Source organism: Rattus norvegicus, chromosome 14 (assembly GCF_021556685.1).
Source record: "Rattus norvegicus strain SHRSP/BbbUtx chromosome 14, alternate assembly SHRSP_T2T, whole genome shotgun sequence".
Classification (NCBI taxonomy): Eukaryota; Metazoa; Chordata; class Mammalia; order Rodentia; family Muridae; genus Rattus; species Rattus norvegicus.
Window position 1 is genome coordinate 99,074,310 of NC_141547.1, and position 144,179 is coordinate 99,218,488.

At 46.6% G+C, this 144,179-nt stretch overlaps 1 protein-coding gene and 1 long non-coding RNA gene across 9 annotated transcripts; one reads left to right on the top strand and one right to left on the bottom strand.

Moving 5' to 3' along the window:
• Positions 1–12,147: 12,147 nt before the first annotated feature.
• On the top strand, positions 12,148–116,731 carry Sertad2 (SERTA domain containing 2). 6 transcript variants are annotated; one of them, XM_087584137.1, is made up of 3 exons: positions 12,148–12,653; positions 27,063–27,209; positions 111,557–116,731. In XM_087584137.1, exon 3 carries the CDS (start codon positions 111,561–111,563, stop codon positions 112,506–112,508), a length of 948 nt encoding a protein of 315 aa, XP_087440263.1. In that variant the 5' UTR covers positions 12,148–12,653; positions 27,063–27,209; positions 111,557–111,560; the 3' UTR covers positions 112,509–116,731.
• Positions 116,732–130,594: 13,863 nt separating this feature from the next.
• Positions 130,595–141,230, bottom strand: LOC148001471 (uncharacterized). Of its 3 annotated transcripts, XR_015637593.1 has the most exons (4): positions 140,795–141,230; positions 137,323–137,448; positions 135,562–135,689; positions 130,595–132,085 (listed from the first exon to the last, which is right to left on the bottom strand). It is a non-coding gene; the product is annotated as an uncharacterized LOC148001471 (long non-coding RNA). The 3 variants fall into 3 exon arrangements; XR_015637592.1 differs by lacking the exon at positions 137,323–137,448 and having other exon boundaries at positions 140,795–141,213; XR_015637591.1 differs by lacking the exons at positions 137,323–137,448; positions 140,795–141,230 and having other exon boundaries at positions 135,562–135,901.
• Positions 141,231–144,179: the final 2,949 nt, after the last annotated feature.

Genomic DNA, 144,179 nt, shown 5'->3' on the forward strand with positions numbered 1-144,179 from the left:
CCATGGATAGCTTCAGCTTCAGGGGATCCAATGACCTCTTCTAGCATCTGAGGGTACCGAGCACAAACTGGCACACAGACATACATGCAGGCAAAACATTCACACATAAAATAAAACGAACGAATCTAATTTAAAATAATATTCTAGGTCTCACAGGTATTCAGACCTGAGCTTAAATCCCCAGAAACTATATAAACCCAGGCAAGCTATCAGAGGTCTTTCCTCACAGTGCTCCTACAAAAAGCCCCCCCAGAAACTTGGCTGACGAAGGGATAACCTGGGGTATACAGACGTGAACACCAAAGAGACCCCATTCAAACAACGAAGGTGGAGGATGACACCAGAGGTTGTTCTCTGGCACGCGTGTGTCCACACTCAGTTGAATCCGCGTACACACACGTTTGTACACGTGTACGCACACAAATAAACGGGTTAGGAATCTAGCTTAGTGCTAACGCGCTTGCCTGGCAAAACAGAAGGGCCTGGCTTCCGTTCTCAATTCCAGGGGGAGCATGAGAAAAAAAAATACATTAAAATGTAAAGAAAATATTAAAAACCAATAAAACTTTTTTGTTTTGTTTTAAAACAAATGGGAGGCATTAAAATCTTAACATGAAAATATGCCTCCCCCCACCCCCACCTCCTGCCACCCGCCACCCACGAGCCGGGTGGTGCAACACTCAGAAGGCAGAGGCAGGCAGATCTCTGAGTTCGTTAGTCTTGAAAATCCAAACCAAACTCAGCAGACCAAGAATGCCCCCACCCTTTGATTTTCTTGCACACCCACTTTTTATTATAAGCAAATACACCAGACAGTTTAGCTGGCTGTGACTTCCCTGTCGGCGAGGGCAGGACCTGGGTATAACCCTTGCAAATGGAATTCAGCATCCTTTGCAGGGGCAAAATGCTATAAAATCTTTGGTTGTTTCCAAGAGTCCTTGAGTTCTTCAGGATTTAGGACAGAGGAAAGAAAAGGCAATGCCGATGTGGCTAGCTGTAACAGAAAAAATGTAAGGAATTGGGTAAGTGAAGAGATAAAAATAAAAAAAGGGCAAGGGGGACGCTAAAGGCATCACTGAGAGTGGAGAAAGATCCTCAGGGTGGAGGGAGGGAAAAATGGTGTAACACGGTGCAAAGCCACAGACCCAGACCGTGTGTGTGTGTGTGTGTGTGTGTGTGTGTGTGTGTGTGTGTGTGTGTGTGTGTGAGAGAGAGAGAGAGAGAGAGACAGACAGACAGACAGACAGACAGACAGACAGACAGAGACAGAGAGAGACAGACAGACAGGCTGGCAGAATGGGGTCAGGAAGAGAGACTAAGTTGCAGAAATAGGCAGGCAGAGTGTAGAGAGGCGCCTGGGTGGGGGAATCCCAGAACAGGCCATTTTCAAAAATTCCAGTGGAAATTCCAACAACGACTCCACAAACACACACAAGACTGTGTAACGCACTGTGGAGGACAGAGGGAATTCTTTCGCACAGAGCTGAGAGACTGTACGTTTCACAGGTCCCAACTGTTCCGTAGAGACTTGGGCGAGCCAGGGACCCAGACGTTCGCGTCCTTTGCGGCTCCAGATCTTTTGGGTTATTGTTCTTCCTTCTCTGCCTCGCTGAGTGGGATCGGGTGGGGCTGCCTGTGCTTCGCTTGTGACTCTGATGAGGCTCTGTCTGCGGGGTCCGAGCCCCTTTTGCCCTTTCAGACTCTGGCTCTGAAGCCCGCGCCCCTCCTGCCCACGCCCCCTGCAGCTCACGCCCAGCCAGCCCACGCCCCTTGCAGTCCGCCGGCCTCCTGCCCACGCCCCCTGCAGTTGGCACCCCTTCTAGCGACAACCATTGCAGCCCGCGTCACTCCTGCCCCGGTCCTCTGCAGCCAGCGCCCCCTGAAGCTCTCATCTCTCCCTCCCGCCCATGCCCCACGCAGCCCACACTCCTCCTGCTCGCTCCCCCTTCAGCTGGAGCCCCTTGCCGACTTGAGAGGAGCAGAGCTTGCTACTCCGTGGCTTCCCTAGGATCATGAGCTGCAGGAGGGACCCTGTGACGCATCCTCCTGGCATTAGAACACATCACCTTCTATTTATAGCCACCCCTCCAACTGCAAACCTAGCCTGCCCTGGCTTCCTCGTCGTACATGAAAATTCTCATCAAGGACCAAAGATTCCAACCTTCCGCAGTAGGAATTCTGTGCTACCCGTTCTTCTAGTTCCAAATAGTAACTCTGCGGGTCTAATGGTTTCTCTGACGCAGGGAATCCCTAATCTTCTAAAGCTTTAAACCTACACGATTTTATTTTTACATGTGTTCAAAACATTTCTAGTGAAGTCGATCCGTCTCTCGCAAGTTCATGAAATATTCTCTAAGAATTTAATCGGGTCAAGCAAGCCCTAAACTGGCTGAATTTTGGGGGAAAGATGGTTCTAGCTGGTTTTCCGAATCTGCTAAAATCTAAGGATTCTAAACGTAACATACATTTGGGAGAAGGGACACTGTTACATATTTCAAACGAAGGGAATTTTTTTTTTAATTGTGGCTTTTAGATACTGATTTTATACTTTTGCATGTTCACTATTCCTGTAATTATAAGTGGTTATAAATAATTCCTACCTAGTCACATTGAAGTTTGCAGTAACTAAAACTGAATTTTTAAGGTTGTAATTCACTTCTCATAATTCTGCCGTTTTCCCCATCAATCTAAAGAGGAAGCCTGACCAAGACTTGGCTTCTCAGTTTCCAGCACCCCACATGGCAGCCCACAACCATTTTTTTTTTCTTCCGGAGCTGGGGACCGAACCCAGGGCGCTCTACCGCTGAGCTAAATCCCCAACAGCCCACAACCATTTACAACTCCAATTCAATCTGACACCCTCTCTGGTTTCCTTAGACGCTGGCCATGCACATACATACATGAACACCAAACACTCATACACGACAAAAAAAAAATTTAGCTTTTAAAAAAGTACGTATGCATGGAGTAGCAATCCCACTACAGATTTCCTCAGCCGAGCGCATGTGAACTCATGTCAGTTGCAGTGTTTTTATCCTAGGAGCCAACTAGAAGCAATGCAAATGTTCTGTATCACGGTGCATCCCATTATGGTTTCTTTCGTAGGCCTGAAGAGTAAGGCCACTCCTTCAGTACTAATGTGGAAGTGACTCGGAAATGCAGCTTTAAGAAAAGTACAGAAACTGCTTGCTGCACACACGTCTGTGGTTTCAGGTAGTCAAGAGGCGGAGGCAAGTACACGAGAGCCCCGGTGGTTTGGTTTTTTTCAAGACGGGGTTTCTCTGTGTAACCCTGGCTGTCCTGTAACTTACTCTGTAGACCAGGCTAGCCTCGGATCTCACGAATACTGGGACTAAAGGCATCCACCACCACTTCCCAGCATTGTTTACTGTTTTGTTTTTTCTTTTTCATTTTCTTTTTTTTTTTTTTTTTTTGGTTCTTTTTTTCGGAGCTGGGGACCGAACCCAGGGCCTTGCGCTTCCTAGGTAAGCGCTCTACCACTGAGCTAAATCCCCAGCCCCTTTTTTTTCTTTCTTTAATGAAGAGTTTAAGGCTACCTTGGAGTGCATGGAGAAAGCCCATCTTACATACTCACAAAGAACAGAAACCATAGACAGTGCTGTCATTTACATTGGGAAGATAAACACTCATGTATATGTTAACTTCAATATACCTCATGTACGTGAAGCTAGACAAAAGGTTTGCCTCCTGGTAGGAACCTGAGAGGGAGAGAATAGGGTGGAAGAGAAACTTATTTTCTATTATCCGTCCTTTTCTATTTCTGAAATGTGTTTCATAAGGCTCTGTTGAAATTTCTGCTAAAAGTGCTTTTTACTTCCTCTCCAAATCTACCTTAGTATGCTAGGTCCTCTCTTTAATTTACAGGCGTGTTCATCTCTGGAGGCAAATCTTTGGGTCGCTCTTTCTCTAGACTGTGAAGCCCTCAGACCACGCCGTGGATAGCCAGTGTGTGGATTCTGGGCTGTTATTTTGGACAAGTTTATTGTGAAGCCACAAAGAGCTCCATTCTCGTTCTCGGTGTTCCTTACCTAGCTGGACCCGCCCTGAATCATCATAGAGGCGATTTGCAGAGGGGCTGCTAGAATCATTACGAGCCACTTTGAAAGACGGAGCTGCTGTGCTCCTTCTCTATTCCCCGGCATGTCGTGGATTGGAATAACGGCAGACTGACGTCCATTATAGAATAATTATTTGAGACTCACAACTCATCCATTTTACATTGCTGCACACTTACAAGAATGGAAGGGTAATCAAAACTCGTATTTCCCACAAGGGCTTCCTATGCCATGGATCAGGTAGTGGGATTCCAGAATGCTCCAGTGAGGTCATGTGCACAGAGTGCTCCTATTTTTGTTATAAAAATAAAAACGCACACACACACACTGAGATGGCTTGGAAGCAGTGCTGGCCGGGGCGTCCCACTGCAGATGTTCATTAACTTAAGCTGGTGTTAGCTTCTTACAGCAGTGGGTGAGGACTGACGTCATTTCCGTGAAGGTTTTCAGGAGGATCACCACTATACTAAAGATTAAAGAGGTTGAGGTGTATCTATGAGCAAACAAAGGTTTGGTTCCACCTATATATGAGTAATTTGCATATAGCATTTCCCCAGAGACTGGCAGAAACGAACAGACAAACAAACAAAAACTAGTTCAATATTATTATTGGAATTATTATTGGAACCTGGAGAGATTGAAAACAGTCTCATTGGCCTTAAGTTCCTTGAGTCATTGGTTAAAGCTATCTCCTGTTCTACCCATTTTTCCCAAAGACCATTGCACACGGCCCTTGTGGTTTGGGGAAAGCAGAAATGGCAGTAGGTAGCCTCACCTCATAACTTGAACAACTTGAGCCAAGAGATACTTGGCCCTGCTTTCCTCCAGCATCCTGGTCTGGAGGAAATGGTCCCTAGAAAAGCAGGCTAGGCTCCCTTGGCTATTACTCGTGCCAGATGCTTTCCCTAGCTCTACGGTGCATGACCAGCCCTGCTACATTGTTTCCTGTGTCTGTATATGTGCATTCAGTGCCTCCTGCATTGCTGCCTGTTACAATGAGAGACCATGTTACAGGTAGATGTACTCTCGCCAGTTGCTTAAGAGCAACGAGATTAAGTTTTGTGAATGGTGAATTTGAGTGTTTTCTGAAGAAGAAGAACCACTTTTATAGCCTGTTTACAAAACCTCAGGATACAGGGGTTGAGGAAGCCTTACTTTGAAACTACCCTAAGGTATATAAGCCTATGTCTCACTGTGCACATAACAAGGTATATATAAAAGCAAGGTGTGCATTTTAGCACTGTAATGTGATACTCATGAGTCTACCACCCATTTTCATAAATAGAGCACTACCAGCCCCAAGAAGCCCTTGTAATAACCATTTTAAAAAGGCCTCTCTTGGTTCTGTGCCCAGAATTTTATTTTCCTGAAAATTTTTTTATTGTTTTATTCTTTTTAAAAAAATAGGGATGAAATCCTGGCCTTCCTCACTGCAGACAAGGCCTCTATCACTTGCTTCTTTTCATTTTTTCCTTTTTACTTGTCTGTCTCTTTTACGCATGTACATGCACATTCATGTATGTGCACATACATGCATGCAGAGACCAGAGGTCAACCTCAGTTATTGAACATCTTTCTTTTTTCTTTTCTTTTCAAGATAGGGTGTCTCACCGGCCTAGAACTCACCATGTGGGCTAAGCTGGGTGGCCAGCAATCCCTAGGAATCTACCTTCCCCCAGGTCATCAGCACTGAGTTTAATAGTAAGTGCCATTCTGCCTGCTTTTCTTCTTTTTTTTTTCTTTTTTCTTTGTTTTTTAAACTGGGAGTCAATTTCAGGTCCCTGAGCTTGCAAGGCAAGCACTTTAGCAACCAGTACCTTAGTAACTGAGCTATCCTCCTCCCTGATTACTTTTTAAAAAACCTTATCTGCCTGCCTGCCTATCCATCCCTCCATCCATCCATCCACCTATCTATCTATCCATCCATCCATCCATCCACCTATCCACCTATCCTCTATCTATCTATCTATCTATCTATCTATCTATCTATCTATCATCTATTCTACCTACCCACTCATTTATTTATTTATTTATTTATTTATTTATTTATTTATTTATTTTGTGTGTGTGTGTGTGTGTGTGTGTGTGTGTGTGTGTGTGTGCAGGCAAAGCCTTGCATGTACCACAGCACGCATGTGGAGGTTACAGGACAACTTCTAGCAAGCAGTTGGTTTTCTTCCACCAAGTGGGTCTTAGGGATCACACTCAAGTTGTCAGGCTTGGTGGCAGGATCTTTACAATACTGAGCCACACTATCCCCTGCCCTCTTCTTCTTTAATATTAGTTTTTAATATTCCATAGGCAGTGTTCTCCTATGTGCTTAGGTTGGCCTTGAACTTGTGATCCTCCCAGGTAACTTCCATAGTAGGTAGGAATGCAGGCATAGGGAAGACACCTGATTTGACTGGTTGAATGCTTTCTGAAAAACGTGTTGTCCAGTCTCACATGTACTTAAACTGCAAGTGGAATTCTGCTTTTTCTCATTTAACGTTCTCTTTTTTTGAGATTCCCTGACCAATTCACTACTTTATCTTCGCACTCCAGACCTCTATCTAGCCAGCTGGGTTTAAAGGTGTGCGGCCACTGCCAGCTTCTGACCTCTGTTTTCTAAGGTAGTGTGAACAAACAATTCTGGGGAGAAAAGTCTGCAAGCAGAGGTCTTCTCAGGAGAGAAATACAGGAATCCAAAAAAAGGAGCTGGCTAGAGGCAGGCAGATCTCTGAGTTCAAGGCCAGCCTGGTCTACAGATCGAGTTCCAGTATAGCCAGGGCTACACAGAGAATCCCTGTCTCAGAAACAAACAAACAAACAAACAAAACAAACAAACAAGAAACAAAAAAACAAAAACAAAAAACAAAAATAAAAATCAAAGGCAAACAATAACAACAAAAACAAAACAAATTCCAGAGCCAGTGATGTAGTGTAGTGGGGCAGCGTTTGGCTAGCACGGTCCTGGTTTCAGTCCCAAGAACCAAAAGCAGAAGGGAGCTAAGAATCACTTTCTAGAAGCCGAGTAAGATGGGTGGGTGTGTTCTCAGCCATGTGAGTCAGTTAGAGGACAGCCTGGGCTACTGGACTCTATCTCAGGAACAAAACCACTTTGTTTTCTAAAGTCATATTCAGTAAAATGAGTCATATTCAGTAAAAAATATATATCAAAAAACCACATATAGGCCAAATATTTAATAGTTATTTCTGGAAAATAGAGTTATAGATAATTATTTTCTTTGCGATTCCTCTCCCCCCAAATTCACAACGGATTACAGGACGTCTGCACAGTTGGTCCAAGTCCTAGCCTGACTTTTTCCACCTTCCAGAGGTGGGGAGCAGATGAAGTTCTGAGAGGATGCTTAATATGAGCACAGCCGGATCAAGGACCCAGATACCTCAGACCCATGGGAATGGCGTGGCTTCCTCAAGTCAGGCTCTGGGAGACGGCGAAGCCATCTTCTAGTCCATGTGCAGATTAGGTAGTGATTAAGCAGACGCAGAGTGAGACATTATAAGCTCCTGGGGTGCAGAAAGCAGACTCTGGGTCTGTCAGATTAGGTTTATGAGTGCGAGGGTCCCAGGACTGGAAAGCAGTGATGAGCAGTGCAGGCTCTCAGAGGGAGTCCTGAGAAATGTGCTTCTGAAAATCCTCATCTTACAGCAGCACCCCAGCCTACAGGGTCGGGAAACCTGCAGGTGGAGTTGCCTGAAATTTCTCAGTCCACCAGAAAGGGGTGCAGACAGCTGGGCTCAATCACACCATATACCTTGCTGCCAGACTCCCAGTTTAGGCTTATGTCTGCTCCTGCATATGACTTTAAGAGGGCCATGAAGCTGTAGCCATTACTTAAGGTCAGAGTTCAGTATGCCAGTAATGAGTCATTAAGGATGGATTCAGCAGAGGCAAGCTTCTAAAGTGGAGGATCCACAGACAGCGGGGGGTTATTTTGGGTGTACCTTTGTGGGAAACGACTGTTTTCAGCTCACCCGTGGAGGAGATAGCCATAACCTAATAGTGCATGGGAAAATATAAGCAACGTTCTCTTCGCCACCCTGCCTCACTAAGCAGCACCCTGAATCTATCCCCAAAGCGCTTGGTGATACTTTCACTTGTCAATCCACCCTGATTTCAAAAGGGAGCCGCACCCGCTCTAACCTGACTCCCACAGATAATTCCCTTCCCTTCGGTCCAACTGTGAGGAGGCCTTGTGTCTACTGCTTGCTTCTCGACTCATGACAGATATCACAGTTGTAGCTATGGCTTATCGCGGGGGTTATGAGCAGCACTGATGGCTTTCTGTGAGGTGCACACAGACACAGAAGTAAACTTATTTGGGCTCGTCTTGAAATAAAGCTTTCTAAAATGCTGAAATGCTTGACTCTTTCTGACTCGGAAACAGTAGTGGGCAGAAGGGGCCGCAGAGCAACGAGGTTGTGATTGCTCCACCTGAGAGTGGCCACTCAGCTGCACCCAGTCTTTGAACTTACAAAGGGAACACTTGGGGATGGAGGGAGAGCCATGGCAGCAAAAACTGTGGTGGATATAGACAGACAGACAGGCAGGCAGACGCGTGCGCGCGCATGCGCGCGCGCATACACAGAGAGAGAGAGAGAGAGAGAGAGAGAGAGAGAGAGAGAGAGAGAGAGAGAGAGAGAGAGAAGAAAGAAACCTGCTAGCTTATTTGAACTAGAGATGAGTCTCAATAGCATCAGTAAGGTTGCCCTAACTATGCTTCTACAAGCAGTACTGTGGTGAACTCCTAATAGTTCCTGGAGTTCTAAAGGGAGGCTTATTAAGACAGAAGTAAACAACCAGGCAATAGTGGCACATGCCTTTTACCCCAGCACTCAGAGAGGCAAGTGGATTTCTGAATTTGAAGCTGGCCTGGTCTACAGAGTGAGTTTCAGGACAGCCAGGGCTACATAGAGAAACCCTGGCTCAAAAAAAAAAAAAAAAAAAAAAAAAGACAGGAAGTAAACAACTCATAAATCCAAAAAGTCCCTGAAACACACCAGATTCACATGACTTCTCCCTCCCTAAGGTTGTGAAATCAGTAAGGACTGGGGAGGAAAGAGACTCTTTGATTTAAGAAGCTGCAAGTAAGTCATGGAGAGAGCTCCAATATCTCAGCTTTGGTGAGTTGTCACCCATGCTGGGGTGGGCTTTCTGTGACATGACTGCAATTGAGTAATCCATGTCCCTGTAAGTAACCCCAAGAAATTCATTGGTTCACTCACTAAGTTGAACTTTTGTGATAGCGTTTCTTAGCTTTGCCCTGGGTGATCAGACATTTGTTCCTGTCTCCCCAAGAACAGCAGCACACAACACTCTCCTCTCTGACTTGTGCACAGCAAATATATACGTGATCACAAAATAGAATCCGTGAGAGAAATAGATGTGAGAGGAAAAAAGAGAAAAGAAGAAAAAAGAAGAAGCAGAGGTTTCTAATGAAATGGTTGTTATGTCAATATTCAAGTCACCCGAACTATTGCTTAAGCAGCAAATAACCAATGGACCTGAGGGGAGACCCAGGAATTTAGCAGGCCTTCCACGCTTTTAGAAATATTGGAATAGGGGGCTGGAGAGATGGCTCAGTGGTTAAGAGAACTGATTGCTCTTCCAGAGGTCCTGAGTTCAATTCCCAGCAACCACATGGTGGCTCACGACCATCTGTAATGGGATCTGACACCCTCTTCTGGTGTGCATGAAAACAGCTACAGTGTACTCGTAAAATAAATGAACCTTTAAAAAAAAAAGAAATATTGGAATAAGGAGGGCACAGAATTAGAATGACACATGGTAAGGGTTGGAGGCAAGCCACAGCTCTTCCATCACGAGATGATAACCCTTTTTTGGAATCTTTCACAGAGTCAAAATTGGTTCTTAGACCATTATGGTATATACAATAATTCATTACATTCACCTATCTATAAAATGACCACACACACACACACACACACACACACACACACCCTGGAGAGATGGCTCAGTAGTTATAAGCACTTTGCTACTCTTGCAGAGCACCCAAGTTTGGTTCCCAGCACCCACACAGCTGTGAGAGCAGCCTTCTCTGACTCCAGGAGATCTAAGGCCTTCTTTTGGCCTTTATAGGCACCAGACACTAACATAGCACACACAAATACATGCAACCAAACACTCATATACATAAAATAAAATGTAGTACAATAACCCAGATTAGAAATGGTGGGTTTTGTTTTGTTTTTGTCACAGTGAGAGATCTGGTTGGTTTACCTTCTCATAAGGTGACCTGACTAACATTGTTCACCTTGTACCAATCAGGCTGAAGGTGAGTACAACTGGGTCCCTTGCCCTGTATAGCTCCAGCATGGTTTCAACACATGAAGAGAAAAATGCATATATGAGATGTGTGCTGCAAGATGTTACTGGCACAGTTCGTTTTCATTAGCAGATTCTGGACTCCAAAAAGCAATCATGGCGTCGAGTTGTGTCCAGAAAAGTCTGTGTCCTAAAGTGAGCACCATTTAGGAAAGCCGCAACATGACCAGAGTAAACATTTGTCCTTATTTCTATTTTTTACTCATTTCCAGAGTACCGTGGATTTGGGGAGGGGAGACTCTCACTCACTTCAAGACCCTAAAGCAACATTGTCTCACTAGTATTTTAAAAGTGGGTGCTGGGTATTCAAGTAGATTTGAATAGGAATGCAACTGTTTTTAGCCTCAGGAAAACACCTCTGAATCCAGGAAGCCAAAGAAGTCAAGGCTAGTTGGGATGGAACAGGTTAAGGTCAGGCCTGGGCTACACAGCAAATACTAGGACAGCTGGGACCAGGTAGCAAGACCCTGTCTTAAAAACACCAGAAAAAAAAACAATGCATTTTGTAGGGTAAGAAGATGGTTTCTGCCAGTGTTTGCTTTTGGGGGATTTCTTTCAAGTACTAATGCATACAATGGGTTAAAGTCTGTGAAGTGATTACTGGACAGCAGCCAAAATATTGAGACAGGCCATAGCTCCTGGGAATGAGTACTGAGGAGGTGCGCCCAGGCACTGCCTTAGGGTTCAAGGTGAGGGAGTGGGAGAGAGTGCAGAGGGACGTTTGGAGAAAGCTAAGACATACACTTGTACTGCAAAGCCCGAACAGAGTCGTTCACACGGGCTTAAGAAGTGTCTTTCCTATAAACCCAATAAAAGAACACGTGTTCTGAGGAGCTGTTTCAACCTGTCCACACCCTAGGCGACTTCCCCACAAAACCAGCAAATCCTGGGCCAAAGCGATTGCCACGCCTTGCGTCTTCGGCTCCTCAAATCCCAGGGCACGTGCCCACCGGGGCTGTTTTAGGAGTGGACACTACATGGACACAGATCAAGTTTGGATCGGATCCACTCCGAATCGGACCGCCCTGAGAGTGGGCTCGGCGGACAGGTCTGCTGGCTGGTTCCGCAAGGGGCCCGCCCGCACACCCCTCCAGTGGGTCCTGGGTACGCGGCCAGCTGCGGTGCCCCGCCCCGCGCCGTCCCGCCCCGCCCCGCCCCGCGCGGCCGGGCTCTCACACGGTTACTTGTGTGACTGACACGGGCCGGGCGGGCTGGAGGACCCCGCTGGGGGGAGGGAGCCAGAGCGCGGGCCCGCCCGCTCCACACCGCCAGCCTCTCCTTCTCATTGGCCACAGGCCGACGTCCATCACCCCCAGGTGGCGCTCGGATTGGCGGAAAGCTCACTTCTAGAACGAGGAGGGCAGAGTGACTCCGCGGGTCTCCCGCGGCTCCTTTTCTCCTCCCCCTGCTCAACGTCCACCCACCTCTCCCCACCCCCATCACTTCCCCCGCCCGGTGCGCGACAGTGTCCTTAGAAGACTCATTGGGCCAGGGGCGAAGCCAGCCACCTAGCGAGCCCCACCGCCATTGGTCTACGATCACGCCTGTCACAGCGGCACGCCCTGCCATTGGGCATCCTCGCCGCGCTCCCGCCCCGCCGCCTCCTCCCTCGCGGCTCTCCCCGGCCCCCTACCCCTCCCGCCCCGCCGCTCCTTCCTGGTCCAGCTGGGCGGGGACTGCCCTAGGACTCTTTAAAGTCTGTGAGTCACTGCACAACCTATCAATCCAATTAAATGTCTTGAGCGAGCCGAGCGGGCGGTGCTCCCCGCCGCCGGCCGCCCCTGCTCTCGGCGCCCCGCTATCCATGGCTGGCTGGCTGTACTCCTCCCGGTGCGTCCTCCTCCCGCATCTCGCCAGCCTCGGCAACTTCCCCTCAGCCAGCCTCTGCCCCCAGGCCGCCACGGCATGGGCTAGACCCCGAGCCGCTTCTTGCCGTCTCCCGTCCAGTCCGCGCGCGGTCTCGCCCCTCTAGCCCGTCTCGCCCGTCCCCGCCGTTTCCCCGACAGTCAGCCCCATCACTCGGTCGGCTTTCCTCCGCGGGGCAGCGGTGGAGGACCAGCGGGCTCCGCAGGAGCGGGCGCCCCCACCCCGCTCCTCCTCCCGCTCCTCCGCGCTCCCACTCGTCGGGATCCCGGTCCCGCACCGAGGGACGCGCCGACCGACGTCCTCTCCCCGCGGCCGTACGACCCGCCCGGGGGCTGGACCAGGCGCCCACTTCTTCGCGGAAGGTGAGTACGGAGCGGGGTTTTGGGTGGGGTGGTCTGAAAAAAAAAATGTGGTGACCAGGCCACTTTTGGGAAGGGCAGGGATCAGGTTGTGGCTGGAGGTTCTCGGTCCGGCGTGGATGTGAGGAGGCGACTCCCTCCTTCCCTCTTTGGCCCCCCGCCCCCACCCCCGCCCTTGACACCCTCCTTCTCCTGTCTTGCTGTACATGGTAGGTATTGCCAGACTTCCACCAGCGGGGCATTATGCCGCCTGTAAAATAATTGGTGCTGGCATGCTCTCTGTCTTTTGAATGCCTAAGTGAGCAGTAATAGTCTGCGATGTGATCCGATAGACTGAGTGCCCTGCAGAAAAGTGTAGAATGCCTAATGGGGGCACATTTTCCTCTAAATCGAAGTTAACTTTCATTCAATAAAGGCAAAGCAAAAGGTGTTTGTAACGTGAGTGTATGGCGATGGAGGAGAATACTGGTTGTTGCCTAGTGGCATTGGCGCTTTTATTTTGAAGCAATTTTATGGGTTTTCTTCTGAAAAAAAAATGTGAACTCGCTATTAAAGGTTATTAAGTCTAAACCTGTTGGAAGAGAGCAGATAGGATGGCAATCCAACGGATGTCCACTTCGGCTTTCCTTTGCTCTAGGGAGGCATCGCAACGCAGCATTTTGCCTTTCTCTGTCACTGGATACAGTGTAGAGCTTTATGTATACGAGAGCAGTTTAGAGGTTGTTTCTTTGGGTTATATATATTTTTTGTTCTTGACTACTCTTTAAGCAACGTTTTTCTACAGAATTTCTTCAGTTTTTAATTTGGTTTCTCCATCTCAAGTGCCTCCAGACTACAAATGCCCACCCCTGCCTGCTTCACGAGAATCTTACTGTGTCGATCTTTATTTTGAGGTGAAAGACTGATAAGAAATGGTTACTCCGAGCTGGCTTCTGGGGTTGCTGTGTAGAATTCGGCAGTTTTAAGTTGATTTTACTGTCTTGAAATCGCGTTCTGCACTAGTTGTCCACAAGATTTAAATTAGGCCAAACCAAACATATTTTGAAATATTAAAGTACAGCAAAGACCTCTTAGTAGTTCATTTTCTACTTCTCTTTCAGACTAACCAGAATAAGTTGTTACTAAATTTAATTTTAAAGAATAGACTGTTCCTGTACTGAAATCTGCCAAGTTGGTACAGAAAGATTTCTTTTTAAAGAGCAGAGATGTGGTTATGATCAGTCCAAAGTGATGAAGTTTAGAAGTGACTTGTATGTAAATGCTGTTTTAAAGAAGTGCTTGTCACCAGCTTCAAGACCCTTCAGTGTGTTTCAGGAAGACTGTTTTGAATTGTTTAATATATTTACTGTGTGACTTTTTTCACGAGGCTGAAGCCCCATAGCACAGGGCTTCCTGCTGTCTGAATTTAAATGTTGCCAGTATCACTCTCACTCCCTGGCTCCGTGACCTTGAACAAATTCAAAATAATCTGGACTGTAGTGGTGTTCTCCAGTTATTTCTCCAGAAAGACTCCTCTTTGAAAGACCTCCCCTCCCCCAAGGATTTATAGACTGCTCACCATAGACAACATCGTCACTGGAAGACAGGTGCCTGTGTTGATTTAAGAATGAAGCCCCAGGCCCTGAAGAGGTTGCTCGGTTGGTTGTCCACTTTCTGAATTCAGATTTTCAGTACCCACAGAAATGTGGCAGCCGTCCTGTATGTAACCCTAGCACTGGGGGTGGAGAGGGTGGAGACAAGGGTTCTTGGGGTAAACTGGCTAGTTAGAAAAGCCAAATGGGCAAGCTCTGGGTTCAAGCAAGAGGCCCTGTCTATCTCAGTAAAAGATGGAGGAGAATGCAGCAGGCACATGATGCCAACCTCTGACCACCGTGCATGTGCATGTGCACCCACCTGCAAAGATACAGGGATATTCATAAACATTCACACACACATTCACACACACATATGCACATATACACACACTCACATACACATATACACACATTCACATATACACATGCACATATGCACATACACACATTCACATTCACAAACACACATATGCACATATACATACACACATTCACATTCACAAACACACATATGCACATACACACATACACACATTCACATACACACATATACATACACATTCACATACAGACATACACGCATACATATATACGCACATTCACATATATACACATACACACATACATACATTCACATACACAGATATGCACATACACATATATACACATTCACATACACACATATACACATTCACATACATGCATACATACACACATTCACATATATATACATACACACATACACACTTTTATATACACACATATACACATATATGCACATACATTCACATATATACACGTGCACATACACATACACACATACACATTCACATATGCACATATACATACACACATTCACATATGCACATATACATACACACATTCACATATAAACACATACACACATACATACATACACATACACACATTTACATACACATATCTACACATTCACATACACACATTCACATATATATATATACATACACACATACACACTTTCATATACACACATATACACATTCACATATACACATGTGCACATACATTCACCTATATACACATGTGCACATACACATTCACACATAAGCACACACATACATACATACATGGGGGAAAGAGTACAGCTCCAGATCTGGCTGCTGGTGCTCATCAGGAGCCCATCTGCCAGGGAGGTTGAGGCAGGAGGATGACATGAGCCCAGGAGATGCAGACCACAGTGGGACTTTTTTCTCAAAAACCAACCAAATAACCAAATAAACAAACTAAGACCAAAACAAAATGCAAAGAGTGGGCTCTCGAATCCGGTCCTGAAGGTTCAAGTCTCAGTTTGCCATCCATGTGCCCTTGGCCAGGTTACCTTAGTTATCTCATCGATACAACAAGAACAGTAGCAGTTCCTACGCCATGTTGCTATGAGAACACATAAGTTAATATGTGCGGAAATTTTAAAGTGTATGCCATCTTCCAAAGTCTAGCTTGTTTTTTGTTTCTTGTAGACAGGTGTCTTTTAAAAGAGAACTGTGTTTGTTTTTCTTATTGCCCTACGGAATCAAACCCAGGACCTTGCCTTTGTAACAGTAACTGCTCCACCACTGATCCGTGTTCTTAGTCTTAGTAGAATATTTTATTACGAAGGTAATAATCATTGCTGTTAATAAAAGAAGACTCTTATAAATATGCCTGATGTTTGAAATAGAGTTTATATGAAACCTTAAAGAAATTCTATTATTAGAAGCCGGAAATGGTGGTGTGCACCCGTAAGCCAGTAATCCAGAGGTAGCGACAGGAGGATTCCTGCAAGTTTAAGGCCATCTTGGTCTACATTATAAAGTTCTGTGTCAGCCGGGACTTCAGAACAAGCCCTTATCTCAAAATCCCTTCAAAAGGCCAGCTAGAGCTCAGTTGTTAAGTCACGTATAATCACAAGGACCTGACTCCATCCCCAGACCCCACATTAAAAAGCTGGTTCCGGTGAGCATACTTGGGGTTGTAGTACTGCAGGACAGGCTGCTCCAGCCCAGCCTACTTGGCAAGTGCCAGCCCAGTGGGAGACATTGTCCCAAAAACAAAGTAGATAGTGCCTAGGCAATGATACTTGAGGTTCCCTGTCACATACATGCCCATGCTCACCTGCACATAGGAACATGCACACACATACACAGAAAGAAAGGAAGGAAACTCAGTTATTGGGCAAGACATACTGTCTGTACCTGTAACCTTGGCACTTGGGAAGCTGAGGCCAAATGATCAGAGTTTAAGGGCTGAGGGGATGATACAGTGCGACGTTGTTTTAGAACAGTTTATAGGATGACCTGATTGTGCACACTGTCATTTTCTTTTTTTCTTCTTCTTCCTTTTGAGATAAGCTCCCCCTCAGGTCTAGGCTAGCTGGCCTCAAACGTGCTTAGCCTCCTGAGCGCTAGGATTACACGTGTGAAGCGCCATTTTTGGCTTTCTTTCATTTAAATTTGCATAGTATCATGTGCCTGCCTCAATTACAAGATTGTTACAGAAGTCACATGATTGTCGTCGCCCGTGCTTTTTCTCCTTCAGTAGGCAGAAAGATCTGTAAAGGTAACAGGCACATTTCATTCCAGAGTCCATTGCCTGGTGCCCAGAGAGGCACCTGGCGTATAGAGGCATGAAAAGCCATGTGCAAGCAGTAAAACAGGGTTTTCAAATTGTTTATGAATAGTTGAATTCTATTATTAGAAGCCAGAAATGGTGGCGCACACCCGTAAGCCAGTAATCCAGAGGTAGAGACAGGAGGATTCCTGCAAGTTTAAGGCCATCTTGGTCTACATATAAAGTTCTGTGTCAGCTAGGACTTCAGAACAAGCCTTTATCTCAAAGTACTGAAGATATTACTGTTACTTTTCGAACTGAATTTTTACTTTGTCTAATGGCTCGCACCTTTAATCCCATCACTTGGTGTGTGGCGGATATTTTTTTTTTTTTTACTTTATTTTAGTGCTTAGAGAGTAAGTAAAATTTATGATTTATTTTTTATTAATGGTTTTTGTTTTGAAGACTAAATTAAAGTACTCCGAAAAGGCGCATCTGATCTCTCCCTCTGTTAACCCGACATGTCTAGGTCTGAATCATAGCCTTTTCTGACTTGTAAGCTTTCTATCACTAAGTTGAATGCTATTCTTCATTAATGTGAACCGTACGAATTAGATTTTTTTTTTTTTTTGGTTCTTTTTTTCAGAGCTGGGGACCGAACCCAGGGCCTATGCGCTTCCTAGGCAAGCGCTCTACCACTGAGCTAAATCCCCAACCCCCACGAATTAGATTTTTGAATGTCTCAAATAATTCTCTGCTTCAGAATTAATAAAGAGAGCACGACATGGCGTCACTTCCTCAAGGACTGAAACATTGCTTCTGTGTCCATTCAGGAATAAAACTCTCTCTTGAGTTGTAATAACAATTGGCCGCTGACGTGGCTACAGTAAATGTGGGGCACGTATGTGGAGTCAGCAAACGAAACGGTTTTCAGACTTTCCCACACTTTCATAGGCGTTACACAATTGAGAAATCCGTTACTTTTAAAACAACAGAAAGGCTGGAGGGCCCACAGCCTGCATAGTTTGTGGAAGCTTGTTATTTCACTTGTCAATACAGGGTAGCTTGGTTACTGTGCCCTCTGAAGTTACAAAACGCATGAATTAAAAGAAGGATCCTCATTTACAAAATCAGGAGTATGACTGAGTTTTATAACACTGTAAAACCCTCTTGAGGTGTAAACTCATCCCCTGTAGCCAGGTAAGTCTGTGCTTACAATCCTCTGCTTAATCAAATCATGTTACATGGTTTGGTTCACCGTAATGCATTTTCATTGGCTAAAATAATCAAATTTTAGAAAAATGTCCTCCTTTTAAAGACAGAACCAGGTCTCACGTGTAAGCCAGGCAGCACTGAAATGTGTGGTCCTCCTGCTTTGGCCTTCTGCGTGTTTGGATCGCAGCCATGCAGCCATCTTGCTGTTTATGTACTTTTTCTTTCACTATTTTGTGTAGCCTTGGGTGGCCTGGTACTCATACTGTGGACCATACCTGTCTCCAGCTAATGGCTGTTCTTCTTGTGTTGTCCTCTAACGTGCTCTGATTACTAGCATGGGCCACTGTGCCTGGCTTTGAAGTATGATTTTGGTTTGGTTTGTTTCTTTTCGAGATCGGGTTTCTTTCTGTAGATCAGGCTGGCATCAAACTCAGAGATCTGTCTGCCTCTGCCTCTGCCTCTGCCTCTGCCTCTGCCTCTGCCCCCGCCCCCGCCCCCCAAGTGATGAGATTAAAGGCCTGTGCCACCCTGCCTGGCCTAAAATATGTTTTTAAGGGTTGGAGAGGTGGCCGGTCACTAAGAACACTGGTTGCTCATCGAGAGGACCTGTACTCTGACAACATGGCTCACAACCAACCATATCTCCAGTTCTCAGGGATCCACAGTCGTCTTCTGGCTTTCGTTCATACGTGCAGGCAAAACATCCATATAAACTAAAAAATAAACCTTAAAAAAGTACGGAGCCCAGTTTGATCCCCAGTACCAATCCTTCCCCGCAAAGGAAAAACAAACAAACAAACAAACAGAAAACTGTAACTATAGACCTTAGAGAGGAGCGATGACTCAGCAGTTAAGAGTGCTGACTGCCCTTCAGGAGGAGCTGGGGTTCAGTTCCCAGCACCCACATGGCAGCTCACAGCTGTCTATAACTGTTCAGTTCCAGGGCGCCTGACTTTCACACACAAACATACGTTCAGGCAGAACTAATGAACATAAAATAAAAATAAATCACACACACACACACACAGAGCCAGGCCTAAGATTTCTTTCAAATAAAAGCAGAGAAAACTTAAAAGGAAGTCAAAGAAAAGGGAGCGCTTGGCTTTGGGAGCCTTTTTTGTAGCCATTCACGTTGTCCCATTTGAACGCAGTGGAATCTACTCACTGCAGAGTAGAGTGGCGTGAGGGATTTACTTTATCCTGTTCCGTTCCTTTTACCTAGGGAGATGGACAGAGCTTGTACCGAAAGGTTGTACTTTAAAGATGGCTCTGCACTGCCTCTAAAAGTGGACAGGGAGCCTTCACTGTAGTCTTTGCTGTAGGTTTTCTTTTTGTTTTTAGACTGGGTCTCATGTGGTCTAGCCTGGCCTTGAACTCCTGATCCTCCTGATGAGGTACCTCCTTCCAAGTGTTGGGGTTGCAGGAGTGTAGGATTTAAGAGCCTTTAAAAACTAGAAGGTGGGGCTGGAGAGATGGCTCAGTGGTTAAAAGCACTGACTGCTCTTCCAGAGGTCCTGAGTTCAAATCCCAGCAACCACATGGTGGCTCACAACCATCTGTAATGAGACCTGATGCCCTCTTCTGGTGTGTCTGAAGACAGCTACAGTGTACTTATATAATATAATAAATAAATACATTAAAAAAAAAACTAGAAGGTAGAACCAGGCACTTGGGAGGCAGAGGCAGGTGGATCTCTGAGCTTGAGGTCAGTCTGGTCTACAGGGCGAGTTCCAGGACAGCCAGGGCTACATGGGGAAACCCTGTGTCAAAGAAACAAACAAATATAAAAGCAAACATTAGAGGGTAGCTAGGTGTGGCACGTACTTCCAGACCTAGCGCTTGGCAAACGGAGGGAGGAGGATCAGGAGTTTGAGCTACCTGGGTCTCTTGAGAGTCTGTTCCCCCCAAAATAGGCTTACAGTTTGCCTGTTATATAAATTTGTCAGAATTCAGCCTCACTTTTCTCCAGTTATTACCAGTTACCACAGAATTGTGTTATTGTTCAACTTTCAATGTGAATGTGAAATGTGAGTGAGCTCAGAATAGGACGTATTTAAACAAGCGAGTCCTACACAGAGATGCTATTGGATCTAATCAGTATTGAGGACAGTGACTACTAATCCCCCAGATTCGTGAGTTTGCTAAGCAGAAACGTTTTTCTGACTGCCGGGACTTGAACTATGCGCTCTGCAAGCTCAACACAAGCTCTACTACTGAGCTACAGCCCCCATACCCCCCAAAATAAGCAACTCTTTGTCGTACAATTTATTTTTAATTGCACGCACGTGCGTTACTTTAAGTGCGTGCATGTGAGGCTAGAAGCCTTGGATCGCCTGCAGCTGGAGTTAAAGGCAGTTTTGAACCGCCTGACTTGGTGCTGGGAACTTAATTTGTTCTTAACTGCTGAGCCATCTCTCCAGCCTGCTCCCAGGAATCAACTTAGAAAACAAAACTCCCAACAACTTACCTATTTGTTCAGTAGCCACTGGACTGAAACACCAATGTCATCCATTCTCTGCTTATGAATTTGAAGTCCATATTTTTAGTATGATTTGTGTGATGGTGTGAGTAAGCCTTTAACACTGAACATGTACTGTTAATATATTAAATAATAAAGATATCCCATCTTTTAATTATCATTTCCCACAAGTCTTTGTCGAAAAGTTGTTTTCAGTTTTCTGAATGAGTTTGTACTCATTTGTGTGTCTATGCATGTGCATTCGTATGTACATATGCACGAGGGCGTATGCATGTGCTTGTGACATGTTTCTGAGTTCCTTTCCTTGACCACAGTAAAATTTTCCCTCAGCTCTGTGTGTTTGCCAATGCAGAACACACAGAGTGGAGGCTTTCATTTATTTTAGACTGCTCCGTTGGACCAATGGAAAAGCCTTTTCTGTAGAAGGACTTTCTTTGTTTTATGGAAAGATGAGCATTGGTCATCTTGCCTGCATAAGTTTAAAGGCCACGATGTAAACCTAGGACATGGCTCAAAGTACAGGAGAGAGGTGGCAACAGAAAAAATGTTAACATTTATTATTTACTGATTTTTCTGTTAATCTGGATTGGGGGGAAGAGGTTTGTTACAGCCTTTTATCTGTTGACGTTACTGTAAAGTGTCTCAGACATGGGCTTTGTTTTGCTCCCTGCCAAGTGATTGGTGAGTTTATAAGAAGCTTTCTTTTGTGTGTGGTGACTGCCCCAACCACGTTGAGGGCGACTTTCCCGAGAGAGTCACTGTACGGGGAACTGCAGTTCCTTTTGTTTTGTTGTTAAACTCTTGAAATCCTGTCAGGACATCAGACCTCAGCCACAGCGAAGTTTTCCATACTCACTGTTGCATGATTAATGTCCCCAATAAAGTCACATCAGCGCTACTGTCTCCATTGGCTTTAATTCAGATGAAATGTCCCCTTTGGGTTAACTGTTGTTTGGATTTTAAGGGTTCTTTTACCTAGAAAAATCAGAGGATAAAAATGAATGTTTTTTTCTCTCTTTGTGATGCTGAAAGTCACCCATAAGCATATGCAGCAGGTGACCTACCACTGAGCTATCCCTCCAGACCCAAAAATATGTTTCAAAGTAATATGTCCAGAAGAATCTTGTGAGTAAAAAAGATTTCCCAAGGACCTCAGTCTTTGACTTGGTAGGAATATTTACTGATTTCTCAAACTTCTTGACATTATTCAGATGTCAAAAATCAGAAGTCCTTAAGTCCCATTAAATAAAACATAGGTCTTCCTTTTGAGACAGGGTCTCAGACACATTGTGTTGCCCAGGCTGCCCTTGAACTTGCTCCTCGTCAGGCTGACCTGGGACTCCTAATCCTGCTGTGTCAACCCTGTCAGTGAATGCAGGAATCATGGATGTGCACCAGCAGGCTGCCTGGCCCTTCCTCCTGATTTAGAAAACAGTCTGTTGCTACTTTAAAATTTTAATTTAATTTATCTTTAATTTAATTTAATGTGTATAGGTATTTTGTCTGCAGGTACATCTGTGGACAGTTTGTAAGCCAGAAGAAAGAATCAAGCCCGTTCGAGTTGGAGTTATAAATGTTATGAGCCACCCTGTCAGTGCTGGGAATAGGACACAGGTCCTCTGGAAGAGCAACCAGTGCTCTTAACTGCTGAGCCATCTCTCCAGTCCCTGTTGTACATTTTATTTAATTGAAATAAAATTAGACACACTATATTCTCGAGTCCCTAATGTGGGCCAGCTAGAAATGTGGACTTGCAGGGAGGGAAAAAAGGGCATATTCACACTCTGAAAACCAGGTTCCAGAGGATTTTGGGGAAGTCAGAGCTTGGTAGCAGCCACAATTAACCTATACACTGATGAAATGATAACAGGAAAGAATCTTAATGTGCATTTTTATGTCCTTTGATTTTGTATAAAGGGAATCCTGATTCTGACCACAAAATCCATTTGAGTAAACAATTTATATTTGAATTTGAGTTGAGACATTAAAACATAATATGTCAGTTTCTCTCAGAAATCATGAATCTTCCTTATTTATTAACCCTGGAAAACTTTATGATGACCATGGTCTGGAATGTTTCCTAGATTTTTATTGGACTTCTTAAGTTGTTTTCTCCTATCCCTTTGTTTCCTTTGTGACTGAGCCTGAAAAAAAAAATGGTAACAAAGAATGTTTCACAATGGGAATGTAGCCATGTAGTTGTCCCAGCGATATTAAACAATTAACAAGAGAACCTTGACTTGCTTTGCCTGCTTACAGTGGGAGCTAAGGTTTTGTCTCAGTGACTGCAATTTTGTAATTTCCTGCACAAATGAAACTATTAGTGTTGGTTCCATCTCCAATACCAAAGTAAATATACCTACAAAGTAGCATTACATGTAGTGATGGTGGTGAATTATTGTTTCATATTTCCTAGATCAAACGGACCTGCCCTCTGTAAGTCCTGGGTGCCTTCTTGGGGATCATCCTTCCGTTAAGTTTAAGTAACATTGGTTAGAAGGCTTTTGTGTCTTGAACAAAGAGTAGTCTCATCTGCAGCAACTGCACAGCCTCTCAGTAGGGAAGCAGTGAAAAATGGAGCAGGCCTCACTGTCCCCTAGGGAAGCAGAAATGGCACCTGTGAACAGAGTGTATAGACACCGTTTGGATATATTTTAGGTTCCTGAGTCAAAAGTAAATACATAAAAGGCCCAGTGCTGGGAACCCCGAAACATCAATGAAGGTGCTGTAGATGAGGGGAGTACCCTGGGGAAGAGCGAACAGTCAGCCCTCCGGCAGCTACCCAAGATTCCTTCCCCAGTTTTGCCTAGAATAGCCCTGACTGCCAATACCTACACTTAATCTGGCTAACGTAAGAAGTCTGAGTATATTGCTATAATTTACAGATAATCTTTCTGAATTATTTTGCTTTGAAATTTAGCTGACAGGCCTGCTACCTTTTTTTTTTTTTTTTAAATGTTGGCAGCACTCTCCCACCCAGCAGTGCTCTAGCTGTGGCTTTAAACTCAAACACAGTACTGTGTGACTGTGGGTCTGTTGATTTTTTTTTTTCTGAGTGTTTTGAAATGCTAACATTCTTTATTTTTAGATCACATATGTTTCTTTATTTGGAGCTATGTCTAAGATAGGATAATATAATGCATTCTTTTTTTTTCTTCTTTTTCTTTTTTTCGGAGCTGGGGACCGAACCCAGGGCCTTGCGCTTCCTAGGCAAGCGCTCTACCACTGAGCTAAATCCCCAACCCCAATATAATGCATTCTTGTCTCATAGATTTAAATTTAGGGATAAAAGTACAAAATCTCACAGTTTATCTGTTAATGAAAGTATTTAGACACTTTGTGGAGACTTAAAACAACCCATAAAGAGTTTCTTTTCCTGCAGAATTTATTGTCTCTTTTACATCTTATTGAAATGCCCAGCTAGCATGGCTATGTACATTATCTGTCATAAGTGATTTCAAGGGTGTGTGTGTGTGAGTGTGAGTGTGTGTGCACAGTGTACCAGATTGTAGCCTAACGTGACGTTTGATGCCTGTAATCCCAGCACTTAGGAAGTGAAGGCAGAAAGATCAGCTACATGGCAAGTTTGAGACTGGCCTGGACTGCATGAAAACAAAAACCACAAGTTGCCCTACCCGTCGAGAGAGAGAGAGAGAGAGAGAGAGAGAGAGAGAGAGAGAGAGAGTTTACCAAGTTGACTCTACAGTAGTACATGCCTGTAATCCATGTTACTTGAATGGCTGAGATGGGAGGATTGAGTTAAAAAAAAGAACTAGAAAAAACAGTAGACACCCTGTATCAAAAATAAACAAACGTTTCCAAATTCAGTATTTTAAAAGCACGTTCTTAATGTATAATCAATAAAACTTTTTTATTAAAGCCACCTAGGTTGTAAGGTGCATTGTCATGACAACCTCTATTACCAGAATTTCTGTTTTGTTTCTTTCTTTCCCCAACAGGATTTCATCGCTTCTCACTCTTCTGGCTAAGATCAAGCGAGGAGATAGGCTCTTACTCTATAGCCCAGGCTGGCCTGGGACTCACTATGTAGCCCAGGCTGGCCTTACGTTCTAGGTGTCCTCCTTCCTTGGCTCCCTCAGTGCTGGGTAACGGGTGAACAGCCATACTTGTCTGTACTTGGCTGTGAAGCAAGCTTTGACTTGTGCCTTTTAATCATTTCTCTCTTATGTAAATTCAGCCATGTGTGTTTCATGCCTTTCCACAAACACATTTCAAATGAGAAAGACAAATAGAACTGCGGAGGCGTGGAGAATGGGTGCTTTAAACTCCGGTATCGGACAGACCTCGGAGAGCTTTTCTTCACATGTAAGACTTACGGCAGTGTCCTTAGACAGTTTGCACAGATTTGAATTTGGAGATTGGAAGTTATGTGTTCTCCCAGGGATCCTTTCCTCACAGGTTTGCTGACCATGATTGATCTTTGACACGGAGATAAGAATATAATTTTAGTAAGGCTTCTCTGTTCTTTTTATTTTTATACTAAGAATTCTGTGGGAGGCTGGAGAGATGGTTCAGCAGTTGAGGGCACTGGTTACTCTTCCAGAGGATCAGGCTTCCCAGAACCCACACGGAGGCTCACAACTGTCTAACCCCAGTTCTAAAGGATCCGGTTCTCCCTTCTGATTTCTGTGAGCACCGGCATGCACGCAAAACACTCATAACTGCAAAGTAAAACTATCTTTTTAAAAAGACTGTGTTGGGGGGACGGGGGGGGGGTGTTGGTTTGTGTGTGTGTGTGTGTGTGTGTGTGTGTGTGTGTGCGCGCGCGCGCGCACGCGCGCATGCGTGCACATATGCTCATGCATTCTTGTGTGGAGACCAGAATTCTACACTGGGTGTCCTCTATCCCCCGTCCCCCTCCCCCCCAGTCTCCCCCCTCCCTGCCCAGACAGGGTTCTCTCACTGAATTTGCTTTCTCTGCTAGATGGTCTGGTTAGCGCCCTCCCCCAGATCTCCCTGTCCACCACTACAGCCCCCAACACTGGGTTCCAGACAGACACTGCCTGGGCCTGCCTGGGTGCTGGGGGTCTGAATTCAAGTCCGCATGCTTACTCTGTAGCCATCACCAAAGCCCCTGCTCTTTTTATACATGGGATAAATAGCTGATGTCTCTTAGGTATAGCCCCCTCCTTTCATCTCTAAATTGAGTTGTGCACGTTGGGCTATAGACTCTGTAGGTTTGTTTAAAGGAGAAGTAAATCCATCTTATTGTATGACTCCAAGGTTTTTGTTGTTGTGTTTGTTTGTTTATGGTATGAGTATGGAGCCAAGGGTCATCCCACTGCTAAGCCAGTGCACAGAATGCAACAGTTCTTACGTTATTCAGCGTGTGTTTTGGGTACATTTCTTTTTTTTTTAATTCTTTTTTTTTTTTTTTTTTCGGAGCTGGGGACCGAACCCAGGGGCTTGCGCTTGCTAGGCAAGTGCTCTACCACTGAGCTAAATTCCCAACCCCTTGGATACATTTCTTTATTGTTACATTTAATGCCTACACTGAGTTTGAAAGCATAGTTAACTTTGCATTGATTAAAAAGAGTCAAGAAAAAGATAATTAGAATTTTGACTCAGGCATTTGGGCTGTCAGAGTGTTGATGAGCTGTGGCTTAACAACTCAAGCACTTTCTGCCATGTTAACAGAACACATGCAGAGTTACCCCTCAGAGGGCACAATCCAGGAGTGAGGCCCTGGCCTTGGTGCTTTTGGAAGTCCCTAGGTAACTCGAATGTACAGACATGTTCTACAGTGCTGTCTCGAGCTCTATTTCCCTGCACAACAACCTTTTTTTTTTTTCTTTAAATGAGGTAGGGTTTCTCTATGTAGCCCTGTCTACCCTGGAACTCACTATGTAGACCAGGCTGGCCTCCTGAGTGCTGGGATTATGGTACGTGCCAACTTCATACCCACACCCACACATTTCAAATGTGGAGAAAACCTGAAAGGATCATTCAGCAAACATCCCTCCACGTCTCCCTAGGTTTGGTGGCTATGAACCTTCAGCCATAACCTTTCTGCCTTGCTCTCCTCGCTCTGTCTGCTGGCTTACACCATCCTTGTGGTAGGTGAAAGTTCAGACGTGACAGTCTGTAGTCAGTTTCTCAGTGCAGCTCCTGAGAGCACGGACATTCTCCTGTGTAACCACAGGACTGTCGTCCTGCCCGTGATGATGAAGCAGAGATGGGCAGAGGACCTTGCGGGGATGTTGAAGAGGTGCTTGCTACCCCGTGCGTGTTTGGTGCCGTTAACTGTATCGTTTCGCATAGTTTCTGACTTCAGTATTGAATACTTGTATGGATAAGGTTTTTTTTTTTTTTTAAAGAGTTTTTTAAAGACCGGGTCTCAGATATACCAGGCTGGTCTAAAGGTTGCCGTGTAGTGAGGATATCCCTGAACGTCCTATCCTCCTGCTCTGTCTCCTCAGGGGTGGGGCTCCAGGTGTGCACTATTGTGCTTAGTTTGTTAAAGTGTGGGGTTTGAACCTGGGGCTTTTGAGCATGCTGGGAAAGCACTGAGTTGAGCTGCGTCCTCATTAAGATGTTTTTTGTTTTCCGAGACAGGGTCTTGCCGCATAGCCCAGGCTGGCTCAGACGGCTCTCCTGATTCAGCTTACAGAGTGCCGTGGCTTTCGGCCTACAGGTCTGCCGTACTACACTTGGATCGTGCGTCTTATGTCCGTCATTCCTGTGCTGATCGGCATCACTGCTGTAAGTAATGCCTTTTCACACCTGCCACGTCCTTCTTCACTGTGAATGGTTGGCATTCCAGCTAGCTCCAGGTACAAAGCAAGATGCACTTGAAGATTTGTTCTTCTATGACTAGGAAGAAGGTTTGAGTAAGGAATTCTCTGTTGAGTCAGCCACTGAACTGGAACAGAGTCTTTTATTAGCTATGTCTTTAAAGTTGAAGTGATTCAGGGCTGCAGTCACCTATGGGTGTGAAGGCAGCTCGTTCCTGGACTCCTTCGCGCTCCGCAGGGGCAGTCACAGAGTCTTGTGTTGTGACTTCCGAAGCAGCGTGTGTAGAGATGGCAGGGGATGGTCTGGTGTGCTGAAGTAATTCACCTGTGGAGCGTCGAGCAGAAACTGTACAGTTGGTCAATCTGATTATAATTTCCATGCTTCAGATGTTCCTAGTCTTTTCATGTATGTCTCTAAATGGTTTATAAGGAGAATGTCAGATTGCCAAACATAAAGGAAACAAAAGGTCCAAATAGCCAATTTTAGAATTTGTGTGCGCACGCATGCATATGCATGTATGAGTACATACATCCGGAGCCAGGGCATGATTCTCTAGCTGTCTTTCCTAATGGGCTCTCTCCACTTTTCGTGACAGAGTCTCGCACTGACACTCACTTATGTGTCAGCGAGGCTGGCTGGCTAGCAGTCCTTCTGTTCTAGGACTTCCAGTATGTGCTGGCTTTGTATGTGACTACTGGGGATCAAACTCAGCCTGTGTGGCCAGCACTGTGCTGAGTCCCCCCTTTAAAATGTTTAAGTTAGGAAGGGGACCTATTAAGAATGAGTGCGATGCGATCGGGAGTAAAGTACGTAAGTAAATTAGAGTAATAATAAAGAATGAGTGAGCGTGTCCATTAGTTTGGTTTGTGTTGTGCTCCTATCCTTTATGCCTATTGCTGTCAATAGCGAGTTGACTGCTTTGCCTTATATAAAAATTTGTTTCCTTTAAGCAAAAGCTATGAATGACATAGTTCAGAGGGTGCTTGCAGGCGTCCATTACTATATGAAGCCGTAAGACTGGTTACAGCCACTTTAAAGGTATGTCTGTGTATTTCTGTGAAGGCTTTGGCATCAGTCTCTGGGGTTCATCTCAGGAGGAACTAGGGCAGCCATCAAGGTTCTTGGGTGTTGTGAAATAGTCTTACTTGTTGGAAGCGACCCTGGCAAACTTGAAGTGCTGCCATGTTTTCTGTGCTACTGTTGTGTCTAGCTATAAAATGAAGGAAGTGCTAATGACACTTCCTACTTATTTAGCAGACTCTCCTCCTTCAGAGGAGTTGGCCAGTATCAGGCAGCACCCCAGCCTGCTTCTGTTTGTAATTCCTGTCGTGTGATGTTGTATAAAACTCCACTTGTTAGCTTCGCCTTTGTGCTCCTCTGCAAACTGTAAAATAGCATCTGCTGTTCCCGCTCCCATTTCTCAGATGCTGACAATAAAGCCCATCTCAGCTAAAGTATTGAGCCAGGACTTTGCTCCAGTCAGGGAGAGCCAGAGCAGAAACATGGGAGTCCCTGGCTTCCTCTTGTTGCTGACCCATTCTTTCTCCCTAGTTTAGATATCCTTAGAGGAAAGTAAGTGTGTTCTAAGCACTGATAGCATTCCCATGTCTCTTAAGTGTGTAAGCGTTAGGGTTTAGGTGAGTCTCTGAAGCAGGCTCATCCCAGGTTGTAAGCGTCATCCGCTTCATGGTCTTGATCGGATTGCTGCCCCAGAAGGGGGGGGGGGGCTTGAAGGAAGTTATGGCCACGGCCCATTTTCCTTTTGCCCTTCTAACCGGCAACACAGGTTGCTTTCTGTCAGGGAATTTCATGAATGGGCGGATGTTCATAAGCCATATTTTTCCTTCCTAGGAAGTAAGAAATGTAACAAAATCTCTCCCTCAGTGGACTCGGTTAGCGTGTGGCGGTACATGAGCGATTGCTTCCTGAACTGAGTATAAATTTAGCCCTAGCGACTCTTCAAAGTTGTTATAAAACTAAAACATGATCACCAGACCAAAATATATACCTGCTTTGAAGTTTGTCCATAATTCTCGTTAGTGAATATTTGCAGAACCTGGAGGAGGGTTCTGTAAAGGCCAGAATATCTGCTTTAAGAAGACTCCCCACGATTAAATAAAGGATGAAGTTTGTGTGACAGTTCTCTACTTCTGTTGTAGTGAACAACAACAAAAGTGAAAGTTGTGTTTAGATCGGTTTGCTTAATGTCAGTGATGTGTGAAAAGTTAAGTGTGGTGCACACACACCAAGAGATCCTATCGTGTTCCTGAATATGACTCAGTGTGTGTGTACTTGTGCCACATAGAGTCCATTTTTGCTCACATGCAGCCCAGGGAGCCTGGCCCTTGCCACCTTGGGCTCGGTGGAAGTTGGCAGCCTGAGTCCTGTAAACAGCAGCCTGGCGTCACCCGGGATGTGATAGGACCCATCCCAGAGCTGTGGAGGGCCTGGCTCTCTTCTGGCGTACTCAAGCAAATGCAGTGCTGAGTAACTGGGTAAAGTCGGGAATACTGTGGTATCCCTCTAAAAGTTTTAAAGGTACAGTACTTGTCCTTGGCTTTTCATACACATTACAAACAACAAGCCAGCACAGCAAGCTAGACAGACATTGGTGGCTATTCTTATTTTAGGAGTGTACCAACGACAGAAACTCAGATCTAGACCCTTGGTGCCTCCCCCACTTTTGTTCTTTTTTCAAAAAAAATTTAAATTTTGTTTAGTTTTTGTTTCTATAGTTTCTCTATGCAGCCCTAACTGTCCTGGAACTCACTCTGTGGACCAGGCTGGCCTCAGACTCAGAGAGCCCTCTGCCTCTGAGTGCTGGGATTAAAGTCACACACTGCCACCCTTTGTTGTCCAGGCTGGGCTCAGACCTCTGATGTTGGAGTTACCCTCTTTATACTTTGGGTCTCCTGCCTTTTACTTGTTGAGAACCTTGTGTAGAACAGTAACTGTTAGCTGTTTGGTGCTGTCTCTTCTCCCATTTAAACTGTGGGAAGATGAGGCTCCTCCCACCATCTCCCATGCCCCCCTCTACCCCTGTCAAGACTTCGTGCATTAAAATCATATACAGCAAGGAACCTGTAGACATGGGGATAGCTCTTTGCTACTGAGTCGTCTGAAGCTCAGAGAGTAAGTCAATACTCACCAGGGAGTAAGAAGATTTACTGATACAATGATGCCTGTAGTGGTTTGAATATGTTTGACCCAGGAGTGTCAGTATTTGCAGGAGTGGCTTGGAGTAGGTGTGTCACTGTGGGCATGGGCTTTAAGCCCCCTTCCTAGGTACCTCAAAGTCAGTCTTCTGCTAGCAGCCTTCAGATGAAGATGTGGAACTCTCAGCTCCTCCTGCACCATGCCTGCCTGGATGCTGTCGTGCTCCTGCCTTGATGATGATGGACTGAGCCTCTGAACCTGTAAGCCAGCCCCAACTAAATGTTGTCCTTATCAGACTTGCCTTGGTCATGGTGTCTGTTCGCAGCAGGAAAACTCTAAGACAGTGGCCTTATTGCTTACTCGGCCTCTGAAAGCTACGAAAAACTAAGAGTGTGAACTTAATTTCTTGCTAACTGGTGGAGACGAAAGTAAGGTTTGGAAGTGTCCAGCATTTCTCTCTCAGAGGAAGAAGCTGAGGGGCACGGGTAAAGATGGAACGTGTTGGGGTTGGGGATTTAGCTCAGTGGTAGAGCGCTTGCCTAGGAAGCGCAAGGCCCTGGGTTTGGTCCCCAGCTCCGGAAAAAAGAACCAAAAAAAAAAACCAAAAAAAAAAAAGGAACGTGTTGGGGCCAGGGTGATTTATAGTCAGCAAAGTGCCTGCTGGCAAGCAAGAGGACCCGGGTTCAAATCCCTGAACTCACATTCTGTTTTCTTTTTTCAAAATTACTCTGTGTGTGTGTGTGTGTGTGTGTGTGTGTGTGTGTGTGTGTGTGTGTGTGTACGCCTACATGATTTTATGTGTACCATGGGCAGGCAGGTACCCACAGAGGTCAGAAGGTGTTTGAACCCATAGTGCTAGAGTTACAGACAGTTGTGAGCTGCTGGCTGTGGCTTCTTGGAACTGAACTCTATGGAAGAGCAGTAGTTGCTCTTAACCATTGAGCCACCTCTCTACCCCACCAGCACCCCAGAACCCACATTGCAAAAACAAAAACAAAAACAAAAAAAACAAAAAACAGGTGACCCGCGTTGTTCACAGTCTCAGGAAAGGGGAGATAGGTGGGTCCCTGGAGCTCACAGACTGCCAGCATGGTAGTCTCCTGATGAACTCCAGGCCAGTGAGAGACCCTGGCTCAGAAAAACAAAACCCAAAACAAAAACAGAAAGAGTAAACAGACAGAGGAAACCAAAGAAGCAGTTTGAAAGGTGTTGACTAACTACAGTAAACTGTGCGGATGGCAACAAAAAAGCCAGGACCCCCGGCTTACTTGATTTTGAGGTATATGTTTAGGGAATATAAATTAATGTTGACTTTCATTTATCCTTAACACGATGTTTTAAAATCCTATCCATTAAAAATGTAAATATAGGTCTCTGTTGTTAAAGTCTTTTTCTAACACATGCCAGGCGCTGGTCTCCATCCTCATTCCCACATAAAACAGGGAATGGTAACACGTGCTTGTAATCAGGGCACTAGGGAGCTGGAGGCAGGAGGATTAGAAGAAGTTCAAGGCACATGGCCAACCTTGGCGGAGACCCTTCTCAAAAAAAGAAAAAAAATGCCAAAATTATTAATTTATACATTACTTTCAAAACTGAATTTTGACATGTAGTAGGTACTCAAAAAATGCGTTTAAATAAACTATCATGCTCATAATTTATTAGCAACCTTAACTGGAATCTGTATAATAATTCACAGTATCCAAGCGCATTTCATAGTAAAAGAAACCTATCTTACTGAATAACTTTACCAGAACCAAAAGGATTGTTTATTCTACATTTTACTTCTTTTAACGTGGGTGGGGGTTGGGGTTGTGCTCTAGAAGAGGATACTACCAGTTTTTAAATCCATAGCGGACTGAAAGAGTAGAGGCGGAGTACACACACCCGGCCCAGACAAAGAACACAAGTCAGTGCTCACCACCTTCCACTTCTCTCTCTGAATGACAAAGAAAAGGAGCAGCAACAGCTGCCAGCCAAAGATTCATTTCAGCAGAGACCCGGTAACTGTGCAGTGCGGCTGCTGCGGGCTGGGCATCCTCTGGCGGGTGGGGCGGGGCCTGAGTTGCTGTGAAGGGCGTGGCCACGCAGCTAAGAGCAGCCTGGCTTTGTGGAAAGTGCCCGATCCCACCTTGTGGGCGGGAGAACCCATACTTGTGCTCGCAGGATCCGTCCCAGATGACTTTAGGTGTTTCTTTATGACAAAGGGGAAAAAAAAAGATTACTACAGTGTCCCAGTTTATCATTTTATAGCAGTGGACATTTTCAGCTATGCATGCAACTGTTATAATTGTAAACAAATAGTTCTGGACCGAGGCCAAGTTAGATCACTGCAGTCGAGAGCCAAATGGTGCATCCACTGTAATGTGTAAGCAAATGATCTTGCTGTCTGACCCACAGTAGAACACAGAAAATTTTAATTTTAATCCTTAATTAAGATATTACATTAAAACTATTAAATACTATTTTTGAGAAAAAATACAAGTAATATAAGAGATTTGAATGGTTTTTTAAATTTTCTTTCCCATTTAAAAAAGAGTATATATGAGTGTCATGGTGTGTGTGTGTATGCATGTGTGTGTGTATGTGTGTGTGTGTGTGTGTGTGTGTGTAGGTGAGAGAACAGCTTTCAGCAGTTCATCTCTTTCTTGGTGGGTTCTGGGGACTGAGGTTGTCAGGCATGTACAACCATTGTGCCTCTCCACCGAGCCCCTCCCAGTCCCCCCTGCAACATTACAGTTTTAAGTGCTCTCAGAACGTTTTCCTGTATAAACACTTCAGCAACAGCTGCTTTGTGAAGTATTGTCTTCCTGTTTTAGAAATGAGATCCTAGGGTTCTAGATTTACAGCTTGTCTAGAACCACACTGCTCCAGAATCCCCTCTGCTATTCTGGGAACCAGCTCATGGATAACCTGACTTCCTAGTCCTCCCTTCCATCCACAGAAAACCACAGTCCACCTTGGTGGCCATTTCATGTTGCTCACAGAAAGTACAAGTCCTGTCAAGTGGCAGCATCTTGGTTAAACTTTGACCTTAACAATGGAATAAAAAGAGGGCCCATGTCACTTCTCGGAGTAAACAGTAGGGGCCATTAAAGGTTTTCATGTTGGCCAGGCAGTGGTGCTGCATGACTTTAGTCCCAGCACTTGGGAGGCAGAGGCAGGTGGATCTCTGAGTTTGAGGCCGTCGAGGTCTACAGTGATTTCTAGTATAGCCAGGGCTACACAGAGAAACACTGTCTTGAAAAATTAAAGAAAAAAATAAAAGGGAAAGGGAAAAAAGAGTTTTTTATGCTTACTTTTAGTGGTAGACACGAACCTAAGGCCGGTTAGCAAGTTTTCTACTGTTGATCCTCAGTCACTCCACACTTGGCTTTAAAACGGGTTGTTTTTGACATTTATTTTTATTTTATGTGTGAAAATTGTCTGTGCACCACGTATATATGCCTGGTACTTACACAAGCCAGAAGAGGTTGTAGGATCCCATGGAACCAGAGTTATAAACAGTTGTGAGTTACCTTGTGGTTGCTGGGATCAAAGCACACACACACATACACACACACACACATACACACACACACACACACACGCGCGCGCGCGCACACACACACATAGAAGCTTCAGTTAAGTACATGGGCTCTGGTAGGCCCAATCCCTCAGACCAGAGTGAACGCCCTTTCTTGTGAAGGGGTCCCCTGGGAGCTAAGTTTCCTCGAGCTTTCTGCAGGCGTCCCTGTGAAATGTGAGCAACCTGCTGTGCTGAGTTTGGGTATTGTGGAAAATGGCCCTAGTGCTAAGTGTTCTGCCGTATGAAAGCCTCAGAAGACACATAGGAGGCAGCCATCTTCCTAAGTATGGCGGTCTAATTCTGGCACTTGGGAAGCTGGAGTGGGAAGATCTTGAGTTTGAGATCAGTTTGGGTCACCTAGTGAGTTTTAGGCTAGCAACTCCTGGAATTGACTTTGCAGCTGAACCTAGCCTTGAACCTCTGACCTTTCCTCTACCTCCTGGGCACTTTGATTCTAGGCAAGTGCCACCATTCCCAGCTTTCAGTATTTTAAATGAGAAAACCATGCTTCTCATGTTTGTTATCAAAGCTCTGATGCTGGCCTGTCATTCCTGGGAATGCATTTCTAAAGAGCCAGTGTCAGTAAGCTGTATAGCTTTTGGGAGCTCTGGTGACCCTCTGGAGATGTGCCGCACCACTTGGGTGGTCTCCAAGGTGCACCGACTTGATAGAGTATGAGGAACAGATCAAGTAATTACAAGTTCCGTCCTACAAGAGAACACTTTGCCAATATCCTCACAGAATATCACATAATCCCACCCTGTGTCTCTTAGTAGATTCTTCCAGAGAGGAGCAAACAACGTTGTGTAAAAGGCCAGTCACTGCATGACACGTTCAGATATACACAGAATCAGATGGGTTACACATCTCAGAGGCAGCCTGGCATCCAATAGGACATACGGAGGAAGCTTGTTACATGCTTAGGGGAAGAGTATTTCTCTTTAGTTTAAAAACCAGTGCTTCGTTTCCTGGCCTGGTTTAGAGTACGCTCAACTCTGTCTTGGTTCCTACAGTACAGAAACCAAATGTACAGCTTTCATTCTCTCCTATCTCATGGCCTCCACTGCCGTGAACTGCAAACACCTCAGCAGTACCCAGTTATTATCCAGGGACCCTGCCATCACAGGGCCAAAGAACTGGACAGAGTGCTTTGGGGTTTTTTTTTTTTTTTTTTTTTTTTTTTTTTGGTTCTTTTTTTTTCCGGAGCTGGGGACCGAACCCAGGGCCTTGCGCTTCCTAGGTAAGCACTCTACCACTGAGCTAAATCCCCAGCCCTGGGGTTTTCTTAAAAAACAAAAAACCCAGCTATTCTTTGGCAGTGGTCTCTGTATTACCTGTCTGCTACCTAATGATTCCAATCAGTACAGAGGCAGAAAAAGACTATTATAAATAGTGTATATATAGTATATATAGTGTGTATATAGTATATATAAATGGTGTATATACAGTATGGTATATATAAATAGTGTATATATAGTCTAGTATATATAAATAGTGTATATATAGCCTAGTACATATAAATGGTATGTATACAGTCTAGTACATATAAATGGAGTACATACAGTCTAGTATATATAAATGGTGCACATACAGTCTAGTATATATAAATGGTGCACATACAGTCTAGTATATATAAATGGTGTACATACAGTCTAGTATATATATATGGTGTACATACAATCTTGTATATATATATGGTGTACATACAGTCTAGTATATATAAATGGTGTATATACAGTCTAGTATATATAAATGGTGTATATGTAGTCTAGTATATATAAATGGTGGATATACAGTCTAGTATATATAAATGGTGTATATGTAGTCTAGTATATATTAATGGTGGATATACAGTCTAGTATATATAAATAGTGTAATGTAGTCTAGTATATATAAATGGTGTATATATAGAATAGTATATATAAATAGTATATATACAGTCTAGTATATATAAATAGTGTATATATAAATGAACTTTGCTAAAGAGACTTTAAAGTTTACCCTCAGATGTCTTTTATTTCATTTTATTAGTGAAGACCAAAATGGAATTTGGTTTGAGTTTTATTGCCATGAAGAGACACTATGACCAAGGCACCTCATAAAGAAAAACACTTAATTGGGGCTGGCTTATAGTTTCAGAGTGGCAGATCAGATATCCTGAATATCAGATATTTACATTATGATTCATGACAGTAGCATTACAGCTATGAAGTCACCACAACATGAGGAGCTCTGTAAAAGGGTCTTAGTACTAGGAAGGCTGAGACCACGGGCTAGGAATATGTGAGGGTTGTGTGGAACCATGGCAATATGTGTTTGCAGCCATATGGCTATTAAGTGGGAAGCATTTCCCTAGATAAGAAAGAGGTGGTGGGGGTTGGGGATTTAGCTCAGTGGTAGAGCACTTGCTAGGCCCTGGGTTCGGTCCCCAGTTCCAAAAAAAAAAAAGAAAGAAAGAGGGGAGGAAATCCCCTATATATGTGTTATAACAATTTGGAAGGTTCTAGTGCCTTTCAGATGCCTAAACAGAGACTTGTAGTAAATAATGCATTTTGCATTGAGACACGTGTGTATACACAAGTTTGACTGAAAAGAAAAAACTGCGAATCAATACTCACCCCATTGTGTTCTGGGCACTGTGATCTTCACCGATCCGTGGTGGTCGGTAAAGATAACGCTAATGGTAACCTACCCTGCTGATCTCACAACTTGTTTCTGTAGTTTGAAAAGTTCTGTGCTAGACATTAAGAGTGGAATTAAGTTCCATGTTCAGCTGGTATCTTGTGGGCATTTTTGAATTGAAGAAATGACTGTTGTGAAGAGATGCTAGCTTGTCAGAGAGTGATGCGTGACACCATTGTCCTTCTGAGTTTCTGTAATGGATGTAACCGCACCTTTTCCTCCTGAGGAATATTCTGAATATTGCTTTAGATTTCATTTTTCTGTTTATGGGTGTTTTGTCTGCTTGTACGTATATGCACCATGTATATACTAGGTGCCCTTAGAGGGCCCAAAAGAGGGCATCTAATTCCCTGGAAATGGAGTTACAAATGCTTGTGAGTCACCATGTGGATGTTGGGAGCCAAATCCCAGTCATGTGCAAGAGCAGCAAGTGTTCTCTCCATCCCCCTCCCCAAAATACAAGTGTCCTGTGCGGCCAGCCTCCCCTCCCCACGTACTGAGACACAGAGGTGACACATACCCACCCCTACCCCTAGCCTGCTTTCTGTTCCTGCACAGCTTTCTTGAAATGGCAACAAGAGTGATAGCCAACTTGTCTGACCACAGCTGTGCTTCAAGAAGATGGGTAGTCTCTAACTTATCTTCTGTGGAAGCATTTGGATCCCTAACTTTCCATCTATCTCTTTAGCTGCACTGACAGACTGATATGGAAGCTTGGCAGTCATGACTGTAGGAACAGAGGATACGAGGAGGAGGAGGAAGAGGAGGGTGCAGGGAGGAGGAGGATGCAGGGAGGAGGAGGGTGCAGGGAGGAGGAGGGTGCAGGGAGGAGGAGGGTGCAGGGAGGAGGAGGATGCAGGGAGGAGGATGCAGGGAGGAGGAGGGTGCAGGGAGGAGGAGGATGCAGGGAGGAGGAGGATGCAGGGAGGAAGAGGATGAAGGGAGGAGAAGAAGGGCACAGGGAGGAGGAGGGTGCAGGAGGAGGAGGAGGGTGCAGTGAGGAGGAGGAGGAGGATGCAGGGAGGAGGAGGGTGCAGAGAGGAGGAGGAGGAGGGTGCAGTGAGGAGGAGGAGGAGGATGCAGGGAGGAGAAGGGTACAGGGAGGAGGAGGGTGCAAGAGGAGGAGGAGGGTGCAGGGAGGAGGAGGATACAGGGAGGAGGAGGATGCAGGGAGGAAGAGGATGCAGGGAGGAGGAGGATGCAGGGAGGAGGAGGGTGCAGTGAGGAGGAGGAGGGTGCAGTGAGGAGGAGGAGGGTGCAGTGAGGAGGAGGAGGGGGGTGCAGGGAGGAAGAGGATGCAGGGAAGAGGAGGAGAAGGGTACAGGGAGGAGGAGGAGGGTGCAGTGAGGAGGAGGAGAAGGAGGGTGCAGTGAGGAGGAGGAGGAGGGTGCAGGAGGAAGAGGAGGAGGGTGCAGGGAGGAAGAGGAGGGGGAGGAGGAGGGGGGGTGCAGGAGGAGAGGTAGTCTCTTGCTGCTCACAGTCAGAGACTGTGGAGCTAACTGTCTGATTAATATAGGGGGAGGGAAAGGTTTCCCAAGCAAAACATAGCAGGTATTGATCAGAACAGGAAAGATGGATAAATATGACTAGTATTGATTATTTTTTATTCATTGAAAAACAGATCGAGGAAAGTATTTAGAACCCACATAATAAGCAGCTTGCATTCAGAATATCTAAAGAACTACAGATTGGTGTGTCCTCGGCCTGAGTGGAGAGAGCTTGGTGTACTCTTCTGGGTTGATCCTTATGCTGCAGTTTCTCCTGCCCTCTGATCTCGTTTCACACTTAACATCTATTTCGGAGGACCTCAAAGAGCTTAAATGTGAATTATATCTGCTACCTACCATTTTAACAAATAAAACCGTTAAGTATTTCCCATTAAACAGTTGTGAGCCTAGGGGTGTAGCTTAGTAGAAGGGCTTGCTCAGCATGTTTGAGGCCTGGATTCAGTGCCTGTTAGGGAAAAACCAACTAAAATATGGTGTTGGTGCAAACAGTGTTTTGTTTGGTATACTTAGGATCAGCCCAGGACTTTGAGCATATTAGGTGCACACTCTAACACAGAGCCCTGACCCTATCCCTGCCTCCCCTTCCCTCGCCCCCAAGATAGGATCCTCAGCTAGCCTGGAACTCACACAATTCACCTGCCTTTGCCACTGAGTGCTGTGATTAACGTGTGTGCCACTCAGCATTGCTATGAGAATCATGTCAGTTTTCAGTGGCAAATCTGTTCAGCGTCTCTGTAGAGGACAGCTAGATAATCATACCGGATTTTCTATTCAGGCAGTTCTTTGGGTTGAAGAACATGGTGAAAATGTGGTTTCACACAGATATGTAGTTAGGGAAAGGAAAAGGAGTATTTAAATAACCTTTTAGATAGTTATGGACATCCTTTTATACTCAATTAAAACTTGAAAGGTTGGTGCAGCACAAGACCTGAAGCCAGGTCCCTGAACTCTTAATTATTTACTAGAGTAGGTATGGCTTCTCTTGAATATTGAATAGGGTTTGCTTATGACTAGGGAATATCGTCCATTGATTATTTGGAAAATGCTGATTTAGTGAGTTATACAGGATTTCCCACAGCTGACTTACTTCGTTGCACAGCATTAAAATGTCACATTGCTAACTTCCCCACTGAGGTGTCATGCTCAGGGTGGCAAATCCAAATTGTCCCGAGTTTTCATTTGCACTTACAGGCCTGGATTATATGGCTGCCACCCAAACGCTCTGCCTTCCTTTCAAGTCGGACTAACCACCGGGCATATGACTGTCGTGCTGGTGAGCAGAAATGGCCCTTGCTTGACAACCGCCATCTGCTCAGAGCCGACCAGGGCGGGGGCTTTTCAGGCTTCTGGACCTTGGCTGACTCCAGTGCTTGCTGTGTGAGCTCTTGTTCACCACACAGGATAGTCAGGATTCATGCTCCAAGGGAGGAGTAATACAATAATACTTGTCCTTACCTGAACATTTGACGGTCACTGCCATGGACATGAAGTGCATGCAGCCGTGGTTCTCCGACCTTTGCCCGCGTGAGGCCCCAGCCCTTTTACCTGCTCAGAACTCCAACTTTGAAAGAGTAGTACGTCAGGATTATGATCACAGTCTGACTTTGTGCTCCTTGAAAGAGTCTAGGGAGCCACAGGCTCTGTCTCACCCTCAGGACGCTGCTTTGAGGGCCTGTGTGGCTGCTGTGCCCGAGGTCCCTGCAGACTGGGTAGGCATGCATGAGTCCCTGCAGGATGGCATGCTTGCGGGAGGGCACCTTAGGGTTCTGGTGATACTGTGTGCTTTTTCATGGAAGAAACGTGTTTTTTTTTTTTTTTTTTTTTTTTTTTCGGAGCTGGGGACCGAACCCAGGGCCTTGCGCTTCCTAGGCAAGCGCTCTACCACTGAGCTAAATCCCCAACAGAAACGTGTTTTGAATTACACAAACTATAAAAGAATTTTATTCGTTTTAACAACTTTCCTGGCTGTGTTATTGGGGATTCTTGGCACCTTGGTGAAGACTGCCTACACAGCCTAAACCAGTGAGCTCTAGGACACCACTCCCCACACAGCAAAGCCCAGCGCCCTTGTCTAGCTTGCAGCTACACGAGGATAATTCTTTTAATACCTGCATGCGCTCTTGCACCTAAACCGGGAGCCACCACCAAAGGATGCGAGGACACTCTTCTCTCTCTCTCTCTCTCTCTCTCTCTCTCTCTCTCTCTCTCTCTCTCTTCTTTTCATGTTTTTTATTTTGTCTCTTTTTCAAGGCAGAGTTTCTCTTTGTTGCCTCAACTGCCCTGGAACTCACTCTGTAGACCAGGCTGGCCTTGAACTCACAGAGATCCACCTGCCTCCCTCCCCAGTGCCACCACTGGCCTGAGATGATGTCCTTGATGGGAGCTCAGGAGGATGGGAAGTCCACAGCCTTCCTCACAGATGTTACCATGATCTTGGCAGTGGAGACATGGAGAATAAACCTTTGCTCACGCACCTCAGTACAAACTGAAGGCCCTGTTGGCAGCTTAGAAAGCTTCAGTGTAGTCAGTCTTTGTGTTTTCTTCTTTATTATATAGCACAGGCTGACCTTGAACTTATGGCAATCCTCCTGCCTTAGCCACCCACCTAAGTGCTTACATTACAGATACAAGGCTCCACACTCACTTCTGTTTTGTTTTAAAACTTAGGAATTGCTCTTGTTAGGAGCAGGAGAGCTGGCTGCGTGGAGAAAGTGCAAGCACGAGGACCCAAGTTCAAATCCCCAGCATCTGCATTAAAAAGCCTGGGATGTCAGTGCATATTTGAAGTATTTGGAATTCTAGCCCCAGGAAGGCAGAGACAGGAGGACCCTTGGACTTGCCATCTAGCCATTCTGACCAAATTTAGTTCCAGATTTAGTGGGCGAGACTCTGACTCACAAAACGGTGGTGAGTGCTTTACTTGATGAGAATGCCTGACGCTGACTCTGGCCTCCACAGTTCTCATGCTTGAATGGAGTCACCCATGGATAGGTAACATTTGAGGCTAGGAAGGCCCTGTATTTCCAGCCAGGACCCAGATTACTTTCAGTGAGTACTTTCCTTGTCAACCCCAGCCATGATATCATTTGTAAGCATATGGTCTTAGCCCGAGTGTTTGACACGTTAAATATAGCAGAAATCCAAATGAACCTGCGAACCCTGCCTTTCCTAATGCGTCGGCGTCGGCATCGTAAGCAGCCCCTCCTTACAAATGCCTGTGTCTCTTGCCCCAGGTGCCCCTCCAGCCAGGCCTGGGCTGCAGCTGCCGAAGCCACTGTGGTGGCCAAGGGAGTCGGAGTGGGTGTGGGGGAAGGGAGGGGACTCCAGAGAGGACTGCGTTCTATCACAGTGCAGTCCTGCCCTCTCGCTCAGCCCTGGGGTGCCCCTGCTCTCCTAATTCAGCCTTGTCACATGCTGACTGACGAGTGCATAACTGGACTGCATTGCATTTGGAGCAACAGAGCTTTGCTTTTTTTTTTTTAAAAGATTTATTCATTTATTATATATAAGTACACTGTAGCTGTCTTCAGACACACCAGAAGAGGTATCAGATCCCATTACAGATGGTTGTGAGCCACCATGTGGTTGCTAGGAATTGAACTCAGTACCTCTGGAACAGCAGTCAGTGCTCTTAACCACTGAGCCATCTCTCCAGCCCAGAGCTTTGCTTTTTTGTTGTTGTTGGGTTTTGTTTTTATTTTTTGAGGTGAGGTCTTGCCCAGGTTGGTCTCTAACTCCAAGCAAGTCCTTCTGCCTCAGCTCCCTAGGTGCTGAGATTATAGACATATACACTACGGTGTGCAGCCTAACACCAGGCCTTAACTTACAGCAAAGAGGTTATGTCATAGACCAGGAGGCAGAAGTGGGGATATACCACTTTCCAGCCCTGTGACCTTCAGACAGGTTGCTTCAACTTGCAGATTAAGTCTCGTTTACCTTCTAAAAATGGGAGCTTTTGTACCTGCCTTTCAGAATACCGTTCAGCTCATCCACCCTAGTGAGCCCTCAGACCAGAAGAGAGTGTATTACTGACTATGCAGTCTAGATCACTCTAGACAGTGCTTCGTCTCGGGCATCCGGTTGAGTCTGTTCCCTGGAGCACCTGGCATGGTGAAGGCCACAGGAAACGGTTAGCATGTGGATGCTGGGACCAAGGGCAGGTTGAGGTGGGCAGCCCAGGAGATCAGGGCATCATATGGACCTAGGAAATGAGGGGCAGGGCATTATAAAGGCGGGGTGGATGTTCTGCCTGTGATGAGACCTGTGCTTGTTGTTGCTGGGATCAGAACTATTAACGAGTACCATACGTGTATATCCATTGCACATTTAATCAACCAGAGAAATTAAAACTAAAACAAATCGCATGTCTGGGCCCTTCTAATCTGTTAGTCTGAACCACTTTCTCCTCCTAGGTGGCCGTCTCTTCCTCCTCCATAGGGCCCCACATAGCAGATAAGCCTTGAACTCAATGTGTAGTAGCCAAACAGGCCTTAAATGTGATTCCCTCTGCCTCCGTTTCCCAAGTGAGTTTCTATTAGCAAGATCCAGCAGCAGTGGTCAGGGCTGAGGACCTTCTGAAATATGTGTGAGCTAGAGGAAGCCTATTGTAAAAGTCAGCCCAGACCTCACCTGTTCAGACTTCTACACAAATGGAGCTCCATCCCCACTCCTCATGTGTGGTCTAAGGGAGGTAGGAGAGATGCTACTGTTAAAGCTCTTAAAGTAAAGAGATTTAATCACAAGTGGCCATAAGATGTCCAAGGTACCATGCGTGCCACTAGACATTTTATAGAATGCCAATGTAGAACAGTGCCAGCAGGGAAGTCCTTTTGAAGCACATACCTGTTGAACTGGATTTTCTTAGACTTAGTACTACTGTGTACACCTGTAATTTTAGCACTGGAAAGCCTAAGGTCAGCCTGAGCTATTTATAATAAGATCTTGTCTTGAAACACTAAAACAAAACACAGGGCCCAGCAACAGTGTATATATGCCCTTACCTTCTGCACTCTGGAGGCAGTGACTCTCTGTGAGTTCCGGGCCAGCTTGGTCTACATAGTGAGTTCAAGGTTAGTTGGGGTTCCATAGTGAGATCCTGTCTCAGTTAGCATCTTGGGTTATAGAGATGAGGAGGGAGAAGCAGGTTAGAGAGGGGAATGTGGTAGAGAAAGCCTTCGTGATGAGACACATCAAGGCAATACAAGTAATTGCTTTTCAGTGGTGTTGAGTAGAGAGATTCTAAATTTAAAGGGGGTTAAACAAAACAAAACAGGTGGAGCAGGTGAGGGAGCCTTGAACTTGTGTTAAGGAATTTGACAAGTTGGTGCAGACGCAGAGAGGAAGATGATGAGCAGACTCAGGGGAGGTGTCTTTCTGTAGACAGAGGACTGGGAGCAGGCTTCTGTGTACATATTTTTCTGAAGAAAAGGCTGTGTGAACGTGGGGTGGGATGGAGTGTGGTAGCCACAGCATGTGTGGACCTCAGACAGTGTCTGTGGTGGTGGTGGTGGGGCAGTGTGGTGGGCTATGGACAGTGGCTGTGAAGGAGGGGTAAGCCTCAGACAGTGGCAGTAGGATGATGTGCAGATGACTGGATGAGAGTAGGTGTTGGGTCATAGGACTGAAAGCTCATTACTCTAGTTTACCCACCCTTGTACAATGCCACCATGTTAGCATGCAAGATTTTGTTGGCCAGATTCTATCACCATTTGGAGTGTGCATGCGTGCGTGCATGCGTGTGTGTGTGAGGGGGCAGACAGAGACAGAGAGACAGAGACAGAGAGACAGAGATGCAAAAAAGCCAGTTAAGATTAGATGTTGACATTGTAGTCCTCTTGTAGCTCCTGACTCCTCTGTCTGAATTCTTCTTTAAACTTCATCTTCCCATTGTCAGACGTTCTTTTTGGGATAGCTCAGATGAAAGGAACCCTTTGGGAGAGTATGAACACAGTTCTGTGTGGGAGCAAAGAGCATGCTTTATGTGTAAGTAAGAAGAATTTTTGTCGTGAGCCCATGCATGCAGAGAGCAGACCAGCCTCTCTAGACAGGCGAGGAGAGTGTGGGCGTGTGCTGCCTGGCTGGCCTTGGCCCAGGTCCTGGGGAGGCGTAGTGGTTTCTGTGACTCCCACTCAGTGTGAGGCCGAGGATGAGAAGAGGCAGTAGTGCTGCCCTGCACGTGACACCAGTTACACAGACCCTGGAGTGGAGTCTGTGACGTGTGCGATCAGGGTGGCATGGTGGCCTTCCCTGGGGAGCCTTCCCTGCGTCAGAGATTGAGAAGTCCGTGCAGTGACGGTGAAAGACAGGAGGACATTGAAGAAGTTGCCCAGTCACAGCCCCTCAACCCCTGAACCTTGCCTGTTTGCCCTCATGCAGGTGTGATTGTATGTAGACACACTCATGTGTATACAAACATAAAAGACGATGTTCTGTCCCGGAATGTGCACTTGAAATTATAATAATCATCTTATTGTATTTCAAGATCATTCTTACAATAGAAGTTAATGTTAGAATACTTCCATTGAGCGAATACCCAGTCAATCAAGCCACCCCTAACGTCTCCAGGTTTATAGCCTATTATTAAAGCTCTACATCTGTGTAAAGTTAAAAGCTTTTACTTCCTCACAGTGTGTGCCACGCTGGCTCAGTCATATTCACACGTTCAGCATGTTTTGAAATTTACACTTGGGAGGTCGAGGCAGGAGAGTAGCCATGAATTCAAGGTCAGGCTGGGCTACAGAGTGAGACCTTGTTTCCAGGAAGAACTAAGGGAGGGAAGGGTAGACAGAAGGTTGGACAGAAGGACGGACCAGCCCAGTTTTATTTCAGCTGACATATACCGACCTGAAAAATAAAAGTGCAGTTTTTCCGTAAGCTGCGAGCTCTCTTGCTTTCAGGTGGATCCTTCCCCAAGGATGGTTTTCTGTTTGTTCATGGCATAGCTTTGTAAGACTGCAGTAAGCTCCACGTTGTAGCATAACTCCCCGACTGTCTGTCCCTCCAGCCTGTCTGTCTGCTCCCAATTGTCTGTCCCTCCAGCCTGTCTGTCTGCTCCCAACTGTCTGTCTCTCCAGCCTGCCTGTCTGTCTGTCCTGCCAGCCTGCCTGTCTGTTCCTCACTCCGGCTTTCCTTTCCCACACAGGACCTGCTGGTCTACCTTAGCTGCCTCCAGTTCTGTATGAGTCAAGTGTACACTTGTCACCCTGGTGTCTATAACGCCAATGAAACATGCCTTTGCCATCCTGAACACAGCAGAGGAAGGGCCCTACAGCTCCTTCCTCACCCGGATTTACCTGATTAAAACCTTACTCTCTCTTAAAGCTCGCCAGTTGAAGCCCTACTAGTGAGGGCAACCAGCCGTAGGCCTAGAGATGCTTAGGCTGGGTTTGCACAAGTGCTTTCAGCTTGAGGAAGGCCTCTTGGTGGGTGGACTTCTGCCCTGGAGATGGGAACTCATCGCTTGTGAGGAAAGCTGCAGTTGCACACGTAACAGTCATGGCACAGGGTAAGTGGAAATGTCAGTGTTAGGAGGGAGAGGAGTAACAACGGTGCAAGCTTTGTGCTCTAGCAGGTGGAAGGCAGAGCCTCTTCCTCTTTCCAAACCATCTCCAAGTTGCTGGATTCTCCAGCCCTGATCTCCAGATAGGCATGACGAATAGGGCTACTTTATCAATAATCTAAGACATAAATGTCAGTGCATTTCTAGATAACAGGCACAAAGCTACAGCCGGTGTTCATTTAGCGTGCATTATGTTCTAACTACACAACCAGGCTGCCCTGTGAACTGTACCACTCATACCCCAGAGGAAACACTAAGACACAGGGAAGTTAAGTGACTTGTCAAGGTCACACAGCTAAGAGCCCACTCACCTGCCTACTGTGGGACTTGTCATTCCACTGCTAGCTGCCTACTGTGTGACTTCTTATTATTGCACTGTGTCACGGTGTCATTGGCTGAGTTATTCCCTCACCATCTGCCTTGTCAGCACTGTCTCATTTAGTGCTGTGGACAATTCTTCATATTCCCTACAGCACCTAACAAGTACTCCCTGCCTAGGAGAGGTCCAGCAAATAGTGCTTGGTTGAGCATAGCAGACCCGGCTGCAGGCACTTACCTGACTGAGCAGCTCTCCTCTGGTGGACATCTCCAGGCTCGTTTTGCAGTTCTTTGATTTGCCCTCTTAGCTGCCTTCAGGAGCCTTGCCTTACAGAGAGGTCTTTGTTTTGGAGGAGACATGGGACTTGGTCGGGACTCTGGAGGTATGAGGCATCTAGTGGGCTCTGATGGAGAGAGGCCTGGCTGAGGAAGGGCTGGCCTCTATCCCTGCTGCTCCTACTGTGTGGCTGAGCTGGCAAGAAGCCCTGTGGCTGGTGCTGTGGGCATCGTCATGTGAGAGACTGATGCCTCCTGTCTTCTTCAGCTTCTTCTGCCCTGGCTGCATCATGAGGGAGAGAGAATACCCTCATCCTCTCCTTTTGTCTTCCCACACTGGCTTCCCTGGATTTTTACACTGTTCCCTGAAAGCCCACTTAGTATTCTTCAAAGGGAAAAATTAGGTCTGCAGTCATCCTATGTTACTCATAATATTAAAATTGAGAGATTTAATCAGAATTATTCTTGCTAAGTAGTCTGAAATCTTGTTTTATAGTGATCATTGTTTTGGTTTGATATTAACATTTTGAGTGTTGTTTCTTACAACCCTTCTTTATTATTCCTTCACTATATGCTTATTATGTGTAGTGACTTGAATGAGAATGCCCCCTGTGGACTCATATATTTGATTGCTTGGTCCCCAGATAGTAGAACTGTTTGGGAAGGATTAGGAGATGTGGCCTTGTTGGAGGAGGTGTATCACAGGAGATGGGCTTTGAAGTTTCAAAAGCCCATGCTAGGACCAGAGTCTATCTGTGTCTCTGCCTTTGGACCAGGATGTAAAATTCTTACCTACTGCTCCAGCACCATGCCTCCCCACCACAGACTAACCTCTTAAAATTGTTAGCAAGCCCCCAGCTAAATGCATTCTTTTATAAGTAAGAGTTGCCTTGGTCATGGTATCTCATCACAGATGTGGGACAACAACTAAAAAGGTAAAAGTGTAGAAGAATTTGTTAAAAAGATAAAAACAAGGCTTTATTTTGCTACTTGGATAGTCACTTTAAACATTTTGATAACTGTGCTCCTTGTGTTTATGCAGTACACATGCTCACAAAGTTAGACACCAGCTATACATACTGTGTCTCAGTGTTATTCCATTGTAGAGGTACAAGCATTGTTCTTGTTTAAGAGCGATAGAAGTGTTCTGCTGATGTCACCACTGGCATTTATTGTGACACGTTTCTTAGGACCTATACAGCCTTCGACCAAAACTCCATTTTGGATTCTGTCATGGAGAAGAATGACTGGAAGAAAACAATCTGGGGTGGGGGGTTCCGGGGTGGCGTCCTCTGTGATGTCAGGCGCTGGCCTCCACCCTGCCACTCGAGTGCTGCTACCGAACACGACGCTGGCTCTGGGCTGTGCATTACTGTGTGAGTACTTGGTTCTATACCCCTTGCTTTTCCATACGCCTTGCCAGATTGGTTTCCTGACCATGACCTCGCAGCTCAGCGTCCTCCTCCCTCCCCTGGCTCCGGCCTCACTCTTGTCAGTGGGAACTTCTTCCCCCTGACTCCCAGGGCAGTTATGTGGTAGCCAGAGCCACAGTCGGGAGGGTCTCCTGGTCTTCCTGGTTTCCTGAAGTTCCTTTTAGAAAAGTACGTGTAAGGGGTGTGGGCTCTGTAGCTGCAACATGACACCACCGGGCAATTTAAACTTGTCTTTCTGTTCTGCACAGCAGATGTTGGAGGAGGAAACTTGTTTTTTTTTTTTTTTTTCTCATTAATCCTGGCATGAGCTTTGCCCATAAAGATCATTTTCAACTCTTACCTGATATGTATAATTTCACCATCTTGTCCAGCCCTGACCTCTCTCCCCTGGCTGGAGTTCTGAACTTCTGTGTACTTTGAAGACATCTTTGAGAAGTGCTGTTTATCGCTTTAAGCCCAGACTCTCTTAAATAGACCTCATTGTGCTATGTGCAAACCTGCTTTGGCTGCTTGGTTTTTGCTTCTTTTCTTTCCTGTGGAACCTGATACCTTCTGTCTCCTCGAGTACTAACTGTTAGCACAGGCAGGGCACAGCAGAGCGGTTGGATGCAGCCTAAGCTCACAGTTGGGTCGTGTCCTGTAGATTACGAAGGGTGGCTTTGAAAACACGATTTTTAAAAGTCCTAGTCAATTAAAATTTAAATTACCTTAGGAGGGTATCTTAGCAATAATCCTATAGGATACATAAATATAAATAACTTTTGCTGGAAAACATTTTTAAAACAGGACCCTGTACACACAGTAAATAGTCTATAGATTAAGGGCAAGTCCAGTTAGCAGTGGAACTCTAAAAAGTGTGGGGGTGTGTGTGTGTGTGTGTGTGTGTGTATGAGAGAGAGAGAGGAGTGTGTGTGTGAGTGTGTGTGTGTGTGAGAGAGAGAGAGAAGAGTGTATGTGTGTGTGTGTGTGTGTGTGTGTGTGTGTGTGTGAGGGGGGGGAGGGAGAGGGAGAGAGAGAGGTGTAGGTGTAAGTGTGACATAGCACTGATGTGGTGGGCAGAGGACAACCGTGAAGTCAGTTTTCTTCCAGTGTGGGTTTCTTGGCTTTTGCCGACAGGATAAGAGGCTGGGAAAGGAGAGTGTACTCTGCCTTGGACCCATTGAACTTAAAATATCGATATTGTCTCACAGGAAACGTAGAGTCAGGCATTAGGATTTGTAATTCTGAACATCATGAAGCTCTAGGTGGAGATATAAGCCATCAGTACCAAGTCCACAGTTGGTGTTTTGGGAGTTACACAGGAAGAGTATTTTAGACGACAGGGTATGGAAGTCAGCCCAAGGAGCACCTGAGGGAGTCAAGCCTCTGGGGGCTGGGGATTTAGCTGGGGCTGGGGATTTAGCTCAGTGGTAGAGCGCTTACCTAGGAAGTGCAAGGCCCTGGGTTCGGTCCCCAGCTCCGAAAAAAAGAACAAAAAAAAAAAAAAAAGAATTATAAGTTTATGCATTAAATCCCCTGATTCGGAAGGCTAATAAGTTTATGCATTAAATCCCCTGATTCGGAAGGCTAGACAGGAGGATTGAAAGACTGGGACCAGTCTGGGCAACATGGAGATTCCCTGTCTCAAGAGCAAGCACCACCCCAGCCCAAAGACCAAAACCAACAAAACAGCCAAGCAAACCTTCCTCCCAGGAAAAGGCGAAGGAAGCAGGAGCCTGAGCAGGGCAGGGCTGTGGAGGAAGTGGATTACCTGGTCAGGTTGGAAGTTAAGAGAGTGTGCTGGCTTCCATTCTCCTCGTTGAATCAGAGGAAGGAAATTAAAATTGTTTGTGGAGGGGAAGGGCCGGAGGGTCATTCAGACATGCACACCACAGCAAACCATGGCTGTCAGATGGCAGTTGGTGGAGCTGGGTCTCCTGTGTGGTTTCAGGGACCCGACTCGGGTCAGCAGGCTCCTGGGGCAGGTGCTTTATTTGATGTCCTCTTGCTTGCCCCAGAAGAAAGGATTTGTATTGTAGATAAGGAGCAGGGTCTGGGGCTGTGGAAGACTTTGGAGTGGCTACTGAGCAAAGAGGAGCGAGAGTACCATCGCAGCAGCATGTTTGTGGACACAGCCGGACTCGAACTCTAGAGAGCACTGGTGTGAGGTAATGGTCTGAATCTGAGGCTTGAGCTCAGGAGCAGGTGGACATTTAGGGTTCTTGAGCCCTCAGATTAGCTGCCCCGGAGAAGATGAACATCTGCCAGCGTCAGAATGGCCACATGAGGTTGTAGAAGAGAGAGGTAGGAGAGTAGAAATACCAGGTAAGGAGGAGGTCACGGCCACCAAGAAAGAGGCTCATATAAGTAAGCTGACGTCGATGACCCTGGCTGCGCATCGGAACCACCTGAAGCACGTGCCACACTCCCCTTCAAAGCTGTGGTACTGGGACCTGAGAGCAGGACCTAGCTCAGGTGTCCCTCATTCTTGAACTCCAGATTTGCAGTAATGGAGGCGGAGGGACAGACAGACTGGAGAGTTGTTTGGGGGAGTACAGTTTCGGTCAGTCAGTAGGACTGGCTTGTTTCTGTCTGTGGCAGGAAAGGCTGGGTGCAGACTGTGAAAGTAAGTGGGGGCCGTGGGGGCCCTCCTGTCTCCCCCAGAGTGACCGTTACGGCTCTGATATTGAAGTAACGTACAGTGCTCACACATGCAGGGGTGTGATACCTAAGGCAGTTACACAGGTTTTCAAGTTATTGTGTGAAGAATTGCATTTGGTCAAAATCACTCTTAAAATCTTTTAGGGAGGTGAGTGGTGGGGATTCCCATCATCCTCGCAGCAGCAAGGTGAAATAGTTGGGTTTTGTGTACTCACATCGGTGGGAAAATGTGACTCTGCACTGAAAAGCCTTGCTCAGCCTAACTAAATATTGTCAATAAGGACAGGTCCTCTGGACACCGAGGAAGGGTCATTCTCCAGCTTTCTTTTGCAGTTCGAGCATGTGTAACTGAATTTGGGGATCAAACCATGAGAGTGGACCACTCGCTGTGTTTGTATTTCTGGTGTTTGGCTGTGTGGCGTGTATGGGTGTGGTGTGTGACACACGCATGTGTGGTATATAGTGAGTGTATTTTTGTATTTCTGGTGTGTTGGGTGTGTGGCGTGTATGGGTGTGGTGTGTGACACATGCATGCACGTGTGGTATATAGTGAGTATATTTTGACACACCTGTCGTGTAGCCCAGGTTGGCTTCTTCCTTGCTGTATACACAGAGATAACTTTGAATTGTCCTTTCTGCCTCTGCCTCACAAGTACTGGGGCGATAGGTGTGTGCCATTGCTTCCGGAGTTGTGTTTGTATTTTTTGTTTGCACAAACTTGTTGTTGAAGTGTAGTAGTTAAGAGCCCAGTCTTTGAAACATGGTAGAGCATACCTCTAGCTTGAGCATTTGTCAGGCTGAGGCAGGATCATGCCCAAGTTTAAGTCTAGCCTAGGGCTGTATACTGGTCTGCAGGTCAGCTGGGCTACTGTCACTGTTAATTTTGATTACCAATTTGCTTGTATTGAGAAACACTTAGCACCTAGCACCTCGGTGAGGCCTATTCTGAATGTGTCTGTGAGAGCTTTCCAAAGAGGAGTAACTCGGGTGACACTCTCCCATGGGCTGGGGTCCTACACTGAACGAAAAGAGAAAAATGAGTCTCCATTGGTTCATGTTGTGTTCTGTCTGTTCCTCTGTTAGCCTGTCTTATCAAGTCAGCATGAAATAACTATGTACTGCCTCAGTGTCCAGCCCTGGGCGCGGGTCTGGTGGTTTGTATGTGCTGACTTGTGAGCACAGTGTGGTGTCAGGCTGCAAGGCCAGAGTTTTACTACAGTGGCATGTGGCCCAGCAGGTAATCTTGCCTTTCCAGTCAAGCACTGTAGGAAAGAGCTGCTGGCCAAGGTTAGATGCTTACGATGAAAGTGGGTGGAGCTGTGATAGATTGAATGCACCTAAAAGAGATCACTCCTAAAACTCAGAACAAAACAAATACCCTTGCCAGGGAGCAAGGCCCATCTTCAGACCAAGGCAAGTGGTAATTAAAGTAGTAGATTCCTACTCTGTGGGTTGTGTCAACCCCCAAAGGCAGACTCTTGTCGGTGACATGAATGATGACTTCCTAGGTGTGGGGCCAGGCAGGAGAGGTGTGTCCCTGTGTAAAGAAATCAGTTGCTTCTGAGAGAGGGAGACGGCGGCCCCACGGTGGGAAGGAAGACTTTCAGTACCAAGCTCTTCTGCTTTATCATGTGTGCTAAGGTAAGTAGCAAGCTGAGGAGATGCCTTGGTGCTATGGCAAGCACCAAAACCAAGCCAGGCTGCACTTGTCACTGGTGTCGTAAGGGAGGAAGGGGGGCAGCAGCCCTCAGAGCTTTGCCCTCAGCTAGCTTCTTCCTCAGTTGCTCAGCGCCATCAGCTTGCTGTGCACGTGCTTCAGAAGAGCAAGATAAAGCAGGCTACTTCTCTCGGTACTTTGCTAGATAATCTAGGCCTATCCTCTAAAGGGAAAAGGAGACTTTATGTTATCTTGACATTTGGAAACAGGCTCTGCTGGGTAGCCCAGGCTGCATTTAAATCACGGTCCTCTTGGTTCTGTGTGAGAATTGCAAAGGTTTAAAGTGTGGGGTTTTGCTTCTTGTTGGTAAATGTGAACGTTTTTAGGTCTTCACTATCGTGTGAATAGATTGAAATTCTTTTGTTTTAGCCAACTCCATATTAAATCTTACTCCTTTGGAAATTGCACTAATTCTGTGTGTGTGCCTATGCGTGTGTGTATTTTGTTATTCACCTGCTTACAAGGATAATACATGCTTGCACAAGAAAGCCAAGCCATTCGAGTGTATCCCTACAGTCTCCTCATGGAGAACCTACTAGCAAAATGTTGATTTAAACAACATCAAACCTAGCTGACTTCTAAACTCCTTTCTCCCTAGGATATACACATAAACAAAAGTCCGACTAAACCGGGCAGGGCTGCCTGTTGAGACCGCTCCTGGTTACTAACTCTTCTGCCATCGGGGTCTTTCCCTGGCTGCAGACTGTCTCTCTCCACTGCAGGATGGTGTTCTACCACTGCTGTATTTTATATAGCCAGCAAGCCACGGTGGCAGGTACTTGAGCTGTTTCTCTTTCATTCGTTACAAGCAACACAGTTCTGGAAACAGCACACTCATTTCTGTCTTTAAATGTGTTTCCATTTTTCTCCACAGGATAAATTTGTAGATGTGGGCTCCATAATTCTAGCAAAATGTATGTTCAAGTATTTTGTGATGTCAGTCAGCTCCAGGAGCTGTCCTGGCTCTACCTCATTAACAATGCATGTCCCAGCTCTTCAGTGTCGCCTTCCTGACTTGACTAATGCATTGTTTTAGTAACTTTCTCAATCCTCTGTGCTGGATGTTGGAGGCTCAAAGACAAACAATTCAGATACTTTTTCTTTCGTTCTTTTCTTCCTTCCTTTCTTTTCTGCCTTGCCAGGATTTCTTTGGAAAAGCTACAGTCGTTCTGCATTCACTTGCTTGCTGTTAAATCCTGTAAGATACGATAGCACAAAGGTAATGGTGCTTACAACCAAGGCTGACAGCCTGAGTTCAACTCCTAGGACCCAACGAGCAGAAACGAGAACCCCAACTAGACATTTGTCCTCACCCCTCCACACACTGTGGCATGTACACCTTGTCCCCCCACACTGTGGCATGTACACCCTTCCCCCCAACACACACTGGGGCATTACACCCTGCCCCCCAAAACACTGTGGCATGTACACCCTGCCCCAAACACGCTGTGGCATGTACACCCTGCCCCCAACACACTGTGGCATGTACACCCTGCCCCCAACACACTGTGGCATGTACACCCTACCCCCCAACACACACTGGGGCATTATTCCCTGCCCCCCAACACACGCTGTGGCATGTACACCCTGCCCCCAACACACTGTGGCACGTACACCCTGCCCCCAACACACTGTGGCATGTACACCCTGCCCCCAACACACACTGGGGCATTACACCCTGCCCCCCAAAACACTGTGGCATGTACACCCTGCCCCAAACACGCTGTGGCATGTACACCCTGCCCCCAACACACTGTGGCATGTACACCCTGCCCCCAACACACTGTGGCATGTACACCCTGCCCCCAACACACACTGGGGCATTACACCCTGCCCCCCAAAACACTGTGGCATGTACACCCTGCCCCAAACACACTGTGGCATGTACACCCTGCCCCCAACACACTGTGGCATGTACACCCTGCCCCAAACACGCTGTGGCATGTACACCCTGCCCCCAACACACACTGGGGCATTACACCCTGCCCCCAACACACTGTGGCATGTACACCCTACCCCCCAACACACACTGGGGCATTATTCCCTGCCCCCCAACACACACTGTGGCATTACACCCTGCCCCCCCAACACACTGTGGCATGTACACCCTGCCCCCAACACACTGTGGCATGTACACCCTACCCCCCAACACACACTGGGGCATTACACCCTGCCCCCCAAAACACTGTGGCATGTACACCCTGCCCCCAACACACACTGGGGCATTACACCCTGCCCCCCCAACACACACTGGGGCATTATACCCTGCCCCCCCAACACACACTGTGGCATGTACACCCTGCCCCCAACACACACTGTGGCATGTACACCCTGCCCCCCCAACGCACACTGTGCCATGTACACCCTGCCCCCAACACACACTGGGGCATTACACCCTGCCCCCCCAACACACACTGTGGCATGTACACCCTGCCCCCAACACACACTGGGGCATTACACCCTGCCCCCCCAACACACACTGTGGCATGTACACCCTGCCCCCAACACACACTGTGGCATTACACCCTGCCCCCAACACACACTGGGGCATTACACCCTGCCCCTAACACACACTGTGGCATTACACCCTGCCCCCCCACACACACTGGGGCATTACACCCTGCCCCCCAACAAACACTGTGGCATGTACACCTTGCCCCCCAAACACAGTGTGGCATGTACACCCTGCCCCCAACACACACTGTGGCATGTACACCCTCCCCCCCAACACACACTGTGGCATGTACACCCTGCCCCCAACACACTGTGACATGTATCTCCCCTGGTCCCCCATGGTCCACACACCATGACATGTATACCTCCTATCCCCTAGCACACATAGGAAACAGAATTGGGGCTGGACAGAGGTTCAGCAGTTAAACATAGTAGCTGTCCCTGTAGAGGGCCTAGGTTCAATCCCCAGCACGCACATAGCAACACACAAACATCTGCAACTCCAGTTCTGGGGAATTTGATGCCCTCTTCTGGTCTCCAAGAGCACCAGGTCTGTGTGCACAGACATACGTACAAAATCCTCACACATATAAAGTAAACTGAATTAAAATTGTTTTAAAGCTTCATTTATTTTCATTAATTTCAGTACCTTTTATGTACTTGTTGACTAGTAATCTTTTTTTCTTTTTTTTTTTTTTTTTTTGATTCTTTTTTTCGGAGCTGGGGACCGAACCCAGGGCCTTGCGCTTCCTAGGCAAGCGCTCTACCACTGAGCTAAATCCCCAACCCCGTTGACTAGTAATCTTAAGAATTGCATACACTCCATTTTTTATTTTATTACTCTTTATTGTTTACATAGTCATGTCTGTTTTTCTCTGCCTATAAAGGAGTTGTGTCCCTTGGACTAACCAGGCTTTTTGGATTGCAAAACTAGGAGCTGACAGTGGCCTACTTAGTTCAGAAGTAGTATGGGGCTCTTCAGCATTGCTGAGAAGGAGGGAAATGAAAAAACCAGGAAGATGTGGGCCTGCACTAGGGGAGGACTAAGACAGGCATGGACCCTGGATCTGCTGCTACTCAAATAGTAGTTGAGGTCAATGTGTGGTCTCACTTTTCCTCAGTGTTTTACCCTGTGGTACATTGTCTGCTGTGATAGCAAAAACTGCCAGAAGCAGGTTTCATTCTCTTAATATTCCATGTAGAAAAAGGATACATCCCAGCTAATGGGTGTAGAAACACCTTGATGTTCAGTCTCTTGACCTAATTGGGGCATGTCAGCATTGGTGATTCAGTCATTATGGCAAGGGCAAGTGCTTTGATTGGCCAGGCCAGGGTCATGTGGTCATACCTGGTGTTGAGAGTGAATCATCTGGATTAAAGAGAGGGGCAGGACTTTCGCAGTAGGGAGTTCTTCCTGGAGAAAGGGATCAGGGGCAGCTAGAGTGGTTGGGTGTTCTCTGTGGTGTGCTTTGATGTTTACAATATTGATTCTGTACACAGTGCTACTTTATAACCATGATTGATCTAGAAAATTAAAATGTATCCATTAAATCTGTCTTTTTCTTACTAGACATAAGTCACTAGGAGGAAGGATACAAAAATGTCATTGAGGCTACAGGAGAGCTCATCTTTAAAAAATCAATATCAACCAATCAGTCAATAAAATGCCAATAAGCATTGTCTCACTCTGTATGATCAATTATGATAAATGAGCCAGGTATAGTGGCAAACACCAGTGGGATATGCTGAAGATGCAGAGTCAGAAAGATCAGGAGTTCGAGGTCAGCCTGGGCCGTGATAAATGAAAGACAGGGAACATGGGTTCTTAATATTCAAGATTCATATATGGTAAAGATGCCTATCTTACTAAATCCTGTATATGTGTGATATCTGAAAGAGGCATGGTTAGAGGTCTAGATAGTAACATTTACCAGCAGAACCAAAAATACAACATTTAAAAACAAAAACAAAAAACCCCACCTCAATCATGTGTGTGCTGCCAGCTACTCCTGCAGTCACTTGAAGCTATTCCCCTGTCTGAGCCACCACTTGCTCAACATCTTTTCTCCCTTGAATGTCACTAATATCCTGTAACAAGCAGAGAAACATGGAGAAAACAATGTGCTGTCGTGAAACAAACATGGGTCTTAGTGTGTCTCCCTGTGGGGAAATGACAAGGCAGCTACAGCTACCTGAGAGTGTAAGGGTGAATGTTTACATAACAATGTAGCTATTATCATGATCGTCTCCAGTCATTGTTGGGAGGAAATAGCCTTAGACTACCCTGTGTGCAGTGTAATACAGTCACAGTTAAACAAACAAACAAAGCAAGCGAACCAGCCAGATTGAGGTCGTGTTTCCACACTCGGACTAGGGTGTGTTTGTTTGTTTGTTTAGTTTTAGGTACCAGGATCTGACACTGGGCTTTGGTTGGTAATAAACCAGAGCTTTGCACTGAGCCCCAGATCTGTTTCTTTTGAAAGCTGCAGTTGTACCGGATAGCTGGGGTCGAAGCTTATCTGGGGAGAAAAGGCTGACTGACCAGAGGTAGGCCGTGATGGACTGGTGAGGGTTTCCCCAGTGTCTGAGGATGTTTTCTCTGTGTGTATGTGTCAGAAACAGTGCCCAGTCCCTAGTCAGAGCAGTGTCTCTGCCTTCTGAACTGCAGGAATCCCCTGCAGTTAACCCATTCCCACCCAGTCAGCAAGGTTTGATTGGCACTTTCTCTCACTGATGGTCTTATTATTTTGGCACTTTGCAATTGAGTGATTTATACAAAGGCTGGCCCTGGAGCCAGCATGTATTTGTTGTCTAAGTGGAGAGTTTAACAGTGAATAATTTTATGACAGACCACATTTGGCAGGGAGTTTAAAAAAAAAACATGGAGGGACTTTTTAGTCATCATCCATTCTCTGTTCTTAGTCATCTCTTCTTTTATGGTACTTAGTAGCAAGTATTCTCACCCTTCTAGAATGTTCAACAGTGTAACCTCATTAGCCATACAGGATGGTTATAGGATAATCAGTGTCCACTTGTGAAAACATAATCTAAACATTGGTACTTTCCCCATGGATGCTAATACATCAAGCTCTTGCGGTCACTAGAAGAGTTTTCTCTGTGATTTCAGGGCACCATGTTTTCTCTCCTCTTGTACTACTCCCTTGTTGTTGGTCACATTCAGAATTAGTAACAGGAACTGAAAGTCAGTGTGAATGGACACTTTGTTTTAATGCATAGGAAAAGAGACTTTCCCCCATTCTAGGCGGTGGGAAGTGTTGTATACATTTAGCCACTGGACTCCAGTGGGCTGGGCAGACTCGTGTTACACAGTTGCACCCTACCTTGCTGTACCGAGCAAACTCCATGTTCCTCAGCACCTGCTCCCTTCTTGTAACAGATGCTCTAAGGTGGCTCCAGTAAAGGTGCACCGGAAGCACTTCTCGTCATCTTTTCTAAAAACGTGAGAAATATCATTCTAACTTCTAACCCTTCTACTTTCTCCTCAAAACAATAGACCCATTTCTCTAAACTATCCACCATTTTCATAAATTTTAAAACTGAGTGTTTGAAAGTTTATGCAGTTACCTAAAGACATTGGGACTGGGTTGGAAAACAGCTCTAAAGGTAATGATTAATTAAGGTAGGAAAACAAGGATTTTGGTTGATGAGTCAAATAACTGGTAGGTCCTCCTCCAGACCTCCAGCAAGGCAGGGTGTTGCAAAATAGTCTTGGGAAGGGAAGGTCTGGAGGCAGTGACTCAGCATGGCCCAGCCCACTTCTCTCTCCCTTGGCCCCTACCTTCCTTTCCTGAATTCTTTCTCCTCCCAACATTACTTTCTGTACTGCAGTCATCTAACTGGAATCCTACTTCAGCCTCCTCCCTTCCCCCTCTCTCTCTTCATGTCCAGTCCCCTGAACTCTTGGGGTCAGGGCAGATAGGTCCCGACTCTTCTAGTCCTCAGGTGTCTCACCCAGCCATTTGCCCACTAAATCTACTGTGTGGATTTCCTCCATTTTCTTCATGTGCCATGGTATGAAGTTTGGAACTTCCTCCCTCTCTGCACCCTCACGGGGGCAGCCGGTGACTCGGGGCTGCATCAGCACCACCTCCCAAGTGCATTTAATGTTACACTGGCATCAGAAAAGCTTCAGAGTCCTAAATGTACTTTGCCATTTCACTCCTTGCCTTGGTGGTCCGTTCTTTGTCTCTCCCAGTTTCTGTGCTATGAAGTAGACACCGTTTAAATGTTATTTCTTCCTTGGCCTTGCTAGGCACAATCCATCGGGTTTCCTTTTGTTTATGCCCTTAATAACCCTGCTATGTGAGCCAATAGAACTCTTACTGTGGAATTACAGTTCCCGAATTCAGATTCCAGCTCTGTGCTAGCTGAGTGACAGGTAATTAAGTAACTTTACAAACTTCAAAACACTCAGTTTTCATATTTGTAAAATGGACACAGTAACCACTGCGAAGAGTAAGTGAGAGGAAAAGGTATTTAGTGCTCCATAAGTGTTATCGTATAATGATTTATTTGTTCTTAATCCTTAAGAAATAATTTCTTGCTGCGTGCCTCTTACTGAGTCATAAACTCCTTGAGTCTTATTTTAAAATGTCATATTCATTCTTGTCCAACATCTATGGTGGGACTTGATACTTTCTTAGAATTTTGGTAGGTGTTCTTAGAGGGCTCTCTGTACGCCAGTGCTGTAGAGAGAGCTCTAGAGGTCCCCCTGCATGTCAGCCTGTGTTGTAGAGAGAGCTCGCTCTAGAGATCCCCCTGCATGTCAGCCTGTGTTGTAGAGAGAGCTCGCTCTAGAGGTCCCCCTGCATGTCAGCCTGTGTTGTAGAGAGAGCTCTAGAGGTCCCCTGCATGTCAGCCTGTGTTGTAGAGAGAGCTCGCTCTAGAGGTCCCCCTGCATGTCAGCCTGTGTTGTAGAGAGAGCTCGCTCTAGAGGTCCCCCTGCATGTCAGCCTGTGTTGTAGAGAGAGCTCTAGAGGTCCCCCTGCATGCCAGCCTGTGTTGTAGGAAGCACTAAATAAGTCTGTGTATACCAGATATGGTGTCAAGAACTTATTAGCAGCATGGCCCTCAGAGATCCTCAGTGCTTTCTGGTCAGAGTGCTTCTATGATTGAAGGGCCATTTATCCTTCAACTGACGGGAAACTGAGGCATGGGGAAGCTAAGCTCCTTCTCTCTAGTCACAGAGCCAGTAAGCAGAAGGACTGAGTTGGATCTCTGGCACTTTGCCACCATGCTCCCAGGCCACCTTCTACTAAGTGCTTGTCAACCATGTTAGAACGTAACATGGGAAAGGGGCCAGGGAGAGGGTGCTGACCTGTGGGACAAAATCTACCTGAAAAAGATGTGGGTAAAAAATAATGATCAAGCCAGACATGTGTATTCCCATTAACACTCTTGAGGCATAGGCAGGTGGATCTCTGTGAGTTCATGGCCATACTGCTCTACAAAGAAAGTTACAGGCCAGTTAGGGATACTTGGTGAAACAGTGTCTCAGAACAACAACAACAACAAAGAATAACAAAAACTCCCAAAAAGTCAAAACCACCCACATCATCAAGAACTAGATTGAATAAGAAGAAACACTGATAACTATAATACCAGGATAGTCTGTGCCAATAACCAAGGGTGTGGCTGATCCTTTGCAGGTGTTTCTTGAATTGGAACGCTGCTGAATTAAGTATTTAAACTTAATACCGCAGATTAGCTTAATACTAAAATAAAAATTCTATCTCAGGAGTCAGATAAAAACACTATTACAGAAGATCCAGGTTTACGTCCCAGCACCTACATCAGGCAGCTTACAACCCCCTGTGGGTCCAGCTCCAGGAGACGTGGCCACATGGGCACCAGCACACATACACACATACCCACACACAGACACATAGTTAAAAATAAATCTTAAAAATATTTAAAATTCTTATTATTACACACAAGTGCTAACATGTCACGGTATATTCATGGAAGATAGTTCCCTCTCCAGCCTTCGTGGGCTCCAGGGGTCAAACTCAGGCCCTCAGGTGTGAGTGGCTTTACCTACTGAACCATTTTCACTGCTCCCAAAATACCTTATGGTGAGGATCCTTTTGTCCATCACTATAGAGTACATAACTTAGATCATTAGAGGACTGGGCAGAAATCTACGAAGGAACTGTTTGATATGCCAGAGGCAGGCAGCATGGACCCTAATGTCTGACAGAAGACGTCCTGAGGTCATCACTGGTTTTTGGACATCTGTAATTGACCTGCACTGAGGAAAGAGCTAGAGATCTGGATTCTAATATAATTTAAGAACAGGTCTGGAAAAGATCAAATTACTGTGGTATTTGTGAGACCAGAGAGGAAGGATACATGCAGAGAAAGAGCCCCACACATATGCCCAGGGTCCCTTGAGTTAGGACACCGCTGAGCTAGGCCAGTCTTCAGTTACCTTGCATGACGGTGTGCTGGTGGGTCCACATCACCCTGCGTCTGATTGTGTGCAAAGCGAATGAATGCACAGGACCTAGATACAGTCCCTCAAACCTAAGACGCAGTACAGTGAAAGCCAAAACTCAGCAGACAGACAAGGCATGTGCAGAGACGTCAGGAGTACAAGGCTGTAAGAGTCCCTCCCAGTGACATCACACAAGGTGAGATACACTGGCTCCCTTAGTAGTGAGTTGTGACAGCATGTACGTGTGAGATGCTGTCCACCAGGAGGCTTTCCAGAGCCTTGGTGCAATCCTGCCGTGTTAATTCTATCCCACATACTGGGCAAAGAACTAGGAGAATGTCTGGGAGACATTTAGCAGTTTCTGGAGACATTTCGTATTGTCACAACCAGGAGTTGCTGCTGACATGTGGGACAGAAGCCAGGAATGCCGCCAAACAGCTGCATTCCACAGAGTAACCCGGATAAGTGGTGTGACTTCAGATGTCAGGAGAACCAAAGTCAAGAATTCTGATCTAGATGCTAACAGACATAAGAACAAATCTGGAAAAGATCAAATTAATTTGCAAATGACCTAGAAATGCTAGTGAACTTAAAAAAATTGTTAGTGCTTTGATAACTTCGTGTATATATGTCCCTCTGTAAAAGGCTACTCTCTCCTCCTAAACCTCTGTCTCCTTCCCACTCCTGCCCACCTCCCGTTGTCTGTATATGTCTCTTTCCCAGATTTGTGACTTTTGGCTTTGCTTTAGGACCCATTTGGTTTAACTAGGGCCATCAGCATAATCATTGGATTAGGACTACATGGTAGAGCCCTGCATGGCTCCCGTCGGGCACAACAGCTAAAGGCAATGACTCCCCCCATTTCCTGAGTCTACTGGTTAGAAATAGTTCTGCAGTGAGGAGTAGGGCCCTTGAGTCCCTCATTCAGTCTTTGTATTTATTGTATTTTGGGGGTTTCTTTGTTTGTGGATACAGTCTTACTTGGCTGGTCTGGAGCTTGCTCTATAGATCAGGCTAACCTCAAACTCACAGAGATCCATCTGCCTTTGCCTTGAGTGCTAGAACTGGAGGCCTGTGCTGCTGCTGTTTCCAGGGCGCCCCCACTCCTGACCCTCTCCCTCTCCCGCGCGCCCCCACTCCTGACCCTCTCCCTCTCCCGAGCGCCCCCTCTCCTGACCCTCTCCCGAGCACCCCCACTCCTGCCCCTCTCCCTCTCCCGAGAGCCCCCACTCCTGACCCTCTCCCTCTCCCGAGCGTCCCCTCTCCTGACCCTCTCCCGAGCACCCCCACTCCTGCCCCTCTCCCTCTCCCTCTCCCGAGAGCCCCCACTCCTGACCCTCTCCCTCTCCCGAGCGCCCCCTCTCCTGACCCTTTCCCTCTCCCGAGTGCCCCCACTCCTGACCCTCTCCCTCTCCCTCTCCCGCGCGCCCCCACTCCTGACCCTCTCCCACTCCCGCACGCCCCCTCTCCCAGCCGTCTGTTAATGGGCCCGTTATTTTACAGACGCATTGCATCTCTAGGTGTTGAATTTTTTTGTTTTTTTCTTCTTTTTTTTTTTTTCCGGAGCTGGGGACCGAACCCAGGGCCTTGTGCTTGCTAGGCAAGCGCTCTACCACTGAGCTAAATCCCCAACCCCAGGTGTTGAGTTTTTTTAAGGCAATGGCTATGTGTTTCCAGAAGATAACATTTTCTAGCCCGCTGTCTGCCTCCCAGCTCTCCGTCTTTCTACCTTCAGCTTTCCTAAAGTTTGGCAGGGATTTAACAAATGCTTTTGTTTGATTGGATTGGAGAGACTTCTGATTAAGGTTGAGAATCATCATTGTCTGTGGATATAAGTACACACACTGTGAGGGGTTGGGGATTTAGCTCAGTGGTAGAGCGCTTGCCTAGGAAGCGCAAGGCCCTGGGTTCGGTCCCCAGCTCGGGGGGGGGGGGGGGGGGGAAGTACACACACTGTGTACATACATTCATGCTCTCGAAAAGCTTGCTGGGTGGTGTGTGTGTGTGTGTGTGTGTGTGTGTGTGTGTGTGTGTGTGTGTGTAAGACTTGTCAACTTGTCTAAACAACAGAATTAAGTCCTCCTTAGGCCTCTGACCTCTCCGGCCATGAGTGTTTGAGAAGGTTTCCAGTACCAGATCTGGATACCCTATTGCAGAGTGAGCCTCAAATCCAGACATTTTAAAGGAAGTCTATAGTCACTTAACAGCTCATTTAAAATGTCAAATGTCTAGTTAAAAGCCACTGGGGATGCAAAGAGGTAGGGGTCAAGAGGACTAGAAATAACATAAGACTAAGTAGCAGACCACTTATCAATATGATCAAGGATTTATTAAGGTAAGCCTGGAAAATATTAAGTACTAAAATGAAAGTTCATTTATACCTGAATTTCTAAGGGCTGAAAATAAAGCATCTGAAATGAAAGCATCACTACACCGGCATCACTGCACGGGCATCACGCGGGCATCACATGGGCATCTCATGGGCGTCACATGGGCGTCACACAGGCAGCACAGGGGCAGCACACGGGTGCCTCACGGGCGTCACACTGGCATCACAGTAGATGAGAATCTGGAGCACCAGTGAACTTGCCGATGTGCATAGGGAATGTGACTGTAAAAGAAATGGACAGAGAATCTTAGTGAGAGGGAAGGCCTTATTAAGTGACCCAGTACACATTCTAAGGCTAAAGGGCAAAAACAAATGGAATAAAATAAGATTTGAATACCAAAATTAGATGAAAACCAGAAGCTCTGTCAACCTAGTGAAGAAAACACAAAACTACACAATAACTACATTTGCTTTAAAAAAAAAAAAGTGTCATGTCAGACCCATACACTCCCAGGTCAGGGACCACAGAGCAGGAGACCATAGAATTACATGTTCAAGATGCTGAGGGAAAAAAGAGTCAATGTGAGACTGTATATTAGGTGAGACCCCTCAAAAATGACGATGAACCAAGACTATTTTAACACCAAGAGCTGAACGAACGCATTGCCTGCAGACCTGCACATAAAGAGGCATAATGGAAGGTTTCAAGTTGAAGAAAGAGCCCAGATGGAAACTTAGATGTACGCAAAGAGTAGCAGCACTGGGGGTTATGTCCTCAGTTTAAAATGAGTGGGGCTGGAGAGGCCGCCCAGTGATGGAGTGTCTCCTGCTCTTACAGAGGCCCTAGGTTCAGTTCCCAGCATCCATATCCAATACTCTATAACCTCTAACTCCAGCCCCTCAGGGGCCCAGTTCCCTCTCCTGGCCTCTGGGTACCCATATGCACATGCCATAATCTATCTCTCTCTCTCTCTCTCTCTCTCTCTCTCTCTCTCTCTCTCTCTCTCTCAGAGACACACACACACAAAAATACAATAAAAATGAAATTTAAAAATTAAAATGTATATTATAAGCACTAATAAAAAAAATAATAATATGTGAATGGGGAAATAAAATACTTAGTCCAAAAGAGAGAGAGAGAGAAAAAAAACAAACTGGAAACAATTTTGTCATTCCTTCCAAAAAGAAAGAAAGAAAGAAAACAAATAGCAAGACTCTAGACTTAAATCAACCCATAACAAAAATTATATTAACTATAGACGGCTTAGAGGAGCCAGTGTAGGAAGTGGGAAGCCAAACTCAAATATTTGTTACCTATAAGCAGGTATACATCAACAGTTACATTATCTGTGCGTTTATCACATAAACGTAGGCTAAAAGTTACAAGAACAGAGAGAAATAAACTACCCATCAATCAGGAAGAAACATTGGTGACTTTAGCCGTGTAGAAAAGGCAGATCCAGAGTAAGACATATCATCAGGTATAAAGAAGAAATCTTGTAATAATTATAGTCCTTAAGAATATGTCCTCGTGCCTAGCACAGTTGTTCATCCAGCAGTGGGTGGAGACAAAGGCAGAGAACCACAGCCACAGCTTAGGCAGAGCCTGGGGAATCTTGTGGAGGATGGGGAGGAAGGCTTGAAGGAACCAGAGGGGACAAGGACACTACAAGAAAACCCACAGAATCGGGGTTGGGGATTTAGCTCAGTGGTAGAGCACTTGCCTAGCAAGTGCAAGGCCCTGGGTTCGGTCCTCAGCTCCGGGGGGAGGGGGAACCCCACAGAATCAACTAACACAGCCCCACAGGGGCTCCCAGAGACTGAACCAACAATCAGGGGGCCTGCACGGGACTGACATATGTTATGGTTGTGTAGCTTGGGTCTTCTTGTGGGACTCCTAGCAGTGAGGCCGGGAGTTGTCTGTGAGGGCGTTTTGTTTTGTTTTGTTTTGTTTGCCTGCTTTTGGGACCCTTTTCCTCCTACTGTGTTGTCTTGCTCAGCCTTAATATGAGGGGAAGTGCCTAGTCTTATTGCAACTTGATATAGCATGTTTGATTAATAGGGGATGGGGATGCTGGGAGGAGAGGAGGAAGGGGAAACTGCAGTTGGGATGTAATATATGAAATGATGATGGTGATGATGATGATGATGGTGATGGTGATGGTGGTGTTGGTGGTGGTGATGATGGTGGTGGTGATGGTGAGGATGATGGTGGTGGTGGTGATGATGATGAAGAAAATAAAGACTGTGTCCTTGGATTGTTTTACACTTTAAGAAGTAGAATTCTCTCCTTGAGTATGGATTGGACTTTGTATCTGACAGAGAGGAGTTAAAGATCCTGTGACGGGAACAGAGAGATGGGTCAGTGGCTAAGAGCTTCTGCATCTGTTGCAGGAGAGTTAGTTCGGTTCCCAGCACCCATGTTGGGTGGCTGGCAACCACCTGTAACTATAGCACGGGAGGGGTCCGGGGAGAGGTGGTGCCTCCGGCTACCTTGGGCACTAGCACACACTTGTGCACAGATTCACATAATAAGAAAATGAGAGAGTCACATCTTTTGAAACAGGTACCGTAACTTCCAATTTGGTTGTTCCCTACTGAGCCATTCATATTGGTTCATATTGGCGGAAGTTCAGTGCTTCTTGGTCTTGTGTAATGAAATTTTACATTTCTCAGGTCATTCTTATTATATGTCACCCTTCCCACCCTGCCACCTCTGCCTTGCTAAGTTATTCTTAAAGGTCTCCTAGCTTGGGAGTGCTAACCTTCTGTGTGTGTGTGTGTGTGTGTGTGTGTGTGTGTGTGTGTGTGTGTGTTAGCCTTAATTTTTTTTATCAAGGCTTATTTGACAGATAGTGTCTTTCAAATGAATTTTGTGAAATCTGTAAAATTTTTTAGTAAAATACCTTTGCATCTTCCTGGGCCATAAATAGTGAAATTAATTTTAGCACTTAATGTAGAACTAAGGAATTCATGTTATAGGAGTTCACAGAGAGTGACCCTCGACCCTGCATGAAGACCATGGCGAGCATGCTTTTGTTGTAGTTTAGTAATTCTGTGGAGACAGACGAAGGTTTACTCTGGGTCACATTGCCCAAGAGGAGGAGAGTGGGGAAGCTCAGCTAGTGCGGTGTTGGAATGTGGTGGTGAGTGTGGTAGGAATTGCCCCTTACACGACCAAGCTGTTCCTTACCTAGAGACCGCGTGTGTCCCTTGTCTTCTGTGGGCTTCCCAAGCCCGGCCCAGACATGTGCACTGCCAGCGTCCTGCCTGCACCTGGAGCCTATTGCACATTCGCTGTAAGTTACTGCTCTGCTCTGGACTGACAGACACTCTCGCCTTGCCCTTGCACGTAGAAGGATGACTGGAATATGGCTGGTATCAACAGACATTTGTCCACTGGATCAGCTAAACCGCAACAGGGTCTCCCAACTTCCTCAGTGTGGTGGCAGGAAATTCCACAGCAGGAGCCCGGAATAGGGCCTGGCAGAAGTCCCCACTGCCGGGGGCCCTGACGGCCACCACCTCAGCATGCTTGTTTCCCGTCCAGTGCTTTGCACATGGCACAGGGGCTCCATGGGAGTCTGTGCTTTTAGAGACCCTTCTTTCCAAGGCCCGGGGAAGGGGCAGGGTTGAAGGGCAGTCGTTTGGAAAGAAATTGTGAAGGTTAACTTTGGAAAGTAGATTTTAACCTCTGAAAAGGATAGGAATTTTTGTAACACATGCGCGTGCACGCGCGCACGCACACACACACACACACACACACACCACACAAACACAAAATGCCCCCATGCACACATACACTCACCCCCACTGCCCCCACCTTGGCTTCTTCCTATCACATCCTGTCTAAACACCAAGTGCAAGGATTTTCAACCCTGCCAATGTGAAAACACGTGAGTTGGATGAGTCATGGGTGGATTGTACAGTATACAGATTCTTTTTCAATGAAACTATTTCAAAATGCTTCTCTGATTATTTGAACTTCAAAGAATCAATCTGAAGACACACACACACACACACACACACAGAGAGAGAGAGAGAGAGAGAGAGAGAGAGAGAGAGCGCGCAGCGCTGGTCACTGTATTAAGAGTCTGGAGGTAGGACTTGGAAGGCGTCTGTGGCTGTTGTTTATACTGTGTGTGAATTTTGTAGCATTTTGTAAACCCCACAGATTTCACACTCTTCTCAATCAAAATGAAGTAACATTGTTTTGATTGAAAAGAGTATGAAATCTATATGGTTGCATAATATAGGTGATTATTTTGAAATGAAATCCTTGGTTCAAAAGACTAAAATAGAGTCAGTTATTTCAGCAACTTTCAAAGGCCAGTTGCTAATATACAGATCATAGGCATAAAACAAAGGCGCTTCCTTTTTCAGATCATGGATACATAGTCTCTTGGTCACATCTGCTTCACTTTCTCCCCCACTCCCCTGCACATCCCTCCCAGTACATCACCTCCTCTCCTTCATGTCTGCTCTTGTCCTTCGGGGAGGGTTGCGGGCAGGGCAGACCAGAGTCCAGTTAGTGCAGCCTGCTGGATGGTGGCTAATCTTGATGGCGTGCTCTTCTGCGTGTCAGTCAGAAGACAGCACTGTGCAGCCCTCCTCGCATCAGTTCTTTTGCCTCCTCTTTGGAGCCTTGCAGGGGTTGACACAGATGTTCTGTTTAGAGCCGGGCATTGGACAGTCCTTTATTCTCGGTGCTTTGCCCTTTGTGAGCCTCTGCATTACCCTGCTCACTGCAGAAGCCGCTCTTTCAGCCACGGTTGAGGTGTTGGTATAATCAGACAAGCTAAGTCTATATGTCTAATCTAGTAAAGCATAGTAACAGGTCCTCTTAGGGCCTGGAACCTCTGGGGCCATGGCTTTTGACCAGGTTCCTAATACTGGGCGTGAGTTCCTTCCTGTGGAACAGGCCTCGAATTCAGTCAGAAAGCAGTTGGTTACCCTCCTAACCTTCAGGCCACGATTGTACCAGTGGGCCCATCTTGCCTGGCAGGTCAGTATTGCAGCATTCAGAACTTATCCCTGCAAAATAACAAAATGACTTTCCTATACCAGCAAATTGTATAGAAAGCTATTATCACACTCTGGATAATATATTATTCTTCAGAAACAGGATCTCACTAAGTAGTTCAGACAGGCCTTGAACTTCCAGCCTTTTTGCCTCAGACTACTGAGAGCTATATATTCCTTTTATTTTCACACACACACACACACACACACACACACACACACACACACACACAGATACATGTAAATAAAAATAATAAAAATAAATACTAAAAGAATTCAAGTATGGCCTTCTTGGTTACTTCTGTCATACATGTTTAGGTGTCAAACAAACAAGGGACACAGTCTTGTTTAAAGTCTACACAATGACGTACGATTAGGCTTTGAGCACAGCAGCAGCATTGGCACCAAGTCCTGAGTGACCGAGAGCCATTGTGATGTGACATCACTCCAGAGAATATCAATGGTTATCATATTTAAGTTTGAGAAAAGGAATGTCCCCTGAGGGACGTTGGCACCTCTTCTAAGTTTCTAATGCATTTGCAGTTGTAGGAGGGACAGTTGTATCATTAGGTACAATTATGACCTGGTTAAATATGTAACGCTTTGTGATTGTGTGTGTGTGTGTTATGTTTTGGGGTTGTTATGACCTGTGGTTGTTTTCATTTGGAAATTAATCATGACATAGGGGACACATGATTGTGTGTCAGGTTGACGAGGGGTGGGCTCGTGCTGGCTGGTTTTGCTTGGTTTCAGTGTGGCTGCATCCGGAAGGAAGTATAGTGAAGAGCACACCTGTGAGAGATTGTTTCTGCTGGTTTGAGTGGGTGAATCTACTTCTAGTCTGGACCTTTGAGGCAGGAAGACACACCTTTAACCTGGGCCCCACTGTCTGCTGGAAGCCAGTATCAGGACACAGAGAAGGGAAGCTTTTACCTGTGGCCACACCTTTAATCCTAGCACTCGGGAGGCCGAGGCAGGTAGATATTTGTGAGTTAGAGGCCACCCTGGTCTACAGATCGAGTTCAGTCCGGGACTACACAGAAAAACCCTGTCTCAAAAAACAAGCAGCAACAACAAAGGAAGCTTCCTTCACTGGCTCTGGAGCCTATGTCTCTGAGATCTCAGCTTATCCTGAAGACCAGTCAGGACATCCAGCCTCATGGATTGAACAGCTACTGGATTCTTGGAATTTCATTCATAGCTAACCATTGTTGGATTAGTTAGACTATCTCTCCCTCCCCCTTCCTCCCCCTCTCCCTCTCCTCTCCCTTCCCCTCCCATCTCCCCTCTCCTCCCTCCCCCTTTCCCTTTCTCCTCCCCTCCCCTCCCCCTCTCCCCTTCCCCTCCCCTCCCTCTCCCTTCCCCTCCCATCTCTCCTCTCCTCCCTCCCCCTCCCCCTCTCCCTCTCCTCTCCCTTCCCCTCCCATCTCCCCTCTCCTCCCTCCCCCTCTCCCCCTCCCCCTCTCTGCTCCCTCTCCCCCTCTCCCTCTCCTCCCCCTCCCCTCCCTCTCCCTTCCCCTCCCATCTCTCCTCTCCTCCCTCCCCCTCTCCCTTTCTCCTCTCCTCCCCTCTCCCCTCCCCTCCCCCTCCCCCTTTCTCTGGAACCCTGACTGTAGCCATGTAGACCTGGAGGGAGAAAGCTCCAAGGAGGAGTAGCCTGTCCACATAAACTCCTGAGGGCTAGCAAGGGCAAGAAGAGTTGGTAGAGTAAGAGTGAGCAAGGAGAGGAATTTGTGAAGGGGCTCCAGGGACAGTAAGGATAGAGAAGGTATTGAGCCTTTTAGCTTTTACTGATTGAAATGGGAGGTCATTGTTGGATTTGGAGGAAGGATGGCATGACCCAACCTACATTTTTAAAAGGACAATTCTGGGTGCTGGAGAGAAGGCTCAGCATTTAGGAGCATTGGCTTTTCTGTCAGAGGACTTGGCCTCAGTTCCCAGCACAACATGGAACCCTACCCCTAACTTCAGTTTCAAGGGATCAGATACCCTCTTTTGACCTCCAAGGGTAGCAGTCGTGTGTGTGTGTGTGTGTGTGTGTGTGTGTGTGTGTGTGTGTGTGTGTGTGTGTTACACATACCTTCATAAAGGCAAAACACTCAGGTACATAAAATTGAAAAAGTGAAGCTAAAAAGGATTGTCTGGCTGTGATGAGAGTCAGCAGTGGGAAGGGAGGGTATAACCTAGGCTGGAAGGATGGCCTGCAGTTACGATTGCAAACTGGTCTTGCAGAGGACCTGAGTTTGATTCCCAGTACACTTAGTGGGTGGTTTACAACCACCTGTAATTCCAATTTCCAGGAGGTTTGAACTCTCTTCTGGCATCTGTGGGCAGCATCTGCATTCACATGCATTCCTCCACACACATACACATGGTTAAAAGTAAAATGAATCTTAGGGGACAAAGGAAAGCGCAGTCTTCAGAAGTTACGCCAGTGCTCCAGCATAAGAGGTGACAGTGACTCGGAGAGGCTGATGATACTGGAGTTGTCGTTAGTCCATGTCTGTCCACATTCAGGCTGTTGTTTTGTGTCTGTAGTTGTGGACTGGAGTCTGGGCCTTGTATGTGCTTAATAAGTCTCTACCCCTCATCTACATCCCAGCCCTGGGATGGAAAGACAGACAGGTGGCAGACAGATATGTGAGTGAGTGTGCGTGGGTAGGTGGGTGGATGGATGGATGGATGGATGGATGGAGTCAGGTGGGGAGGTGGGGTAGGGAGTGAGAGACCGAGGGCAGGATGGTGGCTCTGAGGCATTTGGAGCTGGGGCCTTGGATAAGTGCTATCGTGTAAGCAACAGTTCGGCTCTCAGGGTAAATGGAGGGAGGACGTTGGGTTCTAGTGTCCACATTTCCTATTGGACATTCAAGTCTGCAGCTCAGGGAAGAATACGGGCTGGAGACACGTCTGAAAGTCGCACTGAAGATGCTGGAGCTGCAAGAACGAAGTTCTGTAGAGACACCCAAGGACAGTGCCATGGGGAGACTAGAGTTTTAGAGGAAGGACAGAGAAGGCCAGAGGCTGCTAGGAGAGAAGTGTGAAGCAGCAGAAGGGAAGTGAACGCGGTGTGTGCTGCCCTGGAAGCCATGTGGACAGAGTGCTCCTGAAGGAGGGAGTGGTGAACTGTGTAGGTCAGCTCAGGTCAGGTGAGCTCTGTGGCCATTACTTAGCAAAGGAAAGCAACTGGCAGCCTCCACATAACTCAGAGGGAGTCCCTTACTCATGACTGTAACTTGTGATCAGTACAAGGACAAAAGGAGGCTTCAAAAGATTTGTTAAGCATCTATAATCCAACAGCCTCATTCCATTTCTATGTATATTGCCTCCCAAATGGAAAGAGCTGTTCACACAGCTAAGCGTGCGACAGTATTTGTGGCAACAACATTCAAAATAGTCAGAAGGTAAAAATTCTAAATGTTCATTCAGAACTGAGTAGGTAAACAAAATGTGGGATATCGCTACAATGAAAATTAGGAGGGAAAAAAATTTCTAGATGTGGTATTGTGTAGTCATAATCCTAGCTTTTGGAAGACTGAGGCAGGAGGATCACCAGGAGTTTGAGGTCAGCCTGGGTTACAGAATGAAACTCTGTGTCAAAACACAAACAGGGGGAAAAAAAAAGGCACAACATTTATGAATCTGGAAGGCATACCAAGTGAGAGAATGCAGGCATAAAAGGATAAATGCTATATGCTGGCATGCGAATGCCTAAAATAACCCAGCCTGTAGCAGCAGTAAAGTAAAACAGGCTACGGGGGCTGGGCAGGAGAGGAAGGAGAATAATTGTTCAGTCAGTACAGATTTTCTGTTTGGGATCATAACAAAGTTTCAGAAACGGATAATGTAACGGTTGTACTAGTGTATGAGAAGTTTATTACTGAATATATACTGACAAAAAGCTTGAAAGAGCATATACACTTACACAGGGCTTTTTGAGACTAGGGCTGGGTTGCAGGTACAGCTCAGCATAAGAGCATTTGATTAACAGCTTCAAGGACCTGGGTTCAGTTCCCAGTACATATTTAAAAGCTGTAAGGGAACTGGCAGCGTATCTTCCCGTGTGTCTGCCTGTCTTACAATTAAGATTCATAAATAAGCAAAATCCCTTTCCCTGGATTTTTTCTGACATAGGTCTTTCTTAGATGTAGTCTGTGACTTGAGAGCTTTCATGTAGACTCTTTGGTACTTGGTTCTTCTATTCCTTTATAGTTCAAGTTGTAGTCATCACAATTAAAGAAAATAATGTCCCCGTATATACAGACCATTATCATCAGAAGACCAGGAGAGAGCCAGTTGTCATGAAATGAGCCACCTAAAGTGTTAGAAGGGTTCATCTCTGTTTCTGACACCCTCGTGTAGTGCAGGCTGGTCTTGAACTTGAGAGATTCTGGCCTCTACTTCTTCAGTGGAACATTATTATGCTCACAAAGAGTATATTGTTTAAACACTACATTTAAAATTAATGTGTGTGTACACTAAGGAACACTATTTTCTCAAATAATGGTTCTTAAAAATAATGTTTCAAGCGCACATCAATAATTTCCTTGCTAAAACAGCATTTCTGCTAATGCCACAGAACTGATAGGAGAAAGCCTTGAGGACCAGGAGGTTTTGTGGTGCAGCATATTTAACAACCGTGACAACTCAAGAATTGTAAGCAGCCTCGCCTTCTTGTCTGGGATCCGTTGGCAGTATTGTGTCTACTGGCAAACCCTGCAACATTCTGCTGCGGCCAGAGCCAGGCCGCTGCTGGTCGAGGAAATGTTTACAGAATGTTTTCAGGTCTTAGTGGTATCTGTATTAAAAACAGCCTTCCACTGGTCCTTTCAAAAGCCACTGTGCTAAAATATGTGGTAAATTTAAAATAAAATAACAAAACACGAGTCTAAAATTGCTTCACAGTCTTGATGAAACAAAGATGGGTGTGTTGTTGTGGCCCAGGGAGGCAGCCCGTGCTGCTTTGTGTGATTTCAGAGGTGAATTTCGATGGGGGTGAGGGGGGAGATAGATGGGGCCAGATGCATTTTGAGGTGGACTCAGGCAGCTGCACTGGGGCTAGGGCTCATTAGCATAAGTGTGCCAGCAGAGGCAGCAGTGTGGGGCCCTGCACACCCAGAGGACAGCGAGAGCAGGGAGCAATACAGTATTCACTGAGTGATCTAACCTCGGAGATTGAGTGTCGCCCAATCTGTCTCCAGGTTATAAAGACAATACATTACTGGGCCCAAGTCTTTGTCCACGTGGGGAAGAAACTTTTACTTTTTTTCCTCTTTGTTAGTTTTAAAACAACCACCACAAAAAAAGTTCACCAAACCCACATGGGGAGTTTGCATTTAAAAAAAAAAAACCATGCCAAACTCCCTAATACACACTCCCTTCCTAAAAGAAACACCTATCACAGCCAGGCAGATACTGCTCAATAAATGGGACCAATGACTATTTTAAGTGAAAGTCTTGGATGAACTTCCCAGGCCTTTTCCAGCCTTAAAGTTGTCCCCTGCCCTGTCCCACGATCACATCAATTCTCCAAAAACAAACAACAGAACAGAAGTCTCTGTACAAAGGGAAAGAAAGCTTATGTGTTTTTGAGACCATGTGATCTGCATAGCTAGTGTTGGCAACCGTGTACCCAGCTACGTAACTGTGAACTTTAAGGAGTTCTGATGAAGGGTTTTTGCTCTAACTACTTGCAGGGTCATAAGCAATTATGACAGGACGCCGACACCAAGCTTGATGGCTGTGTATATGTTTTGTTGTCTGAAGAACAGGGACTTTATTTAGTGTACTTTTAAAACTTGTTAAACTGCCTTTGCTGTTCTGAGAAGTGACCTATCGTGCCTGTGATGCAACCGTTTTGTGTAGGGTGATGTTGTTCATTAAAAGCAACAGAGAATTGCTAATTGGTTAGACATGTACATATTTGAGAACTGATCTTGTAGCAGTCCCAGCTTTTCTGTTAGTCTTAGGAATGCCTCGTGCATCATGGCTCTGAGACCTTACGGAGTATTTTTCTACAGATCTGTGTGTGCTCAACTCTTTTAATAACAAGAGTCATTCTTGGAGAAGAATGGTTTCTATTGTGCTTCAATTTTTTTCTTAGTATTTTAAGTTAGTAATAGTTATTTTTTAGTCTACAAAGTGGTTAAAGATTTGAGAATAAACTCTGAGTTAGAAAGCCTATATGTTCAAGAATAAACTATGTCACCGAATAGCTATGTGGTACCCTCCTCAGTTTGGATGCATTCTGGGACTGTGTTATTCTCTGGAGTTTTTCCCAGAGCAAAGCTCTCATTTATGGATTTATATCTGAATTAAAAGGGATAATATTAGGAGTGGAGATGTGGCTCATCAGTCAGAGCCCTATACGCTTTTCCCGAGGGTCCAGGTTAGATCCCCAGCACCCACACAGTGATTCACAGTCATCTGTAACCCCAGTTCCAACTGATCTAATGCCTTCTTCTGACTTCTGAGGGAACCAGGCACACACATAGTGCAGTCATACATGCAAGGAAAACACTCGTCTACATGGAAATGAATAAAATAAAGGGAATAATACCTTAGGCAGTGTGGTTTTATTTTATCTGAATTTTAGGGAGCTATTCAGTGACACCTCCCCCCACCTTTTTTTCCTCACAGCTCCCCTCTCTTCCTCTGAGAGTCTGGCACTGCCTGCCTCATTAGATGACCCTAACCACTGAGACCTTTCGGTCGCCCTGTGTGTCCTATTGCAAGGCTTTGTGTGTAGACTTGTTGGGTAGAGGGGATCGCGCTCTTAACTGGGACTGCTCTGGGATCTAATAGCCTTTCCCCCTGAAGGCCCAGCAACCCTGGCTCAGGGCTTGGATGGTCATATTCACCCATTAACTGTAACCTGCGTGTGCTCCGACCCTTCTGTGCCTCAGATGTGAGAAGACAGAACCTGTCTGAGAACAGCACAGGGTTCCTTCGCCTTCCAGTTGTCCTCTTCTGCCCAGGAAGGAGGCTAAGCTGTCCTGGGTGTCCTCCTGGAGGGGGGTGCGGGAGGTGACTGCGGGAGGTGACTGCATCTGTGTTGTGTAGGGTTCAGCAGGAATCTCACCCAGTAAGTAGTCTCTGTGGTCCTCACTATTAATTACCAACCAATGCAAAGACAGTTCCCCTTTGAAACCTTAATTCATTTTCCTCCTCAGTGAAAGCAACCAGTTTTGGTAAATTCTGTCACCTGTGTGTAATCTCTTTCCCTACTCCTACCTGTGTGGTGGTGGTGATGGTGGTGGTTGTTATTTGTTTTATGGTACAGGGGATTGAGCCTAGAACCCCATGCATGCTAAGCCTGTGCTCAACCACTAACCTGTATCAAAGACTTCCCTGCATTTAACGGGAACCATGGGTATTATCGTGCTAAGGTAAAAAACTATTGATGTCTTAGTTTTTCATAGCTGAGCTGTCTATAGTCACACTGTACAGACCTGAGAGGCCTGAGTAGGGGTCCCTAAGGAGGGTGTGTGTGTGTGTGTGTGTGTGTGTGTGTGTGTGTAGATGTGTATGTATGAATATACAGTACAGATTATATATTTATATACCAGAAATCAATGTAAATATATAAGTATATATTATATAATATATAAAATATGTATTTTTTAAAATAAAAGCATAAAACTTTAAAAAGAGAACTTATCTTTTTTCTTACCTAAAATATGAATGAAATACCTAATGGATAGCAGCCATTGGGGGGCTGTAAGAGCAGGAGGCTGTACCTTTAACCGTCTTCCAGTCAGTCCATAGCCTTACAGTGAGAATCAGGGAACTGAGTGGTCATTCAAACTGATGGTTGTCAGTGTACCACGGTTCATAGGCACGTCTGTGGAGAGCACCTAAGAGCAGAGAGGTGGGCGTGGCCACGCCAGCAGGCCTTAAAGCTCTCCATGGTTTTTGTATGTGCTCTGTTTCTCAGGGCTCCCTCTTGTTGCTTGCTTTTCTGTTTGATCGATCATTTCTCAGGACAGGATTTCTTTGTGTAGTCGTGGCTGTCCCGGAACTGGCTGCGTAATCGCCTGTCTCTGCCTCTCCAGTGCTGGGCTTCAAGGCGTGCTCCACGGCTGCCCAGCCCTTGCACTCTGAATGTTCTTGAAGAAAGTAGCCGGCCCTTCCTAGTCTTTGCTGTGTTTTTCTTTTGGAGTATAATTAAAGCAAAAGAGCAAGGCTGGTAACAGGCAATTCAGAATTTAGCTGGGCGTGGCAGTCATGCCTGTAATCCCAGCATGTGGAGGATGCAGGCAAGTAGGTCTAAGAACAACGCCCCCCGCCCCCCCCCCCCCCCCCCCCGTGAACTAAACCAAAACAGCAGCAGGCCAGTTGGAGACTTAACCTTCTCTCTTGGTGATTTGTGAGACAGTCTTGCCTAAGCTTTGCCTAGGACCTCATAATTATATTACATTGTATACATTATATACATTAAGTACACTAATGCATTCCGCTAGTGTTAAACAAAAGTAGTGGGGTTGGTTTGATATGGAATTGAAGTGGCAGAGGGCATTTTGGATGCTGGTCACTTGAGAAGATTTATTCAGTAAATGCGGCTTCTTCAGTCCTCCAGCCTGACCTATACCAGGATGGAGCTGCGTCTCCTCTCTAAGGCACTACAGTGTGCTCACACACATGAAGTAAATAAGTAAATCTTTAAATAAAACAAAGTGTTTTAACTGCATGGCATCTGAGACGAGGGGTGGATTGGGTGGCCGCTTGTGGAGTCGCACGCAGCTCCCACTGCATGCTGGGGGCAGAGAGGTGTGAGCAAAGTCAGGCGGATCAGCCTCATGCCCCACCCGATGGCTCATCCTGGCATGGTAGGCTCTGCGTGTGTCATCGGCGTATGTGGGCTGAGCAGCATGAAAGCATGCCACCTTTCCTTTGGGGATATACAGAGCAGTGACATAAACAGTGGACCTGCGCCCTTCCACAGAGCGCAAGTGCCTGTCAAGTCTGCCTGTGTGTAGGGCTCTCTGTCCCCAGCTAAGGCTTCTGGTGAATGAAACCAACTGCAACTTTGTATTTAAGCGTCCTAAGGCTCAGTTGTAGAAATCACTCTAAGCTAAAGCAGTTTATAGAAACTAGCTAGTGTGTGGGCATACTAAAAAGAAAGAGGCAGGCTATATTTAAAAAGTGATATGTTAACGTTTTTCTGATTCATGGTGCTAGATAGGTAGATAGACAGACAGATCACCACACTGTTTCATCTGAGTTTGTTTTTAGAAATGTGCTTTGGCAAAGAGCCTTCATCTGACATTTAACCAAAGTACTACTGTGAATTTGCAATGGTGCACATCTCTACTCGTGCAGTAGTGCATAGCAGAGCGGCAGCCCGCTCCAGAGATCGTGCTCTGCGGTCTGCACACTATAAGGCTTAAGAGTGGTCACGGTTTCAGGGGTGTGGTGTTACTGTCATGTACCCCACAGCAGCAGATGGACCGTCACCATCCTCATGCACAAAGAAGATAATGTCACAGTGGCTTCCCCAACAGCACAGATTTATTGAGAACTTAGGGTGCTGGGAAGTTTCTTTTGAATCAGCAGAGTATGTGTAGATTTGCCACCATGGGAACTTCACACAGGAAGTTCATGTATGTAGCATACTGGCATTCTATATGCTCGAGTTCTATCTAGAGATTAAATTAAATCTAGGTGTGTCTGACTTGCTTAACGCAAGCATGGTCTATGAAAGTTTCACTTTATATGTTTATTGCCCTTGTCAGCACTGCCTTTTTTTTTTTTTTTTTTTTTTCACGGCAGTGCTGGTATCTCCTTTTCTCATGATTGGGAACCATTAGAATGCTAAAGTGTTCTGCTGAAGTAAGAGCTTTGAATCACCCCAAATCAGATATGTAAGATCACTGTTGTTGGGCTGGAGAGATGGCTCAGCGGTTAAGAGCACTGACTGCTTTTGAGATCAATTCCCAGCAACCACATGGTGGCTCACAGCCATCTGTAATGGGATCTGATGCCCTCTTCTGGTGTGTCTGAAGCAGCTACAGTGAACTCATATAATAAAACAAATAAATATTTTTTTAAAAAGATGTCAGGATTTAAAAATCCTCCCTAGCAGGGTGGCAGTAGCACATACCTTTAGTGCCACACATGGGAGGTAGAGACAGATCTCTGTGAGTTCAAGGCCAGCATGGTCTACAGACTGAGTTCCAGTATAGCTAGGGACACACAGAAAAACCCTGTCTCTAAAAACCTAGGTAGGTAGGTAGGTAGGTAGGTAGGTAGGTAGGTAGGTAGGTAGATAGATAGATAGATAGATAGATAGATAGATAGATAGATAGTTTTTACTCATTCTTCCTTTCTTGCCTATTTCATACTCCCTTTTAAAGTTTCATTTACAGTCTTTGGTTTAAAGGGGGAAAGCCAAATATATTGAAAATTAAAAGCAGAGTGGTAGAGGCTCACGCTTTTGACCCCAGCCTTTGGGAGGCAGAGACAGGTGGATCTCTGAATTCAAGGCCAGCATGGTCTACAGACTGAGTTCTAGGACAGATAGGGCTACACAGAGAAATCCTGTCCAAAAAAAAGGGGGGGGGAGAAAAGCAAGAGTGAGGCAGGAATGGGTGTTAGTGAGTGTGTGACATGTGTGCAGGGCAGGAATGGGTGTTAGTGAGTGTGTAACACATGTGCGGGACAGGAATGGGTGTTAGTGAGTGTGTAACACGTGTGCGGGGCAGGAATGGGTGTTAGCGAGTGTGGTAACACATGGGCCTTGTGATGCTCTTCTCTCTCAAGAGTACAGTTGTCCCTGATTTGTGCATTCTGAAACACTGGAGTCTCAGAATGAACTGTTTTGTTTACCACAGACATTTCCTGTCTGCCTCAGTTTCTTTTAATGATCGGCAGTGATACATAGTCTTTGAGACATAAATACCTTGATTTCACATGATCCTGAGTCATCGGTGGGACCTTTATTACTGAATTCTTCAGGTAAGAAACCTAAGGCACAGTTGACTCTTAGAGGTTACAGATCTCCTAGGGATGTTTGCTCACCCATGTAGTGTCTATACTTAACCATCTTAATTCCGTGTGTCTGGGTGGGACACATGGAAAAGATCATCGCTTTCCCAGACCTTCCTCTGCATTTTTCTATTGACCACCTCTCTGGAGTCACCAAGCTAAGTTGTGACCAGTGTATGGTTTACTGTGTTGCCTCTACCCACGTTACAGAAAACCCAACAAATGGTGCCTTCGATGTAGATTCAGTGGCCCAGTTATTGGCTGGTGTGAGGGTTGGAGAGAGGGACGTCATAAGGAGGAGGCAGGGAAAAGGGGAAGGACAGGTGGTGGTTGGGACGTGCTTTGAAGTTGCAGAAGTGCACAGGGTCCCAGGACAGCTTGATTTTGGATGTCTGGCCTCCAGAACTAAAGAGAGTAAGTTTGTGTCATAGGATCACAAGACCCGAAATTGAGAACACACAGTTAAGTGACAGACTGTTGGAAGGATTGCCCCACATCTGACTGGGGTAAAAGGCAGTCATCCTATTGACTCCTACGGTCGTCCATAACCTGCCCTGCTCCTCATAGTCATCAACTCCAGGACCTCCTCACCTCCATTTCCACATCCTCCTGTCCACAGGGCCTGCTCACGTTGGTTCTTCCCGACTCTAACCTCCTGCCTGAGATTTGCTCAGCCCCCTTCCTACAGGTCCTGACTCAAACGCCTCTGTTTAGTTTTATTCTGTTTTTCTCTTATGACCTAGGGCATACAGTGGGCATTAAATGTGTGTTTGTTGAATATATGCAGAGATCTGGTTGATTAAGTAGGATGAATTGCTAGAAATGATGCTTGCATTACAGATACAAACAAAGGTTCTGGGCACACGTGATCAAGCCTTCTTCTGCCTGAGGTCAAATCTGTTCATCAGTGACCTGAGGCCATCCTGCCCTCCATACTCACGAATTGTAAACATCCCTGGCCAGCTTCGTTCATGGACATTCTATTTTTTTTAATTTGTATGGCTTTTATTAGGTGAATTTGTATTTTTATGGTATTTATTAGCTTCTGCCTTTTGCCCATTCTTTTAATGGCAACCTGATCTCAATGTTTTTCCAATTTAGTGTTGATGTTTTCCTAATTTATAGAATCCAAATGGTCTTTGTTGTCTGTGTTGCAAATATTACTCCTAGCTTGTATTTTTTTTTCAGTTTTTCTTGCCATTCTGAATATGTTTGATTTAAATGTCTGATAATTTTTTTTTAGCATCATTTTATCTTTTCTCTCTGGCTCATTTGGGAAGATCTTATCTAGTTCTGAAAACAACTGTTCATCTACAATGTCAGTCAGCTTTTCTTATGTTTATGATTTTTATTTGGAAAAATCTTATCTTGTTTTGAAATCACTGCCCATCTACAATATTCATCAGATTTTCTTGTGTGTATGATTTGTAATGTTATTTAATGTGTGGCGTGTTGCTTGTTGTATAAACCGAAAGGGCCGTGTTCAGTTTTCTCCCGCGCCCATGGTGCACGTGCTATCAGTAACACCTTGAAAATACTAAGCCTTTGTAGTTAGTAGGGTTGCTTCAAGTATTTGATAAAGATAATTTTTTTAATGCCAGAACTCAATTCTTAATTATTGTAGTTTTAAAATAATTTGGACTCCTTTTTCAAAAAAAAGTACTTTTGAGAGGCTAGAGAGACGGCTCAGTAGTTAAGAGCACGTGTTGCTCCTGCGAAGGTCTTAGGTTCCGTTTCCAGTACCCACATGAAAAAAATTCATACACGTAAAATAAAAATAAATAAATCTAAAATAAGTCATTTAAAATTATTTTTGAAACAAGTGTGATGGTGCACTTTAATCCCAGCACTCCAGAGGCAGAGACAGGGGGATGTCTGTGAGTTCAGTATCAATGGGCTCTACACAGTAAATTCCAGGCCAGCCACAGCTACATGGCTTGGGGAGGGTGTGTGTGTGTGTGTGTGTGTGTGTGTGTGTGTGTGTGTGTGTATCCTCCATTGGTTCTAAGTAAATTCTAAGACCATTCTGTGTCAGGTTTAGGAATAGTTATAGATTTAGTGTCCTCTTGTCTTTCTTCCATGCAAAATATCTTCCTGACTTCCGCAGCCTTCTGTTGATGTCTTTGATCTTCTGTGGGGCCGTTGCTCCTGGAATTTAACCACACATACTCGCCAGTACTCATATCCTGTGAGTTGTTTTGTTTTGTTGTTTGCTTTTGTCTTGTTTTGTTTCCTCACCTCCCTGTCTTTGTCAGGCTGCTCCCTGTGCCTGTAGTAAACTTGATCAGTGTCCTTGGCTGACAGCCCTAAAATTGCACCTCAGTGCCTGCTTCCCCACTGTCCTGGCTTTGTGGTCTCTCAGTTGTGGTGGTCTCTCTGCTTGCTAGCTTGGGCACATTTCAGTCACCATGTGGATCACAGTATCACAGTGGATCTCTTTCCTGAGAGCTCTGGAGAAGCAACTCTTGTGCATTTTGTTGTCTTTTTTTTTTTTTTAGTGGTTGTGCTAGGAGTTAAACCCAGGCCTCAGACGTGCTAGGCAAGAGTTTTCCCACTGCTGTCCCTCATCCTCCTCTCCATTTTGAATGTCAGTATGGACCATGCTACCACCTGATAGTTTGTGATATGAATGGATTGGAGGAAAATATTCAAGAATAGAAATTTGAAAATAGATTGTCACGATGATCATGGTGAAAGACAAATTAGGGGCTCGACTAGGGCTGTGGCAGGAGAGACAGGGTGTGCTTGGAAAGCAGCAGGAGAAAGCGTGGGTGAGTATGAGGATGGGAGCGTGACTCTCTGAAACCCCAATTTCCAACCCAGACATCAGTGGGTGCGGGCGGCTTAGCTGTTTGTGGGAGTTCAGAAGAGGCACAAATTTAAGGAGGATATGACTAGGCCGGTTTTATTTAGTTAGCATTTCTTTATTTGGAAATGGGGCAAGGCAGGTGCATGTATGGTTTTTGTGTGGAGGTCAGAGGAGAGCTTGAGGGATCCCCTGGTTTGAACTGAGGTCATCAGGCTTGGTGGTTAATGCCTTTTTACCTGCCGAGTCATCTCACCATCTCCATGGCCAATTTTAGATGTGTTGTGAGTTGGACATGTCCTTAGATAACCAATGGAGATAGACGACACGGAGGGGAGTATAAACAGGCAAATTATACAGTTACTGTTGCAAGGAACAATGTTTGGAGATTGGAACAGTATGCTACTAATAATTTTGGCATGTTAACAGATGTATTCCAGGAATGGGTCTGATTTGGACTAGGATGCATGTATGGTCTGCCTACGTTAAAAAAGAAAAAGAAGAAAGAAGCATAAGGTCGGAGCGAGGTCATTGGTGCATAGGTGCCCTGAGAGTGGGTGCAGTTAGCACAGTGGCCTGTGGAGAGTTCTCCTTACAGGTGGGAATCCTAACCAACCTCCGCTGTTGCTTATCCCACTCCAGTGCACACATCCCCCTGGCCTCGGACTGTAGCCAGAGCTTATTGGGAGGAGTTTTGCTTGTTTTAATTCTGGGTGCTGGAGATAGCTCATGGTAAGCACATGTCCAGTATGTACAGTGGTGGGATTGATCTGCAACCTGGACGGAAAAATCTGGAGCTGCAGGTTTCTGACAAGGCCGGAGGGAGAGGAAACAGTAAAGTACGATGGGCAGAGTGAGAAGAGCTGGGAGACTGCAGCTCACCAGAAGAGCCGGCAGGAGGTGGGCAGTGGCAGCAGCCGAAGAAGTGTCATGACATGAACCTGGACCCTGGACCCTGAACCCTGTTCTGGGCTGGCCAGTGCAGTTGTTTCAGAGCAGGAACCAGAGTGAAGCTGTGAAGGGTAAAGACAGGAAGAGCTACCTGCGCCCACCATGGGACAGCCTTCCCCTGGGGGAGGAGTCCTCCTGTGTTAAGGTAGAGCCCACCGAGTCTGTGTTTTGTTGTCTGCTAGAAGGTGACACTAACGTTCAAGGGATTTAAGAAATGCCAGTCTGTAGTCCGCTTTCTGTCGGGAGGGAGTGCCTGTGTTGTGGTTGAGCGTCAAACCAACCACAGTAGATTCCAGAAGAAAAGGAGAAAGAAAAGCACTACCTAGGCGTCCCTGTGTTTGGTTGGCTTGAAGTCTTAAGTTTCTTCTTTCTCTTAAGACTGGAGACGGACATCTTGAAAAGAATATGAACGTATCTTCTGGTTGCTCCGCTTTCTTAAAATGTCAAGGATAAAATGTTGATAATCCATCAAACTAGATTTTCATGGGCTGGTAACTGCATCTTTATTAAAAGGGGTAGAAACGAACAGTTCAGGTTACAGGTTACATTCCTGTAAATGTGTGGTGTGAGTGCGCATCCACATGTGGTGTCATACACATTGGATGGGAAACAGGAGTTTTATTGTTGTTGGTTTTGAGACACTTTCTCTGGATAGACCTAGCTGGTCCTGAACTCACGATCCTCTTGCCTCAGTGTCCCAGGCACTAGCACCACAAGCATGTGGTCTTAGTTATGGTTTCCATTGCTGCAATGAGACATCATGACCAAAAGCAGGTTGGGGAGGAAAGGGTTTATATTTGGCTTACACTTCAGATCACAGTCCATCACTAGAGGAAGTCAGATCAGGAACCTGGAGGCAGGAGCTGGTGCAGAGGCCATGGAGGGTGCTGCTTACTGGCTTGCTCCCATGGCTCGATCTCTTGTAGAACCCAACTAGACCAGGGATGGCCCCACCCACAGTGGGCTGGGCCCTCCCCATCAGTCACTAATTAACACCTTACTGGCATGTCGGCAGCCTGATCTTAGAGAGGCATTTTCTCAATCGAGGTTTCCTCCCCTCAGATGACTCTAGCTTGTGTCAAGTTGAGATAAAATTAGCCAGCACAAAGTGTGTACCATCATGCCTGGCAAAAGCAAATTTTTAAGAAAAAAGAAGAAAAGTTTTTGAAAAGCATTTAAGACAGCGCAGCAACATTACAATAGCACATTGCCTTGTTTTCTTTCTGCTCCTTCTGTCTCACAGAAATTTTTGTAAATTTACTTCCTCAGAGGGGAAAAAGCAAGGACACAAGCAGGAGAATGGGAAATGCTTCATGGCTCTGAGAGGCCTCAGCATGCTCTGAGGAGGAGAGGCCTCAGGCGTGCTGTGGGGCGAACAAAAGGCTGTTGTGAACTGTGGGCAAGAGCTGGTGAGAGTTTGTATTCTGTGGGAGTTATTTCCTGTTGTTGACTAGAGTTCTTTATTTAGAACCACCTAGCTTCGAATGCCTGCTAGCTTGCAGAGAAGCGTGTACTTAGGCTTGTTTCAAGACAGTCTCTTTGAAAATGAGTCACACTACTCATACGCTCCGACAACATGATGTGCACAGACATCAAGATCGGGTGTCAGTGTGCACAAAGGAAGAGCCCGGTGCAGTGAGTGGCTACCTGAATATCCCTGAGAAAAATACTGGGTATATGCGAGGGGGATCTGGGGGTGGGGGCTGGTTTCCATTTTAAAACAACATATCGGATCTAGTGGCAAGTATCTGTAGTCTCAGCCACTCTGGAGTCTGAGGCAGGAGGACAGCAAGTTTTAGGCAAGCCATGACAACTTAGCAAGACTATCTCCATACTAAAATGTCAAAGACAGTAGATGACAGAGATTCAACCCAACAGCAAAGTGCTTGCCTATTTTTGTGTGGCCCTTGGTCCAACTCCAGAGCAACAAGACAAAGTAAATAAGGAGATAAAAGAATAGATGTATATGTTAAATAAATTCTTTGGAGTCTTGAGAAGATAGCCAAATGGCCTTCATATTTCGAGAAAGTTTAGGATCTTTCTGGCATGGTAGACATTAGCTAGCAATCAAGAAATGAGCCCTGTCGGACTCCCTTCTCCTTAAGAACTTCAGGTTGCTGTAACATTGCCGTGAGCTTTATGCATATTCTTTTTTGAACCAGGGTCTCACTACGTAACTCAGACCTTGAACTTGGCACCTTCATGTCTCGAGTCAGGCACTCAGATTACAGACATGTGACACCATGCTTCCTGCTCGGCCCTTTATTAAGAATATAATTATACTTTTAATGTAAGACAATACCTCAAAACTAACCAGAGAGACAATTACCATAAAGTCATGGGAGATAATGAGAGTCTACATATGTCCAGTATTCGTTATTTTATTTTTATGTGTATGTATGTCTGTGCACACATATGTGCATGGTGCCTTTGGAGGTGAGAAGAGGGCATCAGATCTGGGAACTGGAGTCAGAAGGTAACTGTGAGCCATCGCGTGGGTGCTGGGAACTGAACCTGGCCCTGCCATGACAGCAACAGGCTCTTAACCGCCAGGCTTCTCTCTGGCCCCGTCCTGGCTTTAACAGACACCGGAGACTGCAGGTAAAAGTCTCCTATGAGTTCGGCATCATGGGATTCATAAAGAAAAAGGAGAAGAAAATGTATGTCTAATTTATTCTGAAACAATAAATTAGAATTTTTAAATTGTAACACATTTTTTTTGGTTTTGATGTTTTTAAAAGAAATCAAACTCTCTAGACTCTGTGTGTGTTTCCTCAACTCTCCCCCTCTCCTTAACAGTGGCCACTGTTTTCCTGAACTCTCTATCTGTCCTATAACTCATATGGTCCCCATGTATGCCCTTGTAAGACAGTACAGCGCATGCTTCGGCGTGCTCGGTTTTGAGGCAGAGTCTCACTGTGTCCCTGGCTGGCCTGGAACTCACAGAGACCCACCTGCTTCTCCCTCCCCAATGCTAGGGAGTGCTAAAGGCATGTGCCACCACTTTATATAATACTGTCTACGGGCGGAGTTATATAGGTACATCTTGTAGCCTGCTTTATTGTCTTGAGCTGTTTTTTTTTTTTTTTTTTTTGTTCTTTTTTTTTTCCGGAGCTGGGGACCGAACCCAGGGCCTTGCGCTTCCTAGGCAAGCGCTCTACCACTGAGCTAAATCCCCAACCCCGAGCTGTTTTTTTTTTTTTTTTTTGAGAATTGATATATGTTGATATGTGTGTGATGTTAGTTCTTCGAAAGTGTTGAGGTGTATAGATTTGCCCTCATCTTGAGGAATCTTAATGCTGTTTCCAGTATTTGCTGTTCTAAGTAGTGAATTGGTTTTTGTCTTTTTTTTTTTTTTTTATTTTAAACTCTTGTGGCTCCATGGCGATAAAAACAAAATTTTCTAGACTCTGGACATAGCTCTTCCATCAAGAACTCTTCAAGAGAACTAATGCCCAGTGCCACAGGAGTCCATTAGAGTCTTGTCCTGTAGTTAAATATTTGCCAGAGCATCACTGGCTTTACACTGTCCTGGAGACCCGAGGGTATGCTTTCTAAGTCATTTTCTGTAGGACTTACTTTTCTGTTGAACACTACTTAAAGGCTTACATGTGTGTAGGTATGAGTGTGCCCCTCAGCTTATAACTGAGTCATTGCCAATTGTTTCCAAAGTGTGTGTGTGTGTGTCCCCGTCTGTCCAGGTTGACACTGCAATGTCCTCAGTCCCTGTTACCGTATTTGTCTGCATGTGTATGTGTGGTATGCATCTGTGTATTTCACGTGTGCAGGTGCATGTGTGGGCACATGTGGAGACTTGAAGTTGATGTTCAGTCTTCCTTGGTCACTTCCTAATTTGTACATGGAGACAGGGCCTCTCACACAACTCAGACCTTTCATCTAGCTGGTCTAGCTATCCGACTTACCCTGGGTATTTCCTGTCTCTGCCATCAAGCGCTGAGATTTTCAGTGGCCGTCTCTAACACCTGCTCACTTTCCATGGGTTCAGAGGACCCAGGCTCTCTTCACACACGTCACCTGCCTGTCCTTCCTGTCCTTCCACCATATACTTTTTTCTCTGGAGACAGGCTTCCTCTGTGTAGCCCTGGCTGCCCTGAGATTCACTCTGTAGACCAGGCTGGCCTCAAACTCACAGAGATCCACCTGCCTCTGCCTCCTGAGTGCTGGGGTTAAGGGTCTGTGCCACCACGCCTGGCTCCTCCACCTTTTCGAGATAAATCCTCTCTCTGAACCCGAAGCCCTGTTTCGCCTAGACTAGCTGGTCAGAGGTCCAGGGACCCACATGTCTAGAGGCGCCCACTGCTGGAGCTGTGCAGAGGCAGAGGGAGGACACATCCCAGACCATCTGGGGATCTGAAGACAGCCCTGTGCTTTACCCTCGGAGCTGTCCCCTCAGATCCAGCACTCTTTTTCCTGTCATAATCGTTTATCAGAATATGATTTTGTTTTTTGGTTTTTCCGTTTGTTTGTTCGTTTGTTTGTTTGTTTGCCTTTAATCCCAGCACTCAAGAGGCAGAGGCAGGTGGATTTCTGTGAGTTCAAGACCAGCCTTGTCTACAGAGGGAGTCCCAGGATAGCTAGGGCTATAGAGGGAGATCCTGTCACAAATAAAACAAAACTGACTAACAGACAGACAGACAGAAAGCTAATTCAAGAATTCCTTATGGATTCTGAGTACTTTGTCCAGTGTGTGGACCTCATATATAATTTGATAATCCTTACCTTGCCTTTAACTTCAGAGTTAAGTTACTTTGTTTAATGGATACTTAGCTTTCAATGTGACCAGAGTTATTGATTGTTCAACCTGTAGTTTGTGCTTTGACTATCTTTTTTTCTTTTTGAAGTTGTACATAAATGACTCATCCAAGGAGACATTAAGAAGGGACTTTACAGATGGGACAGTTGGGACATGGAACACCAGTGATAACAGGAAGCAGCTACTGACTGTCTATCCAAAGTGGAAGCAGGGAGGAAATGGTTTTGCGTGGGTAAAGCCTCCAGAAAACACAGGAGGAATTGACGGCCTGATGGAAGGCCACACAGAAGCAACTGTGGTTATGGAAATTCCAAATATGAAAAAATTATAAATTAAAGGCTTTCAATTTCAAGCAAAGGACTAGGATTACATTTTATTTTATTTTATTTTATTTTGAGACAGGGTCTCTGTGTAGCTTAGAGCAGCCTAAATTTTTACTATGTAGACCAGGCTGACTGGTCTGAAACTCATGGAGATGCTCCTGCTGCCCCTTGTGCCAAGGCTGGAACAAAGAAAGCTGAGGTTAGTGTGTGCTGGCTGAAGGCCTTGCCACCATCCCCACCTGCCCGTTGTTAAACAACAATTCTACACGCAGTACCAAGGAAAGGTAATGTCGGGATGGGGATGCGGCTTCATGGCTGGCAGCTCACCTCGTCAGCATGCGTGAGACCCTGGGTTCTGTCCCCATAGCAGTGGGAGGGACCTGTATCCTTGCCTGTGTTTCCCACAGACATGCCCATTAAAGTCTTGAATTTTCACCTTCTCAAAGCAGAAATGTTATAGTCATGGTTTAAAAAGATGATTTTAATATATCATCTTATAAGCATTGTGCTGTTCTTGCTCAAAGGGTCTCTTTCTTTACAATTTCCATTTGTTTGTTGTTGAGATGCAGGGTCTTTACATGTGCCCCAGGCTGCCTTACTCTCCTGGGCTAAGGTATCCGTATCCGCCTGCTTTTTACTTCCTTGTGGCTAAGACCATAGGTATGCCCTATGGATGGTGTGCCCTCCCACATCCATCTCTCATAGGTGCTTAGAAGATGACTCCAGACAGTTACTACGGTGGATATAAAACTATGATAGAAAATACAATTTAGTCTAGCTAATCAGTAAATGTACTTGATTTTAGAACACAAGAGACATCTGGCATTAGAGTAACGCTTTGACAAAAATATTATTTCTATCATTTAGGCAAGTTCTCTTTGCAATTAAAATTGACAGCTAGTTTTGTTGCTGTTGTTGTTTTTGGACAGGGTCTCACTGTAGCTCTGGCTACCCCGGAACTCACTGTGTAGGTCAGGCTGGCCTGAAGTTGATTGCTGATTTTTATAGCATGTTTGATTACTGGCATCTAATTTTTTTGAGATTTATTTCTTTTCATTTTATTTGGATGAGTGTTTTGAATGAGAGTCTGTGCAGCATGTGTATGCCTGGTAGCCTCCTGAGGTCAAAGACAGTCTGGGATCCCCTGGTACTGCTGTTACTGATGGCTGTGGGCTGCCGTGTGGGTGCTGAGAACTGAACCTAGGTGCTCCTGAAGAGCAGCCAGTGTTGTTAACCATCAGCCCCCTCTCCAGCCCCTGAATGCTATGTCTGTATATATGACTTACCAAGTAGGACGTCTACATGTGTTAACATTCAAAGTGTACTTTGTAAGTGCAGTTAATTCCTTTAACTAGGTTCAACTTGAATTAGATAGTACAGAAATGCTAAAAAGTAGTCATGAATACAATATTATATTACAGTGGTGATCTGTAGTCACGGTAGTTTGAAAACGCTGTGTGAGTATTTAAGCTTATATACAAAAAAAATGCATGTACACACAAACACATACATGCGCATGCGCATGCACACACATTCATTCACACACGTGTACACAGTTGGAACAGGACAAGAAATGGTCTGTAGTTGTTTATTTGGGAGCAAAAGTAGCAGGAATATATAAGCCCTTAAGTTTAAAACTCGGCTGTGAAAATATTACTACCCATTTGTTAATAAATGTATATCTATAAAGGATTAACCCTGTGATTTCTCCACTTCTTCCAGTCCTTAGGAAGTACACACTTAGTGACACTTCCTATGCCACATGCTGTCTAGTGGTGGCCACATGGAGGCTAGTGATGGGGTGACAGACAGGAAGGCTAGTTTGTGAGCAGCTTGGAGATTAGTGAAGGGCTGGTGGGTGTGCTGATGATGATTTGTGCTGTGCTTGGGGTTGTTTATTCTATGGGTTAAAATAAGGCCAAGGACAGACAGGGTTGGAGTTTTTGGTAAGAGAAATAATTGTTTTTTATCTATGCCCAGTCTGTGTTTGGGTCTCAGTGACGCCTAGTGCTGGCATGCATCATTTCCGTCTGTCCTTATACCCTAACTCGGGCTCTCCTCCTTCCTGAGCAAAAAGCACCTTGCTTCTCAAGGTGCCTTCTTGCTTCCAGAGATCTTCAACGAAGGGTAGGCCATGCAGGCTTGAGGTCATCTTTGTCCCTGGGTGTCAGCTTGTTAAAGAGTTGAGTGTCAGGCCCTCCTGATTTCCTTTCCTCCTCGTGCAGACACGGAGAGCTGCACCTGCCCTGTGTGTGGTCGAGCAGTGTGCTGTGAAGATCAGCAGCCAGGTCCGTGAGGGAAGCCTGGGGAAATGCCCTACTCTTCTCCAGACTTTGAGACCAGAAGATGGTTTGAGTGATTGTCTGGACATGAAAAGGTTTGAGGAACTTGTCTTATTGAAGAGAACACATTATTATTTCTACCTCCATTTAGAACTGTGTGAAGGTGGATTTGTTTTATATTCTTCTAGACAAGCTGAGCAACTTACAAAACATTGTGTCTTATTTTCAGCCCTAAAACTCCTCCACAAGACTAAGGGGAGTGAAAGTTCCCATTCAGAGACTGCTCGCTCCTAGAAAGGGCTCCAGAAACCAGAGTCCAAAGTACTGTTTTCGCCAGGTACAGAAGCAAGCTCAGCAGTGCCAAGATTCTAATACTGCCTCCCAGTGCTGAGGCTGTCCGAGCATATAACCCAGTGCTCGCTTCAGTAGAACCCATGATGATCTGAGATCTGTGACACAACAGATTGAGACTCAAAAGTCCCAGACTGTGCTAGCTAGATGGCTCAGTGGATAGGTGTGTTTGTTGGACAAGCCTGGGGTATCTGAGTTTGATCTCTGGATCCATAGTGAAAGGAGAAAACAGAGTTCCAGAAATGGGAGTTGTAAATCTTTGAATTCTTTGTGAAGAATCTTCACCTCACCTACCTGGCCCTCCTGACATTGGTCGTCGGAAGTGTGTGGAATCCAGATGTTCTGAGTGTGAGAAGAGCATCCCTGCTAAGGATTAAGTAGGATACACTCCTCCCTCGATGTGACGTAGAACCAGTGTGTAGAGACTGGCGGGTAGTGCTGTATTGAGAAATGGCAAAGTTTTGGGTTTTTTTTTTTTTTTATTCCTCAAATGTTGTTTTAAAGATTGTGTTCTGTGCTAAGATTTAGACACTGTCAGATTTTTAGAAAAAGAAAAGACCTAACATTTTATAAAAGGAGGAAGAGGAAGAGGGGAAGGGGGAGGGAGAACAAGAGGGGGAGGGGGAGGGAAGGGGGAGGGGAGTAGAGCTTGTAGCCGTTATGCCACAGTCTGTAAGTGTGGTAACTTTCAGAAAGAGACCCCTACCTTAGGGCTGTAGCTCTGCTTGGGTGAATTGAGACTTGGAGGAGGAGGAGGAGGAAGCCCTGACAGAGCAGAGGGCAGAACACAATTGGCAGGAGTACATTAGTTTATTTGGTCTTTGGGCATGAGGAAGGCTTTCCTCTAACACTGTTAGCTGTCTGCTGGCCTTCACATCCATAGGAATCCCTGCTGGTCACAGACAAGATGTGACTTCCAGAATTTGATTTTGAAAACCCGTCCCAAGTTTTCTGGTATTATGGTAAGTCAACCGTTAATATCTCATGTTTTCCATGAGAAGGTTCTGTGGCCCAGTCTTTTCTATACAGTGGCTTCATAACTGAAATATTTTGTCTTTTTTGACTTTAAACTAAGACTAAGAATGTTGCTAGATAGAGGACTGCTAATATTTAGCTTCAAACCTAGACTAGAATTAAGTTGAAAGAAAAATTGAGGAAGTTTTTGAAGCTTGTCTTTGTTTTCAGACTGTGGTTATAGCTCAATAGCTGACCCTGAGTCCCGTCCTCTCTACACACAAAGCATCATACATAGATACCAATAAATAAATAATGTTTGTTTCTTGGTTCATATATCTGACTTGTCCCTTGTTTCTCTTGCCATGCTAATTAAGTGCTAAAAGCACCCATCAGTTAGTGCCCTACTGTACTAGTCTGTAAGACATAAGGCCATACATAGCATTTCAGAGGAGAAGCAGGGACTGTAAACTGGTATCCAGGACTCAGCCATGAGAGGAGAGAGCTTTCTGGATGAGCTCATGATTTTAGAGTTTCTAAAGGAAACTGAAGAAAAGGAATGCTTCTGCTCTCCCTAAACTGATAATGCTCCTCAGAGTTAAATGTGACCTACTACGTTGTGATGGAGAAATTCTGAATTCTTGATGAAGCCCTAAGATTAAGATTATTTTAAATGGACTTTTAAAATTTATAAACCAAACATACAAGTTCACTTAGCACTTCTCGATCATTCTGTAGAAGTAACTAATACTTTTCTCTAAAAAGAAAAAAAAAGTTCAGGCCCAGCATGGTTGTGTATAGCTTTACCCCCAGCAGGGGCAAGGGCAGGGGCAGGGGCAGGGGCAGGGGCAGGGGCAGGGGCAGGGGCAGGGGCAGGGACAGGGACAGGGACAGGGAGATCTCTTTGAGTTTGAGGCCAACCTGGTCTACATAGTTTCAGGATAGATGGAGCTATGTAGAGAGAGCCAGTCTCAAAGTCAAAACACCCTTCTTGGTCATTGAGTATACGTCAGACATTCAGGAAAAGTGTCCTGAAAAGACAGTACGGCAGTTAAAGTGTATGTTACTCTTGTAGAGGACCCCAGATTGGTTCCCACCACCACAGCCGCTCAGTTTTCTGTAACTCCAGTTCCAGAGGACCCAGCACCCTTTTCTGAGCGCCATTGAGCCAAGGCATGCACATGGTTCACAGAAGTTCAGGGAGCTCTTCCTTCATCTTCGAATGTCTCCGATTAGGCGGAACTAGCTAGATTGCTGTGCCGACCTACACAGAATCCAGCCTGAGGAGACGGAGCGGGAAGACAAGTACCTGAAGTTGGACCACACTGGCAGCTGTCGAAGCTACCACTTCACACTGACTGATTGGGCGGATACACCAGATTCTAGACGTCGGTTAGGTGAAACTGTAACTCGTGCACTGATAAGCTATCAAGCCTTCAAAAACAAAACTCTGAGATGTCTCTCCCGGAGGTAACCTTGGGCTCCTTTCCTCCAAACTCAGACTTGAGACAGCAAGTGTTCGTTCTGTGGACACACTGAGATGTCCCTTTCATATTGGCTTTTCTTTTGTGCAGGAACACTGTATTTAGGAAGCCATCTGTTAAGAAATAGCCAGGTGTCATTAAATTCCCCATCTTTTTGCTAACTTCAATTCATGAATAACAGTTTAATTCATATTCAATTCAACAGAACTAGATACCTCTGGCCTCCCACAAAGACCCCCACAGGAAGATTAGTGCAGCTTCTATTTCAATGGCAGTTTCTCAAAGTGAGCGCTCAGTCTAAGTGAGTGGGTGGTTAGGGAGCCGTGAGGAGTTGGTGTTATCTCCAAACGCAGAACTCTAGAAATGAAAAATACCTTGGCTCTCCAGCAAAATGTTTGAAAGGTTATGCCACTGAGCAAGACCTCATAGGGCCATGAGCATACTTTATGTGATGCTGTTTTAAATGCTATTATAATGGCATGCCAAAGAGATATACAATCAGCTAATATTGGTTATACCTCATGAAATATCTGTATGAGATTTTGATAATATCAAGGATTCACTAAAAACAGCAACCAAAAACCCTTTTTACTTCCCTAATTGGTAAAACCAGACATTGTCTCCTTACCGGTTAGCACACATTATAATAATAGTTGTTATAATTAGAGACACGTTCTCACTGTTTAGTCCTGACTGGCCTACAACTGTGTATGTAGACCAGGCTGGCCTTGAACTGAGATCTGCTTGTCTCTGCCTACCTAGTGTAGAGAGGTCCCACAACTGCTGCTGGTTCACGTTTAATTTTGATAAGATCATCAGCTCGATTGACAACAAATCATTACAGAACAGTTGGAGTTGGACTAAATTTGTCTTGATGTTTAAGCCCTTATGTTGGTCTTAAAGCTTTATCATCCTTAAATACAACTAGTGTAGTGGACCATTAAACAGCAAAGTAGTCTGAAGAGAAATTATTGATTGGAGTGGCAGCCAAAAATTTAAGGTACCTGAATATCTTTTGTAATATCTTTATGTAGAATGTACATGTCATTTTAAAAGTAATCATAAATGTTCTACTTGAGCTGTCCCTGGCCTCTTGGTGCTCTTAAATTCAAACCACTTAGATACACGCTTTCGTGCTAATACTAAGGACGGTATAAAGCCCCTGCTGGGTTTGAGTAGTTAAAAACACTAGGGTTTTGTTGTTGTTGTTTTAAGGGGAAAGATAAGGCTATCAGCTTGAAACTTGTGGCAGAGGACCACGCCTCTGGCTCTCTGTGTTCTCCATCTCCCTCTAGTTGGCTGCTTGGTCTCCAACTCTGGTCTGTCCGCCTCCAAAGGTACTACTTGGTGACCCATTTCAACTGTCGAACTTCCCTTCTGTCGTCAGCTGCAGATGGAGCCCTTGACCCCTCCCCCCATTCCGATATCTCCGAGGGCCATTGGTGGACCCTACCCTCCCGCCAACCGGCCCAAGTGGCCAAATAGTTCGGATGCCTGTCATATTTGTGGTCGTGCTCCTCTGCGGACAGTACCCGCGCTGCCGCCTTTGTCATCACCCGCTCTGTCATCTGCCTGTTTTTCAGTGTGTGAGGGTTAGTAGTGTTAGTAGTAGCCGTCCGGTTTGGGCGCCCCCATTTCTACTTCTCCTATTTATCCTTTAGTCTACAGGGCCGACTGCTGAAGCTCGGTGTCTGCTGGCCGCTTCCTGAGCGTTCACCCTGCGGGAATCTGCATTTATGGCACCTGGGCGGGTCCGGGGCGGGGCCTGCGAAGCTGAGGCGGGTCCCGACCGGCTAGGGGCGGGGCCTTCGGGGACCAGGACCTGAGGAAGGGGGTGGGGCGGGGCCTGAGGTTGGATGTAGGAGGGGGAACAGGGTGGGGCCTATACTGCAGGGGCGGGGCCGGTAGGGCGGGGCCCGCCCAAGCAAGGGGTGGGGCCTTCGGGGCCTGGCCGGAGCTCGCCCGAGGCTCGCAGGCGGACGTCACTCCCGCTCCGCGAGTGCTGAAGCACGAGCCCTACCTCTCTCGGCCCGGGCGTCCCCTCCGCCCGCCTCCTGCTTCCTCCCGGCTGCCCGCAGCCTCCTCCACCATTGTATAATGTTCCCGACGCGCAGGCAGAGGACGCCGGAGTCATAGCTCCGGCCTCGCCGAGTTCCCTACTACCGTCGGCCCCGCGGCGGGGTGCCCCGCATGGAGCGGGCATAGCTTGAGGGGTGGGCGGAAACCCCTCCGATGCGTTAGCTCCGGGCGGACCTGCCTGTGGTGAGTTCCCAGTCGAGCTGGAGGCTCCCGGGGGTTGGGCTCGGATGGGCGGGGGGCGGTGCTGGGGTGGGCCAGGCGGGAGCCCAAGGCAGCGGAGGCCGGGCCGGGCAGGTTGGGGAGCTCCCACCGGCCGCCTGAAGACCCCGGCTGTCACGACCCAGGGCGGGAGTTGTTGCCGTCACGGCCGGCGTGTGTGTGCTCGCTGTGGTGGTTGTGGTGCTGAGAACGTGCAGAGACTTTTTTTTTTTTTTTTTTTTTTTTTAAGATTCGGGTTTGCTGGCAGGGAGGCTGCTTCACTTTTGAGTTCCGTGTCTGGGTTTGCATCCAACTTGCTATATTGTGTTTCTAGAGTTTCCCGGCGGTTTTGCGTTAAAACAGCTCTCTTCACCCTCTTTTCTTCCATGCCCAAGTGACTTGATTTTGGACCCAAATGTATATTAAACTTAACGCCTTCCTGGTTTTTAAATTAGAAATCTACAAGTCATCTTGGTGGTAACCGCCTATGACGGGGCAGGGGGGGGGCGGCGCTGAGGGGAGCCAGCTGTCCGGACGCGTAGACTTTGTACCATTGACACTGGGCACCCTTCAGAGGAACATTGCGTCGAGAGAAAGTACTGAATTGTTCATATTTTCTTAACCATAAGTTTTCTTTTGCTTTAGCAGACATAGTAGCAGTCAATAGAGTTGAAAATTGAATGCTAAGTTTTGCAGAGCGATGAGACTGTTTTAGAATAACTTTTTGCTCGCATCTAGGTAGTTTCAGGAATAGAAAGTCGGTTTTGCAGGCACTGAATGGAGAAGGGCAGTCAGCAGGGACAGACTCAGAAACAGCAGTTTTTACTTGAGCAGAATCGGTCAAACCCTAGCTGGCTTTCGGAGACAGTCGGTGTTTTCAAGCATTGTTCTTGAAACATGCTTTTGATTTCCTAGTATTTGTTAAGAAGTGTTCAGAACCTGTGGGAAAGGGCCTGGAGGTTGTACTCACCAGTAGGATGGCCCAGGCCCTAACTGTTCACAGTTACTTTTTGTAATTTTTGTTACTGACAGGAGCAAGTTGGGCCAGGGCTCCACTTAACCCCGGTTAGGCTCCACGCCGGAGAGCCTTGGGTTCTGCTGCTGGGTTAGTTGTTCACCTCATCTAGTGGCTACTTCACCCCAGCCCTTTAATATCACTGTGTCCTGATTAGAGGGTGAAGACACTAGAGCCCAACTCAGGCATGAACACGGATAGTTGTGGATCCTTACTATCCTGATATTTTTATTAAAAAAATTCTTTATTAAATAGTACACAGGGCTGGCCTGGGTTGTGGTGGCATACACTTATGTAGGAGTTCAAGACTAGCTTGATCTACACAGTGAATTCAGGGCCATCCAGTGATTATGTTCATGTTAGTGTGCTTTAAAATAATGTCTTTCCTCTCCTAATTAAAATATGTTCAACTGTTATGTATGTGTCCATAGACTTGGTAGCTCCCTCCCCCCAAGCCCCCAAGTCTGTTCCTTACTTTATTTCAACAGGTAGGGAGGGGACTCATATTTTATAACAACCCACTGTGTGGCAGGAGGTGTCCTAGGAGTAGTTTTATTGTCAGGCAAGTGTCACAGACTGGTAGGTAACAGCTGCTCAGATCAGCTTCTGATAAAAGAACTGAGAAGAGTTTGACTCAGATTTAGAAACTCATTCTGCTCCCACTGCTGACTTATCCTACTTTTTAAATTTAATTAAGGAACAGAAATATAAATTTACCAAGTTACTACAACTAAACTATTAACAATGGACATAAAAAACAAGCACAGTTTTTTTCTGTTTTTAAGTCACTTAAATTTACCTGTGATGGCTGGTCCTTATAGGGCCTGGGGGTGGGGGAGCATTTTAAACAGTACTCTCATGGTAAAGTAAAAGTTACCTGGTTCAGTAGTGCCCTTACTCAAAATATGTTACACTCTAGAAACTAAGAAAGGTAAAAGCCACGGCATTGTTACAGGTTTCTTTTGTCGTGGTTTCTTAGTAAAGAGCAATAGTAAAAGTATGAGGGTTTGTTTGGATTTCAGAGATGGGGTTTCTCTGGGTAGGTCCTGTAGCTCACTCTATAGACCAATATGAGTTTTAATTTCATTCATGTTTTCAAAATGAAGACCTCTTAGCCAAAGTTATTTACGAAAAATAGATAGGCCTTGTATTCAGAAGGGTGAGCTTTAAAATTTAGTATACTGAGAACTTCCCTAGACTTGGCAGTTATGGGTGTTTTCATGTATTGTCTTTGCATATTATGTCAAGTGAAAGCTCTAGTCGAAGGAGGTGCGCGCGTGCGTGCGTGCGTGTGTGTGTGTGTGTGTGTGTGTGTGTGTGTGTGTTTCTGATTGTCGAGTCCAAAGGTCAAACCTATGCTAAAGATACCAGAGGCCAAGCTTCAGTTTAAGTGAAATGTTTGGTATGGAGAGGGGTGCGGGCTTTCACACTTAGATCTTTTTTTTAAAGTTTGTATTTGTGTGTGTGTTGCGGGGGAGGTTATGTGGCATCCGAGGACAGCTTTGTGGGCTCCGCCTTCCTCCAGCTTTTCCATGGGTTCTGGGGATTTAACTCTGCTCTCCAAGCCTGAGTAGCAAGCACTGTCTCTGCCTGAGCTATCTCTCAGGCCCCTTTCTGACTAGAAACACATGAAAGTTTACAAGTGCTGTGGCCGAGTGGATGTGCACAAGTAGAGCATGTTCTACTGCCACTAATAAGGACTCATTAAACATTTTGTAGGAACTTATAGGCTGTAACTTCTCTTTTTAAAGTGTCTGATTATTTAATTTGATTTTAATGTTTTAGAAAGAAACAACTGACCAAAGTTGGGTTTTTTTTTTTTAAAGAAAAAAAAAAGTTGTCTTAAATAGCCAGTGTAGGTAGTATTAAAGGCAAACTTCTGTCCTGTACAAATACTGGGAAACCCTTATGAACAGAGCAGTCCCCCGGAGCGTCCATCACTCATTGTGTAGGGCTGTGTCTTTCTCCATTAGCACTGCCTAGCAGTTCATTCTTTGTATGACTCTGTGAATGGCATATGTCAGCCTAAGAAGACGGCATTCCTATTCTGGTAGTAAATAGACTCTTTGTTGTTGGTGCTCCCCCACCCCCAAAGATCATGAGACAAAAACATGTTTGGCTGTCTAAAATTTTTTTTTGAAAATGTATAAATTACATTTCAAGATAAATGCAGTATATTATCTTTTAAAATACATGATTTCTGATAGGGCAATCCTCTGTCCGTCTGAACTCAACTGAAAATACTTACTATAATTCGAGGAAGCACAATGGCTTTATAGATCTGTTGTAGAACTGTAAGTCACCTAAGCAGCATTTGCCCCCAGTGCAGTTTTCAGTTCGGAATGGAGTTGCCTGGCCTCTCACACCAAGGCAGTCTTGTGGAGCTGGCGCCTCAGAGTGGACTGAACTGTGGGTAGGTGGGGGTGGGGGCTGAGGGAGAGCACGGACAGAGCAGCAGCAGGCTGTGCAACTGCTATAGCCAGTCTGACTAGTTTAAGGTGCCCAAAGGCAGCTTTGTTTCCCCAGTAACTCTAAGTAGCAGCAAACTTAAGTTCTTAAACTCGACCACATCTGCAATGCTACTCTTGTCTCTTTGCAAAAAACTGAAGCTTTGCAGGTTTCCTAATTAATCTAAGCTTTTCTTTACCTTTAAAACCCTCCATTAACCGACTAAGAAGGAGCCACTAGACCACACTTCTTTTTTCTTCTAAGGAGTTTACTTAGAACAGTGAAGGGAAGGGGTTCTGACTCTAGGACACATGGTCGTGTGATTACAGTAGGCTCTGTAAACCCGGTGGCCACACGAGAGTCCCTCACTGCAGATGGAACTTCCAGCCCTTTGCTCTCCTCTCCTAAGTGCTTATCACCCCAGCCCATGCAGCAGCTCCTGAGCTTGGAGTAGACTCCTGGAGCACCCCACCCTGTGTCGAGAAGCATTGCCCAGGATAGACTCTGAGAATCCCAAAGTCCCAAGGTCATCTCTGTACCAGAGCAGGTTTTTGCATACAGTGGTAGCCGCACGAATGAGGTGTTCAGGCAGTACTGTCTGACCCTCGACTTTCAGATTCCTCTTCCTCTCTGAAGGGGACATGTTCTCATCTTGTGCTTACACACGCCTTTGTCTTTGGGTCTGTGCTTTCCTAGAAACCTATCTAGCAAAACTTGGGTGCTCCGGCTTCAGCAGATTTGTTTACTCCTCTGGTGAGACGTCTGATAAGCTTTTTAGAAGTGGTGCTTTTCCCCAATGCTGAGCATGTTAGCAAAGTGCTCTACTGCTAAGCCGGGACAAACAATTACGTGATTTTTGTGATGCTGGGGAAGAACCTGGGACTTGCATAAGCCAGGTAAGCACAAAACAATTTTTGAAATATTGACTTAAAAATTATTTTACTGTGACCAGAAATATAAAATGAAGTGTATTTCACCTGGGAGTGATTCTTAGCTGTGACAGTAGTTGATTTACAAATCCAAAGTGAGATTTCCCCTCTGTTTTTTGTCAAGTGCTCAGAGACAGGTGGGACAAATAGGTTAGGGAGGCAGGCGCTAGATGGACTGAGGAGAACTCTCCTCAAGGGTCCCTCCAAGTGAAAGTAGACCTACTAAGTGCTTTCTTTAGAAATAAATATTACTACACTTTTATGGCACTCTAATTACTTTTATTGTATTTAGCTAAATGGCTTTGCTTAAAATTCAGTAAGTTATGAATATCCAAGGTCCTTGGGGGAAAATTAAAATCTCAAAACAGCCTAGAAAAATGGCTACTGTATTTACAAAATATTCACTACTCTTTAGTTTATATTTTCTTCCCCCACCCCCTTGTTTTTTTTTTTTTTTAAGACAGGGTCTCTCTGTGTTGAACAATCCTGGCTGTTTCCTTTTGTAGACCAGGCTGGCCTGGAACTCACAGAAATACTCCTGCCTATGCAGGATTGGGATTAAAGGTGTGTACCATCACCACCCAGCTGAGTTCATTACTTTTTCTATTGAGTGAACTATTCAAGTATCTGATACAAAATTTAAATTGTCTGTGTAAAACCTTACCAGCCAAATTCTTTTATTTTTAAGTGATTTTGTTATTTTATGTGTATGAGTGTTTTGCCTCTGTTTGTGCATACCACCTATGTACCTAGTACCCAAGGAGGCCAGAAGATGATGTTAGGTCACCTGGAACTGGAGTCACAGATTGTTGTGAGCCACTATATGGGTGCTGGGAGTCAAACCCAGGTCCTTTGGAAGACAGCAACTAGTGGTGTTAACCACAGAGCCATTTCTCTATCCCCTGTCTACCTAACTTGTAAAGGCGATTATGATAAATATTCTAAATATGTAGGTTACTTACATGGGCCTCAGATTCACCATCTATTCTCCCAATTTAATGTTTTAATTCTTAAAAAATATTCCCATAAAAATATCTCTTAAAGTTTCATCCTTATATTCTATTTTTCAGTTTTATTTAGTGATAAACTAATTAGCTAACATGGAAAGCAACCTTTAGTTTTAACTAAAATGGAGTTTTATTTTTCACTGAATTGGCCTTAAAGTTACTGTGTTGGTGTGACTGTTTTATATACCTGGTCACCAAAAAAATAAATAAATAAAAATAAAAACTCTCACATGCTTTTTGACATATCGTTTGGTTTCTACTCAAGTTTTTTATTTTCCCTTGACATTGTTTATTAAGGATCACTTATTCGAGGGAAAAACAAGGCATCTTTGGGGAAAAGATGCTACAAGAGGATTGAAACTAGAATCCCATCTAAGCAATTATAAATACAGGAGAAAAAAATATTTTCATTATGCCCGGGAATGGGAGGTGCAAAGTTAGATGAGCTTCCCTGGCAGGCGGTCCCCTGGGGAAAAGTCAAAGTTGAAGATTCCTTAGTGCTAATGAGACCTTAGACTCAGGGTGCTGAAGACCTACCCTGGACACCAAATGATTACAAAGCAGCTTCCTAATGCAAAGTTACAATATGTATGCTTCCAATTACTGGTTTGCAAATGGAGGGAAGACGACTAGTTCATCTGGTAGAAGCATCATTACTGAACAGACATCACATAACCTGAGCTAGTAATCTGACTAGGGAGAATCCCTGCTGTTTGACGGTAACTCGCTTCAGGGTATCCCGAGGTGGAAACTGCATTACATTTTCCAGTTAGATGGCTTCTGCTCTGTGTTCCTGATGAGGGATGTTCTACATAAGTACCTGAAGCATTGTTCAGTGTGGGAGTAGTCTACTGTTGTGAAGATGCAGTAGGGCTATGGGAAAAGTCTTCCTTGTAAATGTGGAAGGCTGGATGTGTGCTTGGAAGTCAGCCTCACAACCCCACTGGAGATCTGAACTGTTGGCACCTCTGAGTCCACATTTTGTGACTTGGATTCCTGGTTGATCGTGTGTGTGTGTGTGTGTGTGTGTGTGTGTGTGTGTGTGTGTGTGTGTGTACACGTGTGTGTGTGTGTGTGTGTGTGTGTACTCCAGTAATCCTCCAGGGATCCTAACTGTGGTTTTTGAGCACTGATGTTACTTAGGTACAAGCAGTGAAAGGTTGTACCATAGCATAGCATAGTTTAGTTTGGATTTGGGAAGGCTTCTAGCATTCAGCATTGCCGTGTGAACCCCTGAGTGGGAGATGGACTTTGGAAATGTAAATGCTTTGAGAACTCTGTAGGTAGGAACTGACTTGGAGTTGGAAGATGCCTTGCTGCTCTGTGGCACCCCCTTGTGGTAGATGTGGTGCAATCTTTCAGCGCTTATAGGATTTCAATTTGCATTGGGCATGCTTGTTTACATAAAACACTCATTCATCTGTACAAATATGCTTATAGGGTTAGTGTAATTCTCATGTGAGAAATTTGCTGTGTGAAAGCGGGGCAAAAAAGAAAAGAAATTTGCTGTTCTTATTTGATTTTTTTTTTTTTAATATATGGGGATGTGTTGTTTAACTTTTATGGAAAATTCCAGACAGACTCAGAAGTCAAAGTACAGTGCAGTGCCCTGTGCTCGTCACTGAGCTTTAGAGGAGCCACCATTCTGTTGACTGTTCCGTCTACATTGCCATGCTGGTGTTGTTTCTGAGTATTTTCTAGCCAGACTGAGGCCTCAGATCATGTTGTATCTGTGAAACTGTAAGTTCAGACCTCACCTTGGGCCAGAATCCTGGGGTGAAATCGAGGACTTGTTAGCCAGTCCATCATCATCCTTAGAAGATGACTGCTATCCCCAATTCATTAGGGTTGGCATTGCAACCTAAGATTTCCAGGGGACAGAAAACCAGTGAGTTGGGGTATTAGAAACACTGCTGACTTGTTTTAAAAGCTGTTTTTGTTTTCCAGATTTTTACTATCAAGACATACTTTATTCTTCCCTATCTTCTTCTTTATTCTAAAGAAATATTCATTTCTAGAATTTGACTCTGGTTTACTCAGTGTAATTGGTTGTCACCTGTTACAATTCCATTTGTTCTCATGTGAACCGATTATATTTGATAAACCAACATTAGAAATCGTATCCAGCTTAGCTGATAGTAAATCCTAAGAGGATAAAGTGTGTTAAAATGTAGACATTAGAAACAATCCCACATGGTAAAGTTGTGTAAATGTGCACGGTGGCTGGTGTCTTGGCCACTTCAACTTGTATCTCAGCCTATGGTGGCCCTCTGGAGGGCTGGGAGTTTGTGCTGGCTGGGTAGGCAGGGCTGGCCTGCGGGACTGCGGGCCTGGCTGAGTGGAGCCGAGGGTGGGTGTCGGGTTACAGCAGCCTGAGCGAGCACAGGGACTGCCTGATCTAGCGAGTGGCTTTATAATTACTGTGCTGATTTGTTAGGGAGGCTTTGTCTTACTTACCAATTAGCATGGATGTTACTGCAGAGACCTCTGAAACCCTGGGTAGGCTTTAGTTTAAAAATAAGATCTTGTGGATCCCAACGGCATCACAGTTGTCACTAGCATAGGTGGAAAGGGGTAAGAGTGCAGTTGTCTTTCCCTGTCTGTAAGTGGTAGAGCTTCTTGCCCTGTTGGACTGTTGTTCCCCTGGCCAGGGGCTGTCACTGGCGTCTGAAGATTGTCTGATGCCATTTCCCCTCATCATGTACTCTCCTGCCTGGCTGCAGCCAAGGGCCTGGAGGCTGCTGTTTCTTGTGGCTTCTCTTATGATTGTGCCAGTGTCCCTGACCACTACTTCCCTAGCTCTTTCTGCTCTGGCTCTTTGTGAGCCTCGGAGGGAAGCTGGGTGTTAAAAGCTTAGCTATGAGCAGGTTTCCCAGTGTGTTGTGTTCCAATGGGTGAGCGTGCATGCCTGCGTGCGTGCAAGTGTGGAAAGCTGTCTAAGCCAGTACGGTTTCCCATTGACGCAGGATGGGGTTTGTCCTCGCTGCCGCCGTGCTGCAGGGGAGACCAGGCTCTAGGAGAACAAAAGCTCACCTCAAAGGCAGGATACCAAAGGTGAGCAAAGATAAGGATTTGAGGAAATTCCATTTCAGAAATTGTCTCTGCACAGTTTCTAGCCCCATTTTAGCCACTACTGGGGGTGCCCCTAGGAAGGGGGTCTCAGTCTCATTAATAGAATGTGAGAAAGAGTTCAGCAAAGCTTGGGGACACTTACTAGAGTTTAAAAGAAACCCCCCTGGGTGGAGAAGCTGTAAATGTTGGCAGCTACCCACAGGAGGGAAAGGAGAGACACACCGAGAGCAAGGAGCCATGAGGCAGGGAGGAAGGCTTTAGAAAGAATGAGGAAGCCCAGAGTATCAGACAAGAGCATCCTTAGGTTCTGACCAGAGTCTGAGAGACAAAAGAGGAAGAAAGCCTTTGTGACTTGGGCCTCAGAAATGGCGGCAGACCCAGTGACCTCATGGTGGCCAAGATGGACTAGGCTGGGGGGAGGGGTGACAAAGAAGAATACAGTATCATCATTAAAAGAAAAATATTCTTCTACCATCTCTTTGGCTATTTGTTTGAGACAAGATCTCACCATGTAGGTGACCAGTTAGGAACTCCCTATGTAGCCCAGGCTGGCCTTGAACTCAAAGAGATTTGCCTGCCTAGTGCTAGGATTAAAAGTGTGAGCTGACCTTCCTAGAGGTGGTCCCTGGACTGGGAGATTGGCTAGGCACGGCTGGGATAATAGGTCTCTATTCAGCTGGAGGCTATACTCACTTGCCAGAAGGAATTTTCCCTTATTGGGTCTTTACTGCCACTCCCTGTCTGTCTCTGAGGCTGAATTCTACCACACAGTTGATTTAGTTAGGAACATGCTTTCCCCTGCCACTCAGTTGAGGGAATCTGTTCCAAGTCAAGAGCCTACGGCTCTGGCAGCCCCAGATGCACATGAGAAATCTCTGATGTTCTCTTGGGAGCCTTCTCTTCCCTCTTGGCTCCTTTTTTCTTCAAAAGTAGTAAATCGGAGTGGGGTGGGTGGAGAGATGACTCAGAGGTTAACATTGGCTACTCTCCCAAAGGACCTGGGTTCAGTTCCCAGCACCCACATACTGTCTTACAACCATCCACACACAATACTAGTTCCAAGGGATCTGATAATAAAAAGTAGCAAATTGGTGTAGAGGCAATGGCAGGGTCAGCATTGCCCTCAAAGATCGGTTTGGCACTGACTTTTGAAAAATCCAGTGTTGGAGCTGGAGAGATGGTTCTGGGACTAAAAGCTCTAGTTTTCTTCCAAGGGGCCCTGGTTTGGTTCTTAGCATCCACATGGCAGCTCAGAGCTGAAAACTCCGATTCCAGGAGCTCTGACACCTGTTTTAGTTTCTTTGGGTACCAGATGAGCAAGTGGTTCACAGGCAAAACACTCATATGCAAAAATTAAAATTAAATGGATATGAGATTTGTTATCTCTTGTCCAAAGAAGACACCTGTCCAAGATATCGTTTCCTTTCCTTGAAATTGGTACTCAGTTGTCAATTTTGACCCTGTCTGAGTAAGAAGTAAAGGAACTTTGTGTGCTTCTTCTGTCAGGTATAATGACCATTGTTTGGGATGAACTGGGTTAAAATGGACTTGACAGCTCTTTTTGAGGGGCACAGAGTCTGCAGTCTTCATGGGCAAGAGAAGGCTCCCATCCTGCCGTCCATCCTGGGCTGTGCTAAGCCTGCAGTAAAAGCAGTGGTTTTTGGTGATGGTGGTAGGATAACAGAAATGGTTGCTTGTAAAAGAAGATTTTTCTATTTGTCTCAAGAAGATTATTGGTGTTTAATTTTGACTGTCCATATAACACTAAAGTACAGTGATTTAAAAAAAATGAAAGGAAGATATCGGTTTTTTTAATAGCTGGAAAAGAATTATAGGTAACTTTTAAATTCTCACTACGTGGGGAGGGGACTCTAAATGCCTTATAAATAAAGACATTGTTTAAGTTGTGCATGGGTCCAACTTATAATAATCTTCAGACCCTGGGCATGAGGCATTCCAGCTAGTCACTAAGGGTTGCAAGATTCAACTTGAGACCACACAGCTCCTATGACCGGACGCTGAGCCTTGTCTCTCAAGCTAAGCCTGAGCTGACTTAGACTATGTGTGCACCGTGGCTAGTAGGTAGGAGTCGACCGGCGAGGTCAGATGGTGCTGACTTGTACTTCGAGCTGCTTTTCACAGTGGAGGTGGTAGAATCCTCAAGGCCAAGTTTTCAAGACCAACCTGGACAGCATAGTAGATGCCATCTCTTAAAGCAGGAGATAGAAGATCACATGTCAGTTGCCATCATAAAGTGCTACTCATTGAGGGTTTTTTTGCCCTCCACACTTAGAAACAAAAAAACGAGAGGCCTTCATTGTCAAGATGGTGAGTAGCAGTGTGCTCAGGCTTAGTGTAAGTTGGCCTGACAAAGCCCAGAGGAAATACGGTTCTGAGATCCTCAGTCCAGCATCCCCTGGAAACCTCAGAAATACAGATCCTAGAGCCCAGCATCTGTGCTAGAACAACCCACAGCTGAGGCTGGTCCTCACCTAAGTGGGAGAGCAGAGTCAGTCAGTATGAGGGCTCGAAGGTGGTGTCTCCATCTCTCTCCCTCTCATGCCCTCCAGTCAGGACCACATCCATGCACGAGCTCTGTGTCTCTTCATTTGTTCCACTTACTGTTCATTTAGTGAGGACCATTTTGGTATCAGGGAAGGTCCCTAAGCGAAGAGTACTCAGGTGAACAAGACAGCTTTGTGCCTTTAAGGGCCTTGCAGTCTGTAGGAGGTTGACAGACATGCAAACGGGGCTGCCAAGTGCTGATCACCCAAGCCAAGCCGCATTTCCTCTCACATTTCCTGAGGTGTGACTTACTTAGGACCAGGAATGGTGGAACCATGGGCAGCAGGTAAAAGTTTTCTGACCCTCTGGAGTCTAGACCTTGGTCTTTCAAGGAAATTTGTACTGACACTTGTTACTTGGGCATCAGCCTCAACAAAATATAGTCCTTTTTCTGTTGCCGTTGTTGTTACTATTGTGGTGGTGGTGGTGGTGGTGGTGGTGGTGGTGGTGGTGGTGGTGGTGGTGGTGGTCTAGAGCCACCTGCTTCTGCCTTCCTGGTGCTGGGATTAGACAGAATGTAGCTTTGGGGTGTTAGGGTCCTTTCTAATGAGGAGCTGCAAAGTGGAGGCCTTGTCTGGCACACGTGGGTCGTTTTGTGTGTGTTTGGTCTTCTCTTTTAGATTCAGTTTGCTGCAGTTAGTACTGACCAGGCTGAGAGCATCATAGCTCCATGTCTGGGCATGCACCCAGCGTGAGTGAGACTTGAGTTTGAAACCAGGCCTCAATTTGAGTGCAGAATGTCAGGGTTTTTTCCTAACAGTTTGGAAGAGGTCATATTTGATCTCAGCCCTTATAGTAAGAGCCAGTGGATGGTCAGTAGAACAGTTGGTAGTTTTAGGCTTGGGTGACAGGAGAGGAAAGGAAGGAGCCACCCACCTGTTTACCCTTTGTAGGGTTACTCCAGCCCAGCCCTGAGCCCTGGGAAGCTCTTTGAGTTTTTGTCTGGATAGATTTGGTTGTTCAAACGCTGAGGAGGAGTATAAGGGAGCACCAAAGGCCAGGTAGCCCAGGAAGCAAGTTAGCATCCAGTGCTTATTTAGAGGGCCCTAACTCTGGAGCCCTTCCACTGCACAGGGAAACCTTCCCAGGAATCGCTTAATGAGCTCCCGATACTGCTTCTGCAGTCTGCTCTCCTTTGAGGCCTTTGGAAAGGTCACATGCCTCTCTGACAGCCCGTAAAGAACATTGTTATTTTTTTTTTCAGAGTATCTGAGGAGAAAGAGGCTTCCTAGGAGCTGGCCACCCTGACCCAGTCGGACCTGAGCCAGGCTCAAAGCGACCAGAAGGGGCCACGTGCCTGGCTGTTTGCTGTTGGTTCTTGAAGGCATGCCTTGTCTTCGCATTTTGTCTTGCTTAAGGAGGTTATACAAAGCCCTCTGAGTGAGAGGTGTAGCCCTGTCTCTGTGGAGCTGAAGGTCCTCTGAGCAGGCGGATGGCAGAGCTGCTACCTTTGGTGTTCTTTGATTTTGTTGCATTTTTATTTTTCTATATGATTTACCTAGATTGTGTGCATTTTGCAATTTCATTGGGTACGTGGAGCCAATTTTGTTTGCTCCAATACAAAACAGAAAAAAGTGAAAGTAAGCCGTTTTTGACATATACTGCACCAGAGGTCCTTATTTATACACTTGAAAACCACTCAATATTTAGCTTGCTAACGTAGCCCTGTTCACAGAACTTCCTTACAGGGACTTCACCCTCCAGTTCAAGGGATCATCACAGACATCTCCACAGGTTTCCTAAACCACCAGGGTGAGCCTACAGCTCTAGCCAGATGGAGCGTTCTGACTGAGGTTAGGTCTGCTTGTGTGGAGTCTGAGGTACAGCTGTTGGGAGTCTGCTGAAGCCAGGTAGATGTCACCAAGGAAGTGCTAGCTTCCGAACCTGGGTCTCAACAGTAGCAGGGCTCTTAACCCTGAGCCATCTCTCCAGCCCCTAGGTGTGACCCTGTGGAAGCAGCAATTATCTCTAAAGAAATATGTTATTAGGCCAACAAGATGGCTCAGGAGTCCTTAATTGCTCTCTCTCTCTCTGACCCGTGGTGGAAGGATAGAACTAACTCCATCAAGTTGCCCCCTGACCTCCCATATGTACATACGCACACATGTGCAAGCACACACATGCACGCACAACACTAGCTCGGGGTCTCTCCAGGAAGCCCTGGCTGTCCTGGAATGCATTTATCTGCCAACTTCTGGCTTGCCGAGTGCTGAGATTAAAGGCTTGTACCACTTTGCCCAGTGTAACAAATTAATTTATAAGAATTTTCAGAAGATGTGTGTTATTGAAAAGATACTATAGCAGTACATCTCTATAACCCAGCTGCTTAGGAAGCAGATTATGTAGGTCTAGAACCTTAGACCGGTCTGTCAGCAGAGATCTCATTTGTAAAACCGAGGAGAAAAGGGGAGGGAGAGAGCAGAAAGTGCGGGAAGGACCCATTTACTCTGGTAACAAGTCCTTACTCAGTTTTATATTAGTGATTAGAAGTCTACACTCTGGTACCAAAGTTATTTTACTATTGAAAAATCACTAAAAGTGCCAAGTGGCAATAAGTTTCTGGTTTGATCTTAGCTATATTTCAGTGTTTCTCAAACTTCTGTGGATGGGCCATCTTGATATTTTCACCTTCCTACCTGGTCCTTTGTGAATTCCAGTAAAATGATTATTTGGAAAATAAAGTAAAAGGAAAATGAAAGAAAAAAAAAGAGGGAAACAGCTGGTGCTGTGAGTCAGATTCATGGACCTTATTGAGGGGGGATGGGGGGATTGCTCAGATCCACAGACCTGACAGGGGTGGGGTTGGGGGTGAAGGGGTCAGATTCACAGACCTGACAGGCACTTTGCAGTTTGCTGTGCTGCTCCCTAAGTAATACAGAATCTTTGTTCCTCCTCTGAATGGCCCAAGTTCACACCCAGCCCCACCTGTGGACCATGGCGTGAGAAGCGCTGGCCTAGGGTGTGCATGTATGCACTCGTGCACTTACACATTTAAGTGGCCTGATCACAGGGTGGCATAACATAGATCAGATAGCATTGTGTGTAAATTAAATGCACTTACAAGCTCTTCGTGCAAAGTGGCATTTTCCCCCTGAGTATAAATGCTCAAATTGTAAGCAAATACACATCAAATTGTGAATACAGTTACTTGCTTCAAAATCAAGTTGTCTGTAATGCTTCTGCTGAATTGCGTTTTGCAGAGTGAAATAAAACTACCTCTTCTCTGATTTGTCAAGTTTAAACGAGTGCAGGTACTGCAAACAAGAAATGTCAGTGCTAAGTAGACACAAAGTGGGGCCCACTAAGCAGTAGGAACTCTGAGAGGCGAAAGAGAAGCCCGTTGTCATTAGACCCTCCTTGTCTCATGAACAATTGTGTTGATTATGGGACTGGTCTTTGGTCCTAATGATAATACCCATCTTGTTGATGCTTACGAAATGAGGGAATGGTTTCATACAAGGAATTCCACATTCCTTATAAGCATCACAGATCTCAAACCTGTATTGGCGTGAATAGGCTGCAGCCGTCTTCATTTCTCCCATCAGAACCAAACATCCTTTATGGGATCATGTGCCAGACTCTGGCCTTCTAGAGGTCTGCTTTGTGCAGGGGACTGCATGGCCCTCCTTTAAACAGGGTATTGAAAGAAACTTCTGTGAAGTGTATTCGTTGTGCTGGCCTTCTTTAGACTCAGATTTGAAATTGGAATGGCTTGTGAGGCATACGATGGAGTTCACGTGGTCTGGCGAGTACCTGAGCCTCTGTAGATTTAGAGTAAGCATGAGTGAGGGGCTGCAGAGGGGAGGTGAGTATGAGATGAGAGAGAGAGAGAGAGAGAGAGAGAGAGAGAGAGAGAGAGAGCGCGCGCACCTTTGGAGCGGGCTCACATGGGTCTAGGGTGAGCTCTTCTGACCCGGTGCTTAGACAACGGCTAACCTGGCTGGGTGTGGTGCTGAGTTACAACACTGGTAGGTCTATTGAGGGATTCAACACAATTGAATAAAAATTCAGTATGAATCTATTCATACTGAAAGCCTGCCTGGAAATGTCTAAAAGATGAGACAAAGGCTGGTCCTGAGAGGTTTTCCATAGCAGAAGTTCTGAGACAGGACCATGGTCAGTGGAGACTAGGAGGTAGGATTTCCGTTCTGAAAGAGACCTCCAGACAACAGTTCTCACAAAGGGACCTCATCAGGTTTTCAGGGTCTGGGGTAGAGAGTCCCTTATATCTTTCAAATACCCAGGTATCTCTGAGGTCACAGTAGGTATTTGTTGTGACATGTGTCCAGTGCCGGAGTAGCAGGGCTTCCAGTCAGCAGGGTCCTTCAGTTCCAAAGCAGTTTATCTAGACAGTTCCCTGTGGCTGGGAAAGCAAGCCAGGCGGAGACCCAGGGCAGGAATGTGCGTTCTGCCACTTGGCTTAGAGTAGAAGATAGTGGCAGCTCAGCCCATGGTCAGGCAACAAGGCTTCGGGAACTCGAGGAGGGAGAAATGTGTAGAGAGTGACACTGCTTCTACCAGGACTGTGTGTGCTCTCCTCCTCGGACGACGCTCTCCCTCACTCGCACCATATTCATGCTGTAACTTACAGCACCTCTGTCTGTTGAGGTCATGCATTGTATGTTCGTAAGCTTTAAAAATAAACCCATTTGGGGGAGGGAATTTGAACCTGTGTGATAATGTTAGGCAAGCGAACGCAAGTACATGAGCTGAGAAAGTAAAAATCATGGTTTCCATGGTAACTCCTAACTTCTCCGAGTTGTGTCGTACACATTACTCACACAGTACATTGGCCTGGGTTACCTAGTGATAAAAATCGCCCTGCAGGCATGCAAGGGTGGATCCTACTTCTCTGTGGACAGGGCCTTCCCACTGACTTCACCTGCTTCTCTGGGCAGGAGGCTAAGTACACACACAAGACCGAAGTCCGCGTCTTCATGGGATTCATGCTGTTCTCTGTCTTTCTCCTTTGTAGATATATGTTGGGTAAAGGAGGAAAGCGGAAGTTTGACGAGCATGAAGATGGGCTGGAAGGCAAAGTCGTGTCCCCCTCCGATGCTCCATCCAGGGTGTCTTACACCTTACAGCGCCAGACTATCTTCAACATTTCCCTTATGAAACTGTATAACCACAGGCCTCTGACAGAGCCCAGCTTGCAGAAGACTGTCTTAATTAACAACATGTTGAGGCGGATCCAGGAGGAACTCAAGCAGGAAGGCAGCCTGAGGCCTACATTCACCCCCACTTCCCAGCCCAGCGACTCACTGAGTGACAGCTACCGGGAGGCCCCACCTGCCTTCACCCCCCTGGCCTCGCCTCCTGCTCACCCCTGTGACCTAGGAAGCACTACACCCTTGGAGGCCTGCCTCACCCCTGCCTCGCTGCTCGAGGGCGACGATGACACTTTTTGCACTTTGCAGGCTGTGCACCCTGCGGCTCCCACCAGACTCTCTTCTCCAGCTCTCTCAGCAGAGAAGGACAGCTTCTCCTCCGCCTTGGACGAGATCGAGGAGCTCTGTCCTACATCTACCTCCACAGAGGCTGCCGCAGCAGCAGCCCCTGAGGGCTCGAAAGGAACCTCCAGTGAGACCAGTGTCCAGAAACCCGAGGGGCCCCAGGAAGGCCGCACAGACGACTCAAGATTCATGGACTCTCTGCCTGGGAATTTTGAAATAACAACGTCCACGGGTTTCCTGACAGACTTGACCCTGGATGACATCTTGTTTGCTGACATTGATACATCCATGTATGATTTTGACCCCTGCACATCTGCATCAGGGACAGCCTCAAAGATGGCCCCTGTGTCAGCTGATGACCTCCTCAAGACCCTGGCTCCCTACAGCAATCAGCCTGTTGCCCCAAGTCAGCCTTTCAAAATGGATCTCACAGAGCTGGACCACATCATGGAGGTACTTGTTGGCTCCTGAGATCTGGGGCCCCTTGACCTGCGCCCAGGCAGGCCCTGCACCCTTGTAGCCCCAACAGTTTCTCCGCACTGTGCATGGACCCTTGCTTGCCTTTTTCAGAGAAAAAGAAAATTTTACAAAAGGATCACACTAGTATTTTCTTCAAGCAGAGTTGGAGTGCCTTCATTCGAGTATGACCACTTTAACACACTCTTCTGAGTGGGTTCCTCAGAGACCTGCTGCCCTGGCGTAGGAGAGAAGACTTTGGAAGACTGTTGCTAATGTTGAAAGGTGAACATGAGCGGTTCAAGTGAAGCACAAGGATTAAGTTGGAAAAGCTGTAAATTGCATGTGCATATTTGTCTATTTTTTCTATAAGTTTTATTGCAAGAGGTAAAAAAAAAAAAGAATATATATCTATATTATTTGGATAATCTCAGTACTTTCTCTGGCGTTTTGCCCTGTGTAAGTTGACTTGGCAACTCGGCCTTTTTAGAGGCATTAACTACTCCTAAGTGTTGCATTCACATGGCTGTTTAGAAAACTGCTACCCAAATTTATTTTATATTTTTGTACAGATTCTGCAGTTTATGATATTGTTTTTCTAAAAACAAATGCTGTTTATACATATGAAATAGCTATTTTGATAGGATTTGCTCACACAGTTCCTGCAAACGTGAGATGTACAAGGTGCACTTGTACTTTTATAGACTCGTAATGTTTTATATGTGTATGGTGCAAGAGAGAATCGGATCACGTCAATCTGCAGTTGATGTCCCCAATGCAAATACAATACACACAGCGCTTTAATAAAGGGCCAGGTGATCTGACACCCAAATTTCACAAGCACCAGCCCCTGGCAAGGTCACCCGCCAGCACTGTGACTTCCAAAGCCAGAGCCCTGTCTGCTCATCAAACTTGCATTAAGCAGTTGGCGGGGAGGTGGTTGTGTATCTGGGGTGGGGGAGGGGTAGGTTGACGTGACTACTCCTTAGCTCCCTCTTTTGAGCAGAGGCTGCATCGTCTTCTTTAAGAATGGACTCAGCAGGATGTGGTGACACACCCCTGTAAACCCTGCATTTGGGAGGCAGGGGCAGTGGATTTTTCTGAGTTCTAGTCTAGTCAGAACTGTACAGTGAGAACCCTGTCTCAAGGTGGTGGTGGTAGTTGGGGGCAGCAGGGGGATAAAAACAAAACAAAACTGTATTTATGCCAAGTTGCTGTTTTAATTGTTTTTATTTTAATTTTTTAAAATGAAACCCCAGTCTTTCCCTTTTGGCATAGCTTTTATGATGAGACCACAATTTTACACAACAAAATGTTACAACAAGCAACTGACCTCTCCGCAGAGGTGAGCCCTGCTGCAGTTCTTAGAGCTCATAAAGAAGAAAGTCTTCCCTGAAGGCACCACCGTGTTGCTGAGCTGCCTTTCCTAGTGTCCTTTCCCTGGGGCTTTTGTTTCCTGTTGCCAAGAGCTGCGATGGCATCTTTGTGATCAGCACACCTCGACTCCTCTCCTGACATCTGTGACCAGAGCCATAGCTCACCACCTTATGTCATGGTGTCCAATCTGGTTGCTTTCTCTAATTAACTGCTATTTTAACTACACTTTACAAAGCTGTTATTCCCAAACACACAGACAGGGATTTCTCTGCACGTTTCTGGCCTCCTCTGTGTGCAGGTCCCGTAAGCAGCAGCTCTTTCTCGAGTGGTTCCCCCACACGTGCACCGGTGAGATGCGGTCCTCCGCTTTAGCGTATCATGCCTGTTGCTGAAGCCACCTCTGTCTCGCGGCTCTTCATTGCAGGGAACTTGAGCTGTTGAGTGCAGGTTCCAACCTACATTGGTATGCAGATGGCTTCCCTAGAAATGACTTTTATATTTATTTAAAAACCTTAAATTATGGGATTTTGTTTCTGTTTTTGTTGTCTTTGTTGGTCATTTGTCAATGTACAGTCACCAACCAATTCTGCTCACTTCTTGCCATGGATAAAATGGGTCTTTCTGGCCAATTAAAAAGATAAATTTTATAAATGGCACTTTAAACAAGCCATAGATAGTTTTATTTTTATAATGCACATGGCAAGCAAATGCATTTGTGATGGCGGAACTGCTCATCCAAGTAGAAGATTTGTGGACGGCGTGGTGTGATTAGTCTCTGACTTGCCTTTCTTCAAAGTGTCCGGCAGGCTGATTATCAGCTCCAGAGCCGTGAGAAGCTGATGCCGAGGTTCTCCCACAGGCGCCCTCCACACGGCCTCTCACTGGCCTCTCACACCTATGTCTCCTCTCGTGTAGGACCAGGAACCATATGTAATGTGAGGGTTGTACATGCTTCCAAGTGTCATTGTGCCTCTCCAGTTTAAGAACTTCTCTTTCTTGTAGAGAGTGGGTCCGACATACTCTGTTTTACAACGGGAGGATCCCGTGAACTGGCCACATGCCACACACATCTGCATACATGTGCATGTACAGTAGTGTTGATTATTCCCAGCAAAACGGCAAAAAACAATTGATGGCCGTTGTCAAACACTGACTTACAGTAACTTAGAACAACTGTACTTCTGTTGGATTAGCAAATCGTGTGTTTAAACAATCCCATATGTTGGGCAACAGTTCAAATAAGCACAGAGAAACATTGCCCAAACTTGGTTCTCTAACTCTAGTGCATTTGTAAGGCTGGGCTTCAAAATCAAAACACCCACCCCCAACACTGGCAGGCAAAGTGCTAATTCTTGAAACATGCATGGGAAGCTGACGGCCATTTTCAGGAAGAGCAGGCCCACCAAGAGTTGACCGTCTGTGTGTCCTATTTATATTGAGCAGTGTCCCAGCAGGGAAGGGTTGGAGCCAGGACAAGATCCCCCAGTCCCGGTGGGAGTCGGGGACTGTGCCTCCAGACACTTTCTGGAGGTAACAGCTCGCCTTCACAAAGACAGTCTTGTGGCACCCAGAACCAGGCAGACAGCCTGGGGAGCCCGGGCCCGGAGAGGTGGTTGGCAGTGATGTGCAATGACGTGACAAGGTGAGAGTAGACTCCTGAGAGACTTAAAGGGATGGCTTCCCCATAACTTATTTATTCCTTTTTTTTTTCTGTGTAAATATATTTATTTTACTGTGGCGCTCTAATAACATCCGGGTGGGTATGGTGCAGAATGTATGTAGGAATGTATTGCTTGTAGGAATGTAGATCTGTATGTATTAAAAGGGGGAGCCAAGCCAGCCCCCACCTGTCTTTTCATCAGATACACAGTCCACATTCATTCTTAACTCTCATCTTCAATATGGGTCTATTTAAAATATGCAAAAAGGTGTGGATGAGGAATGTTCTAATACCTCCAAATTTTTAAGAAAATCAAGCATAAAAAGGGTTGATAATTTTTTAAAGTTTTCTTAGTAGCACTTTCTCTTGATGACGGAAGGGCAACACACAGGCACCCACCTTCATACCAAAGGGTGAGAAATGGCCACAGCCTCCTACACCACCCCAGTGTCTTTCGCAATTGAGCTTTTTATCGCCATAGCCCCAACCATCCTGAGGTCAATCAAGGAAAATTTCTTAACGACGTAAGCTCCAAAGAGCCAAAGTATCAACTTATGGATCATTTTTAAAGCCTAAATTTCTTACCACCTTTGCAGTAGACAATGAATTATGAACACTGCAAGGGCAGCCTTCTTAAATGACAGACACAAAGACTGCAGCGATCGCTGCTCTACTCTGTGAATTGTCTTAACTCTGAAACCTTGCTCTTACAGATTGAACCTTTTTACATTTCTGAAAATAGCAGAAAGAGCATATTTGACTTGTCCTAGCTGTAAGTGGTTGATTCTTGTTGCCGCCCAGCACCCGGATGCCAGCGGGGTCTTCGTCCGCTCGCCCATGTGCGACTGTCTCCAGTGCTTCCAAGGGTGGCTCTACACGGCTCTCAGCCGCGATCAAACGCTCTTGCAGACAAAGCCAGTATAGATTTTGGACTTTTGGGGAATTTGGGAGAGGAGCAGTCCATACGTTACAGCTAAAGTGTTGAACGTGTACATGGGGACGTGTTGGTGCGTGGATTTTGAGGAAAAAGGTGTGACCTTTCCCCACAGTCCTGAGAGCTGTGCCTTTTCTATGCAATATTACAGACGTCACATCAGAACCCAGAGGGCTGTGTTCTAAACAATTGGACAGATTAAATGTACATGGAAATGAGCAGTCTTTTGTAGTTTTATATTATACAATAAACAGTTAAAAGATGAAACATGTCCAGTTTTCTTCTGACAAGAGTGCCGCCAGCTCGTGTCGTGACTGGTCCCGTTACAGTGGATGCAGTGTGCTCTGTGCGTGTTAGTCCTTAGGTCTCCTGAACCCTCTCAATTTCTGAAACTAACCACCCCTCCCGCTGCTCCCCGCCTTCTCCAGCCCTTGGCTTCCTTTTCCTTCCCTGACCCAACTCTCTCCAGATAGCATTTTCACCAGGATTTTCCCAGAGCTGTTAGCACTTACTAACCTGAGACGACATGCCACTCACAACTTTGGTTGCCCCTGCCTCTTTTGGGCTTTAGTTGAAATTCTAGGGCGACCAGAATTTGTTGTCCAATAGCACTGCGCCACTCTCCAATGGACCTGACCTTCTCCAGTCGGCCACTTGACCTGCTCAGGTTTAGCAAAGCTGCCGTGCTGTCCCTGTCCCTCAGCTTAGCCTCTTTGTCCTCTGATACCTTCCTGTTTCCACATCTCTGACCCACACCCTCTCATCCTCACCCGCCTCAGGTGTCAGTGTGTTACTGATCTTGTCCTCGTGGCTTCAGTACCCTGTGTTAGTGCCAGCCTGGACCACCCTACCATCTTCAGAGACGAATTGGGGTGGGGATGTCCGTGAACTCCGTGACAACTAGCCTGTGAAGCGACAGAGGATGAGAGAATGGGAAGTAAGAGCTCTGTTAAATCCACTTTGGAACATGGATTCCCGTACCCCATGCAGACATGTGGATGCTGTATGGAGACAGGTGCAGAGATGAGGACAGCATTTCTACACATCAAGGTACAGCAAACCTCTAGCTGTACTGTCCTGACCTTGGATTTCTAGCTTCTCTAGTTGAGGCCCCCTGGGTTGGGTCCTTTGCCATGGAAGCCCTGGCAAAGTACCACAGGGCAGATATCAGGAGGTCCAGTGGGGACCTCAAGGCAGACGGGAACCAGGGTCTCCCATTCTAACCCAATGTACTGAGCGTACATTTGCTATGGATTGGTCCTGCAACTTTGATAAGCCTTTCGGCCTCCAGGTTTACAAGGACATGATTGGCCTCAGCCCCTAAAACCCCTTGAAGACATTGGCAGAACCACAGCAAGGCACACGGAGAGATGGCAGGCATCAGGGAATGATGGGAAGTTTGAGAGGTTTGAGCTCTACCCTATCTTTAAAAATAGGGAAAAAAAGGTAGGGAAGTCTGAGAGTCGGGGTTGGCAGTTGGCTCTACAGAATGAGAAGGCCAGCACTCAGCCTCGACTCTGCTTCCTCCGGGGTTCCTGCTCATCGTCTGCACAGCTCCGGCTCTCCCACGCTTTTGTGCAGAACACGGCCTCATTTCAAGGCCAACCTCAAATGCCTGTGCACGAATCCATCTCTGCGTTGTCCTCGTAAGAGCCCGTCCTGTTCTGAACTCTTGCAGGGCTCCAGACTCTACAAAGGCCCCCGAACAAATCCCGCCTGGCTTCACCTAAGCTGCACTCAGGTTTTCTCTGCAGCACTGCAGTTCTGAAGAACAGGAACCCCGGGATGTTCATCATCTCTAGACTTTGCCACATCACCCAACACACACACACACACACAAGCTACACATTGCCAGTTTTAATAAGCAGTACAGCGAGTGGCCCTAGACCACGGCCATGCTTACTTCGATGTCTGCCTCCACAGCATGGCTGAGCAGGTACAATTGTAACAACTCTCATAGTTCGAAAGAGTTGCCATTTGGCCCTTTACAGAGACACATTGCCAAACTGACATTTGCAACCTACACAAGCTCAAGTCTGTAAGGGGTCTGGGTCTTCTGCTCTAAAGAGCTGCTTGGTTCATTAGCAGACCCACCCGGTCTCAATCACCTGCAAGTGCTTCTGCCTTGGCCACCCGAGTTGCTGAAGCTACGGTTTCTCTCCAATCTTTTTAGCACAACACACCTTGCCTTTCATCTGGAGACCTGGAGACTTTTCTTCCTGGGGGCTGGGGGGTGGGGTGGGGATCCCCTCCTGAAATACCTACATCACTGACTTAAGAAGTAGAGGGTGCGGGGAGGGACAGCCAGTAGGACCAGCAGTTAGCCAGTAGGGAGAACTTTCTGTGGCTGAAAGTTCATGGGCTCCTTTGCCTTGGCTGTGTGACTTCAGGTTGGTAACTTCTCGGGAGCCGGAGGAGACTGGCTATCTGGCCTCTCCCCGTTCTTTATCACAGTGGGAGGGCCGGCCTTGGACAGCAGACCTCAAGGATTTGCAAAAGCTCTTGAATGCCCTAAGGTACCAGCCTTCAAGGCATCTGGGATGGCTTGTCCTGCACATGACAGGATCAGACAGCACATGGTGGCTTTGTCCCTGGAGCTGGGAACCCTCTCTGCAGCAGGCTGGCTGTGTCTCAGCCCTGTAGCTCTCCTGCCTTGTGTCTCCCCCACTCTGTCTCCCCGGCAGGGCCGAGCTGCCAGAGAGACCTATTGTTTAACAGTGACAAGGAATGGCCACAGAGCACAGGCTGGAGAAAGGCTGGAGGCAAAGTGGGGGAGGGGTGGCAGGCTGTGGAAGCTCTCAATGCCCCTGGCACAGGCTGCGTTCCCCGGAGTAGTCCGAGATGAACCCAACCCTTGGGAGTCCTGGCCCCTCCCTCCTTCAGTCCGACTGGCTTCTCTTTCAGACATGGGAAGTGTGTGGCCTCCGTTTCTGCACTCCAGCAGAGGAGTCGGCTGCCTCAGGATTTTGCTAGTGTCTGAAGTCAGAGCCGTGTAGCCTGCACTTTGTCAGGCTGTTGCAAGTCAACCCCATCCATGGCTCCCCTGTGCAGTGTGCCTGTTGGGTCTGGAGAAAGTCCAAAGATGAGACAGTCTCTGATGTGTGCACAGCTACCGAGTGTTTTTCAGACGGCTGTGAATGGTTCGGGGTGTTCCTGCATTGCAAAACTAGGGCCTGCTTCAGCCTCTCAGTCACTCCCATTACTGCTGAAGGCTTGGGGAGACTTTGAGAGGTTGTGCCATGAAAACACTGGGATACACAGCTGGCCGTAAGAGGAAGTCACAGTCCCTTGAATCTCAACAGAAATCATCAGGCACTGAGGCCACTGGGAGACATGAATCTAGCTTCTCCACTGAGGAGAACCTCTCTCCCATTGTCCCAAACACATATGCCTACCCACCGTTGAGGGGATGGAAGTGTCCCAGTTGTGAGATGACTGATGTAGCCAGAGAGCCAACACCCACTGTGAGTTGAACCCTTGGTCTTGCCAAATCAGTCAGTCCTGATGGAGAGAAACCTACCTCATCCTCTCTCTCTCTCTCTCTCTCTCTCTCTCTCTCTCTCTCTCTCTCTCTCTCTCTCTCTCTCTCTCTCTCTCTCTTCCTCACCTCTTTTCTCTCAGTCAGCCCCCATCAGTTTGGCTGGCACACGGACTCTGGCTTGCCCTCTGCATCATGAGGCCTTTGAGGGTCTAACTGGGCTTGCGCTCCAGGGTCTGAGATAGGTGCTGCACTCTGTACAGAAGCGCCTGCTGGCAAGAAAGTGGAAGTCCAAGACAACTAGCACAGCGTGGGCAGCCGTCTTAAGTTTCATGATTTGAAAAAAAAAAAATGGCGAAATCCTGGTCAGCAGCTGGGACTAGGGGCTCTTGGGAGGCAGCGGGCGGGGGGGGGGGGGGGGGGACGAGATCCCAGTGCGAGGAAGAAGTGCAAACCAGTGCCTCTGAGTACCACCTCACCAGGAAGCGACTCGCAACCTTCCGATACCCCAACGACCAGCCGGAAATGCAGAACCACAAGGGTGGGCAAAACTGTCTGGAAAGCATTTTCAGTCTCAGATCACCCTCTTACTGAGGTTAAAAAAAAAAAAAAACAACAAAGGAAAACCCCAAGTCCCGAAAGGTTTAGGTAAGGTGGCACAGCTGGCTTAGGAGCAGATATCTGAGTGTGTTATAAGGCTCCACTCTGCACATTTGGGGACACACTGCTTTGCCTTCAGGGAGCCACAGGTCATATAAGGCGATATTGTGGGAGTGCCACCAAGCAGAAATCCCTGGCTCGGAAGAGAAGGAGGGAATAGCCTCTGTGCTGGCTAGGTTTTGACACAAACCTAGATGACTTGAATCGTTCCCATCAGATCGCCCTGTGGCCCTGTCTGTGGAGCATTTCCTTGAGGGCTTGATTGACGTGGGTGGGACTTCCTTGAGGGCTTGATTGACGTGGGTGAGCCCACCCACTGTGGGCGGTCCCACCCCTCAGCAGGTAGGCCTGGACCGTTGAAGGAAGATAGCTGAGCTAGCCAGGGGAAGCAAGCCAGGAAGTGCCCTCCGGTTTCCCAGTGGCAGTGCTTCAGTTCCTGCCACCAGTTTCCTGCCTTGAGTTCTTGCTCCGGATGCCCTGGACCAAGGACATGATCTAGAAGCATAAACCAGTTAGCCCTTTACTCCCCTGGTTGCTTTGGTCAGTATTTTATCACAGCAACAGCATAAAGTAGGACAGAAATGGGCCACGTGTGAGGCGTTCCACTGACAGATTTTTTTTTTTCCCTGCTGTTTTCGGGGAGATTGTGGTGGCATTTGGAAACTCTGGGCTGGAAAAGTCATTGAGTGCTCAGAACTTAATGGGATGTTTTCTAGGAGCTTGGAAGATAAGAATCCTGAGAGAAATGGTGGGGGTCTGGCTTGGGACGTTTCTGAGGGAAGTTTGGGAGTCCCTTAAAGACTCTCAAGAGAATATGATATATTTGAATTCAGGATCTGTAGTTTCTGGTAAGCTGGGATGGGAGAATCAGCTACGACTAAGAAGAGACCAACACGATTCGAGGTGTAATAATCCGGGAGTCAGATCTCTGCAGAATCAGCAGCAAACAGGCACAGAAGCTGAGTTTCAGAGGACTCCAGGGCAGCTGCTCAACCTGGTGGCCACACTTGGTAGTGTGTAAGAAACCCCCAAGTGTTAACTGGTTCTGGCTGCACAAAAGCTGCAGATTCAAGGGGTTATAAAGAACAGCTGTGAGAAGCTAGGAGCAGCCATTGGTGAAGGTGTAGCATTGGGTGTAATGGAATCGGTCTCCAAAGATTGAAGGGGCCATGGGAGGAAGCTGAGGCTTGACCTCATGTGGCATGGCTGGAGTCCCTGAAGAGAGACCAGGAGGCCATTAGCAAATGTGCAGCCTCGGGGGCAATGCAGACCCCAGCATATGGGAGATGCAGGATCAGGGGATGACCAAGTACAGCTTCAGGTATGGAGTGGAGCCAGTCTGAGCCTACCATATTATGGAATTGTCTAAGCCCTTAGAGCTAAAGGAGGGGGTGGCTGAGTTCTCTATGCTACACACAACCACATCACTGTGCCTTGGCTCTTCCTTCTTGGAAAAGGAAAATAGAGTGGTTTTTTGGTTTTTGGGTTTTTTGTTTTGTTTTGTTTTGTTTTTTATTCTACAGGAGCCCACAGGTAAGAGGCTTTGAGCTTTTGGAAATGTTAAAGACGGTGGGATCTTAAAGTTATGTTTTATGTTGTGATGGTAGCACAAGATCTTGGGGATAAACAAGAAAGGGAAGGTTATGGTTTAACAGGGACGGATGGGTTTTTGTGTTGAGCTGAGAAGGGGTCAAAAGCACTGGTTAGCTTTTTGTTTATTTGACATAAAACTTGACACATCTAGGAAGAGGGGATTCCATTTGAGGAATTTCCTCCATCAGACAGACCTGTGAGCATGTCCTCCATCAGACAGGCTTGTAAGCATGCTGTGGACACTTTATTTTATTGCTGACTGATGTGAAAGGGCCCAGACCACTGTGGGTTCTGCCTTGGCATCCCTCCAAGGTGGACTGTGATCTAGAAGTATAAGCCAAAGAAATACTTTCCCCCCAGATTGCTTTTGATCTGGTTTTTCTTTCCCATAGCAGCAGGTTCCAGTCTCCATCCCCTGGTATCTGTACCCCTGACCTGACGTCCCCTCAGCTTGGCCACAGGGAAGAACAGGTGCCACGGGGGAGGATGTCTGATGTCTGTCCTGGCCTCTGAGCTCAGTCCCTGCGGAGCAGCTGCAGCCTTGTGCCTCACTGGCTTTCTTCTGCTCCCCTCTTTCCTCTTCCTTTGTACTTTGTCTCTGCCTCCTACCAGACCCCCTTCTCTATAAGATGGGTCACTCTCGGCCCAGAACTAAACACAGGCGTGCCTTCCTACTGCCGAGGTTGCTTTTTTTTTTTTTTTTTCTTTTCTTCGGAGCTGGGGACCGAACCCAGGGCCTTGCGCTTGCTAGGCAAGCGCTCTACCACTGAGCTAAATCCCCAACCCCGGTTGCTTTACTTAAGACTTTTTTTATGCTCTTTGCATGAGTGCTCATGTGTATGTAAGTGTGTCATGTGTGTACAGTACATGAAAAGCCGGAAGGAAAGCACTGAATGCCCTAGAAGTAGAGTTGCAGATGGTTCTGAGCTGCCGTATGGGCTCTGGAAACTGAACCCAGGTCCTCTGCAAAAGCAAGCAGCCATCTTTCTCTTCATTCTGTACTTTTTTTTTTTTTTTTTTTTTTTTTTTAGACATGGGCTCTCATGGTAGTCCAGGCTAACCTAACCTGGAGCTCACTCTGAATCTCAGGCTAGCCTGGAGTTTACAGCAGTCCTCCAGTCTTTGCCTGCCAAGAGTCAGGATTTGAGGTGTTTGTCACACATGCCTAACTGATTCATTCGGCCAACCCTAGGCTCAGTAGCCCCTTGTGCTCCCAGGGGTAGAAGGTGGCATGAGCTGGTGGGACCACTATTCCCTGAAGCCAAATCTCTTGGGTCATTTTTACCCTGACCCAGTACCTACTCCAGAGAGGAAATCATTCCACCAGGAAATACAAAACCATGCACTTCCCACTGACTGAACCCTCAGCTCGTACCAGGATCTCCACCTCCCAGGAAGTGTCCCTGTTCCAACCCTTATTTGGACACAGGTGAAGTTGGGGAGGATGGGTAGCCCGGTGATCGATGCTTGCCTAGCTTGCCTGAGGCCTTGAGATCTCTCCAGGCCCCAAAGAGAGGAAGGGGTGGGAAGGGGTAGGGGAGGGGCAGGAGGGGGTGGGAAGGGGGTGGGGAGGGGCAGTAAGGGGGTGGGGAGGGGAGTGGGGAGGAGAAGGGAAGGGGCAGGGGAGAGGGTGGGGGGGAAGGGGATGGGAAAGGGTGGGGAAGGGGGGTTGGAAGGGGAAGAGGAAGGGGTGGGGAGAGGCAGGGAAGGGGCTGGGAAGGGGGTGGGGAGGGGTGGAGAAGGGAAAGGAAGGGGCAGGGAAGGGGCAGGGGAGGGGAAGGGAAGGGGCAGGGGAGGGGTAGGAAGGGGCAGGGAAGGGGTGGGGAGGGGTGGGGGAGGGAAAGGAAGGGGCAGGGGAGGGGAAGGGAAGGGGCTGGGGAGGGGCAGGGGAGGGGTGGGAAGGGGCAGGGGAGGGGTAGGAAGGGGCGGGGAAGGGGCGGGGCGGGGGAGGAAGGGGAGGGGTAGGAAGGGGCGGGGAAGGGGCGGGGCGGGGGAGGAAGGGGAGGGGGTAGGAAGGGGCGGGGAAGGGGCGGGGCGGGGGAGGAAGGGGAGGGGTAGGAAGGGGCAGGGAAGGGGTGGGGAGGAGAAGGGGGAAGGGAAGGGGCGGGAAGAGGGTGGGGAGGGGCAAGGAAGGGGTGTGGCCAGGAGGATTTGAGTCCATGCTGCATCTCCTTTGGGTGGTTGGGAAAGTGTCTGGAGTTCCTCAAGTCTAGAAACTTACTAGCCATGTTGGTCTAGCCTCAGGCTTGAAAACCAAATGTTAGATTCTGCTTCTCCTGTGCTCTAAGAATCCTCCCTGCTTCCCTGGAGCCCAGGCCAGAGTTCTTGTCATGGCCTTTGTGGACCATGCAACTTTGCCCAACCCTTCACCTGGCCTTTGGGACAGTCGCCTCCCTCCTCCCCCTTCCCCCAGCTCTCCTGCCGTTCTTCCTGTTTAACCCATGCCCAAATAGCCTCATTCCCTTCACCCAGGCGACCTCCCGGACCTGCCTGAGGTAGCTGCCTGCTCAGTAGCTCCATTTCTCCTTCACAGTCATGTCAGTTCCTCATCTCAGAGCTCCGGGAGCTTAGCCGATGACTGTGTCCCTCTGGAGGAGTGTAGGAGCCTGAATGGCCTGGACATCACACGCTACGGGCAAGGGACTCGGGCAGGTCTGGAACCTGTCCTCTGTCATCCCACAGGAGAGGGCAGAAGAGGGGAGTCATGCACGTGGCTCCTGACCTCCTCTCTCTGCTGCGCTGTGGTGGGTTTCATTTAATCTGATCTAATCATCACTCCAGCTAGACGAGCACAGTTATTACCCCGGCACCCGGCCCAGGCCCCATGCTGCTTTTTGGGTTTTTCTTCTTCCTCTCGATTGGTGGCCTAGCTTCCCGTGGGACTGTGTCTTGCTCTAGGATACTTGATAAAGGAGAAGCGTCTCGGGGAGCTTGAAAAGCCCGTTCCTGAAGGAGGTGGAGACTAGGTTAGTGACACATTGTCAGGACTGGGGTTGGGGGGATGGATGAGAAAGCAGGAATGGGGTAAGGATAGCCCACCCAGTCAGAAGGGGCCCAAAGTCATCAGCTCGTGCTAGAAAAGGGATTCAAATGCTGAATTTTGATCTGTAGGTTCTGGGACTAAAACCTTGCATGGCTAACACTGTGCCATCGGAGCCACCTTCTCAGCCTGGCAAACCTAGTTTTGTTTTTGTTTTTGTTTTTGTTTTTTTCTTTAAAGATTTATTCATTTATTTTATGTACAGCATTCTGCCTGCATACGTGACTGCAGGCCAGAAGAGGGCACCAGATCTCATTACAGATGGTTGTGAGCCACCATGTGGTTGCTGGGAATTGAACTCAGGACCTCTGGAAGAGCAGTCAGTGCTCTTATATTTTTGGTTGTGAGCCTAGCCTTTAACGGCTGAGCCATCTCTCCAGCACGCAAACCTAGTTTTAAAGATCTTAATTAGACTTAAGAACCAAACCTAATCTTAGAATTAGGCAATATTCATTCCAGGAGCTAGAAGAGGTCACTTTTCTGCACAGAGAAGGGCTGAAACAATCAGGAAAGGGACACCAGCTTTTCTGTCACCGTTGTTTGCTTGAGAGACAGGAGTTCATCATGGTTGCTAGGGGCAGCCTATGACAGCTGTGTCTGGGTGAGCGCTTTTCCAAGTTACCTGAGGACCCTCTGTCACATGTCTCCTGCCACAACTCCACTATGCCTTTCTCCACTGTAGTGGTCCCAAGCATTCCAAGACCGGGAGGTAAAGAAACCCTCCTTACATCATCTGGGCATTTGGTCACAGAGATGTGAAGATCCCAGTGGAAAGACACAGAAATGACTGCTCCTACACATCAGAAAAAGCCACCGGGAGGCTAGGGATGCGCCCAGCGTTTCACCCCTCCTCACCTTCAGGGCTCAGCTCAAATGCTCCTTCTGACCACCTCATCCCCACTACCCAAACCCAGACAGAGAACTCAGAGGACTCAAGGGGGCGTCTCTCATTTCGAAAGCCTTGTGGTGGTTATGCTGGAAGCAAGAGTTCACCCTGTATCTCCACTGATCAGTACTGTGTGAGTGTAGAAGGAAGAAAACCTGGGTCCTTGAACTTCTTTCTGTTTCACCTTATTCCAAGTAACCCTTCGCCCACAGTCTGCAGAACACTCTCCACGGCAAGTCCCCTGTGGCCACCTCAGACCCCGGGATGTTTCTGACAAGCATCTCACTCCCTTCCTCACATCCCTCTCACCCCTGCACTCCTGAGACTTTCACCGCACCCCTGCTGGAGCATTTATCTTCTTCGGAAGGATTCTCGTCCCTGCTATATTTCCTGTTCTCTTTCCTATTTTTCTCTGGCACATAGAAGTGTGCCCCTGACATGAGACATCTTGTCCAAGCCAGCAAGCCTCTCAGAGCAGATATCTGCACCACCCTAGGGAAGAGCAGATACCTACACTCACCCCAAAACTGACTAATGTGTTTCTGACCAGCTCTTTTGTTTAGGAATGGAGCCTGGTTTTCCTCACATTGAATAAGGGATGAGATATTTCTGTCCCACGTGTGTGTTGAGGCCTACATTCATAGTCTCCAAGATCACATAACTGAACAGCAGCGTGGAAAAGGATTAGGTTGGAGGTGAGAAGACAGGGTAGGAACCGGCTCTGCAACACCTTGTCGTTTCCTTAGCAACAACAAAGCCCGCCTCCACGTGCTCCCTAAATCCTACTCTGGGATTCAGCCCGAGGGGCTCCCCAGTGCCCTCTCAACCCACTGACTCCTCAAGCCCCTTGAAGGATGCTACTCTTTCTGAACCCAGCCGTGCCCTCCCCAGCCACTCAGCTTAAAGCCTGCCTCTCTAGGAACATTCTACTCCCCCTAAAATAAAGGTGCCCTAAGGACCCGGGTAACTTAGAGGATTGCTGCAGCCTGTCTCTGGCCAGACTTCGGAAGACCTGGAGCTGAGACCAGAATACCTGTTGGAAGTGCTAGGAGGGTAGACTAAGGGACTTCTCAGCAGAACAGTCCTCCGCAGTCGCCAGCTAAGTGACCCCCAAAAACTACCAGAGAAGTGGGGCGTGGTGCACCGAAGGCGAATCTCGGTCGTTTAGTTCCTCCTCTCTTCTCCCCGCCCCTAAGTGCAGAGCCAGCTGGCCCGCGGACTCACGTGACGGGAGACCTGTGCCCCCGCCCAAGCTGCCGCACATCTGTGCCCAGACAAAGCCGGCGGCTAATCCGAGCCTTTTGTGTGAGTGTTTGGGTGTTGAATTCCACTTGGATCTGCCAGCCCTTGGACGGAAGATTGGATGGGATTTAGCAAGGACAAAAGGAGTCCACTGAGGGGAATTGAGGGGTGTTGTGGGGGAGCTAAGAAACACAAGGACGTTCACTTAAAGCCTGCGGAGGGCTCCTGGGATCATAACTAGCTGGAGCCAAGCGGGCTTCCAAATTCCCAAGATCTGAGTCACAAAAAGGGGGCCACTCCCCAGAAGAAAAACACCAGTTCAGCTGGCCTGACGGGTACACCTCCTTGAGTGATGTTTGGGGTGAACTGGAAGCCTGCCAGTCTGAGCACTGCCCTGCTTACACTGGGGAGCACATAACACAGGGTGGGAGACAGAAGAGGTGGGAACAGGTTGGAGCCCAGAGCCCACACAGAGGACGTTAAAGCCACCAGTAGCTCCCACTAAGATAATACACCGGCTGCTCTGGGCTTAGGATTCCTTGGTCCCTGGTTTCAGGCAGCTCAAAAATCCAGAAAACACTATCTATTCTTCTGTATTATTTTAATTTGTATGTGTGTGGGGGGGGGGGATGTGTACATAGAGTCCTGAGTCTTCTGATATCCCGGAAGATGGGTTAGAGGCTCAGTGTTGGTTGCTGGGAGTCGAACTTGAGTCTTCTGGAAGAGCAGTTAAGTGCTCTTACCCATTGAACCATCTCTTCATCCCCGTGCTCTCTCTTCAGTTCTACTGCCTACAAATTCTAATTGCCTCAAGCTCTGAGTGTAGCTCAGGACAGATACACACGCATATATATCTGTGTATACCTCTGTGTGTGTACGTGCGGGCGCGTGTGTGCGTGCGTGTGTGTGTGTGTGTGTGCACGTGTGCACGCGTGCGCGTGTAGTGTATGTGAGCATGTGTCAGCATGTGTGTATGTGCATATCTGTGTATGTTCGGTGTGTATCTGTATATATCTGTGTGTACGTGCATGTGTGCATGCGTGTGCGTGTATGTAGGGAAAGCAGCTGGAGGGGAAGACCTGCAACCTGGCAGGTGACTGGTTAGCCGACTGGGCAGAAGCCCTGACCCAGTTGCCAGATTGCTAGGAGAGCAGCCTGGGGTGTAAACTGAGCACCCCACTCCGCCCACCAGTGTCCCTCCTACTTGGTTAATTTCATTTTTCAAAGGTGCTTCCTGTCTGCAGGTGCTTTGCCTTCACAGCTCACGGAGTTGTCAAATCACACCGAGTACAAGTGGTTTTAACTCTCTGTGGGCTACACGACAGTGCTCAGGGTTCCTGCTGCCTCCCCTCCCCACCCCTCACCCAAGCCGAGCACCAGTGTCTTTTACTCATTCTGAATGGCAGCGCTTGTTGCTGGGTGGCGGATGCGAAGTGTGTGTCATCACTAGCTGACACGTGGGGGTGCTCAATGAAGTCCCTGGACGTAATCTGTTTTCTGGTTGGCATTAGCACGTTCATGGGTGTTTTCTTCTTTCTCTCCCTTGACTAATTATAAGAAGAGAGATTACTGGAGTCAGTCATTTCCCCCTTACTCAGGAGATGTGAAAGCCAAAGCTGGCCCATGTGTTCTGCCAAGCCCTTAATTTCAGGGAAAGGAGTTTAGGAATTGCAGGGACGGATGCAGTGTGCTGTAGCCTGAGAAAGCAGCCTGGAGGAGGAGGACTGGGAGACATTAGCTCCAGGCAGCCCAATTCTGGAGAGTTGGGGAGAGTAGGTTAGGCCAACAGTTCTGACTTCCACCTTTGACTTTCAGAATATTGCCAATGTCCATCCCAATTTTGTCTCGAGGGCTTCTGTATGGCCACTGAGGACATCGAGGTACCTGGAGGAAAGGTTTTGACTTTGGGGGACTGCCTGTTTCCCCGACCTCCCTCTGTATTCTAGAACTGGGCCATCTTGGTAAGCAGTTTCCCCTTGGGCTGACTGCAAGAGCCCTGGAGACACGGGGTAGACATAGGGTTCAGGGGGTCAATGAGTAGAGCTGTCCTATGATGTCTAAGGCCCACCTTATTGTAGGGGCAGTGAGCTGAGGTGAGATGGGGCTCAGGCCTCAATCAGCTCTGTCAGGAGAAGGCTTGAGAGATGGAGATGGAAATGGTGTGAGGGTCAGAGCCCCAGTCAGACGGTCGTGATGGACACACAGCTCTGGAGCCTGACTTCTGTCCCCAGTCTGCCTTCCAGGCTGGGTCAGGTGGGCTCGTGGAAGCCATTGCTGCTCAGACACTGTGCAACCTGCCTACGCCATGGGAGGGAAATGTCTGGCTTCCAAGGCGAAGACAATTAGACGGTGTCCATTGAGTGGTCTGCGCCTGGCCACACGCTGAGCCATTCACAGTGCAGTAGCTCATTAAATCTTCCAGCCACTCCGGGGGTCGGTCCCGGGATTCAGGGGTCAGTACCAGGATTTGTTTGGGTTTTTTTTTTTATAGTAGTGCACACAGGCCTGTAGTAGAGGTGTGGCCCTAAGTCACATGGAACTCTGCAGAGCCAGGACTTGAAAGCCAGAGCATCCCTTTGACCCCTGGGTCACCCTCTTCCCTAGCTCCTCTTCATAGCCCGACAACGTGAAATGAAGAAAATGCAGAAAAATCCCTCTGGTAGTCAAAACTGAGGTACAAGAACAGGAAGGTCTAGTCAGCGATAATCTGGGGGGTTTCATTGCTCCAATATGTAGATTGTCCCTCCAAGGGGGAAAGATGTTATTTAACTTTGCCCCACAGATAAAATTTTAAATAATTAAACAAATTAGTTTTCTCTTTTGACAAATCCAAACACGTCTTCCGTAGGAGCGTGCTAGAAAACAGAGAAGTAAAAATAAGAACACAACTGTATCTGTTCTAATCAGAGGTGTGGATGGCTAAGACTTGGTGTAAGTTCTTCAAGCTCTTTTTGAGAACTGACATCCATTTTCATACTGTCTGCTAACTGTTACTCCGTGACTGGCGTTCTGGTCTGTCAAGCCACCATAACCCTTGTCTTAGGTCTTTGTGAGTCGTCTGGGTGTGCCAGACTGGCCTCTGGAAAAATGGACCTCCATTCTCATAAATAGTATTCAGAGCTAACCCTCCCCTTAAAAAGAAAACATCCGTCTGGAAACGCCGTGGTGACCCCAGGATTCCTGGGAATAATCTTTCACTAGGAAGAAAGCTTGACAATTTGATACACGAAATGTTATCTCGTTATTGTTTTATTTAGTGTCCTTTAATTATTCATGGGGGCCAATGGGTTCCCGTGTGCCTATTAGCCTGTTTTATCCTGGCTTTGGGACTGGCATTCATGCCTTTGTCTGTTTTTCTGTTGGGTGTTGTTTTTAATGTTTTGGGGTGTCTAACTTTAGATGGGAGATGCTCAGGCCTAGCAGAGGATAAGCACACGGTTGACTTTTAAAACCAAGGAAGGGGAGGGTTTCATTCCCAGCGTCTTCCTTGGAGGGGTGAGGCACCAGTAGCTCCTGAAGGTTCTTCTGCATGCGCTCGCTCTCTCTCTCTCTCTCTCTCTCTCTCTCTCTCTCTGTTTGTTTGTTTGTTTGTTTTTGAGACAGGGGTTCTCTTTCCTTTTTTTTTTAATGAGCCAAAATTTTGTTTATTCATTTTTTGCATTTGAAGTCCTCCTCAACGGCATCCTTGGCCTGAGACTCTGTCATAGTTCTTAACCTCTGCACAACTGTAGCCAACAGCTCTCCATGGCTTCCGCTCTGAATCAGTTTTAGGGAGCTCTGCCCATCCCCCTGGCTTCTTGTTATCGACCTGACGATTTGGCGCTCGGCTCCACCAGCTTAGCTCACCGCAGTTGGATGCAAGCACACAGAGATGGGCTCAGCACTTCACTTGTCCAAGGCTTTGGCAGCTTCCGGTGTGCCTCGTGCTAGGCCACCGTGGGTGAGGGCGGTCGACGACCCTCTAGTGGAGCAGCGTTGATGTCCGTTACTCCTCCAGCAGATATGGCCTTGGCCCTGGTGGTGGATTATGAGTGACACCGAATCTTGAATGAACCGAAGCCTGAAGCCAGAGCCTCTACCTCTGTGAAACTCGGTGGCAGCACGGGAAAAATAAGACAGGGTTTCTTTGTGTAGCCCTGGTTATTCTAGAACTCTCTGTAGATCAGACTGCATCAAACTCACAGAGATCCGTCTGATTCTGCCTCCCAAGTGCAGGGATTAGAGGGGAATGTCACCATTGCCCAGCTGCATTCTTGTGCTTTTCATTGGAGCCATGGTGTGAGAATTACTCTTATCGAATCGAGTTCTCCCACTGTCTGATCTCAGCACTGTCGTTGCAGAATCTCTTTTCCATTCTTGGACACCTTGTTTGCCCTTGTTAAAAAGTGCAGCAGACTTGCAAAAGCACACAGCAACAGCAGCCGCCATAGGCGCTCTGGCCACTGCCGGCGCAGGCCAGACGCAGACGTAAACACACAAATTGCCTGGATCCACAGAGCAGGCAGGCTTTCAGGAGAAGTGAATGGGACGTTTTCATTCAAGCCACAGGTGTCTCTGCAGATGATTCTCTCTCTGGAATGGAGAAGCAGGTTTTCGGAGCGCTTGCTTCTTGGGTGATACCCACTGGAAAGTGCAGCAACCGTGCCCACACTGCAGGTCTAGACTCAGGATTAGCGCCTCATCCAGACTGAGAGGGAAGTGGAGTGAAGCTGGTAGAGAAACCTGGGCCATAGAAGTAGGGTTGAGAAGGACAGGACATACAAACCTCCCTCTCTCTCTCTCTCTCTCTCTCTCTCTCTCTCTCTCTCTCTCTCTCTCTCTTTCTCTTTCTCTGTGTGTGTGTGTGTTTGTGTGTGAATGAGCATGTGTGTGGGGGTGAGTGTACATATGTGAGTATGTATATGTGTGTATGTGAGTATATGTGTGTATGTGAGCATATATATGTATGCATGTGTGTGAGTGTATATGAGTGTGTGTGCATGTGTATATGTGTATGAAAGTATGCATGTGTATATGTGTGTATATGTGAGTATGTATGTGTGTATGTATGTATGTGTTTGTGTATGTGTGTATATGTATGTATGTATGTGTGTGTATATGTGAGTATGTATGTATGTGTTTATGTATGTGTGTTTGTATATATGTGTGTGTGTATATATGTAAGTATGTATGTGTGTGTATGTATGTATGTGTACGTACGTACGTATGTATGTGTGTAAGTATGTATGTATGTGTGTGTATGTATGTATGTGTGTATATGTGAGTATGTATGTATGTGTTTATGTATGTGTGTATGTATATATGTGTGTGAGTATATATGTAAGTATGTATGTGTGTATACGTACGTATGTATGTGTGTAAGTATGTATGTGTGTGTGTATGTATGTATGTGTTTATGTATGTGTGTATGTATATATGTGTGTGTATATATGTAAGTATGTATGTGTGTATGTATGTGTGTGAACGTATGTATGTATGTGTGTAAGTATGTATGTGTGTATGTATGTATGTATGTGTTTGTGTATGTGTGTGTATATGTATGTATGTATGTATGTGTGTATATGTGAGTATGTATGTATGTGTTTATGTATGTGTATGTATATATGTGTGTATATATGTAAGTATATATGTGTGTGTACGTACGTATGTATGTGTGTAAGTATGTATGTGTGTGTATGTATGTGTACGTACGTATGTATGTGTGTAAGTATGTATGTGTGTGTGTATGTGTGTACGTACGTATGTATGTGTGTAAGTATGTATGTGTGTGTATGTATGTATGTGTGTGTACGTACGTATGTATGTATGTAAGTATGTATGTGTGTACGTACGTATGTATGTAAGTATGTATGTGTGTGTACGTACATATGTATGTGTGTAAGCATGTATGTATGTGTGTGTATGTATGTGTGTGTACGTACGTATGTATGTATGTAAGTATGTGTTTATGTATGTGTGTATGTATATATGTGTGTGTATATATGTAAGTATGTATGTGTATGTATGTGTGTGTACGTATGTATGTATGTGTGTAAGTATGTATGTATGTATGTATGTGTTTGTGTATGTGTGTGTATATGTATGTATGTGTGTGTATATGTGAGTATGTATGTATGTGTTTATGTATGTGTGAATGTATATATGTGTGTGTGTATATATGTAAGTATGTATGTGTGTGTACGTACGTATGTATGTATGTGTGTAAGTATGTATGTGTGTATGTATGTATGTATGTATGTGTATGTACGTATGTATGTGTGTAAGTATGTATGTGTGTGTATGTGTGTACGTACGTATGTATGTGTGTAAGTATGTATGTGTGTGTATGTATGTATGTGTGTGTACATACGTATGTATGTATGTAAGTATGTATGTGTGTGTACGTACGTATGTATGTGTGTAAGTATGTATGTGTGTGTACGTACGTATGTATTGTGTAAGTATGTGTGTGTATGTATGTATGTGTGTACGTACGTATGTATGTGTGTAAGCATGTATGTATGTGTGTATGTATGTGTGTGTACGTACGTATGTATGTAAGTATGTATGTATGTGTGTAAGTATGTATGTGTGTGTACGTACGTATGTGTGTATGTATGTGTGTGTATGTATGTGTGTGTACGTACGTATGTATGTATGTAAGTATGTATGTATGTGTGTAAGTATGTATGTGTGTGTACGTACGTATGTGTGTGTAAGTATGTATGTGTGTGTACGTACGTATGTATGTGTGTAAGTATGTATGTGTGTGTATGTATGTATGTGTGTGTACGTACGTATGTATGTGTGTGTGTATGTATGTGTGTGTATGTATGTATGTATGTATGTGTACGTACGTATGTATGTATGTGTGTAAGTATGTATGTATGTGTGTGTATGGGAACTAGAGACTGACTTTAGTATTTCCTCCTGTTCCTTTCCACCTTAGTTTGTGAAGCAGAGTCTCTTCCTAAGTCTGGAGCTCACCAGCTCTTCAGTCCCCAGTGTGGGATTACCGGTGCACTGAGGGTGTGCCTGGTACTGGTGGGTGTCCCCTGCCTGGGGATGTGATCTTGACTGAGCAATTCTCTCAGCTCCTGACCTCAAACCTGTGCTTCTGCCTCTCCTTCCTGAGTAGGGAGATGTCACTGTTTTATGTGGGCTGGGGACTGAGCGAATGCTAGGCCAGGTCTACCAGCTGGTCTGTGTTCCCAGACATGGTGCCTGTGTGTTTCTCAGGTGAAGAAAACCAAACCACTCAGCTCTCCCTCACAGATACTGGCCTCCTATGTGCCCGCCCCCAGGGGGTACGGGAGGCAGGGCCAGTCTCCGGGATTCCTGCTCTGGGCTCCTTCTCTGGCTTGAATTCCACCTGCCCCATAGTGCCACAGTGATATTTTCGTATTCCCTTCCCGTGGGTGGCTAGTGGAGAGGAACCAGAGAATGCATCTTGGGGTTTTCTGTTTGGTTGGTTTTGGTTTTGAGCTTGGTCTCCAGCTGACCCCACCCCTTTCTCTCCGGTGGTCCTCCCACCTCAGCTTCTCACAGCTCATATCTTCTCCACTCATATCTTTTGATACCCCCTTTCCTTGGGCAGATAACACTGATTTTTCACACATGGGCATCTCAGGCGTTACACATGGCCACGTTTAAGCTGCTTTTCCCAATCTCCCACCTCAGAAGTTTTGAGATTGTAACTTCATTTCTCTTTAAAGGTAAAGATGGCTGGGAGCTGAAGAGCAGGCGCTCCCTGGCTGCAGAGCTGCCTCTCCATCCCCATGCCTTTTTATGGTGGGAGGGCCTGTGTGTGTTAGAAGCATGCACAGGGGAGGCACAGCAAGACCCAGATGGGGAGTGATGGCTGCAGACTGTTTTCTTCTACCACTGCTGCCCTTCTCTTGACCATCCTCGCTCATGAAGTTCCTTCTGATCACTCCCCCAAGACTCACTCCTACATAGGGTTATTTGTACAGAGCTGAGGAAGTTTTTGCAAGTCTTGACAGACAGCACAGTTAGCCATTAACAAACACTTGTTCTGTTAAACCCTCTCCCACCCTCCCCATAGTGGTCCACCCTCCCCACACTGCCCCCTCCTCACACTCACCCCCTCCCCCTACACACACACACACACACACACACACGAACGCACGCATGCACACACGCACATGCACACGCGTGCGCGCATTGGCCAGGAAGCCTTGTCTCTAGGCCCTTCTCACCTCGGGTCACAAGCAGGTAGGAGGTCCTGGGAAAAGACATCGAGGAGCCAATAATCGGTCAATCTGATCTGGACTCCAACATCAGAACTGTCCTTGGGATAGGAACAGCATGGCTCCAAAGTTGTTGTCTACAGAACAGATAGTCAGCAAGAGATATCTGGCCCCAAGCTAAATGTGGCCGCTGGGTCTTTGTCACTAGGCTATCAGTGGTGTAGAGGGCACGTTATAGAGATAGACATGTATTAAGTCTTCCCGTTGATGGGAGGTGGGAGGGGGGAGGCGGGAGGGGGGAGGGGAGGGGGGAGGGGGGCCGTTAATCCCAGCCGTTAACCTCCCACTTGGAAGGCAGAGGCAGGTAAATCTTGTGAGTTCGAGGCCAGCCTGGTCTACAGAGTGAGCTCCAAGACAGCTAGGGCTACACAGAGAAACCCTGTCTCAAAAAAACCCAAATAAAAAAAAAGGTTTTTTTCCTGCAAACATAATTATTTAAAGAATATTTGGAGTTGGGTGTGGTTGTAGGAGCCTAGAATCGCAGTTCTTTTTTTTTTTTTTTTTTTTTTTTTTTTTTAAAGATTTATTCATTTATTATATATAAGTACACTGTAGCTGTCTTCAGATACACCAGAAGAGGGCATCAGATTCCATTACAGATGGTTGTGAGCCACCATGTGGTTGCTGGGAATTGAACTCAGGACCTCTGGAAGAGTAGTCGGGTGCTCTTAACTGCTGAGCCATCTCTCCAGCCCTAGAATCGCAGTTCTTAAGGAGCCAAGGAAGGGGGTCCAATCTGGAGTCTTAAAACACCCTAGGCTGTCTCCAGCTGAGAGAGAGAGATGAAGGGAGGGAGGGAAAAGAAGGAAGGAGAGAAGGAAGAAAGGAAAGAAGCTATACTGACTGGTTTTGTGTCAACTTGACACAAGCTGGAGTCATCAGAGAGGAAGAAGGAGTCTGAGTTGAGGAAATGCCCCTGTGAGACCCAACTACAAGGCATTTTCTCAACTAGTGATCCGTGGGGGGAGGGCCCAGCCCATTGTGGGTGGAGCCAGCCCATTGTGGGTGGAGCCAGCCCTTTGTGGGTGGAGCCATCCCTCGCCTGGTGGCCTGGGTTCTTATAAGAAAGCAGGCTGAGCAAACCATGAGGAGCAAGCCAGTAAGCAGCACCCCTTCATAGCCTCTGCATCAGCTCCTGCCTCCACCATTCTGTCCTGTTTGAGTTCCTGTCCTGACTACCTTCAATAGTGAACAAGAGTGTGGGAGTGTAAGCCATTCCCCCCCCCCAAAAAAAAACCCCTTTCCTCCCCAGTTTGCTTTTGCTCATGGTCTTCCGTTGCAGCAGTAGAAACCCTAACAAGACAGAAGCCAAGAAAATATTCTGTAAAAGATCTACTTTTATAATCATACCAGTGTGAGCTGGTGTGCATAAATGTTTATGCACCACCTGCATGCTTGTGTCTGAAAGGCTAGAAGTGGATGTGAGATACCCCCTGGGAACTGGAGTTACAGTGGGTTATAAGTCCCCATGGGGGTGCTTGGAACTAACACCCCCACCCCACAAAGCAGCACATATCGTTAACTGCTGAGCCCCAGCTTTTTAATACACACACACACACACACACACATATATTTTTTTTTTTCTAGGGTGTGACGAGGGGAAAGAGAGAGGTAGGTGGTGGAAGTATGTTATAGATTTGTATGTGAACATCCTAATGAAATCCTGGTCCTTCTCGATAAACAGAAAGCCAAGCAGACAAGCACACAAACCAAGACTATTCTGGAGGGCAAGTCGTAGAGCATCTGTCTTAGAGTCGACATGTTTGTAGCAGCTTCTCCTCATGGAATGAGCGTCTTCAATGAGTGTCAACATCATTGACTAAGTGTTCACTCCACCTGTGGGGGACAGCGAAAGGCCGTGGCCAGCTCTGTCCTGCAGCTCCTTAGACACCCTGGCCACCAGAGCCAGTGGCTTTACATCTCCACTGTGAACAGCTCAGGATATAATTTAAACTGCTCCTAATCAATAACCAATCCTTTGAAGACATTTGGGTCAGTTTCTTCATCATTAGTAGTCAGGGTCCAAAAAAAAGACCATTCCTATTAAGCCCAGGGCTGCCTGTAGGAACAGGTTCACCTGAAGTCAATAATCACCAACCATCAGGAAGCCCCGCTGTTTACCTCAGGGGCCCAAGTTTGCACTCTCAAACAGCTGTGGGCATCGGAGGCCCAAGAGAGTGATCCTGCAGGTCTGGGCCGCTGCTACCGGTCCCAAAACATCTCTTAGAGGAATGTCAGATCAGAGTGTCAGCCAGGTCATGGTTTGAGGCCAGAAGCACACCAGGCAGGGATTGGGCCAGGCACTGACACCCAGCTGGGTACTCTTGCCACCCATCCCATTCAACATACTGGGGAAATGGAAGGTGACGGGCAGAGTGGGCAGGATGGCGGGGAGACGTGGATGAACCCTGTCACCCAAGGCGGCAACACCTCCCCAACTGCCAAGAAAGCTGGCTGCTCGCTGTGCCAAGCGAAAGGCAGGAGGGAGGAAGGGGCCCTCACCTCATTCTTGAGAGGCTATTCCAGTTCCTCAGAGCTCTATGGCCAGGGGACAGAATGGCTCTTACCCACAGGAGATAAAGCTTCCCAATGGCTCCATCTGCCAAGCTCCCGGACCAGCCACCAAGGCAGATTCTGTTCTGGCGAAATCCCCACAGGTGGGCGGCCTTCAGCCACCCCTTTGTGTCTCTAGTGAGGTGTCCCTACTGAACAGCAGGGGTCAACGGAATAGGGTTCTGAGACCCCTCCCAACACCAGCAAAACCCCTTGAAGCTTCCACTGCACAAGTCCGTTTTCAGACTCTCCGTCTTAAACACCCCTGTGTAAGTGACAGAGGGTGACACTAATCTAGGGCAGGGAGGAAAGCCAGGGTCCAAGCCAGACTGAGGCTGTGCAGTGCAGGGAGAAAGGGCAGCTGAGGGGGCAGGGACACCGTGGGACACCTCGCCAGCCACCCCCAAGTGCAGCTGGCCAGGGCCCCGAGGCCTGATACCACAGACACCGTAGGAATCCCTCACTATGCTGTGCGTGGGTTGGTGGCAGTGTTTGCCAGAGGATGAAGGAAGCAACAGGGAGGAATGTACAGGCGTGGCTGGAAAATCCAGCTGGGCCAGAGACCATGATGGAGCCTGAAGCTTTTCTCCAGTCCTCCACCAGGTCACTGCTGGACCTCAGGCTCGTGCCTGCCCCTGGGCTTCAGGCTCCTGAATATAAAGCCTGGGAATGTTTAGCTTTGGGAGCACACAGATATGTTTGTCGGACCAGGCCAATGATGCTATTTTCAACTTGAATTCGGTGTCCTGTAGATTTTTTTTTTCCCAGTGTGCTCGGGGTGGCTGTGTGTTAATTGCGAGCTAGGCCACAGCTTCCAACTCACTTAACCCATAGGCCAACGTGTCCCTAATCCACCTTATCCCCTCTGCATAAAAGGAAGCTGCAGAAAATGTCCAGATGGTTCCACACAGCACTCCAGAGAATCTGGCTGCTAGTGCCCCACCAAGAAGCTCATACGCTCCCAAGAATCTAGGTGATGGTTAAACTCCCAGAACCTCGGGCCAGGACACGACTGGGCCCTGAGTACAATGGGACTGCTACCCAGCTGTTTGCAAGTGTGGCATAAAGCTTTTGTTGTGGTCGTTGATGTTTGTCTAGACAAGAGGGTCTTTAGTCTTCAGGCTCCCCCCTTCACTAATCAACCTTGAAATCAGGCTCCTGTGATTGTAGGAGCCTGGGCCAAACCCCATTTCTGACGGATGCCAAGAAGAAAGGTTACCTCACATGGGGGGCAGAGGAGCAGGGCATGCAGAACATCTCAGGAAGCCCTGGTGTCTCTGCTTTTTGGTAAGAGTTCTATGATTCAAACGCCATTCCCTCTCAGGCATCATGGAGTACACAGGATTAGTATACCAAGACACACAGGCCACAGCTGGGACGGGGGCACCTGGCAGACATACGGGCCACAGCTGGGACCGGGGTCACCTGGCAGACATACGGGCCACAGCTGGGACTGGGGGCACCTGGCCAGCCGCTCTGAATTGCTCATCAGTCGGAATCGGAGCCGTTCAGAACTATTTGAAGGCCTCGTGCGGCATGACGACGATCACATGTTACAGTCTTTGTTCCTAGGGTGCCATCTTTGCTGTTGACTCTGAGGAGGTAACTCTTAGAATTGTGCAGAGAAGTATTTGTGGCCCTGGGGAGGGGGAGGGACACCTTTAGAAAATATTAGTGACAGCTTCCTGAGGGCTGCTCAAGTGAGCACAACAGTCTGTAGCTACCAGTAAGTTTGGTCTCCTCGTGATTTGCATCCTGGCACTGTGGGGATCTTGGCCCATGGGAGAGGCCATTGCTGCAGGACTCGAAACAGGTGCCTACTTTGTGAAATCAGGGCGAGACCCAACGAGGAGCTTGGGGTGGTGGCTGATGTTCTGCCCACAGAGTGCTTTCCTCAGGGAACCCCAGAAACGGGTGCACAGCAGGGAGTAAGAGCGGGTGCTAGCCTTGAGGTCTAGGTCTCGTTCTCTATCTCCGGGAACATAACCCATCTCTTGGACAAGGGGGACTAACCCTTGGGTACCTACTTCAGGGCCTTGCAAATTTTCACGGCTCCCTGTTTGACCTTCTCTGGTCACCCTTCCCTCAGGGACCTGTGCCTTCTGAGTTCCTCGGTTTCTTCTCTGGCACTCAGCCCTCAAAGGTAGGTAAAGTGTGGTAAGCTGCCCGGCGTGGGTGTGCTCCCCTGTAGCATGGGGGATTCGATAATGTGATGCTAAGGATCAAGGGAGCCCACAGGTTGTGGACGGCGTGGGTCTTGGTTTGAATAGGTCTGCTCTGAGCTTCTGAGCAAACTGCCTAAGGCATGTTCTCGTTCATATTGCCCCCCATTACATTTATTTATTTATTTATTTGTTTGTTTGTTTATTTGTTTATTTGTTTATTTATTGTGTGTGTGTCTGTCTGTGTGCATGCCGCATGCGCATCGCTCCTCTGGGGGTGTGTGCATGTGGAAGACCTAAGTGGATGTCAACTGTCCTCCCCAATTGTTTCTCTACCTGAGAGACGAGGTCTCTCGCTGAACCCGGACCTCAGTGTCTGGGCTAGTTAGTAGCGTGGGGTTTCTATTGCTTTGATGAGACCTCACGACCAAAGCCACTTGGGGAGGAAGGGGTCCATTCCCTCTTACCGTTTGGAAGATGTCATCCAGGGAAGTCAGACATGAATTCAAAGCTGGGGGTAGGAGGTGAGGCGGAGTCCACAGAGGGGTGTTGTTTACTTCAACATGCTGTTGTACTGCCCGGATGTCCTACCTAAGGGGTAGCACCGCCCACAATAGGCACTCCCGCATCGATCACGAATCAAGAAAACGTACTGAAGGTTTGCCCACCAGCCATTCTGGCGGGATCAGGCTCTCCTTCCCAGATGGCTCTAGCTTGTGTCAAGCCGACATACTAGGCAGGGGAGCTAGTCTGGCTGGACGGTGAACTCCAGGCAGCGAGCGACCCATCTCTCCACACCCTGACACAGCCTGTAGACGTGTGCCAGCACGCCCCGCTTTTTATGTAGGTGCTGGGGATTCCGACTCAGGTTCTCCTGCTTAAAAGTAAAGCAGACCCTGCCCCGCCTCCTCCCACGCCTCCTCTCCGGCTGTACTCTGAGCCGGGAGCAGGAATTTGACAAACTTTGTTAGTTCTCTTTCCATTTCTTTTCTTTTTTTTTTTTTTTTCCTTTTTTTTTCTTCTTAAATCTTCTTCTGGGGAGAAGGGAAATGAGTCACAAACTCTCAGGAAGGAGATGGAAGCCACAGACCCTGTGTCCCAGAGGGCCCGGGAAATGCTCACAATGCTTTGCTGGTAGTTTCTGGAGGCCGCCCCCATGACAACCCAGCCATGACAAGAAGCCCCAGTTTTGCTATCGTGTGTCACGCACCAAAAGAGGAGACAGACTTTCTCCTTCCTTTGCCAGGGTGTGATAGTACATGCATGGTCTGCCCTCGCCGGTCCTGGGGGCCAAGGGACAAGCTCTATGACACCAGAAGGAAACAATCAGATAAACCCTGGATGTGGGCTAGCCCATATTTTATATATATATATATATATAATATTATTATATATAACTGACTGGCGTCTTAAAGAGCTCAGTGCTGTGAGTAGGAACGGAGACCAGGTCAGATTCAAACTCACACAGAGCCAAAAGGGATGCACGGTCCTCCAGCGGACACACAGGTATCTGTGACACAGGACCCAGGTCTGCTAGAAGACGCCTTTCTATTGAAACTTGGGAGACTGGGCCTCAGTTGGGATGCAGGAACTGTTGCCTCTCTTAGATATGAGGACGACATCAGGGAAGACATGGAGCTAAGCTGGTTTTGTGATCGATGATGCTCATAATTTACTCTGAAAAAGTTCAGCCACGTAAACAAATGGTAACAGGTGAGTGAGTCCACGTACGGAGGTCTTGTTGGGATTCCTCTCCAAGGGTCGTCTTTGGCCGAGCACACTCTCCACACTGACACCTCACCCGCCTTTCAGTTCACCCGACGTCGGTGCATCACCACACAGTTAAGAATGGAGGGATGTCGTCAAGGCCCGCTAAGTTTCGAAATGCCTGGGAGCGTTCTTAGGGGTCCCTATGGGTTCCAGAAATGCTGACCCTGCCCGTGCTGTGCCCCTTCAGGTCATCCTGGTCACAAGCAGCCGGCCTGCTGATGCCTGGGGATTTGCTTCAAGTGCGCTCAATGGGAACTGTGCTCTCTATAGTGACGCCTAACATTCCCTGAGCTCTCAACATTTCCAAATGTCACGTTACATGTGTGGTCCCAGTGCTCCTGTCCTTCCAGATTCATAGAGAAATCTAAACCATGCTCCTGTGGGCAGCTGAGGCCTCAGGGGGTGGATAAGGTAGTAAGAGTCCTCAAGACGGGATTAGTATCCTAATGAAAGAGGTCTGGGGGCCCTTTCTGCCTTTCGGCTCGTGAGGACGCAGCACAAAGACGATATCTACAAGGGAGGGGTGGCCTTTGCCAGACACGGAGTCCACTGGAACCTTCTCTTGGAATTCTCACCTCTGGAACCGTGAACAACCACTTTGTGTTTGTGCTTTCTTGCTAGCCCTGCTAAGACCTTTGTGCTCCATTTTACAGACTGGTCTGTGGCCTCAACGGGACATGGCAGGTGTCTGATGTGGCAGCGTGACTCCTCCCCTCTCTCATCTGGAAGCAGCATCCGGGCCATACCCACATCACCTAAGGCTCAGGATCCTTTCTTCCTGGGGGCAGGTGTCTGCTTGTGGGCCAGGACCTAGGGAAGCCGTGAGGCTGCAGGGTCTGTGAGTTGCCTCTGATGCAGAGATGGGCTGCAGCCAGGCCTGCTCTGAGTCCTTCCCTGTCACATGTTAGCCCTGTGGAGGTGTGAACGGAGGTGGCAGTCACTCTCTTTCAGAAGAGGGCAGGTAGGTTCGCTACAGTCCTCTGCCAGCACCTGCAGACCGGCAGGCTGCTTTTTCTGTCTCCCACAGGGCCAGGCTGCCTGCCCTCCATTCCTGTTTTCCCTTGGTCGAGGCTGATATTAGATAAATACCATCTGGTGGGGTGTGTCCAGATTTTCTATCCTTTCAACAGGTGTCTGTGACACAGGACCCATGTAGTCCTGTCTGCCTCACAGATGTCAAACTGTAGCTACAAAACCAAAAAAAAAAAAAAAAAAAAAAAAAAAAAAAAAAAAAAAAAAAAAAATCCTGGGCAGGAAAGAACTGACTGGATTTCAGTGTGAGTGGAATCGGGGGCATTTTCTGTCCGAAATCTACACCACAAACACCGAGTGAGTGAAGACACTAGAGACACCACTTTTTTCCTTGCTCTACCAATGTCCCATCAGACTGGGGACTCAGAAAGGTGACATCACATAGGAAGGAAGAGGGGCAGAGATGGGCAGGGAGCTGGAGGGTGGGGAAAGGCTTGGGTTTTCTCTGAGAGCCAGCATAGAAATAAATAGCAGATAAAGGCCGTGGGTGAGGGGCCCCTCCTGGCGACAGGGGAGTCACTGGCAGGATCTTGTTGAGACTGGGATTTCAGGGTCAGGATGGGAATCCCCAGTTTTAGAACAGCAAAGTCAGGAGCAACTGTAAGCCTGCTTGTCCGTGTCACCAGCGTTAGTACAGAAGGGAGTTGCACGGAATAGCAGAGGAGTAGGAAGTAAGTTTAAGGTGCTGGGAGCCAATGGGTTTCAGGTCTATGTTGTCAGCCTTTGGGCACCCATCTGTGCGAACTAGAGTTAAATGGCTCCGTTATCATGTCTATCAATGCCCACCTTCAGGGGCTCCAAGAACTGGATCACGTGAGCCACGTCAGGGACTAAGAAGTGTCCTAACTGATTTCCCATGAGTAGCCCTCAGGACACCTTGTAGGACAGAGTGAATAGATGGTACCTAGGTCTGGAGATGGAGTGCAGAGCTGGTGTCTTAGGGTTTCTGTTGCTGTCATAAAATACCATGACCAAAAGCAACTTGGTGGGAAAAGTGGTTACTTACAGTTCTACCCCATGGTCCATCAAAGGGGTGGGGGTGAGGGGGCA

Bases quoted from the DNA above. Each gene is read 5' to 3' on its own strand.
- Sertad2 (XM_087584137.1), top strand. From the start codon at position 111,561: ATGTTGGGTAAAGGAGGAAAGCGGAAGTTTGACGAGCATGAAGATGGG.